At 37.2% G+C, this 144,179-nt stretch overlaps 1 protein-coding gene across 1 annotated transcript; it reads right to left on the reverse strand.

Moving 5' to 3' along the window:
- Positions 1 to 48,328: 48,328 nt before the first annotated feature.
- On the reverse strand, positions 48,329 to 110,447 carry LOC136765516 (cadherin-2). Its single transcript, XM_066719592.1, has 16 exons — positions 110,239 to 110,447; positions 107,122 to 107,230; positions 70,096 to 70,316; positions 66,335 to 66,508; positions 65,537 to 65,692; positions 64,558 to 64,702; positions 63,644 to 63,816; positions 62,514 to 62,651; positions 59,446 to 59,631; positions 58,923 to 59,176; positions 58,356 to 58,498; positions 57,436 to 57,669; positions 56,457 to 56,690; positions 56,088 to 56,227; positions 54,625 to 54,789; positions 48,329 to 49,709 (listed from the first exon to the last, which is right to left on the reverse strand). Exons 1-16 carry the CDS (start codon positions 110,293 to 110,295, stop codon positions 49,503 to 49,505), a joined length of 2,736 nt encoding a protein of 911 aa, XP_066575689.1. The 5' UTR covers positions 110,296 to 110,447; the 3' UTR covers positions 48,329 to 49,502.
- Positions 110,448 to 144,179: the final 33,732 nt, after the last annotated feature.

Below are 144,179 nucleotides of genomic sequence, written 5' to 3' on the forward strand. Positions count from 1 at the left end.
TGAGAGGCAGTTTTCCATTTGTCCTTTTTAGACACTGTAAAAGATAGAACAATATGCGTACGCTGTCTTGATTTTACTAACAAGAAATCTGGTTAGGAAAAGGGAAAGGAAGAATCATCATAATGTTAAATGCATCCTTTAATGTAATGTCTCTGTTACAGAGGTTTTCACAGTGAAATGTTTAAAATCCAACATAAGAATATAGACAAGAAAGGACTAAGAATAAAAAAGAATAAGGACTCCATGAGGATCAGATGTGAAATATTGATGCATCATGATCAAAATGTCTGATTCATTGTATTCGCATACACACATTTTTCGATTACAATGACATCTATACCATATAGTCAGACTATTTCAATATACTAACTTCAGGTCTGAAGCAAACAAACTAAAACAATCAAAAATATGCTGTTTAGACTTTTGCTTAGGAATAAAGAAACTGATTACATGGGCTGTAGTGGATAATAATAGTGGCCTTAATCTACCATGTTTTCTTAGGAGGAAAACATGGCTTTAAATGAGGCCGGTAGAGATCAAGGTAACAATTTGCTTTTAAGGCCCCAGGCAAAACTGCAGGGTTTGACAGCTTTCTCTCTGAGCAGTTCAAGAGAAATGTAGATCAGTAAACCTCTCATCTTTAACATCTGTGTAACAGTAAGCTCACAACTGACTCCCTTCTCAACCCCTGAACTAAACCCTTATAAAACTGCTGCACAGGAGTTGCTAAGAAACATTAAGCCCTTCACACTGCAGGACTGAAACCAACTGGTTACTCGGATGTTTATCCTCACCTCAACTTGCCACGTATTGAAAACTGAGCTCCTTAAATATTTTAGCAATTAATGCTACTGAGAAGAGATGGTGTACAGTAATTCATGTATTACTGTTCTTTCTAGTTCATTTACTTTGCAACTTGGCTGTATAATACCCTATATGAATGCTGAATGTTCCTTACCTGTAATAACAATTTTATAATTTAAAAATGTTTTTTTTAAATGCCATGATAAAATTGTTATTGTTCCTAAAGCTGTTAGTGGGATAGGGTGAAATGCTTTGCCAATTCAGCCAATCGTGTTCTGTAGTATCATTAAATATAGAATTGCTGCTGGGAAGCTGAGAGTAGCAATCCACGGTTGCCCACTTCATTACTGTGCATGATTTATCATTGTGCTTGTATTACTGATGAAGAATTAGAATGAGAAACAGTGAATTTTAAAAGAAGGAGATGATTGATTATTTTAGAGACTCATGAAATTCTAGTAGTTTTGCAGTCTTAAATTATTTCCAGAAACATATGTTATCCTAACCTTTGGCTGACATAATTTGTGTTTGATTTGAAGACTTACACCCTGACAGGCTGAATGATAAAATGATCAGATGAATGAAAAAATAATATTCATATACAGTACATATACCTTCACACTGTCACTCCCATGATTTATCGTAGGCAGTATTTTGACAATTGTGCACCTTTCTTAATTTTAAAATAACAAAACAAACACTTCCAAGTGTCCATTACACTCCATCCTGTGCCTCATTAAAAAAAAAAAAAAATCTAACACCAATAAATTATGCATGGCTGCCAGGAAATATATTTTTTGCACCATAAGAAAATAACAATTTATAACTCTCTTATTTTGTGATGATAGAGACAAATTTTAAGAACAACATTTTAAAATATCTACTACGTCAATATTTTTACAATTACAAATTCTGAACATCTATGTATTAGAACCATTAGGTGACTTCCCAAATGAGTATACTGTTCTTAATCTGACTTTATTCTTTATTCCATACATACATTGTTGAGTTGAAAAACAAATCAATGTGATTTGTCAGATACTCAATGCCCGTCTGCAACATGGATTAGCTGTTTACAGGTCTTTCGTAAACCCATGTTCTGCAGCACAATATGGAATTACACACATGGATATACACTCACCTAAAGGATTATTAGGAACACCATACTAATACTGTGTTTGACCCCTTTTCGCCTTCAGAACTGCCTTAATTCTACGTGGCATTGATTCAACAAGGTGCTGAAAGCATTCTTTAGAAATGTTGGCCCATATTGATAGGATAGCATCTTGCAGTTGATGGAGATTTGTGGGATGCACATCCAGGGCACGAAGCTCCCGTTCCACCACATCCCAAAGATGCTATATTGGGTTGAGATCTGGTGACTGTGGGGGCCAGTTTAGTACAGTGAACTCATTGTCATGTTCAAGAAACCAATTTGAAATGATTCGACCTTTGTGACATGGTGCATTATCCTGCTGGAAGTAGCCATCAGAGGATGGGTACATGGTGGTCATAAAGGGATGGACATGGTCAGAAACAATGCTCAGGTAGGCCGTGGCATTTAAACGATGCCCAATTGGCACTAAGGGGCCTAAAGTGTGCCAAGAAAACATCCCCCACACCATTACACCACCACCACCAGCCTGCACAGTGGTAACAAGGCATGATGGATCCATGTTCTCATTCTGTTTACGCCAAATTCTGACTCTACCATCTGAATGTCTCAACAGAAATCGAGACTCATCAGACCAGGCAACATTTTTCCAGTCTTCAACTGTCCGATTTTGGTGAGCTTGTGCAAATTGTAGCCTCTTTTTCCTATTTGTAGTGGAGATGGTTGTAACGAGTGGTTATTTCAGTCAAAGTTGCTCTTCTATCAGCTTGAATCAGTCGGCCCATTCTCCTCTGACCTCTAGCATCAACAAGGCATTTTCGCCCACAGGACTGCCGCATACTGGATGTTTTTCCCTTTTCACACCATTCTTTGTAAACCCTAGAAATGGTTGTGCGTGAAAATCCCAGTAACTGAGCAGATTGTGAAATACTCAGACCGGCCCGTCTGGCACCAACAACCATGCCACGCTCAAAATTGCTTAAATCATCTTTCTTTCCCATTCAGACATTCAGTTTGGAGTTCAGGAGATTGTCTTGACCAGGACCACACCCCTAAATGCATTGAAGCAACTGCCATGTGATTGGTTGGTTAGATAATTGCATTAATGAGAAATTGAACAGGTGTTCCTAATAATCCTTTAGGTGAGTGTACACCTGCATTAAATATGGCTATTCCTGATTTTACTGCCCAACCTTCACTAAAAATATATTTCAGGATATTAAGAGTACACTGAAATTCCCAGTCCTTCTAAAATATCCAATATACTAACTCATAGGAATTTACCCATGTCTTCAACTGCCGGAGGCATATTACTCTGGGTCCAGTATTGCAAGAATTTTTACAAATATTCCTTCCTTGTGACTGTGTTTTTTAAAATTGCAACCAACTATAAATTATTCAGTCCCACTTGATGCCAGCTTTTTATAGTTTTGTCAATTTATTTGTTCTGGAAAATATACTTTAACAGTCCCAGCTCAGTTTATTACAGCTTTCTCATTTACTTTGATCCTTATAAACTGATTGGCACATACATTAGCATTTGTATACATTGTCCTATGTTAGAGTAGACAATAACAACCATAGAACATATAGTATTGTCTGTGTATGAAATATATTTTACAATAATAAACAGCTTTTTAAAATTGTTGATTGTTTTCTAAATAGTAAAACAATTACTTAAAAAAGAACAATAAAAAATGGTTGTGTGCATCTTACCTTACAATATAGGTAAAATATTTTGTTTTCTTGGCATAAGTTGAATTCACACACACACACACACACACACACACACACACACACACACACACACACACTCACACATATGTATATTAAATTATAACCATGATTATATTATATATTAAAATGTAGAACTTCCAAACAGCCTGTTAAACAATGCTGTGTCCTACATTGAAATATGAAAATCCTCTGATTACCAGCCTGCCAGTTCTCTTCTGTCAACCACCTTATTACAAAATCTATACATATTTACTAATTAACTAAGAGTACATTCTTTTGGAACACTACCCACGTTATTGTAATATATCACTGGCGTATTTTGAAATCTACATGAAATCCCTACTAATTCACACAAATATAACAAATAATTGTATTGCTGTGCCTTATTTTGTGAAAATGGAATACAAATTATTTTTATAAAAGCTAGATGATTTGGAATATGAAGCAATATTAATTATATTTGAATTATATATTTAAATTCTTATTGTATAGTACTATTCTGTAGGAAACGTTTAAGTATTGAAATACTAATTTGACTTACTTAGTAAAATTACTAAAGTTAACTAACTTTTTCGGTAATGCTTTAGCTTGCTATAAAAACCCTTAATTGAATGTATTATGTAAAGTAGCATTATAAAGGAATGGCAGTAGTAAAATACTCCTAGATGGATATTTAGGGGACGTCACACTACTGTTTTATTGCATATGTTTATATAACACTGATTATAATATTCACAAGTATAGTAGCCTATTGTTGTGTTCCATAACGGCATACAGTGTGTGTAAATATTGGATGCGTTCATGATACAGACAACCGTCAGATTGTGAAACTGAATTGCTTTGCCGGTCACATCAGCGCACATCTGCACAATGTGAACGCACCGGTGTATTATTCGGTTGTTTCAGAAGTAGAAATGTGTCAGATTACTGCATGTAGTTACTTTATTGCCGTCATATGTATTTGTTATTGTACTCGTTATGTTGCCATTTCTTATATGCACTTATAATCATGTAAAATGTACATCCGGTGTTTTATTATTACAAAACGAAGCGAGCTCACTTGACTATTGCAATATGATCTGAGTCCAAACGAACTGAGCAGTTTGTACACAAGACAAGTGAACAGCAGCGCACGGACTGATACTTTGTTTCAAAGCAACCCAGCCGAACCGATTTCGTTTTGAAACGAACCCAGTGTGAGCGGAAGTGATGTGCACTCGCGAACGATTCGTTCTTTTTGATCGGATCAGTGTGGTGACCGACGGGACTCATTATTTATGATAGAGATATAATTCTAAAAATGGATGCATGGAATGATGTTTCAGAGATCGTTTAATACATTTTTAGTAGTGGAGTCACAAAAATAATAAATACTTATTAATAATTGCGGAGACTGATGTTTCCCCTATATTTTCAGGTAGCAGTGGAAACTATAACCATGAACAGTACATCTCTACTTGATCCCTACCTGTTATTGCACAAATAGGATGGTTCGACCACGTGTGAATCAACGTGAAATTAATGAGTGGAGCTGTTAAACCATTTTATTATGTGATAGCATTTTAGTTTCCAAGAGAATGTGTAGCCCCTCTATATGTAGAACTACACACAAATACTGTTATATTAATAATAGTATTATAATATTAATATTAAATACATATTAGATTGACACTCTATTAACATTGATTCTGGCGGATTTGTTGGTCTTGACGAGTCGCTGAGTGCTATGAAACTGAAGACCGTGTGTGCCATGTTGGTTCCAAATTCCCAAAACAATATGTATGAGCCAAAATGGCGTCACAGTTACATTGTCCATGAGATTAGACGTTTATGCAATATTATATACTGTACATAATGTGTGTGTGTATTACAGTCCGTATTCATTGGGTACATCTGTCAAACAAAACAAAAATATATAATAAATCGGTATGAGGTCTATTTTTGTAATGTTTTATACACATATAACATTTTGCACGAACTATTATTAATACTTGCAAGTCATCTTGAGGTAAACCAACAAAATGACCTATAATAATAAATAATAATTGAGATACACCTATACGTAAGATATTTATGTAACGATATTATTATTATTATTATTATTATTATTATTATTATTATTATTATTATTTCTTAGCAGACGCCGTTGTCCAAACAATATATTACATTTAATTCGATTAATCGTGTTGGCTAAATAATGTTAATGCTTCAAACTGTTGTTATCTCCGGGATTTTAAATATATATTTGTCACAACTGTATTTAATTTAACCCAGTCATATAGACTTCTCCATGCTTTTGTAGCGTGCAGTGAACGACTGCTTCTCTCCGGTTCGGTCTATGTATCCCGTCCTGATTCGGGCTGCATTGGTGCGAGTCACTGAATCAGTGAACGACATGAACGAAATGAATCAAATGAATCGAGTCACTAAAAAGAATCAAACTGTCCATCAACACTGTTTACCTTGTTGTGCCGCAGTATCAAACATGCGCCCCTATTCTGATTGGTTACGTCAGTTAGCTGACGCACTGCGTCGGCAACGCAAGGACGTGACGCGTCATTTGCCGGCAATCATTTTCCTGCTCCATTCACACAGACCCTTTGAATGTCCTGCAATTAGATTAGGACCAGACCTTGCCAGCAACAAAATGCCACCAAATTGACGGCAATTGTTTCAGTGAGAATGGGGTTTATGTTTGCCCCGATTGTTTCTTGTAATTTGGCTTATGGGTTTGATATCTCCACTTTATATGGCAAAGCAATTTTGTAACTAGGGTTTTATTCATGCTAACAACTTTTTTGGTATACATAGATATTACATTGACATTTTATTGATATTTATTTAGCAATTAGTTGAATGTTAATAGAGTATCAATCTAATATTTATTTAATATTAAATTGGAATCTAAAGCATTACACTTTATTATTTTCTTTGAAGTGACAACTTAGGTGCAAGTCATTATATTTGTATTAATGGAATGGAACGAACAGAAAATGAAACCTGAATAACTTATGGTTTCAATTATGTTCTAGTATTGCATAATTCTGTCAATCAGTTAGGTTTGAAATGCAAATCCATAAAACGTAGCCTACTCAGTGTATTCATTCAATTATTTCATTAATGTATCCTAATACATTCGATTTTAGTGCAGGTTTGTGGTGGATACAATATCTCAATTAACTTAATCAGTTAAAAAGAAGGAATGGCCAGAGGACTGGGTATGAGGAGAGTTGGACTCTCTTACTGCTGTGGGGGTCAATAGAGATCACATGACTTTGAACTGGGTGTTCCAAATGCTGACTTAAAAACCAAGGGGGGGCTGTGACAATTAGACAAGCTAAATTAAGAAAAAAATCAGAAGGGCAGAGCTTTGTTGCACATTAATAGTTTCTGAGTAATATGTGCTTATTAATTGTTTTCCATAACCAAGTGAGTTTCTGCTGTTTTATTTCACCCCACGGCCCCTTTCGACTGCTTCCACATAAGCAACTTTCTATAACAAATTTGTAATAGTAGGATATTTTAATTTGCCAAACAAATTACTTTGTTAGTGAATGCAAATTAACTGCAAGGCATGGTACCTCAAGTCACTTCACAGAGAAAAAATAAATGCTTACATAAAAGGCTATGTAAATGACTTAAAGTAACAGTCATCTACATTTAAACTCAAGGGAATTTACAGACAATAGCTTGAGACAATGCCAGGAGTCTCTAAATCACCAGCAAATGTTTTTTTTGGAAATTCCAAAAGGAAAGGTCCAGGCACATAAATGAACACATACTCAAACAGTGTACCTTAGTTCCAGGCATAGCTCATAACCCATCAGGATTATTAAAAACACAATAAATGGAAATGTAAGATTGGAAAGGACAAATATGTGCTTTTCTTCAATATATTTGCCAAGAAGCTAACCATATTTACACTACCATTAAGGTTGGAAAAAGTTTACATTTTCTTTAAAGAAATGTGCTCTTAAAGGAGGCTGGAGAGCAGTCATTTTGGTATATCTAACTGAAAGTATACATTTATTCCAGAAGACCTTTTGCTCTTGGAGTAAGACAGTAGCTCCTTCCAACAAGAATAAGGAAGGCACTTATGATCATTTACCCATGATTAATCCTTTTTGTCAATTTGCACTTCACAAAATGACTTCAATTTGACCCAACTCATTTAGGAAACCTAATTTTCTACTCCCTTAAAAGCTCATGGTTTTAGATGATAGCTACAGATCAGATTGAAGCATGTTTAAGGCAAAGGCACAAAGGCAGCAACACACACACACACACACACAGTGATATATAGTTTAATATGTAAGAACAAAACAAAAGTTCTGTACCAAAAAGTGAGAGTATGGTTTGAATGTGTGAGGTCAATTAATAAAATTACTATACAAATGATGCACAGTATTCAAGAATAACACGTCAAATCATTCTTCTGTAAGCAATAATTTTACAGTAGATGCTGTAAATTTATCCTTTACATTTTTCATTATTATTATTATTATTTTTATTTTTTATTTCTTGACAGTCGCCCTTATCCAGGGCAACTTACAACGTAAGTGCAAAAATACAGAGAAGTACAAGGCATCAATCATTACAAATTCAACTTAGCTAAAACATAGCAATTCAAAATAATACATTTTACAAATTCCAATTACAATTTACACAAGTACAGTAAGTGAGGTCCTACATCCTGGACGGTGAAAGTGCTGTCAAGATGTAGGGTTACAGACGAGGGCTACGGGAAACGGAGCAAGGAGGAAAACAATCAAGAACGCGAGGAGCATAATAAGCTGAAGTGCTATCTAGCAGGGATAGAGGACTAATATTACAAGTGCTGTCGGAAGAGATGCATCTTGAGTAAGCGCCGGAATGAGGTCAAGGACTCTGCTGTTTTGACTTCGGTGGGCAGGTTGTTCCACCACTTAGGGGCCAGGGATGAGAAGGAGCAGCTCTGGAGGAAGGAGAGTGGAGAGGAGTTAGCCTTCTGGCACTGAAGGAGGGCAGTGGTCTGGAGGGGATGTATGGAGAGACGAGTGACTGAAGGTAGCTTGGTGCAGTGTGGTCGAGACAGCGGTAGGTGAGGTTCAAAGTCTTGAACTGAATGCGTGCCGCTATCGGGAGCCAGTGGAGGGAGCGGAGCAGTGGAGTAGCATGTGCAAATTGTGGCAGAGAGAATACCAGACGAGCTGCAGAGTTCTGGATGAGCTGGAGTGGGCGGGTAGTGGATTCAGGCAGGCCAGCCAGGAGGGAGTTGCAGTAGTCCAGGCGGGAGAGGACCAGTGACTGGACGAGTAGCTGAGTTGAGTAGTCGGTGAGGAAGGGACGGATCCGGCGTATGTTGCTCGGGAAGAATCTGCAGGTGCACGTCAGCGTGGTGATGTGCTGGGAGAAGGAGAGCGCAGAATCGAGGGTGACTCCTAGATTTTTAGCGGAAGAAGAAGGAGAGAGTGTGGTGGATTCCAAGGGGATCGAGATGGGGAGGTCAGCAGAAGGTGAGGAAGAGTGGGGGAAAAAGAGGAGATCTGATTTGGAGAGGTTGAGCTTGAGGTGGTGCGAGTTCATCCAGGCGGAAATGGCAGACAAGCAGGAAGAGATGCATTAGGGGATGAGAGGGTCAGAAGAGGGAAAAGACAGGAAGATCTGGGCATCATCAGCGTAGAAGTGGTAGGAGAAACCATGGCATGCAATGAGGGGGCCCAGGGAGCGAGTGTAGAGAGAGAATAGGAGCGGGCCCAGGACGGAGCCTTGGGGAACGCCTGTGAGTAGAGGTTGGAGGGTGGATGAGGAGCCTCGCCATGTCACTTGGTAGGACCGGTCGCTGAGGTAGGAGGAGAACCAGGTGAGAGCAGTCCCAGAGATCCCAAGGTCAGCAAGGCAGGAGAGGAGGATGGAGTGATCGACGGTGTCAAATGCTGCAGAGAGGTCAAGGAGGATGAGGACTGAGGAGAGGGAGGCTGCCCGAGCTGAGGGAGTCAGTGACAGCCAGGAGAGCCGTCTCAGTGGAGTGACCTGTGCGGAAGCCGGATTGCAGAGGATCAAGGAGTGAGTGTTGGGACAGAAAGTCCGAGAGCTTATGAAAGGTTTTGTTTTTAAATGAAGTGATTTAGAATGAAACTTTACATTGATTTACTGTATTTTACAACAATTATTTCTAGTAATGTTACCATTGTAATGTTCTGTATAAGTTGAACAATATATAATAATGTATCTAAAATGATAAAATGATATCATTAAGGCGTACTCAAGGTAAGGCCATGCAGCAAGGAGTTTTGAAGATGAGAATAGATCTTCCAAATGCAGCAAAGTGTCCCTAACAATAATTGCATTAATTGGTTAATTGTATCAAAAACAAAAACTCAGGAACAAACTGAGATATACAGTATTGTGCAAAAGTTTTAGGCAGATGCTGTAAAGTAAGAATGCTTTCAAAAATAGACGTTAATAGATTATATGTATCAATTAACAAAATGCAAAGTGAGTGAACAGAACAAAAATCTACATCATATCCATATTTGGTGTGACCACCCTTTGCCTTCAAAACAGCATCAATTCTTCTAGGTACACTTGCACAGTTTATGAAGGAACTCGGCAGGTAGGTTGGCCCAAACATCTTGGAGAACTAACCACAGTTCTTCTGTCGATTTAGGCAGCCCCAGTTGCTTCTCTCTCTTCATGCAATCCCAGACAGACTTGATGAAGCCATACCATCACTTCCAGGACTCCTTGTTGCTGAAGATAGTTCTTAATGATTTTCGCTGTATGTTTGGGGTCCTTGTCATGCTGCAGAATACATTAGGGCCAATCAGATGCCACCCTGATGGTATTGCATGATGGATAAGTATCTGCCTGTACTTCTCAGCATTGAGGAGACCATTAATTCTGACCAAATCCCCAACTCCATTTGCAGAAATGCGGCCCCAAACTTGTAAGGAACCTCCACCATGCTTCACTGTTGCCTGCAGACTCTCATTCGTGTACCGCTCTCCAGCCCTTCAGCGAACAAACTGCCTTCTGCATTTTGACTCATCAGTCCAGAGCACCTGCTGCCATTTTTCTGCACCCCAGTTCCTGTGTTTTCGTGCATAGTTGATTTGCTTGGCCTTGTTTCCACGTCGGAGGTATGTCTTTTTGTCACAAGTCTTCCATGAAGGCCACTTCTGACCAGTCTTCTCCGGACAGTAGATGGGTGTACCAGGGTCCCACTGTTTTCTGCCAATTCTGAGGTGATGGCACTGCTGGACATCTTCCAATTGTGAAGGGAAGGATGTGATGTGTCTTTCATCTGCTGCAGTAAGTTTCCTTGGCCGACCACTGCATCTACGGTCCTCAACGTTGCCCGTTTCTTTGTGCTTCTTCATAAGAGCTTGGACAGCACATCTGGAAACCCCTGTCTGCCTTGAAATTTCTGCCTGGGAGAGACCTTGCTGATGGAGTAGAACTACCTTGTGTATTGTTGCTGTGCTCAGTCTTGCCATGGTATATGACTTTTGACAGAAAACTGTCTTCAGCAACCTCACCTTGTTAGCGGAGTTTGGCTGTTCCTCACCCAGTTTTATTCCTCCTACACAGCTGTTTCTATTTCAGTTAATGATTGTGTTTTAACCTACATATTGCATTGATGATCATTAGCACCTGTTTGGTATAATTTTTAATCTTACACCTGACTATATGCTTACAAAATCCCTGACTTTGTGCAAGTGTACCTAGAAGAATTGATGCTGTTTTGAAGGCAAAGGGTGGCCACACTAAATATGGATCTGATTTATATTTTTGTTCTGTTCACTCACTTTGCATTTAGTTAATTCATATATATAATCTATTAACATGTCTATTTTCTTACTTTACAGCATTTTTTCACACCTACCTAAAACTTTTGCACAGTACTGTATATCAATAAAGTTAAGACTTGGAACAAAGGAAATCAAAACAATTCTAAATCCATTCTAATGTTGGGGCACTGGCACTCAGCTCCCTCAACAGCTCTCTCTCTCTCCTGAACTCATTTAGCCTGTTTTTATAACCTTGTTTCAAGGGCTCCTCCCACAGACCAAACCATTTCCCACACATAAGGGAAAAAAAGAACACACATTCAAGATCATACATAAGTTATGAAACCATCATAAGCGTTCTTTAAATGCAAATAACAAAACAAAACATATAACATGCAAAAGAAATACAAATACAAATAAATGTACTTGCCAAACAAAGAACCATATTATGCCCTCCTCTTATGGTATGGTAGGGGAAGAACATAAAACCCCTAAGAAAGATGGCCTCATTGCCCTTACCAAACAAGATGGCTGCCCACATCCCCACAAAAACAAGCCCAAAGTTAAGTATCCCCACCCCCCCAACCCTCTTCTAAATCTTTGTTGTGCTATACCTCTAAAACAGGTCATAGCATTTAAGGGTAGTGCTTGGTTTACCTGTTTACCTATACAGTAGCACTCAAAATATTACAAATCACCATTGTAAACAAAGGGATGATGGTACTTCTGAATTCCATTCATAGCCTTGCTATGCCACTGGAAGAGTTTCACCATCAGAAATGGTTAGGATTATCTGAATGTAGAGTTGGATATAGGGGCTAGAATATTCGTTAATAGAATAGAAATAGAACAGAAAACAAAAAAAGGTTTAATTTGTATTGCATTGAATAAATACAGATCTTAGGTCAGAATGCCATTTTAGTTTGTGTAGCTTAGTTTGAATGGGAGGTTATCTAGGGAGTTGGGGAAGCATTAGAGGAGTTTAAACCCAGAATAATCCGCCACATAATTCTTTTAAACGTACATCTCCACGAACGCACTATGTATCCTGACCTAACTCCATTGCACGTCTGCTCGGATCAGCTCATTATAGCACATCCATTTGTGATTCTCAAAGTGCATATTCCTTGGACGATTCAGGGTCTTTTGACTTTTGATCCACCTGGGCCTCAGTGACTATCAAATGCTGTCTTTCCTAAACTGAACCTATTAAGCACATGATCCAGAAAGGGATTTAAAGCGATCTGTTGGGCTGGAGTGACTCTGGCCCTGATCCCTCCAGCTCCAGGCTTGCCCACCACAGGGGTAGATCATTAATGTAAATCAGGAAGAGCTGCGGGTCTAAAACAGATCCCTTAGGTACTCTACTTACAAAATCAACCTAGCTTGAGGTATTTCCCTTTATCTCAGTACTCTCTGTTTTCTATACATTAACCATGATTCTAAGCACATGCATACATTAAAACAGATTCCAACATTTGTCAATCTGAGAATTAATCTTTTATGTGGAACTTCATTCAACTTCAACTTCAAAAACCTTCTGAAAACCTAAATATATCATAAGCTGTACTTGCATATGCGGTTACTGCTATATGTTCACAGATATGAAGCGCATCTGTTAAAAAAGATCTGCCTTTCTAAATCCATGCTGACTCCCCCAAAATCATGTTACCACACAACCATCATTTAACTCAAATTAATCTTTCTTGATCAGTCTGTTGTAACCTGGGTTAGTTTTGTCTGTTGTAACACTGGACAAATCTCATGTTTCTGTTTTACCCCCTGTTAAAATGTTAGTTTTATTACCCTTTTCAATGTGTTTTTAGAATTGGGTATTCAGCTCAGTGTATTCATTAATTTATTTGGTTGTTTCCTTTTTCTATAATGTGCTTGCTTTCTTCAGATTTTTTTCTTGATTGATCTATTAAACCATTTTGGCAACTACTGTTTAAAATATTTGGAAGGGCTTATTTCTGTGATTAATTTGTTCCGTGCCTTTAGTGATATACACTCACCTAAAGGATTATTAGCAACACCATACTAATACTGTGTTTGACCCCCTTTCGCCTTCAGAACTGCCTTAATTCTACGTGGCATTGATTCAACAAGGTGCTGAAAGCATTCTTTAGAAATGTTGGCCCATATTGATAGGATAGCATCTTGCAGTTGATGGAGATTTGTGGGATGCACATCCAGGGCACGAAGCTCCTGTTCCACCACATCCCAAAGATGCTCTATTGGGTTGAGATCTGGTGACTGCGGGGGCCAGTTTAGTACAGTGAACTCATTGTCATGTTCAAGAAACCAATTAGAAATGATTCGACCTTTGTGACATGGTGCATTATCCTGCTGGAAGTAGCCTTCAGAGGATGGGTACATGGTGGTCATAAAGGGATGGACATGGTCAGAAACAATGCTCAGGTAGGCTGTGGCATTTAAACGATGCCCAGTTGGCACTAAGGGGCCTAAAGTGTGCCAAGAAAACATCCCCCACACCATTACACCACCACCACCAGCCTGCACAGTGGTAACAAGGCATGATGGATCCATGTTCTCATTCTGTTTACGCCAAATTCTGACTCTACCATCTGAATGTCTCAACAGAAATCGAGACTCATCAGACCAGGCAACATTTTTCCAGTCTTCAACTGTCCAATTTTGGTGAGCTTGTGCAAATTGTAGCCTCTTTTTCCTATTTGTAGTGGAGATGAGTGGTACCCGGTGGGGTCTTCTGCTGTTGTAGCCCATCCGCCTCAAGGTTGTACGTGTTGTGGCTTCACAAATGCTTTGCTGCATACCTCGGTTGTAACAAGTGGTTATTTCAGTCAAAGTTGCTCTTCTATCAGCTTGAATCAGTCGGCCCATTCTCCTCTGACCTCTAGCATCAACAAGGCATTTTCGCCCACAGGACTGCCGCATACTGGATGTTTTTCCCTTTTCACACCATTCTTTGTAAACCCTAGAAATGGTTGTGCGTGAAAATCCCAGTAACTGAGCAGATTGTGAAATACTCAGACCGGCCCATCTGGCACCAACAACCATGCCACGCTCAAAATTGCTTAAATCACCTTTCTTTCCCATTCAGACATTCAGTTCGGAGTTCAGGAGATTGTCTTGACCAGGACCACACCCCTAAATGCATTGAAGCAACTGCCATGTGATTGGTTGGTTAGATAATTGCATTAATGAGAAATTGAACAGGTGTTCCTAATAATCCTTTAGGTGAGTGTATATGTTTGCAATGTAACCATCCTCTTTTGATTCCATATCTTTTTGATGGGCTTCTTCGGCTTAGCTTAATCAAACTCCTTCCACTCTGCTTTTCTGAAATGTGAACTATAACTTTAGACTCTACCTGTAGAAGTGTAAAATACATTTTAAAAGATACCATGCTGTCTTCACAGTTCTCCAGTGTACTTTTCACATCTGTCCTCCTTACTCTATCTTGGTTGTTTGAAAAGGCAAGATCAATACAAGCACTTCCTCTGGTGACTACCTTGACAAATTGAGTCAGAAAGCATTTATTAACTATTTCTACCACTTCAGCTTCAATCCATCAATGTGATGGAAGTTTAAGTCATCAGTTATTACATTCTGAACTTTGTGATATGAATTTGTATTTTGCCGAACAAAGCCAAACATTCTTAGTAGCAAAGTATGGTGATCTGTAGCATACCTCCTATTAATAAGCTCTTTGAGTTGTGTGTTTTTGCACAATAGTCGCTGATAATGGTTATAACCTTGGCAAACTACAGCAGTTGGCAGCACTTTAAAGCAATATCAACAACAAAAGCAATAAAAACCAACAAAAAGTCATATTTCTTATTTCCCCACTATTCCCACCTCAAGCGGTGCTTTGTATTTATTTAGTAATACTACGCAAATTTAAATTCCATTAAACTGTTAATCCTATCAATATTATAGCTTTAAGAGCCACCTCTCCAAATGACTGAGAAGTGTCAAGGACAAGGACTTTCTGATCTTCTTTACTTCTGTAACACTGACTGGAGGGGAGACAGCCATTTGATCTGGGCCTTAAGCCCTGGACCCCCAGAGATTTATTTTCTCCTATAACAGTCTCCCATCCTGTAGGAGTTTTTGTTTTTCTCTACTCTGTGCATAATGGTTTACTTTACTTTTTGTATTAATATATTCATGTGTAAAGTGCTCTGTAACAACGCTATGATGGAAGCTATACCAAATATAGATATATTGATTGATATTACTCATATATTTATTATTACAGAAATATAAACAGTTTTATTGCTGCATATTTTAATTAGCAAAATATTAGTAATTATACCATGCTAGAAAAGGGTATCCAGTCATATATATATATATATATATATATATATATATATATATATATATATATATATATATATATATATACAAATGCAGCAAACATCAAAGTCAGACATAACTGTACTTAATGTTCTGAAATTCATTCACATTTCCTGAGGGCTGAACAAAAAATTGTAATATTTTTTTAAGAAGTTGACAAACACACTTTAAAGAACAAATAGTGAGATAAAAAGTCAATTTTATATCATGGGGATAAATTCCCCCTGCTGTCAAGCTGAAAATATTTTTTTACAAAAGCCTTTTCAATCCATATTTAGGTCTCCACGATTCCTTTGAAATGTTGAAATACGTTGAGAATTCTCCTATTTCGCATATCTAATTATTAATATTCCAGTTTTATAGTATAATTAGCTCCAGAGCAGCAGAAATTGTAGCAAATATATAGAAATATTTGTTTTAAGACTTCAGCGCATGTGGCATAATGGTGTCATGAGGAGATCCCAAGATTATTACACAAATATGTAATATCCTCAGCTGCAACATAATGTTATAATGAAAACGTATTTTTAAGAGACATAAAACTGTAATTTTAATTAACTGAAGTAATTCAAAATTATATTTGTAATCTAGTGGATTGGCAGGTAAAGGCAATTCTTGAACAACATTTATAAATTTGAATACAAAATTTGTATTCCTGTATTTATTAAATGTGGCTTGATAGTCAGAGGGATTTGTTCTTTGTATTAACTCAGAACAATTGAACTGAACCACAAGCCTATACTGTATATACAGTGGCTGTAGGAAGCATTTGCCCAATTGGTTGTGTTACAACCTTCAATTTTAAAATTATGCATTTACATGGGGTTAGTTTCCATTTGATTTACACAACCTACTCCACATTCAATGTGGTAGAAAATCAGTGGGAGGAGGGGTTAAAAAACAATCAAATAAAAAGACCTGAACAGTCTTCATTAGATAAGTATTCACCCCCTTTGCTATAACACTCCCAAATAAGCTCAGGTGCAACCAATTGCCTTCAGAATTCACACAGAAAGTTCAATGGAGTCCATCTGTGTGCAGTATATATGGTTCACATGATTTCAGGCTAAATACACCTGATTCTGTACGGTTCCACAATTTGGTAGTTCATTCAAAGCAAAGATACTACCATGAAAACCAAGGAGCTTTCACAATAACTTCAGGATAAAGTTCATCAGTGGAGGGGTATAAAACAATTTTATATTGATATACCTTACAGCACAGTTAGGTGATCATGAAGAAGTGGAAGTTATATGGTACCACACAGAATCTGCTTAGAGCAGGCCATCCTCCCAAAGTGAGCAGGAGGGTAAGAAGGAAATCAATCATTGAAGCCACCAAGAGGCAAATTACAACTCTGAAAGACTTATAGCATTCCATGGTTGAGATGGGAGAAACTGTCCATGTGTCAACAAAGTGTGTCTGGCACAAACCCAAAACAGCACACCAGCCAGGTAACACCATCCTTACTGGGAAGCATGGTGGTGGCAGCTTCATCTTATGGGGATGCTTTGCAGCAGCAGGGACTGTGAAGCTTTTCAGTTTCAAGTTAGAGACAAGTTAGTTCAAGGAGGTCAAAAAATGTATCAAAGATGTGTTGTGTTGTCTCTAAAGCCCACAGTTTAGGGGAGTTTAGATATCTTGGTAGAGAGTCATCAGTCAGGAGATGAGACCTCAGCAAGCTTGATGCCAAGTTGACACTTTCTCACACAATCAAACATATGATTCTGTTCAGGAAGGTGTCAATCACCCCCACTACATCTCATGATCAATGGAGACATGAGGCTGCAAAGGGAGGAGGATGGAAAGCCATCAACTCAATAGGCCTGTTCACGTGGAACAGAGATATGGGAGGTGACTGGGTCATGACCTTGACACCAAGTTTGAAACATCCGCCAGCTGAAGTAATATTGCAACCTCGTAGAGGGAGCTCTCGCCGACTGAACTGTGGCTACTACTGCATCTGACAGACCCCAGGCCATCAGGCGGCACCACACAGGCCCAGAGCTGGGTTGGTCTATAAGGTTCCCTTGGGTCCACATCTCAGCCACCCAGGAGCAAGGACATCAGTCACACTCTACTGGGAACAGTAATGCAGAGGGGGGGGCAGTAGCACCTCTACCCTCACCTTCAACCAGCCAGCTCTTGTGCCTCCGCTTAACACAAGAGCAATCCCCTCCTGCTCAGTAGCAGCTAGGAGTGGGGCAACAGAAAGCTCTACTTCTTATGAACAAGGAAATATATACAGAGCAGGGCAATGGGATACCTGTGCCAGTGTCCTTGCTTACCACAGGAGCAGTCACCTCCTGCTCATCCAGCACAGCTATGAGAGGAGTGATGGCAAGCGCTACTGTTTCAGCAAGGCTAAATAAAGAAGCGGGGTAACAGGAGACCAGCTCATGCACCCTTGCTTACGTCAGGAGCAGCCCCCTCCGGCCTGACCAGTACAGCAAGGAGTGAGCACCAGTAAGCTCTACTGTGTTGTATCCAAGAAGCATACACAAAGTGGGGCAAGGGGAGACCAGCTCCTTCCCCTCCACTTAAAAAAGGGGTTCAGTGACTGTACACAATGGGGTAGAAACGCAACACACACGCACACCCGTGACAACATATGTACGTTCAGCAGGCTAGACAGGGCCAGCCTGGGTGGCCTCCGCTGAGACAGCACTACACTATTCACAAGGGTGGCCTAGTGAGGCAAGCCCTACAAAGTCATATAAACAAGCCCCGTGTTGCAGAGGTGGGCTGCTTGGGCTCCAGCCTTGTACGTCCTCTGGAAGGGGTGGGGTTATTGGTCTATTGGATCTGAAGAGATACCACAGCACGCTGAATGACTTACCAGAACTCCGCCTGTCCCCACTCCGTAGACCTCCCTCTGTGTTCCGAGGTTGGAGCAGGGAAAGCAGGCCCGGTGGCTTCAGAAGCAGCAGGCCGGGTGGAGGAGGCAGAGGGGCTCGGGGAGAGGTGAAAGTCCTGTTCCACTGCAGCCCTGCCCTCGCTCCTAGAGATGGAAAGCCTGGATGCGGCGATAGCAGCAGCATCCAGAACTTGACTGGACCCCAGTGCGCCATGCAGTGGGGGTGGGGTCCTCAGTCTTGCTGCAAGCCAGGCGAGAGGAGGAGTGAAGCCTGTCCATGCCCATCGAGTGCCCCACATGATGAGAGCCCTTCATGTGTGCGAGATCTCTTAAGACAGACCAAGGCTTAAGCCAGGTAGCCAGGCCTCGGATTTACTTTGTGTGCTCTTGTTGTGGAGGAAAAAGCCCTGTGGACAAACAACCAGCACAGCAACTAGTCTGTAATTAATATATATACACAATGACATTGTTGATGACACATGACGGTATACTTAATACAATTAACTAACTATACACACCAGACTCGGTAGTGAACAGCACTATTTGTGCAGCCAGCTGACCAAAAAAAAAGGTTAGTTTTTCCACAAAAAGACAACAACACACAGAGAGTTTGTCTCATGTCTCAATGGTCCAAGGCGAAATAGGTGAAGAGGAAGTTTCTGTGTGTGCATCAGGTTATATACAAACAGGAAACAGGAAGGTGATGTTTTGATGAGGTTCCAACGGAAACAAGTTAACCCCCCCCCTTGGGTAGTGCTTTCGACTTGAAAGATAACTATTATTTTAGTAATTTAGCATAGTCAGTGTACCTTTGTTTTATAACAAAGTGTTGTTTGTATCTTTAGATGATATTTTCTAATTAATCTAGTGGTCAATCGTCTTTTAATTGCTGAAAACCAACTCTTACTACTAATCAGGATGATTCCACTATAAAAGCACTACAGCTGCCTCTTTGTAATTAACTTATATCTTACTGAACTGTTAAGCCACTGTGGTGAACTGATCTTAACTTCACTTTATGAATGTTTTGTATACATTTAATTTTTAATCTTAATACAGTTTATTTAAAACTAGCTCATGTGTCCATTGTTTAACAGCTTCAATATTCTCAGAATGTTCCCAACTAGATATATGCACTCATTGGCCTATTTGTCTAGAAAGATGAATTCAATTATATTATGGTTAACTACCTGTGTGGTTTTAAATCACATAAATGACACCATTTTAGTTTGTAATGTCTATGTATTAGCCCTTGTGATTTGTTTAATAACTTACATTTTGTAGGACTGCAATGTTAGCATCATATATAGCTGTAACACTATTCAGCACAACAGTCACAAATCCCTGCTCAATAACTATGTCTGAGGCATTCAGATTGATTGGCTTAATTTTTGCAAGGCGATATTAGCAGTAACAAAACCTTGGTCAGATCTAAATTTACACTTTTCCGGACTGCTTTCTCTTTCACATGTATGGCTTATTTTCATGTAGACTTTTTATCAAATTAAATCTGCCTTGTCATTGTAGGGCAGTTGTAAGTGACCTTCATTATTACAGGAGGTTTTATAATTAACCCGTATCTGTTGATTATTATTCTCAAGATTAGTATAATTGTAGAAGCTCTTAAATATCTTTAGCATCTTAAGATTCCAACTGAATACTAAGTCAGCTGATCATTCAAATTTCCCATGATATCTGGATCCCACTGATTTATTCACCGCAGTTTTATGACTTATTTCCTGTTTGTATGTCTAAGTCTATGCAAACATTTACTCTTGGTATTGAACTAATACAGTCAGTCATGTACTACATGCAACTACTGCCGTCCCGATGATCCCCTATTCAGACTGCCCCAGTTTATTATGTAAAAATAAATCATTTATCAGAGCATTACTTTCCACACAATATTGCACACAAGTGTTCTTAATGCCAACACTGAGATTTGTTGTTATAATTACCATCTGAACCAGGTGAACTACAGCACAGCAGGGTCTTGATTTGTCATTAAAAAACTCTACAGGAATATCCACCAATCTTGCATCCGAGTTACTTGAATCCCCCCAAGAACCACCAACACCACATACACAACATTTAAAAACCTATTCCCATAACAAGTTGCCTTTATCTTTATGTGGTCACCTTTATATAGTCATTATAGGTTGGAAATTTATGAGAATGGGTCAGAATCAATACAAGTCAGTATGTTTTTATTTATGTATTTTAAATTGAGTACAATTTGATTTGAATGTGGTGTGTACCTAGAGGAGCATTTTGCTGATGTTTTGATACATATGTTAAGAATGATGATCACACCTTCCCTGTATCTGGAAGAATTCAGTGAACCCTTCAATTTATAAGGGTGGATCTGCCCCTGCTAATTATGTTTTTTATTTTTTCAGATTTTTATTCATCAGTAAATATTCACCTTGGTGTGAAATTTAATTTAAGCTCAACATTTTCTTTAAGGAACAGCATCACTGAAGCTTTTTTGTTAAGTGCTCGAAGTTAAAAAGAATTTGCTATGCTAATACCCATTTCCTGAATAACTATATGCCAAAAACATCAGCATATAAGCATCACATTTTAGAATCATTCTTCAATGCCATCCTCTTCTCTCTTATCCCTGAAACTGTAGCAATCTCTGTATTTATACATAGATTACCATAGATATTAAAATGGGCTGTATTTCAAGCATTTGATTAATCCATCACTAACTATTTAACTATTTATAGTATACCTCTACATTTTAACTTAACATTTGTGAGACATGCTTAAAGCAAGTTACAGAATGGTTTATCTGTGGTTTTAAGAGGTGTAACATCTGACTTTTGAATTTTTAAATACGAGGGTATAATCTTCTTCAGTACAAACGTCAAATCGTATTTTGTTCATTACATTATGGTTGAAGTAATTGCTTTTTGCAGATACTGATGTCCAAACATAATGTAGACAGGTCTATGTGTATAAGTCTGTGGCCATGATCTTGATTGTTTTAACATATCTATAAAACCTCACAGTGAATGTCTCCCGACCCTTCATATGAACAATGTCAAGGAAACATGTTTTTCTCAAACCTAAAAACAATGGACTTTCCGAAATCATTGTTTTCCCATAAGAAATTAAAACCTTGCTGTCAAACTCGATCCCCTTAGCAGCTGGAACAAAAGCCATTACCAGAAGGTATATATTTACCAAGACCACCAATAATCACCTTACTAGTGGGAGTCGTCCTACCCATCACAGCCACTCCAAAAAGGTGGGAAAGGATTGCAGTATTCTGTAAAACCTGGTGAGTGACTATTGTTTCTTCTATAAAGGAGTTTTCTTAAAAAAACTAAAATATTCCTTAAAAAGTAAATCTAAAATCATGTGGAACATGTAATTTCATTCTTCAGCTTAATGATGTGCACAACGTTTTAATTCTAGACACATCAAAGTCCTTACAATTTCTCAGATTTCTCAGTTATTTTATGCAGCCTCCAGAAACTGTCAGAAATGATCTGCATTCATTAGTGCCTTTGGTCTTAAATTTGTGTCCAGTGAATCCCAGAGGAGTCTCAGGCAGGGCCAATCTGGTTACATTCATGTCCACATCTCAGCACATCACCTCACAATCCCTTCTGTTCCCAGTGTGGCCATATTGCTGATTATTGCCTGAGTATCAAATGCATCCTCGAATTGTGACAAATGGTCCAGATGGCCAGGTATGTCTCACAAGACTTCTGGGATGATCCCATTTGTGTAATGTAACCTGGTAGGTGAAAGGATGCATGAGTTTCTCTCACAGATAAGTGCTGAGGAGGATGCTACATGCCATTGGGATTTTGATTGACAACTGTGGTAAATCTCCACTAGGATTAGAGTCGCTACAGAATAAGATAAACGTGGTTTAAAACTAAGCCACAGATTGGTGCACTGAATGTGATTTTCATTAACTGTGTAAATGTGTCCTTCTTGCACCTGCCCACCCTAGATTAAATTGTGACTTCGTTTTTCTCAATATGCTGGATTACACATCATGATGTTACATTCTTTAAGGGCTTTATACATATTGCTTCAGTCTGGACTGAATAAAGTAAATTACAACAAAATTTATTTTAAATACTGGGATGTGCTTGCTGGTATTACATTATTATTCTATTCAATTTAACAAGTGCAAGACGAGTTCAATTTTAGCCGCCAACAATATAAACACTTCAAATGAACTGTGCTCCTTTTGTAGCTGTTATAGGCTTAGAATTGAGGGCAAAGGGGCTAACTAAGGAAAATCTGTTTGCAAAAGCTATTGCCCTCTGACAGATTAGTTTGTCGCAGGTGAAAAGTCACTTAATATCATCCAGTAACCATGGAAATCTGTTTCACACCTTTGATGATTGCAACAGCAGTACCTGACTACCATGAAATACAGTATCATGTTTTATTAAATAAAGAGAGTTTTTATCAATTCGATTTACTTTCAGAAGGCAATAGAGGATATAATAGGGATTACTCTGTGTGTCTGTGACCTAAGAACAGTAGATTTGTGTGTACCTCCATAATCCTTTCCTGAAGAATAGCCCTGAACGGGGAACATGACTTTTGATGGAATTATCAACTGTGACATCTTGACCTTTGGGGTCTATAATGACATTTCTGTTCTTTGTCAACTATATGTCCAAGAGCTCTGGGATACTGTATAAATAAATCAGTCAATTATCTGACTGAATCTGGATTGCAAATTTGTCTTTTATAATTGGTCACTACCTGTCTGTATCTTTTCATCATGTCACTTCTTGGTGACTAAAAACTCAAATAAATTGCATTAGTTGTTGTACTTGAAACTTTAATTGGGAGCCTCCATTTTACTTCACTACACTACAGTCCATCTGTTGAAATGTTAAGTCTGGGCATTTTAAATTCAAATTGGGCTGAAACTGTGTGCTTATCCAAGTGACACTAACCTGAGGTTTCATGAAACCACATCACAACAACAGGTTCAGCATCAGTATTTTCCATTGACGGTGCATCGCTGCTCACTGTGTTTAGGTATCAGCAAAGTAGCATTATAGGTTTGATTTAATCATGGTTGGGGCACTGAATACTTGATCAAGACAAAACAGCCTTCACATCAGCATGTATTGATATATTAAAGGAGACTGTAATAAAAGTGATTACTGAGAATGTGGTAGACCTGTGGAAGAGACAAGGTTGAACTAGGCACATTTCAGTTTTCTACAAGTATGAAATTAACAAAGTCCAACCTACAAAGACTACTGTCCTACACAGTAATATACTCAGAGTAATTTCCCTTGAGGAAGAATATTCAAGACAGCAGCCTTTAATAGCAATTGTCTCTGCAATTTAACCTTTCCATGACCTACTTCAAGATTGCTGAAGCATATTCTATTGGCTGGTATTACTAACCTCAGTAACCTTACTTACTATAGAATGTGGTTGACAGGGGTTTTTAAAAATATTGACCACTTACAATTAACTTTTAGTTTTTGCTGGGGGAGTTCTTTGTTTTGTTTTCACTATTTTAATATAAATACTGAACAATAATCCTATTCCAACCAAAGCATTTTTATTTACTCATTACTCAGAGCCCTGCCACATTACTATGAGTAGCCTTGATGTAGAGATAATACAACCCGGTCAGATCACCAAATGCAGTACACAAACACACATCTATTTCAAATTGCTTGTCCTTGTGAAACCCAACATGGACAATCATGTAAAAGTCTGAATGTTATTTAAGGTACATTAATGTACTGGTGGAAACTTGAAGAATGGCTGGTCCTTTTTAAAGGGCTAATTTAAACCCCACATGTTTCTACACAATAACATTACCTACCTATCAGGATCCCAACTGCTTTCAATATGTCTGTTTTTAAATAAATAATAAAAAACACTGTAATTCAATTTTTTAACAATGAATAATTCAGAAAAACACAGCTACTAAAATCATGCTGTTTAAGACGTCCTGTCTTGCTGCTTCAGGTTACCACTGAAACGTCTGTATTTCACACACTTCAATTTATTTATAAAGAACATATGGGTGCATTTCAGTTGCTATAAAAAAAATGGAGATAACTATTTATTAAGATGTATTAATGTATCAATGTATTTATTTTTCTTGTGCATCTGGTCACATTTCAGGCTTGTTGCTTTTGATATAGTTTAATGTATTTAATTGTGATGAAAGGATATTTGTTCAACAATATTTTATATTTGTGTATGAACCATAAGGGGAAACAATGCATTATAAACTTAAAAAAAGAGAACAACAAATGGTTTATAATCAAATTTTAATTTCCATGGGGTTGTATATGCTGTTAGTTTTCCATTGTGTCACTCAGAGCACTTAGACAGCCACTGTGCCCTAAAGCAGTTGAAACAAATAAATGAATGACTATAATAGAACATGATTGAAAGCCAGTAGACAGGAAAAGTGACCCACTGGCCTCTTTTTTTCACATAGGCTATAATACAATCATTCCATATAGTACAATCACCCCATTGTTTAATTACAAACACAATACTCTTTAATGTTTTTGAGATTCAATGTTGCTCAAAGAGAAGCAGTAAATAATAATTCTGCTACACATAGCAATGATTATAATGATAAATGTCTAAATGTAATTTATTCAACTAAATCTTACCTTTGCACATTTATATGCACACAGTATTTTAGTATATCACAATAAGCCTACATTTAGTACTTTGGGATATTATTAGTATATTATCTGAATAACTTAAATTCATTTTATACAACCATTTTATTTCAAGTTTGATATTCAAAGGTTTTCACTGCAATCATAAATCAACCCATTACACTTATTGCAATTGTAATTATGCCACTAAGATTTAACAATAAAACTACAGCATTTATTTCTCCTTGGCAATGGTGTAATCTATTTGTACCAATTACCGGATAACTACACAAGGAATGTAACACTATCTCCTCTCCCCGCTGATGTCTGAATGGGACAAAGAAATAAACAATTAGATTGATTCTTCTGCTTCCCTTTATCTCTGAGGCAATTTCTCAGTTAATTTCTGTAGTTCAAGGTTTTGCCATTGTCTGTGTTTACAACTCTTACATTATGTGAAAAGTAGATTTCACATTGTTGTGATTGCTTTGCACTGGTGTTGGAAAGAATTGTACTTTGCCAAATGGGATATGTAGACAAAAAATCATTTCACAATTTGTTTAGATATTGTGGGCTCGTTTCCCAGAAAAGGGGTATCTATCTTGTCAAACTGAAGAAAATGGCATAGGACATGTGCACTGTTCATTTTAAATACTTCTGTTTTCTCACAGTTGGTAAATAAAATTAAAAATAGATTAACTGACTTTGCTAAATGTGACTTCTTAAAATGTTTATAGATCATAAAGGGGCAGAAAAAACAAGTTGTGGAACTGCAGAGTTGTGCTTTGAAATAAAATGAAAGGCACATATACTGGGTGTATGTGTTCTGTTTTTTTCTTTCTTTCTTTTTTCCAGTTTCTCAGCAAAGCAAAAACCCTCACTTGTGCGTCAGGGTAAGAAAAAGAAAAAAAGGCAAAACAAAGTTCACACCCTCCCTCAATCCTGCTCCACAGTGAAAATGCTACAACCTACTTTCTCTGATCTTTACCAGGCTTAAATAGGATACTGTCAAACACCAAATTGCAAGGCAGGTGTGTCTCTTTTGGTAACCACAGAGATTAAAACAATAAGGCCATAATGAAACGAAGAAAATAAACCTACATTCTCAAACATACCTCAATTAGTGTAAAGGGGTAGTATGTGAATCAAATAATTACATCCATAAAACACAGTGATTAATATAGTAATAAGTATAAGATATTTTAAAGTAATATAATACACCATTAGTCACCTCCTGTGACATCTGTTGTGCTCAAATTTAAAAATAGTCATGAACATATCCTCATGAATATATTCTGTGTAGCACACAAAAAAGTTAATTATTATTTTTTTTTTTTTAAAGAAAGGTCAATGAAATATGTTTAGATAAATATTTTAAGTAACCACTTCATTTTTTCAGCAATATTTCTCATATATAAGAAGGAAGTTAATGTTCAATTCAGCCCTGGGTTCCATGGATGCTAAATTGTGCAGGAGTGCAGTAGCCATGCAATTTTAAACACCTGAAAACTAATATGTTTTGCTTTGAGTTTGTAAGCTGTGGATCAATTACTGCATACCCCCACAAGACTAAGTTACAGAAAAACCTTCTCGTTCATTGAAATGTTAACACATGTTGGTCACTTGGAAATCTAACTGGGAGAAAAATAGAAAATAAACAATATTGGTTTATGCAAAAGGTTTATTATCCATTTAAAAAGAAAATGGAAGTCTATATTTTTTGCTGCAATTCTGCCTCAGTTACTCCCATGGAACTCCTTTCTCTTGTAGGATTCTAGGATTGGTCTCCAATTGATTGTGCATCCATAGTTACTCTTCACATATACGGTTTTCTGTGGGGGATTGCAAAATAATTGTATGTACATTTTTTTTTTTTTTTTTTTTTATGGAAAGAAGACCACAGTGAACAAAATTTTTAAAAGTTCGTCTATGAAAAGAAAGATGGCCAAGCCAAAAAGTAAAACCGAGAATCTAATACCAATCAATATTTAATGTCAAATTAAACTAAAACTAAACTAAAGTAAACTAATCAACTAAACGCTTTACTGATTTAAATTCCATTTCAAATGTCTCAGTTTCCAAGGATATTGTAAACAACTCTCTTTAATAAGATGTTATGCAGTGAAGTGTCAAAACCAGACACAATTCAGTATATTTAACTTTGTAAACTCGACATAATTGCCCTTGCCAGCAATAGCTGGTCACATAATTTTCCAAAAGCAGATAAACTGGTTGCAACCCTTAAGAAGTTGTAAACATTGCCCCAACAGTAAAATATTTGACCCACAACAGGTTTGTTGTTAGGATTTGGAAGCCCTCCCATTTTATTCTATTCCCAGATTTGATGCTGACTTTCAATCAGTAAATACCTACCATATTCAAAATAAATCAGTAGTATAATGACTTTGAATTAATATTAATTGTGGATTAAAGATGAATAATTATTTCCACTTCAATAAGTAGAGATAAATATTTGCCAGTTGTGGCCAAGTTTTTATGGAACATCAATCTACTGTATTTATATAAATTGTTCTAGTAATCAGTGTTGTTTTTTACATTTTGGTCACAAATTATGTGTTCCTACTAGTAAACTGGAACATTTAAATTATGTATACAATCTAAGAAAAAGTATTGAAAAAGATATTAGTAAAAAAGAAAAAAAAGGGATGCATGTCTGTTTAGATAAATGTCCGTAGCTGCTGCTTTTTAATCGATGCGCCAATGCGCCTCAATAGAATTACTAATTGAGATTATGAATCAATTAGTGGCTTGAATAAGCAGACTACATGACCCTCTTATGGTGGGAGAAATTAAGTGCACACTAAGAGGACAGGTCACATAAAACACATGACCCTGACTATGATGTCCAACCTTCAGTAAAATATATAAGAGATTCTTGGTTCTTGTAAGTGACTGAAGAGTCACAGAAATCCAGAGAGAGATGCACCTCCAATCAAAAGTTGTTTTTTTTTCAAAGCAGCTGCATGAGGTTCAAGAGGCAATCTCAAGAACAGTCTTAGAGAAGTTACAAACTACAGGCACTTTTATACAGACCAGACAGGAGAGAAAGATAACAGGCCCACATGTCTGCCCCGTGATGAGTGCAAGTTCGGTTTCTGCCTGACAACTGTTCAGGAAAACCCATATATAGTCAAACCAGGGAGAATTAAGGCATACATAATATTTAATATAAGGGGGGTTTGTGCGATGTATCAAGCCCAAATTGCTGGTGAAAACTGGTTCTTATCAGACTCTGTTCATCTAGGTATCAGGATTGAAGTATAGCACAGTACTGTAGCACAGTGAGACAGTGAGACAGTGACCTTGTTTACACAGACACGCAGGGAAAGAAATTCAGTTCTTCAGCAACCAACAAGTAAACAAGAAAGATAATAAATAAGAAATTCTGGATTTGCAAACAAAACCTGGAATCTGATATTTAAGCCATTATTATTGTAAGGAATCCACAGGACACCAAGGAATCAATAAGATGTTTATTTGGTAAAAAAACAATGTAGAGAAACCGCTGATAGAGATACAGAGGATGCCTGGACTCCGCAAAGGTTCTGAGCCCCGAGCAAAAATAGGTGCTGTCATTGATATCTTAAGACCTTGAAACAGTACAAAGAAAAAGTTCATATATGGGATACATTGGATGAATCAATACATTTTCTTTAAATGCTAATTAATATGCAAATAACAGATTGTATTGGCTACGGAACAAATAACAATATAAATAATGAGTAAATATTTACCTTCATCAGACCCAGTTATTAAAATTCCAATTCACTACATCTGTGACCTTGTGGACGATGCACAGAAACAACAGGAAGGATTGTTATCAATTTAACCATGTTTACCTCTTCCCCCGAAAGTGTCAAGGCAAGGCACATTAAATGTTATGGGAACCGAGTGTCTCTGTCTGCTACAGACTTCTCAAGACATACAGAGAAAGGCAAATACACACTGGCCCTGTATAAGCCCAATTGAATGATTTGGATAAGTTCAATATAGTTGCTGATAAATACTAGCAATTTTCACATTACATTATTACATTATTTCAATTATTATTACAGTAGTACAATCCATCCATCCTAAAATTAACTGTCCATATTATTGCTGCACCACTTTTTTATATATCTAAGCATTTTTTTCAAACAGCTTAAATTCTCAAGAAATAGACTGCATAACAGGCAATGTCTTCAAATGACGTGACAATGCTAATTTCAGTAGTTACTGCCTAAATCAGACTTACCAAGTATATCAAAGAAAATGGATTGACAAATTAACAAATTGCTAGCTTTTTATATCAATATACATTTACTCTTGGTGGTAAATACTGTTGTTTTTACATTGTTCATTATTCATTATTATTATTAATATATATATTATGAATATATATTCATTATTCATTATTCATAGTTCATTATTACCGTTAGCTGTAAGTCATCAGCCAACCAGCTCTGGTCAGCAAAAGAGCCTGATTACAATCACAACCAATGAGAACCTGTGCTGGGAAAGTGTCACTATATACAGACGGGTGACAAATTAAAGGAAAAACTAACATAACATGTCTCAGTAAGGTGTTGGGCCACCACGAGCCGCCAGAACAGCTTCAATGCTCTTGGAACAGATTCTACGAGTCAACTCTACTGGAGGGATGAACACCATTCATCCATAAGATATTCCCTCATTTGATGTTTTGATGATGGTGGTGGAGAGTGCTGTCTAACACATTGGTCCAAAATCTCCCATAGGTGTTCAATTGGGTTGGGATCTGGTGACTGTGAAGGGCATAGCATAATTTTCATACTCATCAAACCATTCAGTGAGCCCTCGTGCCCTGTGGATGGAGGAATTGTCATCCTGGAAGAGACCACTCCCATCAGGATAGAGATGTTTCACCATAGGATAAAGATGATCACTCAGAATAACTGAATGATTTGCAGTGACCCTTCCCTCTAAGGGGACAAGTGGACTCACACCACGCCAGGAAAATGCCCCCCACAGCATAACAGAGCCTCCGAACTGTAGGGGTCAAGCAGTCAGGCCTGCACTGTTCTCTTGGTGTCCCACACATGCACTCACCCACTTGTCGAGAACACTAGCCAGTTGAGTGTCTTTGTGACTGAAGCTTCTGCCATTCATGCCCCAATAATGATCCCTCTTTAAAAGTCACTTAGATCCTTTCCTCTTGCCATATTGATCCAAAATCGAGGTCAACTGGCCCTGCTCAGCATTTTTTTTTTACATGCCACAGTGATAGCATGTTAATTGCTTAATTGTATTATGCAGTACACCTGTTTGGAGGCATCTGCATTCATTATGTTCCTCCACTCATTTATTCAGGTTTTTCCTTTAATTTGTCACCCGTCTGTATATGTCTCCTGGTCAAAGGGCACTGTACAAAGGGGCTGCTGCCAGTATTTGCATATTGGGGCCTAGTGCATGCTGGGAGAGGCCCTTAGGGTAGTATAGTGGACCTGGTGGACAATACGGCTGAGTTGGCTTACCTTGTAAATAGTTGTACACAATGGCATTTTGTGTGTTTGCTGTCCTGTGAACCCTGACACCTCTGTGTTTACCTTTGCCTTTGTGCCCCAGCAGTGTCAGAAAGTGTCACAGCCTTCCTTCCCCCTCTGTCAGGGTTCAGCCTGTAAGTCCTTGTAATGGCGGTGTAAGAGCGTGTCACTAAATAAAACAGTGAGTCCCGTTTTAGAAAAGCAGAGTTGTGTGCCTATTGCTTAAACTACCCATACAATTTTAAAATGTTAGAATATACTTACATATAAATAACTAAAGGAATTTAATGGATCTAAGAACAACGACAATGTGACATCATTGAAAGAGTGAACACTTTAAAATGGCAATGGGCCGGACACATTGCAAGAACACAGATGTGTCCCGTGCCACGGGTGCGTTGGCAGAGTAAAAAACAGCAACATTTTTAAAATCCGACTATGCCACTCTGTTTTTATATGGAGTCAGAGAACTCGTTCCGCACCCTCCCCGCACAGGACGTTTGGATCTCAGCAAACCAACAGGACACCAGGTACAATCAATATATAATTTATTTTCATGAAAGCAGAAAGCATACAAAGACCAATAATCACAATACATTAGAGGGACAATTACTAATTACTAAAAACAGTTTCAAATGCTTTTACTGGCCCGGGCCATAACTATAAAATCCCTACCTAAACCTAATCTAAACAAAAACAGAAAAGAAAATATAACAATCCTAACTAAAAACCCTGAAATCCTAAACTAAAACTATTCCCTCAATGGTACACAAGGTGACCATGCACAATACCCCTGGGCTTGTCCCCACAGACAGCAACACCACACACTACCACCACTAGGTAAGCGTGATATTGATGCTCTCTGGGATTTCCTCTTCGCAAGGCGATTATCTCTTTACTTCATCTGTTGTCTCGTCCAGATGTCTCCCAACCAGACAGCGCTCTCACCACTACAGGCATATGCCTCTGCCTGGTGACTCAATCTAAGGGGCAGGAACAATGTGCAAAACATGCAATCCTCAGGGGAGGCAGCAGGGAGAAACTACAGGAGGCACAGGCGTCGTCTCTCCCTTTATACTCCAACCCAATGGCTTCTTCTACCACGCGTCAGGAATTGCCGTCTTCTGATCAAGGGTTCACCGTCCTCGCCAACCATTCTCCACCCGCTCCAGGAATTGCCGTCTTCTGGTCACAGGTGTGCCATCCACTATGCCAGGGACAGTAGTCTCTGCCACCGCTGCCACACACCGTCACCTCCCGTCTCATCCCAGTCCCATGCACTGCGCTCTGCTGCCTTCGCCCTGGCTCCAGTCCACTCCGTGGGGCAACCTTGCTGCCCGCCAGAGGCGGCCCTCTCTCAGCTCGGGGTCTGCAGGCACAGAGGGCAGAGGCAATGCGACCCCAGGGTCTGTGACCCCTTCACCCGAGCGGATAGTCAGGGATTTGGGAGCTCTGGGGCTGCCCATTTTCCGCCCACACTGCCACAAGCTTCCACACGGACGGTCAGGGCATGCACCCACCTTTGCTCTCCTGTCTTCCGTCCAGTCGGCCCACAGGCGGGGCACCCAGTCACTCACCGCCCCCCCCCCCACCCCGGTCTCCTCTCCTCTCCCCTCCTCTCCTCTCCCCTCCTCTCAATTAAACAAAGCAAACCAAGTATAAAGTGAGTAATTAATTAAATACATAAGGAAACATAATATGTATATAATGTATATAAAAGTGAATAATTGAAAATAAATACAGAAATAATTAAATAATGAAACACCCAGCTGTCACCATCTGTAACAGATGAACAAAGGAAGCTATCGGAAGGATCCCAAGAGACCTAGAAGAAGACGACATAAAAGATGAGAAGATTAAATAATAAACTTTGTAGGCGTGACATGGAAAAGAGAAGCAGTAGATTGAAGCAAGTGGAAACATCTTGGGGAGACCTTCATCCAGCAGTGTATCGATATGCGCTGATGATGATGATATATATAGATATAGGTATATATATGCATATATATATATCAAGTCTGATGTAAAAATTATGTGTTGTACAAATACAATGTTGACTCATACATCCAACTGCACACATGTTAGGAATGGTAATATTTTTTACACTAATTTTACACAAATTATTGTCTTCAGTGCTTCAGTTATTTTCTAATGGTTTATTAGGGTGACTGTTCCCAGGTCTTTGCCCATCATTAATATGAAATTGAAGCTGCTGCCCACTAGAGTGTTCATTCATACAGAATAAAATTTGAAGAATTTGGAACTGACAATATTTTAGACATACATCCTGCTGATATTTGTAATTACTGGGTTTCTAGTTTCTAGTTTTGTTCTGTGGAATTATTATTTGTATTATCTGCTGTGGTTAATAATAGGGTCATTAGTATCCATTAATATATGATCTCACATGACATGTCTAAATAAAGGTTTATGATTGATTGATTATTTGCTTGTAAACTTCTGCCCCACAATATTTTATTTGTTGAAAAATGTCAAAATATAAATATTAAGCAAGTGAACAATTTGTTTAGCTGCTTTTTCTTTTTTAATGACTTTAATAATCTTTTCAGGCAATTAGGAAGCATTAAATCAAAGGAAACTTGCAAAGAAGCCTGTGTAAAGTGACTCTGACATTTCTTTATGGCTAAACTTCTCAAGACTATTCAATGTTGAAATCATCTGCACAATAACCCCACTCCCTTCCTCTCAGCCTGAACCACAGGGACTATCATGGCAGACCATTGTTTTCAGTAGAGGCAAATAAATCTCCTGGAATAGAAATATATGTAAGCATGTGTGTGTGTGTGTGTGTGTGTGTGTGTGTGTGTCTGTGTGTGTCTGTGTGTGTGCTTTGGTTTGTTGCAAGCAGAAAAAGTCCCAAATGGATGTCAATTTCATACCACTTTTCAGACTGGCATGGCAGTACATCATAGTGAAGGGGCATACTAGACTCGTCTGTGGAATTAAGATATAGATGGCATTCCTTGGGGGATAATCCATATTGCAAATCTGAGGTGGCCAAGCAGAAATGTGATTTTTCTGTTTATGCTGGATTTAAAACCTGAAAAGGATTTGAGCATTTGTCTGATACAGACTTTTTTCCCTTTTTTTTTTTTTTTTTTTTCGAAATCATGGACAGCTTTTTGGCGTGTTTCTCATTCTGCTCTAAGAAGCCTAAGTGTGAGAGATATTTCTGTTGGTTTTCTTTGGGAAAGAAATCACGACAATCTTTTTTAAATTAAGATGTGTGAGCAGAATTCAACTGGACATGTGGAGATGATGGAAAATCAACAAGCAACAGAGTTTAATCCACACAATAAAGCAATATTTCAGAAAGAGCACAGAAAATATATATTTGGTCGCTACCCATTCACATTAAGTGGACAGCAAAACAAGAATATCTTTGAAGTATTTTCCAATTAGGAAGCAATATGAGAAGTTTAGGAAACAGGCAGAATATTTCATATCTGCCACAGACAATTCTATGCTTATATATTGCATCTCTATTTTTCATATAGTGGTAATACTGTAGGACCAGTTGTGATATTGTCAACAACATCAATTTTTAAAATTATAAAAATGTACTGGTACTTTTCTCACAATATTTCTGACACTTGTTGGATGGAGCCTTTTGCTATTTATTTAGTTCCTCTGGTTGACCTCTTGGTAGGTTTCTGAAGGTGCTGAAGGATAGGAGCATTAGGGGAATAGAGGCAACAAGAGGTATCATAAAACTGTTTCAGCACTCACATATTTGTCTCATAAAAGCAATAGTGGTAATGCAGAGAAAAGCATTTATCTTAAAGCTATCATTATTCCTGTTTTTTTCTGGAAGAATAAAACATGAAATAAAGACAGGTTCATAATTATGGTTTTCAATTTATTATAGTCTATTCAGATGCTTTTGCAGGGCAAGAGTTCACAAATCGGAGAGTGATTATTTAGTTAACATATTCATTTCATTTTAAAATGTGCCTCTTTCCCTTACCAGAGGTATTTTTTAAAACACACACAAAAAAGCACACATAAACAACCCAAAAGACTAACTAAAGAAAAAGAATGATCTGGCTTTACAAATGTAAATTTCCCTTAATCTACTCTCCAATAAAAACACCCATATCCTGCAGCACATGTATGATGAGTGAGACCAGCCTTAAGGAATTAAGGAAGCTTTGTTTACAATATTTGGAAGTTGTAGTTGAAAATATCAACATCCTCTGTTTGAAACAATGCTATATTGTTAATTTAACTATATTTATCAATTATATATTTTCAGAATATGTTGAACACTGATGTAAGTGGCACAGGATTCTAGTACAAGATATTAACATACAATGGCATAGACTATACTTTCTCTTGAGAATTCATTAAAACATGTTGTAAGTAGAAAAACAACAACAGACAGTAAATTAGATTTAAAAAGTATAAGGATAATTAAAATAGAAACACCATCCTCCTCAAAATATCAGACCTTCCATAAAATGGGAAATGCGCCAATATTTTCTTTACATAAGAGATTTGTAGAAAAAAGAAAAAAGAAAAGGAAAGATCTTGATAAAGGACATATATTACATAATGCCTTTTTCATAAATAGAATCTCTGTCCATTCACTATTTCTAAAAAAATAAGGCCATACTATTTTTTTGCTGTAAATAAATCCTAATACGAGACTAACTTGTTTTAATCATAGGCCCTGTATGGCATATCATAATGGAGATGATAAATGTAGATACACAGTATTCTAGATGTAATAAGGACACCTAGATTTGTGCCACTTCCACAACCTACCAAGGGGGGAAAAACAGAATAGAATTACATTTCACTGTGTGCATTTTTCTTAAAACTTTGATTTACAAGACTGTTGAAGAGGATGCCAGATACAGCTGTATTAACTGAGAATTACTTTTGGTTAATTACTACTAAAACAAAACAAAACAAAACAGAAAAAGGTGAATCAAGGAGTTCACAATGATCTGTTATAAGGGCTTTTATAGATAATTCCTGTGCTGTTTTAAGGGTGTTCTTAAGATCACCTTGATGTTTCTCCCATCAATACAAATGTATTTAGTGAAATAAGACAATGAGAAACCACAGATAAGCATAATGAGGTCTAGACATAATGTTTTCTAAATGTGAAATAGGGAGATGCAAATTTCACATAGATTATATCAAGCATTTGTAACCAAGAAGCAGATACATCATGAGAGTCTTCCATGGTTAGAACATTTTAAAGGAAGAGAGAGAAGGTTTACCTACATAATAAATGTATAGGATGCATTGGTCAAGAATACAATAATCTAAACAAGTATGTTACTCTCATTTACCTGGAAATCCATAAATACTATTATAAAGGTACATACAGACATGCTCAAATTTGTTGGTACCCTTACAGCTCATTGAAATAATGCTTCATTCCTCCTGAAAAGTGATGAAATTAAAAGCTATTGCATCATGTATACTTGCATGCCTTTGGTATGTCATAAAATAAAGCAAAAAAGCTGTGAAAAGAGATTAATTATTGCTCATCCTAAAATATATTCTAAAATGGCCTGGACACATTTGTTGGTACCCCTTAAAAAATATAATAAATAATTGGATTATAGTGAAATTAATTAATTTAATTAGTATCACACATGTCTCCAATCTTGTAATCAGTCATTCAGCCTATTTAAAGTGAGGAAAGTAGTCACTGTGCTGTTTGGTATCATTGTGTGCACCACATTGAACATGGACCAGAGAAAGCAAAGGAGAGAGTTGTCTGAGGAGATCAGAAAGAAAACAATAGACAAGCAAGGTAAAGGTAAAGGCTACAAGACCATCTCCAAACAGCTTGATGTTCCTGTGACAACAGTTGCAAATCTTAAGAAGTTCAAGGTCCATGGAACTGTAGCCAACCTCCCTGGGCACGGCCACAAGAGGAAAATCCACCCCAGATTGAACAGAAGGATTGTGCGAATGGCAGAAAAAGAACAAGGATACCTGCTAAAGAGATACAAGCTGAACTCCAAGGTGAAGGTACGTCAGTTTCTGATTGCACCATCCATCGCTTTTTGAGCGAAAGTGGCCTCCATGGAAGAAGACCCAGGAGGACTCCAAACATAAAAAAGCCAGACTGGTATTTGCTAAAATGCATATTGACAAGCCACAATCTTTCTAGGAGAATGTCCTTTGGACAGATGAGTCAAAACTGGAGCTTTTTGGCAAGTCACATCCGCTCTATGTTCGCTGATGAAAAACGAAGCTTTCAAAGAAAAGAACATCATACCTACAGTGAAACATGGAGGAGGCTTGGTTATGTTTTGGGGCTGCTTTGCTGCACCTGGCACAGGGTGCCTTAAATCTGTGCAGGGCACAATGAAATCTCAAGACTATCAAGGCATTCTAGAGTGAAACGTACTGCCCAGTGTGAAAGCTCTCTCTCAGTCGCAGGTCATGGGTCCTCCAACAGGATAATGACCCAAATCACACAGCTAAAAGCACCCAAGAATGGATAAGAACAAAACATTGGACTGTTCTGAAGTGGCCTTCTATGAGTCCTGATCTGAATCCTATCAAACATCTATGGAAAGAGCTGAGACTTGCAGTCTGGAGAAGCACCCATCAAACCTGAGACAGCTGGAGCAGTTTACTCGGGAAGAGTGGGCCAAACTACCTGTTAACAGGTGCAGAAGTCTCACTGAGAGCTACAGAAAATGTTTGATTGCAGTGATTTGCCTCTAAAGGTTGTGCAACAAAATATTAAGTTGAGGGTGCCATCATTCTTGTCCATGTCATTTTCATTTGTTTTATTTACAATATTATGTTAAGTCAATATTAAGTCTGATTTCTATTAAATATTGAATAAACAATGGTGGATGCCAATTACTTTTGTCCGTTATTTCAGAGGAAATTGTGCATTCTTCATTTGTTTGTGGAGGGGTACCAACAAATTTGAGCATGTGAGTATACATACTGACAAACGCATTGATTAGCAAGGCTAATGTATGTTTCTCTGAACAATGAAAACTGCAGATGCTAGCATTAATATTTAGATACTGGGGCTGAGCATTAAAGTAATTTCTAGCAGGACAAATAAAACTCTTTAAAAGGATTCAGTACATGCTGAGAAAAGGACTATCTGCATGGGCAGCTTTTATGTTAAGCCAGTAACAGCAAAATAATGTTCTCTATTGATAAAATACATGATCCGTTCTCCACATCTGGCCCAGATATAGTGCTTTGTAGCGCTAGTGGCTAAAATAGAAATGTAATGTCCTGGGATAGAGGGTATTACAATTTACACCTGATTTAGAGTATGCGGTGGGAACTCACTGAAGGTGCTTCTATTCTGATGTTGAGAAGATTTCATATTAGAATACAATACATATGTGTTTTTATTTTATTTTTTCTTCTGAAAACAGAAACAAATAAATTCATAATTTCTGAGGCAAATGGAAATAATAAAAAAGGTTTGTGTTATTTATCCATCTGCTACAATCACTTATGTTTGGATATGACAAAAAAAAAAAGCTGAATTTACATTTTCCGAGAGATTTATATTATTATTATTACATTTGTCATAAGCACACATTTGTTATTAGTTATAGAAGTCATAGCAGAGCTCTTTATCAAAGCAACTTCAGTTTTCTGTTTAACTATTAATGTTACAGGTAGTGGACAAAAAAAGATAATCTTCATGTTTCTCCCATTAATACAAATGTATTTAGACAAATAAATGATAAACCATTAAGTAGCAATTAGCATTGACCTCTAAGGGATTGAGTGCATCCAAACCATGCCAGGAATATGCACCACTCAATATTACAGAACCACCAAAACGCTTCACTGCTGGAACCATGGTTTGTAGATTTCTTTAGGTTCGCGCCATGTGCCTTCACGTATGGTGAAGGATGATTAATCTGACAATATCACATTTCTCCACTGCTTGGTAGTCTATTGCCTGCACTCTTTGCACCACTGGACTCGCAAACATGCATTGCCAGATGTGAAGAGTGGTTTGTGCACTGCAGCTGGACTATGGTGTTGTACTCTATGGAGTTCTTCTTCGTCTTCGTCTTCGTCTTCGTCTTCGTCTTCGTCTTCGTCTTCGTCTTCTTCCTGTGCACCTTGCTACTCCAGCCAAGAATGCACACACTGGTTGGTTTCCTTCTTCCTTTTATAGAGGAAGTGGTGGGCGGGGCTATGGCCATCAGAAGCCCTGCTGGCTTCTGGGTTTTGAAGTCTTGGAGGAGAGGTTTTGTAGTCTCCTCCACTGAAAGATCCACCCTGACCCTGGCCTTGCCCCTCACACTGCCACAATTGATTTTACTTGCATGAAACATGTTAACCTTCACATATAAGCACCTTACCATAATAAACTATATGCACGGTGACGTATGTATGTTTACTTTAATTTGTATTTTATTCAATAAGGGAAAAGTGTCGGAAATAGCGAATTGGTGTAAAATCCTTGATGAATATATCCCGGTGTTCAGTTTACTACTGAAAGTAGTAAATACTACAGATACTGGAACAGTACCTTAACATTTGGGTTAACTATAATAAAAATACTCCCTTCTACAGTTCAGAGCTTGTGTCAACATTATATGTTATTATTATACCGAAAGGTATTATTATTATTATTATTATTATTATTATTATTATTATTATTATTATTATTATTAATGGGTCAATTGCAACGAACTCGCAGAGTTAGTATGGAGCTGCGTACTAAATATGGGATCATCTCCAGTATGCTGCTTTCAGTTCTATGCAATCGACCCATTAAACCTAATAATTAACGCATAATAATTTTAACTTACGTTGGTTAAATGATCCCGGAAAATGCTTTTTCGTCCGTGATATTTTCAGTTGAAAATTTACATTAAGCTTTTGGGGGGTCTTCTGTATTTTAAACAAAAAATCCAAACAGCAAAACTTTGTTGAAACACTTGTTTTGTTTTGTTTTGTTTTTCCATTATATTGCAAAGATCGCAGATAAAGAAACAATACAGCAGAATAACGCAGTGGTGCCACAGGCATGCTGGCAGGTGTTCTTTCAGAAGAAACATTTTATCAGTGAGTGATAATCATATATTTTCAAAATACATTGTTTAAATGTAATCTGGTCCAATGCCTGCTGACACGACAATGGCAGTCGAGGTGCTTTTTATTACAGTTTCGAACTTTTATATCCAACAACTTTTATTTAAGTAATGAGCGGTATACAAATCAAATGTTTTAATTTAGATATTGGGACATCTGAAGTGTGGTTTAGTAACGTAACGCTTGCAGGAGTTTGCAAGGAATAGACCCAACTCATCATTGCGAGTGCAACAACAAATTGTTGCATTCATTATTCATGCAGTGCACACAGGTCTCAAGGACTGAACACACTCACACAGTCATTCTTCCGCCTCACTTCAGATTTTATCCTTCTCCCTAAGCTCCTCCCCACCACACCGCCTTTACCATATTAACCCTTTATCTGTTGAGGTGGCACGCTACAGTATTCAAACACTGTCAATTTGTTTCAACAAGAGAAAAAAAAATCTATGTCATTGTAACCCCTGCCCAAATGTCCGGGTTGAGGCTGGCAAACCCAGCTCTGATCTCGGCTCTGATGCTGTAGAAGCTATCTTTTGGCCTGCCTCTAGCTGGTAGGGCGCCCCTGTAGTAGCTCCAGCTCCGGCGGGCCCCTTTAACCCCACCCGTGGACCTTGGCTGGACGATTCTCCCTCCACAGCGTCTGCCTCCCGCTTCTCTCCGGATCTTTGGGGTCTGCACATCGGCACCCTGCTGCTTCCGATGCTGCCGCTGCGCTGGATCGCATCCTCAGACGCCTTTTGCATTGCGCCGAGGTGGACCCCCTGCGCAGGAGACCCTTATCAGCCACTGGGGTGGTGCTGTTAGTCGGCCACCACCCATCTACCCTCTCGCTGTGCCCCTCTTTTGGACATGTGGAATCTGCCGCTGGAGTAGTGCTTTTAGTCGGCCACCACCCATCCGCTCTCTCGCTGTGCCCCTCTTTTGGGCTCATAGAATCTGCTGCTGGAGTGGGTTCCCCTCTTGGACGCCACTTTTCTTACACACGGGCGGACCCCGCGCACGGGCGGCCACCCTCTGCCGCTGGATTGATGCTTTTAGTCGGCCACCACCCATCTGCTCCTGGTACTTCGGCACCGTGTCGGCGTCTTCTGGCGAAGTCTCGTCGAAACCGGGTTGCTGTGAGTGCCCCTGGCGCTGCTCCCCCTATTGAGTGTCCTCTTCGTGGGTGGGGAGCTGTATCTGGGCCACGCACGCCGGCGCTATCTCCTGCGGAGCTCCGGAGTCCGTCTTGTTTACATCAATGACAAGATGGCCGCACTTCCACTCTCCGTCTTCCAGCGTCGCTTCGATGACGTTGTTGCACCGCTCTCAGTTGCTGATGTTCTCTTTCACTGCAGGGCCTCGCTATCACAGCCTGGTTGTTGCGGGTGCCCCAGACACTGTTCTCCTGGCTGAGCATTCTCTTCTTCAGCAGGGAGTGGTAGCTGAGCTGTGCACTCTGGCTCAGTGTAGCCTCCCTCTCGCCGGACCTCCTCACTGTTGCTGTCTGGCTGCCCCGCATCGCAGTCATGCTGGATCCTATCTCGATGCATGTTGTCTAAGCACGCCATTGCAGTCCCATATGTCACTGCTTGTCCACTCACAGCCTGTTCCACCACCTCCCACTCGTCTTCCCTCAAACATGCCACAAGCAGTATCAGCTTCATCTTGTCCCTCCAGCCACTTAATTGTGCAATGTGCTCAAAATCCCTCTTAAAGTACCACTAGTCCAACTCATCTGCACCCTGGGTTCTGGGTTTCGAACGTTTGAACCTTCGGAGAGAGCCCTATAATAAACCAGCACTTCCTTCACCATACTCCCCTGCCTGTGTCACTGTTTCCACAAGAGACCCTGCCATAGAGCCTCAGGCGCTGTGTCCAACCCTACATGGTATATACACTGATCAGCCATAACATTATGACCACTGACAGGTGAAGTGAATAACACTGATAACCTGTCAGTGGGTGGGATATATTAGGCAGCAAGTGAACATTTTGTCCTCAAAGTTGATATGTTAGAAGTAGGAAAAATGGGCAAGCGTAAGGATCTGAGCGACTTTGACAAGGGCCAAATTGTGATGGCTAGACGACTGGGTCAGAGCATCTCCAAACCTGCAGCTTTGTGGGGTGTTCCCAGTCTGCAGTGGTCAGTACCTATCAAAAGTGGTCCAAGGAAGGAGAAGCGGTGAACCAGCGACAGGGTCATGGGCGGCCAAGGCTCACTGATGCACGTGGGGAGCGAAGGCTGGCCCGTGTGGTCCGATCCAACAGACGAGCTACTGTAGCTCAAATTGCTGAAAAAGTTCATGCTGGTTCTGATAGAAAGGTGTCAGAACACACATTGCATCACAGTTTGTTGCGTATGGGGCTGCGTAGCCGCAGACCAGTCAGGGTGCCCATGCTGACCCCTGTCCACTGCCGAAAGTGCCTACAATGGGCACGTGAGCATTAGAACTAGACCACGGAGCAATGGAAGAAGGTGGCCTGGTCTGATGAATCATGAGTTCAAGGTGTTGACTTGGCCCCCAAATTCCCCAGATCTCAATCCAATCGAGCATCTGTGGGATGTGCTGGACAAACAAGTCCGATCCATGGAGGCCCCACCTCGCAACTTACAGGACTTAAAGGATCTGCTGCTAACGTCTTGGTGCCAGATACCACAGCACACCTTCAGAAGTCTAGTGGAGTCCATGCCTCGACGGGTCAGGGCTGTTTTGATGGTAAAAGGGGGACCTACACAATATTAGGCAGGTGGTCATAATGTTATGGCTGATCGGTGTATACAGTGAGGGAAAAAAGTATTTGATCCCCTGCTGATTTTGTACGTTTGCCCACTGACAAAGAAATGATCAGTCTATAATTTTAATGGTAGGTGTATTTTAACAGTGAGAGACAGAATAACAGCAAAAAAATCCAGAAAAACACATTTCAAAAAAGTTATAAATTGATTTGCATGTTAATGAGGGAAATAAGTATTTGATCCCCTATCAATCAGCAAGATTTCTGGCTCCCAGGTGTCTTTTATACAGGTAACGAGCTGAGATTAGGAGCACTCTCTTAAAGGGAGTGCTCCTAATCTCAGCTCGTTACCTGTATAAAAGACACCTGTCCACAGAAGCAATCAATCAATCAGATTCCAAACTCTCCACCATGACCAAGACCAAAGAGTTGTCCAAGGATGTCAGGGACAAGATTGTAGACCTACACAAGGCTGGAATGGGCTACAAGACCATTGCCAATCAGCTTGGTGAGAAGGTGACAACAGTTGGTGCGATTATTCGCAAATGGAAGAAACACAAAATAACTGTCAGTCTCTCTTGGTCTGGGGCTCTGGATCTCACCTTGTGGAGTTTCAATGATCATGAGAACGGTGAGGAATCAGCCCAGAACTACACGGGAGGATCTTGTTAATGATCTCAAGGCAGCTGGGACCATAGTCACCAAGAAAACAATTGGTAACACACTACGCCGTGAAGGACTGAAATCCTGCAGCGCCCGCAAGGTCCCCCTGCTCAAGAAAGCACATGTACGGCCCGTCTGAAGTTTGCCAATGAACATCTGAATGATTCAGAGGAGAACTGGGTGAAAGTGTTGTGGTCAGATGAGACCAAAATCGCCACCAAGTACTAAATCGAAGGGGTCCAATACTTATTTCCCTCATTAACATGCAAATCAATTTATAACTTTTTTGAAATGCGTTTTTCTGGATTTTTTTGTTGTTATTCTGTCACTCATTGTTAAAATACACCTACCATTAAAATTATAGACTGATCATTTCTTTGTCAGTGGGCAAACGTACAAAATCAGCAGGGGATCAAATACTTTTTTCCCTCACTGTATATACTGTAATGATACAGGCTTTTTGTTTCCCATATCGTTGTGGGAGTTCACCACCAATGGCAGGAATAACGGAGAGGACGCAGGGTTAACCACAAACTGGAACTTCATTTGAACACAGGTTTCTTCAGGCTGCAGTGACCCTCTTTAACATGCTACCCTCTCTCACGCTCGCACTCTGACACTCTCCACACACTGAACTACTCCCCACTCCTAACTCCAACTCCAACTCCCCGCACGGGAACCGGGCACCCCTGTTTATGCTTTCTGTCCCCGTGACTGGCTCCTCCAATCACGGCACCTCCCATGTTCCCACGCAGGGCCACATCCAAGCACGCACTCACTCCATAAAACGCCCCACCACCCAACACACAGACAGACCCCCAAACACACACACACACACACACACACACACGAACATGCACCCCCCTCAGGCCCAGATCCCTACAACACACACACACACACACACACAATTTGACAATATTCTAATACATATAACATGATTACATAATGTGGTTTGTAAAAGTTTTTTGAGCAGTTATAATATTTTAACTGATCTGAGGATCAGCTAACATTACATTTGCATTACACTGAGCTAAGAGTTTAAACAACTATTATGCCAATTATAAAATTGCTATGTAATGTATGCAAACACACACATACTTCTCTTTCAACAACAACATTTGTATAGTCATTGCTATGACTTTGAAAGGGAGTTTCCTAGCTATACCCCACTGCTATGTAGTGTGACGGGCAGGTCAAAGGCACAAAACACTTGCACTTCACTGTAAATGGCATTCTCTATTATTGTCCACGCACACTGTAATATTGTGTCTTGGCCAATAGGATTGTGGCAGGAGTAAGTAACAAATAACAAAAACACTTTGTTCTATTAAAATCTATTTGTTAAACTGCATAGAATGAATGACACATGACAAGGAATATTACAATGTGAACTTCTCTTTAAATTATAGGTGACCTTGTGAGACTAAAGAGATGAATTGCCCTCTTCCTTGCAACCTTTCATATGTTCTCCTGTAGCTATGGGACAAATGTATTGTATATATAGCAAATTCTTGGTTTTGTAGGCTAAAGGTTGTAAAGTATTCTGTGTTCTTGAATTTGGAGTCTGTCTTATAGATTTAAATGTAAGAATAAAGTTGTAGTTGAAAGTATTCACACCCTTCCATTGAAACAATGCTATTCTGTGAATCTTTAACTTGATTAAACATTGTTCATTAAACTATACTTCTTGATCAGTTATAAAGTTTGTAAAGCACTGATTCACCCTAAAAAAAAAACCCTAAGCATCTGAGTTGATTCAACGAAGCAGAGACATGGCATATGTGAATGTTTAATTGCTACGCCAATGCTTTCTATTCACAAATAATTAATGGCTCTTTTACTAGCCAGTTAATGTGAGGTGCTTCATTTTATATAAAGCTTTTTTTAATCATGAACACAAAGTAGAACTTTTTATTTAGTCATAGTAAGTTAATTAACAGTTTTGCTCACAATGTGTTCATAACATTCATCTTCATTGGAGATCTCAAGTAAATTATACCTTTTCGAAGCACTTGCTGTAGTTACATGCTGACCAACTGCATTGTCCCAAAAGAATGTTATGTGACCAAAAACAGACTTGTCACCCAAACTGTAAAATTGTACACTGTATGATAACAGACTTGCACACAAACTGTATGTGGTGTGGAAGGGTCATGGCATTTCATAAAGTTGTAAACAAACTGTCTGTGTGGAAAGAGAGACACACACAAAGACATAACCCATCCATGCCAACACACACATAATATGTTGTTGTCACCCTCCCACATAAATCTTCCACTTTTCCAAAACAAACAAACAAAAGAACATACTCCCACTGATAATACAAGACATGATTATGTGGACTTGCTTTCATCGTGGTAGACACCTAATGAAACTAGTATGGATTTCACATAAATTGACTTTACAGTACGTGTTCAAAAGGCTGTGGGATGGTAAATTAATTGAGGAAGCCAAAGTGAGCAATGTGACCACAGATAACCTTAAGTAACTATTTGAAGACTTCAAGGTCACTATATAGTTCCTCTGGTTTTTAATGAAGACCATTTCATTTTTCTTCAGACAACACATTCCTCAGACAGCTCTACCTTCATGCAGCAAATAATTCAAAGCAATAACCCTCTAACATATAATCTTGTATATTTGAAGCTATGGACTATGCCATTCTGACCATTTTCATTTGAAGTCATCACTGTGCTTGTTCAAGTCAATATTAGCAAACCAATTCCAATATTTTTCACACAAAGCCTCATTTTGATGGGAAAAACAGACATAAGTTCTATTGTGTTCCACAGCTCAGTTCACTGGTGCCATTTTGATCAGCTGAATGAGCTTGCAATTGGTGTTGACAATTGCTTTATAAGCAGTACACAGTAACAAACCTTAGCAGCTGCACAGTGCTTGTGAAAAAATGAAAACAACAACAAAAAAATAAACACACCTAATAATCATAGAAAAACAGCAATGGTAAACCCAGCACTGCAACAAACAACATCCATGCATCCATTTTCCATTTTCAATAATCGCTTCATCCAGTACAGGGTCATGGCGAGCCAGAGTCTAACTCAACGTGCACAGGGTACAAGGCTGAGTACACCCTGGATGGGACACCAGTCCATCACAGGTCAAGCTATGCTAACTGGTAGCCAACTGGGGGTGTACCTTCATATAAAGCCCTGTAATGGCATGTTAGTTTTGTACTGCCATTTAAGTTGTGTGCTTTACTCATCCTTGTTACATGCATAAAATATTTATTTTAGAATTGTATTGAATTCAAGGCTTGATTTAGAGGAAGCTGATTTTATCGTGCATTGAAAACCCAGGAAAGAGGGTACACCCCCCAGATTTATAATTTCTTTTCCTATACCTTTTTTCAGTGTCATAATGATAATATAGATACACAAGCTAGATCATTTTTAACAACTGATTTAATGCATATGGGAATTTGGATATGATTCCATGTATATGTTGGATTCATATACAATATATGGCACTGTCGGTTGAATGTGTAAAATGTGAATGTGCTAGGAATTTAAATTCATACATACATATATATATATAACCAACCTCAAAACTCCAAAATACTAGTAAGTACACTAACAGTTTAGACTTTCTGGATCATGACTTCTAAATAAGGATAATAATTGTACTAATTGCAGACTATAGGATTTACTACAGATGCAGTTCTACCATTAAGGTTTATTATTTCATATAATGTTTCATATAATGTTCACAAGTTATAGTTGTAAATCAAATGTACAATAGGTACTGCACAATTTGTTATTAATTTTAGGCCACAACCAATGCACTCTATGTTAAATATACAATTAATACATAGTAAGGCTGTATTTTGCCAAGGTTGTAGTCACCATTGCTTTTCGCTGTGCAAACCTTCCACATTTAGATTTTTACTACCGTGATAAATAAGGAAACAAACTGTGTTCAATGCAAATGCATCTATGAAAAACAATCTTATTTAAATATCCAAACTGATAGAAAAATATACCTTAATATAAACTAATCATGAGTAGAAATTTCACCCTTTTAACTTCAAAAAAATTGAAATTCTTCTAGTAGAATCAAATTGTTTTATAAACTTCAGAATAGTGTTCCAGGCTTATTGTAAGAACTTCGAGAATCTAAATTGTTGAGATTTGTATTGGGCATTGAGGGGGGAATTCCATGCATTGACTGACTCCAGCTTTGGTAGATAATTATTCCAGCTGAGTATTTTTGATCATTATCATGCTGCGAAATTAAGTTTAATGGATTTAGTGGATTAAAATGTGTTTGTACCTTGCAGCAGTCAATATACCAGCATTTTTCCAACACCGCCTGAGGGTAGGCATCCCCGTACTTGAATTGATCCTCCTACAGGTTTAACTTTTGGTTTCAAGCAAGGCTCTGTATAAGGTGCAGTTCATTATCTCGCATCCAATCTTTGATTGAATCCAAATAACTGACTGTGTCCAGAGCACTTTTGACTGTTGTTCCAGTCACACTTCTGTGTTCTTCTGCATCCGTTAGCCCTTTAGACCCATGTCTTTCACCAGTACAGGTTTGCCAACTGAAACATCCTCCAAAATTGACCTGCTGTACTGTTGATGGATGGATGATACTTGAGCCTTCTGCTAGTGCAACCCTTTTCTTAAGATATTATCTTCCAGCTTTTTGTGTCTTCCAGTCCCTATGTAGGTAAATGACCTATGATGTTTCTCTGTACTTGTTGAGTATGCTTTGGATACCACACCTTGAAAAATTGGGTGATGAGAGTGATTTCATTCAGTGGTTTCTCCATTTTCATGGAAAAACACAATATGGCAAATTTCTACAAAAACTGTAGGAATTTTGGTAATAGTCCCAATAGATCTGTGGAAGCAGTATACAGTAAATTTGCCTTGTGTGTGTGACAGACACAGACATACACACACATGCACACACACACAAAACTGTACAGAGAAAATTTAATTAGACTATCAAACAATGTCATTCTATCAAACCAAATGAGTTAAGAACATTGGACTTTCTTTTTACAGAGATCCAGACACAGTGAAGTGGAAAAAACAATTCAGAAACAGTCACTAGCTCCAAAATTAGCATTTTATTCGGATTGTTGGGGTCAGAGATGTATAATTTGTATTCTGGTACATATTATCCGCAAAGCCGCCGTCAAAAACCTTTCCAGTCTTAAAGCTGTTTCAGTTATTAGTGCCACTGGTGTCATAACACCCCCTTTTTTGGTACGAATTCAAACAGTTGTGCTGATTAGATTCCTATTTTTACAAAAGGCTATTTCTTACTTTCCATTATGTCACCCATTTGTGTAAATGTCATTTTGTTTTGTAAATAAATTTTGGAAATACCTTTTTATAATGAAAAGATAAAAACATGCAAAAAACTTGAATCTGTAGTCCAAATTATACATATACAAGTTCTGAACTTTTTGCACTTCTTCATAGACTACGCCAAAAAACATTATGTACACGCATTTTCTTTACAGTGAAGTAAAAATCAAAGTACCAGAGGTTGACTAAGGCAAATAAAGTGTACATGGATTAGAACAAAATAAACATTTTCGAAAAATACTATACCACTTCAGAAAAACAAAAACTGATTCCGCTACAAAATGATGATTTATGACTCCCTTTATTTGCAACCAGCTGCATAAGTTTAAAATTTTTAGTGAAAAAATCTATCTAAAAGTCTAGCGCACTGTACATTGCTGTTTTCAGGTGTTTCTCCCCCTCCAAGCTAACAAAGATCCTTCCATGACTTTTTCATATTTTTTTCCCCATTCGCTTAAATATTTGTATTAAACAAACAGCAGTATGGTGTAACCAAAAAGCATGTACAAGCATACCATTTTAACATACTTCCTTAGTTTTGAAATCACTCCAAAAGTCAGTACCATTAAAGCCTTGAACATAAAACTAAGTATTCAGATCCAAAAATGTACAAAAAGGCACATAAAATCCCAGTGCTTCTGTACTGTGAAATTCAAGTGTAACTGAGCGCTCTTTTAATATCAACGATCCAAACAGTGTCAGTTTACCAATGTTCCCTCTGAGCTCGAATTTGATTGCAGCCTATGCCAAAGCCTTCAACAAGCATATGTGCTAGTAGACTACAAAGTTAAAGCCTAGCTTTTTTTGTGTTTTTTTGTGTTTTTTTGTTTGTTTTGTTTGATCTCTCTTCGGGAATATCGGTTTTAGAAGCTGTCCTTGTCCCATAAAAAAGGTGCCACTCAATTTTTAATTAGTCGTCGTTTCCACCATACATGTCTGCAAGTTTCTTAAACCTTGGTCCCCAGTCGTTGAGGTAATCATAGTCCTGGTCGCCTCCACTACTGGAAGAGTTGAGGGAGCTCAAAGAGCCTGCTGTGGATCCACTGCCTTCATAGTCAAACACCAACAGGGAGTCATAGGGTGGAGCTGTTGGGTCGTTGTCTGCAGCCTTAAGTCCCTATAAAGAAGTAATTAGAGAGGAAAAAAAGGATTAAGGTCACTCGGCTGACAGATGACGTTTCTCTCAAGGAGGTATAAAATAGTGTATACAACACAACTTGTTCATTTTAATCATGCTCTTTTTCAAACACTACAGAAATACAGCATATACAATATATATTATTAACTGCATAGTTGAAAACCTATTCAAAGTAATTGTTTCCATGCAATAATGTGACAAAACCAATATTAAATGTTTTGGAATGAAATTGATGTTTCAAGGTTTAGGGCATTTGTTTATAAGACAAGATGTTTTAACTTGCTCTAGCGTTCATGTGAATTCGTGCATTGCTGAAAGTTGTTAGACTGGGATAAAGGGTTAATGCCACTGTAATGGCCTTCAGGGGTGTGTTTTACAATCACTGGGAAATTCAATAAAGATTATCTTGAACCTGCTGTCTACATTTATAAAATTAAATACACAGGCAAGGAAAGCTGAAGCATATTTAGGCAATGATTTAATCACAACAAGCCTGCTTTCTAATGATCTTCATGGCTTCTGTATACAGACGTAGTTCAGATCCAGCACTCAAGATAAAATCTGGTCAGTACGCTGCAAACATAAGAATGTCATGTTTGATACGGTTATCGTGATATTAACCAAATGCTGTCAGAGACTTGAAGCTGAACAATGTAGTTGTCAGAGGAAGAGGAGCCCAGCCTGACAAAATTAAAACACTGCAAGCAGACAAACCTTTTTCTTGCAACTTTGCTGCATTTAGATACAGTAGTTACATAACTGCTCTTTTAAAAAGCAGCCTCATTCAGTGAGGAATTATTTTTCCCTTGCTAACTCTAGTTAAATGTTTGCTCTAGGCAGCAGTGCTAATACTTTCATCCGTGATGTGAGTGACAGATCTTTCATTACAATTCAAGTCATCAGTGCTCTAGTGGTTAACTTTTCTATTATTAAATGTAGTTCAAGATCACTGCAGTGGCAGCACACAAGCAGACTCCAAGGTCAGCTATCACCAACTTGGCTTCATAATTGTGTTAAATTAATCTATAGAGTGTGCTTGAACACATTGCATGAATTAAAACACACACAACCACCTACCTCTCAACAATGAGCACAACAGTAATTAATGCACACAAAATATTTAATTGTACCATCAGATAGGAAAAAAATAAAATAAAAAAAAAACATATTCCTAAAGGTACACATCTCTCCAACAAACATCTACTACCAATTCACTAAATAGAAAACTGCATGGTAAGCATCACACAGAGGCATTTTTTCTACAGTCCTGGTCCTGAAGAGCTCCAGTCTTTTTTGTTGCTAACGAATTTTAACCTGGACTAATTTATGCGTTTAATTATGTGATTGAAAGACACAAAAAGTGAAAAAATTTATTAAAAAGCCGTAGCTAACAAAGACCAGCTACAGCAAATGCATCTTAAAATCTCCCCAGACAAGTTGCAAATGTGATGAGTGAAAGGAACTTGGATACATTTTAATCAATCCAGGCAGCAGAAATAAATAAAATACAAATATTCAAAAAAACAAACACAAAAACAAAGGGGGCTCACTGAAAGGAACTGAGGACTGAACTTTAATGTTCTTAAAATAATAATAATAAAAAAAGCTCATCAGCCTCTCCTATGAATGAACTGAAGTTCCTTGAAGGCCTAGAATACAAAAGTGTGGCATTCCATAAAGCCAAAGCAAAGCAAAAAGAATAAGATTGACTGTGTTATTTAATGTAGTAACATTTATTGTGTACCCAGAAATGCAAGTATTACCAACATTTGGTGTTGCTGGGTCATCAGCTATGGTTTGGATGTCATATGTGCATGAGTGGGCTGTGACCAATGGAAAAACTGAACCAGCAGAAATAGCAGTCTATTGTTGGGTACGCAAGCATGGCCAGAGCTGGAATTCTTTAGTGTAGATCTTTGAATTTTATTCTGGCACACTGCTGGACAGGTGAACAATGTCTCTTAATATTTTACAATGTGGTTGGTACCATGGCAAGATTAAATTCCAAAATCAAAGTCCCATTACCATGCAATGCAGGACAATAAATTATTTTCTTCAATTCCATATAGCTATAACAATTAACTGGGAATGTGCTTGCACGCTGTGCAGAGCTTCAGACATTATGAATACTTGAAGCATCAACCTAAAAATCGTTTTCTGGCTTCATCAGAGGAAAACGTTTACTGCACACAAATACATTTGAATGACTGTAGAATGGTGCATACCTTAAAAAAATATATAAAATAAAGAGTACAATATATTGCTAAAGTAATGTCAGCATGTGGATAATAATAATGACTTATTTTTGTATGTGACTGCACTGTACAATACTGAAGTGAAAAGAAACTGAGGAACCACAAGGATGATATATTCAACTTAATTTTCAAAAGTTAAAGACTTGGAAACAATTAAATTATTGACATCATAGACCAAAATCACAAAGTTACAAAGGTTATGGGTGAAATGAGAACTATAAATCACAAACCAGTGAACATGAAGCATCTGAAGCCAAGAATTCAGATGTTTATTTTTTCTCATCTCAAAAAGTAACATGCAAGTAAGCCAACTATTATTGCAGTTTATATATAGCTCTGAACAAAATTAAGAGACCACTGCAAAATTATCAGTTTCTCTGATTCTACTATTTATAGGTATATGTTTGGGTAAAATTAACATTTTTGTTTTATTCTATAAACTACTGACAACATTTCTCTCAAATTCCAAATAAAAATGTGAATGGAATGGCTGCCACACATGTAGAGATACTGATTAAAGAAATCTGTAGTGGTCTCTTAATTGTTTCCAGAGCTGTGTGTGTATATATCAAGGGAATTGAGGTTAAAAATATACAATTCCATATACAAAACACCTGTCTTACTTGTTTCAAGTATTCAAAATCTTCAAAGGGACTAACAAAGTCAACCTAAAAGCCTACCTGAAGTAAAATAATGAAACAAGAACTTGCTGATACAAGTTTAAACTAAATTCAAGTCCATTTAGGAGACTCCTTTACACAAAGATTTGTGGGTATCTGGAACAAATGACCCAGCCGTGCAATTGAAACCGATTACCTGGACTACTTAAAGAGACGGCTGGTGGAGATTCTTGGACCAATAAGCTATCGAAATCCAAATGAAAAGAGTTGATGGATTGCTCTCAGTTGTAACCTTCCTTATGTTACATTTAGAAAGCATCCACATTGGATTAGCTAGACTTTTCTAAGAACAGGACAGTCTACCCTGCTCAGAGAGGTTTGATTTCACATTTCAAGCAAAGAAAACAAGAAATAAAGGCATTCATGTCAATTGAAGCTTATAAAAAAAAAATTACATGACATTTCTGTTTGGAAAAAATCATGTAAGGTTGAAACCAGTAGTGGGCTTCAGCAGCTAAGAAATGTTAAAGCAAAAAAGTAGGTATGATCCATCTATCCCCCTCCACAAAGAAAAAAGCCATCTGCAGTAAAGTTTTTAATGAAAATGTCTACAAAAGAACAGAATAAATGACAAGACATCTCTTAAAAATAGCTTTGCTGGATTGCATGCCTACTCAAAATTTAACCTGTTATATACGAAACAGGAGATGCTACAGAAGAGAAGCCTTCTACAAATAAACCTGGTTCTTTTCAAAATAGTCACATATGGAGATTTAAATCCGAGCTAATGCACAGTTTAAATCAAGGATAATTACTATAAGTTCTTCTGACAGGGTTAGTGTTTAATTCATTACCAATGTAACTTAACTGTATTCCTCATTAATCGCATTTCAGTACAGTTCATTATGGTCCTATTGAAAATATTAAATTCCTTTGTCTAGGGTCGTACTGTAAAGAAACCAATTAATAGAAAAACTATTCTGAAAAATCTCAAATTACATTTTAAATTAAGGTATGTTCACAGTAAATTGATATAACAGTTTGCAATTTTCTCATATATCATTAGCCTTTGTCAATCAAATACTGTATGCCTCCCCAAGAACTGGTATACCACCCATAATATATTAAAACCAGTTTTACGGTTTACATACAGTACCATTCCCGTTGCGCTGCACCATGATTACCGTAATTACCTTTTACATGGTATATGCCCTTTCTGTGACATGAGCCCTACTGCTCCTACATTGCCATAGAAATATAACTGGATTGATAACATTTATATAATCCCATACAGAGTATATAATACTGGCCGAGCCGACTACCTTATTTTGGAAGCTCACTGATGACACTGACATGCATTAGCAATACTGGGCTCTCCCTCTGTATCTTCCTGTTAAAAGTCAGTAATCAAGCAATTGTGTGTTTGGGAGATTGCTATATAGTTGGTAATTTGCAAACGAAGCAATATTTCAAGTCTTGGCCAAATCCCTAATGAGGTTTTCCAGTAGAACTTACTAAATAAAGTACATGGATGTATTTTGGATATAAGAAGAAGAAAAAAAAAAATACTGCGTAGTGTTTGAAGATGTTGTTCCCATTTGTAGGCGCTGCAGCTGGTTTGTGCTTGTGTTGGAAAAGCATCCAAATTTGTTACACACCTCATGTTGGATTTATCTGCAGCGTAACAAATTAATCTGAGGTTTAAAAAAGTATAGTTCTTAAAAAGAGAAGGCCTGCAGCACAGCATTCTTTTGAGCACATTTATTTCTGCTGTCACTCCCTGCGCCATAGTATATTAAACACGTTGAGCATATTATTTAAAATATAGTAGACCTATATAGAATTAAGTTGCATAATTGATACTCTGATAATAAGGTTACCACAGTTGTTTTGCTTCCAGTTATCATAATATATATAAAACAAATGTATATATACAGACAAATAATATCTACACTACAAGGATCAAATACTGGAAACAATAAGAAAGGGAGCTTTTTATCCTCTGTTTTTCTTATTTACCTCATTAATGAAGTCACCAATATCCCCTGGGTGAGGAGCAGCTGATCTTACTGGATACTGGGGCTCGGGATGAATTGGTCTCTCATCAAGACGTCTAATACCAACAGGCTTGATGGCATCCGGCTCTACTGTATCAGGCTGCTGAAGCTGGCTCAGATCATAATCCTGTAAAACAGATGGGAATCAATGAAACACCACCTGGCCACTGCAGACAAAACATGCAAAAGGAGGAGAAGCAGCAATGGGTGGCAGTGGTGCGATGTAGAAGACATGGTAAAATATGGATCATTGCAATGAAATGTCTAACAATTGATTCCTAATTTGTCAAGCAAAATAAACAACAAACCTAACCAAGGCATTCACTCCAAGGAAACCAGTATTTGGTTTGAATAGCCAAAACAGATCTGGTTACAGCCCTAAACTGCACAGGAACTGTAGACCTTGCCAGTCTAGGACATACTACTTTCAGTATTCAAATATTCTGACAATCCCCACGGAATGGTAGTGAAATTACCATAGTGCAACCTCTATAATGAAGGGAAACATCGTATGTCTAGTGAGAGCATAATACCCCATAAAAACAAAATAATAAGGTGGATCCTATGGAAATGTAATCCGCTCGTATACAAAAATCAATATAATCCTTCAAACTGAACCTGTGAACAATTCAGTTTTATTCTGACTAAATAATGCTCAAAGTGGAGCCTGCAAACATGGTCAACAGGCAACCTTATACGTTTATAGGTTATGGCCCAGCAAAGCGGATGAGGTATTATCTACAATGTACATTTAGGGCAACAAATAGATACTACAAAATCAGATCAAAACTAATGAGAAGGTAAAATTTGTGTATATTGTATAGATTATATGTGAATTAGTTAAATTCATTTTAATTAGACCTGGACAAAGAATACCAGATTAGACAATTTCCTGCATCAACTCCCAATAAAATGAATCCAAAAAGAAGGATAATTTCCTGTCATACATCTTCACAATAGCTGCTGCAATTGATAAACATTAATCATAGGTTCTTATGGCTCAGTTTTAGCATTACTGTACTCTAATGCTCCTCTTGCCCCCAAGGCTTATGATTTTTATTGTATTGCGATTATAACAATCAGAATCAGATATAAAAACAAATCAGATCAATTCTGTTCCTTTACACTAGAAAATGTCCATCTAAATCAAAATGTAATTGGTAAACAGCAACATTTGGATTACATTAACTGTGCAATTAACAGAATTACAGAGTAATTTGTGACAATAAAGAGGCACTGTCCCGGCTTGCTACCCAGGAAAACTTGATCAAAACTTAGGCCTAAGGCAAGAAAACTCAATTTGCAATATTACTCGGTATTACTTTGTAATGGAAAATAATTCCCAGTATTAACTGTAGACCAGATAAGAAGCTTGATTATGCCAGCAGCAGCCCAATGAGCGCGCAGCCAGAGAAAGCAGCGTACCTGATCCTCCTCTCCACCCCCCTCCTCGTCGTATTTCAGTATGTTGTCACGCACGTCATCCTCGGGATCAATCAGCAGCTGCTTGGCTTGCCGTTCCTTGTCACGACGCTTCATCCACACCACGAACAACAGGACGAGGACTGGAGCGTTTAAAAAATAAAAATAAATAAATAAAGATCATCTCCATAAACGAAACATATGCAATTTTGTTTTTAATTCAGACATTGTTATAAGAGGATATAGCTTTTAAAGCTTGACACAAGCTTGATCAGCGATTTGGTTTTTATCCATATAATCTGAAAGGATTTCTTTTAGAGGATAACTCTGTGTAGCTGCTTTTGGCTCAGACGGCTGGCACTGTATACTTACTGAGCAAGATAATGATGCAAAGCAGAATGGCAATGATAGCTCCTGTCCCCAAGCCGGCCGCAATGATGCGCTCCACATCGGCACAGTCACCATTGTGGTCGCACTGACACACCTTCACTCGGAGATAGGTGGTGTTGGACATGGGAAGGTTACCCGAGTCCGTGATTAGGATGGGGACCTCATAGATGCCACTTTCAAGGAAACTGATCTTAAGACTCAACTGGGCATAATCACCTGTAGAGAGATTACATGTATTTTGTAATGAATCCATTCCAGGAAAACTAAAATATAAAATGTGTGCATTTACACACATCTGAAAATCACAACTAGAGGGAAAACAAAAAGTATGGAAGACTAAATATAGGTATGATTATGGACTTTTGTTTGTTAAATGACAGTTTCCATTTTAGTTTATAATGTTGCTTATACAATTGTAAGTTTATTGGATAAGAGTAAGGCTTTGAAGGTTTTTTTTTCAAATGTAATACATACCCGCTCACACACACACACACACACACACGTATTATACATAGATTATACATATATTCCTTACATTTTTACAACAACCTACCCAACCTATTATCCCAGTGTTGCTATTAATCCACAAATAAAATCATAACTTATCAGGTTTCACAATGCACAATCCACCAGGATTTCCCGCAGTGCTTGTCAGGTACCAACTGGCCAAACGTGTGTGAAAAAAAAAAAAAAAAAACTAAAGCACAAGCGCACATTCTCCGCCCCCAGCAATCTTTCTCCACAGCTAAACCCGATCCGCAAACACCCCCAACAGTATGCGATCGCACGCCCCTTTCCCAATAATAAGCGATTGCGCCCCCACCTCAACAATTCTGAACTGGACCACCTTGCCTATGCAAATTTATGTGGGGAAACCCTGATATGTGCATACATAGTCCTACCAAATATTAATTTTATATTCTTAGTAATGTGCATCTATATTATAGAAATATCTACATACCATTCAGACGAGTAATGGTCCAGTTCTTCCTCACATCTGGAGGCTTGAGTGCAAGTTCAAAGGCAAAGGGGCCAGCATTGGGGTTGATGTCGCCATCAACAGCTGTGATATTGATGGCATTGGGTTCTGGTTTTTCACAGATCTCTGCCTCTTGAGGAAACACTTGTGGAGCATTGTCATTGATATCCAGCAGAAAAATCTGCAGTGTGCCAGTTCCACTGGCTGGAGGGACACCTGAAGAGGAAAATACATCAGTAACATTATTTCTCAGGCAAAGTTATTCATATCAGCTTACAGACCTCTGCATGACTGACATTCCTAGCATACTGAATGCAATTTTGTTGTAGCATGGCAAGGTTGGAAGAAAAAAGCCAATAAAAAAAATCCAGGTATTATTCCATGTATTAAAAAGGACTCTGTATATAGTCTGTTTTAGTTAAGGTTGTAAAAAGCCTTTAAATATATACATATATATATATATATAATGTAAATATAGCTATATAGGCATACACCTTCAAGACAAAGACAAAGAATACTAAAACATTGATAGACACAGGGTCAGTGAAATGAGCTGGAACTCAAAGGAAGTAGTCATCCAATTACTTCCAATTAAATAGTTTGAATGCTTTATTGGAATTTTAACCTTTTTCTAGCGCACCACCCGTAAACAGACATACTTATAGACATGGGCATACTTAATTCCCTGAACCAGAAAGATTTAGCAGGTCAATGAACTCATCAACCAGAATACTGCACTTCACATACAAAGCAAGCATACAAATAGATGTCTCTCTGCAGCGAAGAAAGATTTTAGATTACTACAAAATGTAATGTGATGCAATGCAATTAAAATCACTTTGACAAAGCAGAGATCAGGGGGAATGCGGAATACTACAGTGCTAAGAATAGTATCTACATACCATTGTCTGATGCAAGGAATGTAGCATTATACAAATTATTCTTCACATAAGGAGACTCTCTATCGAGAACTGCAATTGTAGAAATACGGCCACTGGAAGGGTCAATTTTCAGCCAGTTTGCAGGATCTGAAAGCTTTGAGTATCTAAAAATAAATGAAGGAAACAAGATAGTGAAAAAAAAGAGTCAGTTCTGTGTTACCATTTTAGTGATTATAGCCAGGAAATTATATACTTTGTAATCTTAAATAAAAGAGTAGTCACTGTAAAAGGAATACAAAGGCATACAAAGATTGCCACTTCTTAAGAGTCACTGTTTTTATTTTACTATTTTGAGATATCGTGGTTACAAACCGGACTATATTGTTACAATACTCTGCATTGTTTAAGTGTTACTACGCTATGTGATGACCACAATCACATAGTAAACCATGCCAAAACCAAACAGTTTAATTTTAAAATAGGTTAGTGCCCATCCATATACAAGTATTTAAGTCACAGAGGGAAATCCACAAATCTCAAAACATCAGTGCATGTCTGGCAGGCCTCTTTTTACAATGTGCAGTGTACCTTATTGTCTGCTGCATGAAACGATCAGGGTCCTGGGCAGTAAAGGTTGTTAACATTGATTCTGCTGGTAAGCCTTCTTCCAGTTTGATAAGCTTGGGGTTTGGCTCAAAATAAGGACTCTCATTCACATCAATAACTTTAATGGAGACTGTTGCAGTTGACTGACGAGGAAGATGGATGCCCCTGGCCAGAGGCACTTGATTTTCTGCAACCACAGTTAGCACAAACGTCCTACTGATCTCGTAGTCAATAGGCTGTAAAAAGAGGAGGAAAAAGAACAATGTCATGCTTCATAAGGGGAACAAATCATTCAACAGACATACACTTTAAATGTGTAATAAAGAAACCTACTATAATTCTACAGTAAATATAAAATTTTGGGCGGTTAGCAGGCCATTTATTTTATTTATTTATTTATTTATTTTAATGTATGTGAATGTGATTTTGAATTATTTTCAACAACTTGAATACCCAAAATTCCCTTTCAAAAGCACAGAAATTCAAATGGTAATCTGCAACATACCTTGACAACAGTAACCAAGCCCTCATTAGTGTTGGGGTCTGTGGGGATAGAGAATCTGCCCGTGGCATCTCCTCCAGTGATTCTGTACACTGCGTTCCAGGCAGGTGTATTTGGCTGGTCTTTATCCGTCACAGTTAAGTTGGCAACAATAACATTTACACGATTTTCTGGCACCTCTCCATAGAACTACATAAATAAAACATTACAAAATTAATTTAGAATGGCAGATACACAATACATCTATTGACCATGCCTTCATATTAATTGTCCTACCACAACATATTTAAGCAAATTTAAAGATTGGAAAAAGTACAAGATTACAAATAACTCACAGCTCACTGACCAATACTTTAGGACCTATTGATATGCCTTAAGGATGAAACTACAACTAGTAAAGACTGAATTGTCAGGCTCAGTAACACATTGTATGTGTTTAGCAAGAAGCCACCAGAAACACTGGAATCGCCTAATCAAACGTTTTCATGTCAATCAAGTGGATGCTGACTAATATATAATGGAGAACCTATTTTTAAGGCATCATAAAACATTTACATTTTGGTTTTATGAACTCCATTTTAAAAAGCAAAGTATTTGAACACTTATCTTGGACTACACACTCTTTTGATTGGCATCAAATTGCTGTCATTAGAACATTTTATTACTGCCAAACTGAAAACAAGGGTAGGTGGTAAGGATGCAGAGAACTTGGTAAATGTACCTGAATTCATCTTGTTCAAAATACACCTGTTAGATTACTCACCCACATTGCCACACCTAACACATTGCAAGAGTGATTTCTCCCTAAATAATATTAGTTAAATGTACGCCTTTGAGCCGATTTTAAAATTGTGACTGTATAACGTCTTCCTAAATTAAGGAACTCATCTACAAGGGGTACTCATTCCAGGGTTGGGGTCAATACTAGTTTTCCATTCCAATTCAGTTGGGAATGTCTTTCAATTCAATTCCAGTAGAGCCTATAATGTCAATGGCCAAAAAAATAAATTGAAAATTGGAATGGGTCTAAAAAGGGGAATTGAAATTGAAAAAGTGGAACTGACCCCAACCCTGACTATTTCCATATATGCCAAGTCACTAAGTTCACAAAGGCACATCTGTTGGGTTATTCCAAGAAAATGTTATGTCAGGCACAGGATTTAACCATTGTGACTCGTGTTTATAATGTATAATATTGCTGTAGTACAAAAATATAATTGAGAATAGTGACCAAAATTAAAAGGCAGCTTGAAATGTGTGCTTTTGCACACGCATGTAATTGCTTTTACTATATACACTAATATAGGTGTACACAGAACATAAAACATATGCATAGCTACCCATTCTTATTGGCAGTCTGCTTTAGTGAGTATGGATGACTATCAATCCTTGCTTTAACACTAGAAGCGCCGAGCCGGCCAATTTGACCGATTTGGTTATTCAAATTTGAATTATTCTGTGTTCCTAAATACACTGTGCATACCCGTTCGTGACCTTTCCTAAATATATGTATTAAACATGCCTACAGCGTTTTAGCTGGATAAACGCAAAAATAAATAAGTTATAAACACATTTACCTAGAATAGCCAAAATCCGGTTATTTTGACCGGTAATTTAAATACATACTCAAATATAACGCATAATCCTGCCATCCCTTTACAATACAGTCAGTCTGGCGCTCAAGTGGCAATTTCTACCCGTCTACAGTCTTTCATGTGCTTGAAAAACTCACGCATTGTACAGCATTACAGGTGTTTTCTTACAGCTGTAGTCAGACTGAGTGGATACAGTGATTACCCGCAAATAAATATGGATTGGAAACAGAGACTGAAGAGAGCTTGTTTTGGAAATGCCGTGTATATGAACATGACTGATTCAGGGGCATCAGGGATACTGGGAATGACAGATCATTTGTGGGTTTGTGCCAGTGGTGTGAAAACATTGCAAGTGAAACGCCAGGTCCAAATGGCACAGAGTGCTTTTACTCTACTGATCAATATGCGATTGCTACTGCACATAGTACAGTGTGCAATAGTGCAGGCACATCGCACGCAAAATAATGATTCACGGACATTATAAGCGGAGGAGCATTTATTTGCAATGCTATATTTTCGTGGAGTAAAAGTGTTCACCTGGAGAGGGCTGTCAAAATGCAGTGTGAGGTTCATGCTCATGCAGGGAAAGTGGAGAAACGTGTCCTGTGTGGACTGTACCGAGCTGTCAGGTATGCGGGCTAAATATATAGTAAATTGCTTCCTGAAATACAAAGCTACATTGAATAAAAGCAGTGTATGTTGAAAACAAAGTTTACACGATGTTGAAAATGTTTACTTTAGTGTACAATTATGTTTTGATAAATGCAAGTTATGTTTGAACTATAAAATATTGCTTTTGAGCATTATTCCAATATTTACACTTTACAATGTTTACACTTGTTTCATTCTCTTATTGTATGCCGTTTTTGAGCTTTTTGCTTATTGTAGGCTATATAGTTATTCATGTTTTGACTGCAGTGTGTGCGTTTAGAAAAAAAGTGCGTTGTTATTTATAGCAATATTAATGTTTTATGATCATATTTCAATTTAAATACTACATTTGTGCTATGTAAATGTTGGATTTGAAGTTCATGAATAAAACTTCTGAGTTTTATGCAATGGTTTGCCTCTAATTGTCATATTTCAGCTGTTAAAGAGCTATTGGTTACATTGACTGGCTTTGGCGCCTGTAGGTAGTTTGAAATGTCAGCGCTTCTAGTGTTAATGAGTGTTAAACCAGAAAACCACCTGCAAAAGCCTGTGAGTATCCCCAAGCACACACAGGAAAAATACAGGTCTATTTTGTCCCCATCTTTCCTTAGATGCCCAGTTATTTAACTAATTCCTAGGTTCTTTGAGTCAAAACAAACATTTTTGATTGTTTAATATAACTGGTTAGTAATTATAGCATCATACTTGTTCAGAGTACACTAGGATCCCTTGGCATGGTGGGTGAAAATAATGTATTGTGTTCAAATACAAACAAAATTACTACGAAAACTACCTTCAAGTGTTATTAAAAGTATATTCACTTACGGTGTCAGCAGTGAACTCAGGAGGGTTGTCATTGACATCTGTCACTTTGATAACAGCAGTTGCTGTGTTAGAGAGCCCATATGTCGGGTTTCCCTCCATATCAGTTGCCTGAATTATTAAAGTGTATTGCGGTACTTTCTGCAAAACAAAAGGAACCCATCCTCAAATCCCTCGAGTTAAGAAAACAAATTAAGTCGCATACATCTGGGAAGACTGAAACATAGCAAATTGCAAGAACATAACTTAAAATGCATCAGGCTGTTGTCTTACAAAGACTGAGTATGTTGCTAATTTTTCTTCATAATGTTGCACTTGGCCACATACATAAGAGCTTTAATATCAACTCATAAATAGTATTTCCCCATTAAATCATGTAATGTACAAAAATCAATATTATGAAACAGCTGTGGGAGTGCAGTGCTGCTTGTTGGTTTAATTTCCCAGAGCCTGCAGGGAGGTTCTGATCTTGCAGAAGACTCCCTCCCTGGTAAAAACCATTCAGGTACTGGTTGCTAGGTAATGGGAGGCAGACAGATTATTTTCACAGTGGCAACCTTCCCCCAGCAATTGCACATGTAACAGAACCCTGGGGTGTAATTACCAGAACAGGAGGCTGTCACGCAGATTGCCTTTGCCTAAATTAGACCAACTGACCATCTATTTTAAATTAGAGCCGGGAAGGCATACAAATTAGAAGATAAACTGATGCCATTTATAGAAAAAAAAATGACCATCCAATTATTAAATCACCTGTACATTCCAATCTATAAGTCTATAAATAATGGCTTGCAGGTTAATCCCTGCATTAGGTTAGTAATATTCATAAGGAAGAGGGTAAAAATAGCTCATTAGGTCATGTACAGATTAAATGTGCCTAGACACAAATATGCAATTATTTCTAAAAGCCATTAAAATGTTTTATATTTTGCCAACTTTTCAAAAGCTGGTAAAACAAATGGGACCCAGCTCAATTTTGTACAAAAACAAGGAACTGTTCTTTTGCTTCATTACCAACAACTGCATCAATTATGAATTACTAAAGTAATACAATAATATTCAGAGACATATATATTAATCCTAATTCCAATCAGTCTTTTTTGTTTGCATAAAGTAGTTAACATTGGTAATACCTCTCTGTCAAGTCCTGCAGCTACTGTGATGATGTCTCCAGTCTGATTGTTAATGGTGAACATGTTCGAAGAAGGGCTTTCAGGATTTTGAGACAATATCTTGTAACGCAAAATTCCATTGTCAGATTTGGGATCATCCTTGTCAATAGCAGTGACAGTCATTACAAAAGTTCCTAAAGAGAAAAAAAAAATGTTAAAACATTGTTTAAGGGTATTTTTTGTTTTTGACGTTAAAAATCGGTAAAATATATGAAAGAGAATATTAAGAAATGTAAACATTACTTACAGAATAACAAAAAAAATTTTTTAGAGTCAATTAATTAAAGAACTCCTAACACTTATTTAAAAAAAAAAAACAAAAAAAAAAAAAAACTTGGACATTATTCAGAAACAATAACATGCAAAAATGTTTCAAAATATTTTTAATACAGCTCTTGTAGAGTTTAAGACTAATTTCTGCCCCTTCCTCAACAGAGTATGCTGATAACCAAGACCTTCAGATGTAATTGCTCAATTTTAACATTCGGGGAGTTTCCTCGAAACAGACACTGGAACAGTTATGGATTACACCTGGCATTATTGGCAACAAGAGACAGACGCAGACTTGACGACAATGTTTTCTTGTTTAACAAGTGTGGTTCATTTCACATTATAAAGTCTGGCAAACAGACTGCGGACTTGGAGGAGTAGGAGGACATTGGAAAGAACCAGAAAGAAAACAGCCTACCTCCATCTGACAGGGTCTAGCTGTAGACAGACGGGTACTATCTGACCTTTGCATATAATACTTTTGCTGCTAATGTTATAGAGTTTCTATTATATACAATTCTGTACTTATTTTAATAAAAAGTTACTGTTAATCTATAAAACCGTTTTGTTTATCATTTCCTTATTGTATTATTGGGTATCGTTACCTGGCTTTGACCCTTCAGGAACAGTGCCATTCCAGATCTGGTGCAGAAATTCAGGTCTGTTGTCATTCATGTCAATCACATTGATTACAATGTCGATTGGATTCTCCACCTGGTTTCCATTCAGATCCACTGCATGTGCCCTTAGCTGGAAAAAACAAAGTTACCTCAGGAATTTAGACACATTCCATCAGCTTCAAACAATAAACAGACGGGAAAGGGCAGCTACCAGTTATAGGACTCTTTTTGAAGTAATTCTAAATGTACAAGGCATGTGCAAAACCCAGGCATTGAAGTTGCATTGTCCCACAGCTATTTTCAATTCTCTCTTAGGAACTTACAAGCCTTTGGTATCTTTATAACATTCTTCAAAGTGAAGCTTTTTGTGTTTTTCTTCTTCTATAATAAAAATAATCTACAATTTGCTGCTTTTCCCAAAGGTTTGAACTTACAGAAATTTCATAACCTGATTTATGCTCACATTTACTAAGACTAGAGAGCAGAAGCTAGAGCCTTATGACTAATATTTATTTTTGTCTTTGTGCTTTTAGTAGGCAGCAAATACAGTGGAAAAAAATCTATTCAACTGTAGTCTTCAACAAGATAATGACATTTTAAATCTACTACTTCTTTATAGCAGCAGTCAATCAACACTTTGCCAGTTCGTGAAAGAAAAAAATATTTAACAACAAAATCAAATGTAATTGTTATATTGGAGAAAAATATGTATTCCTTTAAACTATGAAGGTATAAACACAAAATAGGGCAAAATAAATCTCATTTGACTTAACTACCCAACATCTGTAGCTTTTCTGTAAGGAATGCTCTCAGAGCTCTGGAATCTCATAACTACGGTAACCTGAATGGCAGGATGTGAATGTGGATAATCATACTAAATTCAATCTAGCCACGTATCATTTCATCCACACAAGTCTGGGGCTAAAGTAAAAAGGTGCACTACATGGCCTCTTATTACACTTACATGAAAGTTAGATATTTGTTCCCGATCCAAAGGCTTAGTCACAGACAGCTGTCCTGAAATTGGATTAATGATGAAGATCCCGGTAGGAGGCTGGTCGGCACCAGGTCCTGTGACGCTGTAACGCAGGGAGCGATTTTTATCACGGTCTGACCTAATCTGAAAAACAGAAGCAAGGGAGGTGAGAAGTATGTATTCAAATGTTGGAATACTTTTTATTTTTGAGAAGGAAAAAAAATAAAATCTGACAATCTATTAATTACTTCTGTCATGGTACATTAGTAATAACCCATCTTCCAAACAGCGCTGTCGGCTTCAGCTTGCTCAGCAGGCATTGCTGGGTTTCATAAAAGAGGGCTCTCTCTTCAGACTGAAAGGTTAATTATGTTTTTCTATTCTCTTCTTGACTATGTAAATCTGGACATGGTATCCCTAGGCTTTTTCATGACTGTATAGACCATTATCACATATAAGTCTCCCATTAAACTAATATCTTCACTGTTACTCAATGGATTAAGTATTATTTATGCAGAAGGCACTTCATTGAGAAAAAAAAAGATTTTTAATTAAATAGCTATCTTCAATATATCCCAGTGTCAGAACATTCATGAAGATTTTCTACATTACCAAAATAAATAAAATTAAGGGAATTTAATCGTGGGAGAGCTAGTACGTCCTTGTGCTGTGATACAGTGACAATATCATCTCATTAAGTGACCTGGACGTTGGACCTTGTGGAATGCATTAGCATTTCGGTGTGCGCTCAAATGGAGGTGGGGGAAGGAAGGTCGAGATCCTTACTCTGACAAGCTCCTGTGGGAAAGGGCCCCTTGAGTTTTCTGGCACATTGATTGGGGGGATAACCCAATCTCTCTTCAGGCGCTTCAGCAGCCCACTGCTGTCTGGGTGTTGCTTTGGAAATACAATTTCCTGGACCTGCTGGGACACCTCTGGAGCACCTGATTTCGTCCCATGCTGAAACAAGAACAGATGACAGTTTGACTTTTTTTCTTTTAGTGGTGATGCTAGTGGTCAAGAACATACACAGATGGTCCTAGCATAGATCAGCCTCCTCCTTGGTTAATTTCATTTAGGGCAGCAGCTCTTCCGAGTCTACTGAATTACCTCATGGTCACAAGATCTTTATTTTCCCAAGCCTTTTACTATAGATAGTTAATATGGTTCTTTCCCCAACTACAGATCCTCATCTATATTTGCAAAGGGGTAGAAAAGGCACAGTACTGAAACAATCATAGTTTTTTTTGACTGTCTGATCAAATTCAGCATCTCGTCTCGTGTCAATGTGTTTTTGTCTACAATTGCACTCAAAGGGTAATATAATAAGTGAGGTGAGATTTCAAAGAAGTGATAATTTGAAACCCTTGCTATATAGTTTTAAAACATCTCCACCAGTATAGTTTACTGAAATGTTTTTTCAAAAATAATCTATCTTCAATTGGGCAAAATTAATACAAATGCCAAAGAAAAGGGCTAGTACCTGCGGGGCAAACAAAATACAAAATTCCTTTGTATCAGAAAACTGAAGCATGGCCAGGAAAGTCAGTATAACCTTGAAAGGTCTATCCTAAAAAAGGATACTGTTGCAGGGCAAGTGATGAATGGCAGCTGCAATCTGAGCAGAACAACAATCCATTTGTTTGGAAGTTTTTTTTTCCTTCTCAAGTTTATAATTTGCCGACTTGTAAAATGCCATTTTGAGATCTAAACCATTCCAAACAGAAATAAATAAATGAATAGCCGTTTGTGTGTTTCTTCTGAACTTCCAAATTGTTGAACTGCTAATGCTAATCATGTTGGAAATCCGATTATACATTTAATACATTTAAATTCACAGAAGCAGGTCTAACGGCTACCAGGAACATGACTCAGAAATATTTATGACCCTATTAAATTCCAGAGAATTAATGCAGTAATTATTTGGGACCTGTGTCAAGAATGATGGATGCTGTGGATGGCTTGCTTAACAGAATGGACATTCATCTCAGTAGGTGAATGTGGGTGCTAATGCTCCTTCCTACCCTTTGCCAAAATGGTACTTCAGACTTTGTACCATTTGGTCAAAAATGTCTAGTTTTAGTTTCCTTCAGATGCCATGATTTGAAACTATTTTTATGCTCAAAGAAGATTTTTACAAAACACACCAGAGCCATTTGCAAATCTAATTAAAATGCATTCATCCCTCTGAACATTATTCTAGGAAAAGGAATGTAGGAGGTAGAAAAGGACTGCAAATCAAGATACAGATCAGCTGCACACTAAATCATGAAAAAGTGAAACATAGCTTAAAATTTAATAGGCTATTTTCCCCCCACATACTTGTCAAAAGTATATACGATTGTCAGATAAATAATTCCAATAAGAAGTTATGTGGCAGCATGTCAGCTGATCTAGATGTTACCACTTCAGTGAATGGGACCTTATCAAGAAATATCACATCTTTGAAATGGCTAGAATTCACAGTACATAAAGCAAGATGGCTGAGATATTCACTCAAGCAATTTCAATTTACAATGGAAGACTTAAGATAAACAAAGCAAAACACTAACATTATCTTTTGATCACCAGGGGATGTTGAATACCAATGCAGTGAAAGACATTTTGTTCCTTGTTCTCCCCCCAAAAATCTATGAGATGCACTCATATATATTTCTACAATAAAGAGAGCATTCTGGTTCCATAACACATAAAAAAACTGATCATCTCAGTCCTGCTAATGAAATTAGGACTTCTTATTCAAAAGACGGTTTAATTTTGCTTTATCAGCAAAATATACCATTATATTTAAAGCATACTTTAAAATACCCTTTTCCCCAAACAGGATTTTGTTTAATTTGTAGAAATATTTGTTTCATAAACAGTCAGAGTCCAGAGCCAGGAATCAGTGGTTTTCATTAAGGCCTCCAGAGAGCCAGGGAACAAAACAGAGGGTAGTCCTCTATTGTATCTCCCTAATTTAGACCATTTGACAGATACTTATAAAGTTTGGTGAAAAACAACTTTATATAAGGAACATGGAAACAAAGCAAAACATAGCAAAAAGCAGTAAAATAATTCTGCTATAAAGTGTTGGTTATCTGGAAATAGGGCAAAGGTCAACACTGAAATCATATTTACTTTTACATGTGTATGCAGCTGTGTTTATTAAGAATACATTAAATGAAGTGATGCAGTCCAATTGCATTTTGGGAGTATTAGTAAAATTCCATCTGAAGAAGTCACTTAGACCAAAGTATGGACAGGAGTTTTAAATGAGTGAGGGACTTTAATTCTACAATTTTAATCACTAATATTTCTTAATACCAAATCAAACAATAATTGGACTAAGGGAATGAATACATTCGTTTGATACTCAATGTGACAATTTGCAATATTTCTAGGCTGTAATATAATTTTTGATATCCTGATCTCATGATCTCTCCGTCTTCACCCTAAGATTTGAGTTTTATACAAATATATTTTTATATTCTTAACCAATGGTTCTTGAGATTTAAGTGTCCTGCCAATTTCAAGCATCACTTCCCAACTGAAATCAAGGCACTGTAACCTTTAAATCGATGGAATTTGAACTTACAATCACTTATGTTGAAGGGGGCAGATCGTTGCTTAAAATGTTAGTAAAGTGATGAATGTTCTTATTGAAAATCATATCTGCTAAGGAGGGAAGAGTAAACGAGCACCATGTGCCAGAAATGCTTTTTCTACAGTACCAGTACATTAATTCTGCCGAACTGTTATATTAAACCTGACTGATGGCTGACTTGTAGAGTACTTGTTATATTTAACTGTCCGCATAAACTTTTTAATGGACCAATTTAATTAAATAGGAGGCAGTCAGCCTTAAACAGGGTATCTGACAAATGGCTGCTTTTCTAACATCATAAAATATTTATTGTTAAAATGCAACAATACAGGACGTATTAGGGTTAGGATTGGAAGCACAGACTAAAATAGATGTCATGTTATGAACAACACTAATATTTTAGTTAAATGCAACTCATGTTTTGTAACCATTTATACCACATGGAAGGGTATTACAAACTTTAACCTTCAGATGCTGCAAGGTATCTTACAGGCAGACAGGTCTGTGAACGACTATGATATTTATGAAATGTAAAATGTATATTGCAACCTTTTGTTCTGCATATTAATGTATTTCACTGGCTTTACATTTCTGTGGAAGACTTCATGTTAACTTGAGGCATTGTGATAAAACCAAAATCTTATCAAACTGTTTGTTTGGAAATTTATTTCAAATGACTGGTGAGGCATTACACATTTTCAAGTGGACCAGCATGTATATTATATGTGGAGATGCAAGTGTTGTTATTTTGCTTACACTTTAATCAGAGCACCATATTTGCATTATTTAGCAAACCTTTTACAATAAAGAATAATGGTTTATAGATTAGACAGTATTCACACTATAAATTTACGAAAATTGAAAAGAATTAACCTACAGTTCAAAACACCAGCGCCACTGACACTAAACAAGAAGAAACTCAACAAAAAACACAAATTAAAGGAAACTTCATTGACTTTACCTGCAACGTTTGGCTGGGTGATGGCCTGTGGGTCAATTTCACTTCTGTCTGCCATTGCTCTTGGGTCTCCGAATCCTGTGCTTTTACCACAAATGTCTGCTTGTGAGAAACATGGAAACTTCTCGCAGCATAAACCACTCCATCACCACCTATCCGGAAGTCTGCTGGGTCACTGATTTCATACTGAAGTTGTCCATTTTTGCCGCAGTCAACAAATCTCACTGGGAAAGAGGAGACAAAAATGGAAATGACAATGTTAGCATAGGAAACTGTGAAAATAAATATCTAGAAATAAGACAAATGTATTCACTGTGACATTATTTGTAAGACTGCACATATTCAAAATATTCAATGAATTATGAATTTCAAAAAGGTTGTCTAAAACACTTGGATAGTGGAGAGATGTGAAGGATATTTAATGCAAGAACCAAAACAAATACAAAAATAGTATTAAACTGCTGAATTGCTGCAGAGACCATTACTGAAAAGTAAAATAAGCGGTGACATAAAAAAAAGCATTTAAAAATGTACTGGAAGAATATGGTTTCATTTGGTGAACAATTTTCCTGTTCAATAATTTGTAATGCTTTGTAACACTGTACATCAAATTCCAGTTCTCCCACTTTTTCAGAATTTTTTTTTCTGCACAGAAAAATATTTTCACATTTTAAAACTGTCAGATTTAGCTTTTAAAGATAACTGCATTTTTAGAACGAGAAAATACACTGACAGGAAAAGTTAAATACAAATGAAAAAGGAAGACATGAAAGGTAGATTTTTAACAATTTAAAAAATAAACCCAGTTGGATACTAAAGATTTTGTCAGAAAGGTTATTGGTATGGTAATATTTTAGAGTGAAGTTTGAGTTTATACAGTTAGAGGAGTTACAAGAGGGAATATTTCAATTAAATATTTTTACTCTGAGCAGAGAAGGGTGATATAAAGTATAATATTTAAGAGAAATATCATGTTTTTTCACACACTCTTAAAATACACTAAATTAAAAAAAATCTCACAATATGCATTTTCGAAAGCTTAGTTTTGAGAATTCTGCGAATGTGATGTCACACACGCAACCTCTTACTGGTCTCCTACTCCTTGTATAGTAACATCAGTGGAAAATATTGCGTATTAGGTTTCCAAAAGGTTTAGATATAAATATTGCTTCAGAGGCAATGGCAGCCAACTAGGACAAGTATGGTGTTGTGTACATATGTACTGTGTGGAAGTAGTGGGCCTAGTCATTATATACATTTTAGTTGGCTTTTTTTGGTTTCATCAATACCACATCTAGATAACCGTAATTTTCATGAAAGAACAAAGTTATATTTATTTACTTTATGATTTTGTTATTTCTCTTCACAGAGGAAGCTAACTCTCCATGGGTGAACACAATGGGCTACACAAGAAATACAATAGACAAGCCTATCTATACTGATCTCTCTGCGTCTCATCTGATATTTTTATCAAGTTGTAGGTGTTCAAATCAAGGCTCAAATTTGTAATTTTCTTTCTGTGTGCAACTCATCTCTTCAGTGTATGACATTACGATGACAGCTCATTAAAACTCAGTTGTATCTGACAATAGGAAACTGTGACAGTTATTGCATTGCATGCTGAAATGTTTTAGGGATTATTTCTTTAAAATCTTTCTTTAAAAACAGTTATGGAATAAACTTGAAAATATTTTTCAGAGAACAGACTTAAAACGGAGGAGATAAAAGTGGTTTGTGATAAAATCTAGCACATAGAAGTGGACTCTGAGAAGGGAAAAGCCAGAAAGAAGACCGGAAGGCAACAGGCTGCATTCATACATCTAGGTGCAAAGACTGTACAGAGATGGGTAATATTTGACCTTTGCATAGTTAGGGCATCTACTAATAATGCAATAGGCATTTTATAATATTAGATTCTGTACAGATTTAAATGTAAAATTATATACAGTAATCTTAAGTTTGGTGTTACATTTGAGCTCTTAGAATATTTTCTAACAGCATGTTCACCTCTCTTCAAGATACACTGAAGTGAGCAAATAAGTTTTTATCAATGTACAACATACTATGCAAACCTCAATGTAAGCTCAGAAACTTAAATTGCATGGAAAGTATGTGAAAGAATTTATTTATTAAAACTTTGATGAGGAAATGTAATGGAGTCAACCGTTTAAGGCAAGAAAATGTTCCTTATCACACAAGGACACATGTAAATGGTAAAACTCCTCTTCTGCATCTTATTAAAAACTTCCAGAACAGCTCAAAAACACAGAAACCAATTAAAAATGTTAAAATACTGATAAAGCCTCATGTCACTGTTGGTACTACTTATGACCAGATAGTTGTTTGACCTTAAAAACTGTGGGCCCTTTTTGGAAACACAGCACCAGGTTTAGCAATGCATAAACAGTTCTAATATTAATTAACACTATAATATGCTTTGAATATATTCAAATTTACATACTCTGCTCAATGTTTCATGCATTTTTTTGTAATAACTCACAAAGCATTTGTTCTCATACAGCAAGGCTCATACTCCGTACATCACACATCCTTTTAGAATGTTTAAAATATATTTTGATTTGGTGTAAAAAACAGACAAGCATGTGCAAACGCACGCAGATGGACAGATGGATGGATATGTATACGTCTATCTTTGTTCCAATTCCATTCAAAACCAATAATAAAAACAGTTGTAATTTTTTCTAAAGGACTGAAAAAATGTGAATGGTTGGATCTGTACTAGTGGTCAGTTTCAATGGCACTTTTGCTACATCAGGCACATTTAAATTTAAAATAGTTTTCCTAAAGCTTGCAATTTGAAGCGCAATCTAATCATATCCAATCATCTAGGAAGCAAAGAGCAAAGAGCATTTAATATTATGTAAATAATAAGTACCTTTTGTCATAATTTACCACCAAGCCAAACTTATTATCTTTTGTTTTATAAAACTAGCAAACTAGTATCAACCACTTTTCCAGACAGAATGAAACCATAAAGATGCACATTCACAGCTACTACTTTATTTATATTTCTGCAGTGTATAGTCTATCAAATACAGTGTTAAATAACTGCAGGGATTTTATAATTTTCTAGCTTCTGGTTCAATATATGTGTACACTAACAATTCTGTACAGCAATTCATTACTAAATATTGCTGAATAATAATAATAAAAAAAAGATTACAAGCCACAATATTCAGACATTTCAAGAAACTATGGGGAGCCCGATATAGACTATAGATTGGTCTTATTATAGTTAATTCCTTTTTGTTAAGTTACTTTTTAGGGTTGCTGCAGTTGCTATTGTCCCTAGAGACTAGTGCCTACTCCTTACACACACGAATGGTAACAAATAAGAAGCCAACCTAATGTTCATTTTAGCTAGTAATCTCCAGGGAACTCACAGGTGCTTAGTGGCTGTATTACAATTCCCAGCTCTTTTAGGTACACATTTCAATGCAAAGCTGACTGCCATCTCCACTCTATCGGGTATACAGAAAGTGAACCATTTAAAATGACGATATGGAGTACTAGCCATCACCAACGTATTTAATCTGTTGTAAAGAATGATCTACATGAATCAGTATAGATTCAAGCAATGAGGAGGCAGGGGAAGGGACTGATGTTTAAGACCACTACTAATCACATTTAGTCCACACCTAAATATTAATGATTGTGTACTGTAAAGTTACCTAAGAAATGTACATACCATATAATTGAAATCTGCTGTATTATCTATGGGTTAAGAAATAGATAAGAAAATTTAGTGTATGTCCAGTCCAGACCAAAAAAAAAGTAGGCTACTGAGCACTGAGCTAAAAGAGCAATACTTTCTCAACCTGTAGGCAGGTTTACTTAATGCTAAGGCACTCCGAAAATGACCATTTGCAGCCACCTTCAAAGGCGGTATTCCTTTACTAATAGAGGGTCAGCCACAGTCTTCCCACAAGCAGATTTACCATCACAACTGGGGACCAATCCTGTCAGATAGAATTCACATTAAAGCCCTGACAGGTCTGGTTACACCAGAGGTGGCAGTGCTGTAGAAGGTGAGAGGCACATGAGTTTAAGACGTCTGAATAAAACATTTTCAGTGAGTCGTCTAGATGCTAAAAGGAATAATCTCTTAATGCTTGGAATCAGCAAAGGGTCCCCGGTACTGTCCTTATGATTACATTAATCTGAATGTTCCCTATTTTGTGTATTAAATTAATAATGTATTGACCAAAACGAAATTGCAATCCAGCCATATTACCTTAAATAAGTCAATACTGCAGGCTGATTTTGATCTTCAACTGCACAGTCAACTTCCTATTTAAAGTGGCAAACATTTTGTTATAGATGCACAATAATCCAATGTAGCCCTGGGAATTTATTCATTGGTCTAGGTATTCATATTTTAGGCAAACTAAAGTTCAATATTGATCACAATAACTTAAGTATCTTGGCTTTCATTAATTTCCAATTCCTGTTGTAACAAAACATTAACAGTTTCTAAACATCTTTGTTCTTCTTTCAATTGTCTTATTCTCTTTTGTATCCTAAAGCCATGGCACATTAGACATGTCGTAATGGACGTGGAGATAAAGGTCTTTTTAGTTTGGACAGAAACGCCTATGCAGCACAACAAAATGGGAATACTGGCTGTCAGCAAAAACACAGATTTAATGCCTAGAGCAGAGCCAAAATTACCTACGATTCAATGATCACATTCACAGCTAACCCCTGCTGCTTACAAATACAAAACCTTACTAACCTCTCAAGTACCCTTTGTCTACAGATTCACGTGACACTGCCAATTCAAACACAAACATGTAAAGCAAAAAGTGGTTAGCATAATTTGCAGCTACCAACGGAACATGCTTGCTAGGACATTTCTAAGCTTTCCTTAAAAGCATGGGGAGAGAAAGAAACGTTTAAATCAGTATTCTGAATTTAAAAGAAGTTTAGAACTTTAGTGTGTGTGCATGTGAGTGTGTGGTCGCAGTTGTTAGTAGTGGTGAAGGGAGGAATACTGTCTTGTACATAACTTCAAATTGTAGACTGCCTGGTAGAACTTTCCAGTGTAAGCTCCAATAAACTCATGGTCCCCTAGCTAAGTTACCTTAAAGGGGAACTAGCAAGGTTCCTAAGATTTTGTTTGCATCTTCACGTTTTGCTACTCTATAAGATGTAGGCTATAGCACTTTTGAAGTTCAATTCAGTAGACAACTGTTATGATTTATGGGTGTCACATTTTAACATTTTAAAAATAAGTCTAAAGTATGGAAAAGTCAGCTGATGACTTAGCTTAACAGGTGGCAATATACTGCTTCAGCCTCCACACTTTTTGCTGGGGTGACCCCTTCCAAGTAAGTTCATGTTGTCCAGTACATTAATTGGCATGTATTTTGTCCTTCACTTATTTTTAGGCACTAGTCCAAATATCTCTATGGAATGGTGGCAAATGTTTGGAAACAACTTGCACTGATTGAGGATATAAAAGCTAGAAGAAAGCCAACGATTCTTGGGGGTGATGACCACAACAACGGTATAGGATATTCAGCAAAATAGAGCAATTACAGCTTTGTCGAAGTCGACATTATAGTGCACGTAGAAGTGATACAGGTCACTCAATTGTTTTCCCACATCTGTATATTAAAAACAATGCAACATGATCTATAAAATGATTTAATTCATTTCACAGAGTAATGAAACAGGAGGAAGTTCTCAGATGGAACTGGAGCGACTAAAATGGGCCGACAAATATTTTCATTTGGCACATCTCAGTATCTGCCCTTTGTAACCGCAAATGTAATTAATAGAAAACATGCCTGTTAAAAAATGTGGGCACAATTTCGATGTTTGGCACATAAGAAACTGTTTATGCATTTATCAAATGTGTTACAAGTTACTTATAGGATAGAATCAATCTGTAAAAATGCTATACATTTTACTTAGGCTATACAGTATAGCAACACTTTTGGATGCATAAAACCATTATAGGAACCTTGCTAGATCACCCTTATATAAACATGGACCCTTAAGTAATGCATACACACAAATACATATATACATATACATACACATACATTTTTATTGGGGTGGGGGAACCACCAATAAAGCCATGTTTAAATGGCTTTACCCACAGGGGTCCTCAGGGACCATCCAGGTGATCCCCAAGAAAGCCTGTCAATCATCACCCTGAGACCAGGAAATCAAATTGGCACCTTCAATTAAGTGTTGCTTACAGGACTTAATTCATATCAACATTTCCATTTTCTTTTCTGTCACTTTAAACTAGGGGGTTCTCACAGAAAGGAGGAGCTTGAAATTATGTAATCCCTGACTGCTAGAAACACTTAATTTTTACATTTTAAATCCAATGAAAATATTTACACGACTACGGTCTATGATTAAACATACATTTCCAATGACTCCTTTTAGGTCTATGATAAATGTGGACTCCCATGTCACTTACAATACGTTCTCTTAGAAAGTCAAGTGTTTAAGGAGGAAACATTGCTGTTCCAGGCAGTTTATTTACCTTTAAGACAGGCATAGATTTTTTCAAAAGCATCCAAAAATTTCATGTAATTTATAAAGGTTAAGGTGTGCAAGAACATGTCCTTCAAGCCATCTATTAAAAAAAAAAAAAAAAGGCTTTACATCTAGAAAAGCCATCTCCCAGCTATTAGATTACACAAGCAGTTATCCAATTCCTTCTACTTATGTCTGCAAACATACAGTTCACTTAGATTGCAAGAAAATGAAATATCTGGAGTAGTGTCAATCACCAAGCAAAACAGTTCTATGTACATTGTGACAGGTGAGTCTGCATTTAGCTTGAAATCATGAAACAGTAAGAACTGGAATAAGAAATGCGTTTTAAAATTTTACTTTAGGCCTCTTCCGAAACTAAGTCAGCCTAGTTTTAGTCATACTTGAACCCTTGTCCAGACCAGTAAGCTGTTAGATGTCTGCTTTGAGACAACTGAACTTACAACTGACATTTATTCGGTCTCATAGCTGTAGATCAGGGAGCGGAGGAGAAATGGCTATGTTATTTCATCAACTTATCTGGGCTAATCTGACAGTCCATTTATTTTAAAAAGGGTAACTCAAAGAATGGATGCATCACATTCAGGACATCAAACTGGAGTTCTATGGATACTTACTAATACAGGATGGCATATATGCTGTAAAACACTATATTCTTCCATATGGCAAAAAAGGTTGTATTATCAAATAGAAGCAACAGAAAAATGGTCCACAGATATTCTGATTAGTTTGTTTTCTCCAAGGAGACTTATTTCGAGTTTACTTACTTTTGACATTCAATTCAGGGTCTAGTCCTACATATCCATATAAAAAGCCATATTTAAAAGCAAAGCAGTTATATATACATACAACGTAAAGTTTGAAGCTTTTAAGACATAATGGTTTTGACATTAGAAGCATGAAACTCTCTGCACTATGTAAATGGTTTATGGTAATTACAGGGAGTCTGGGAATTTGGGGCTCCCTTTAACAGACTTCAACAGGAATGAAACATATTTAGTATTCACCCTAAATGTGTGAAAACAGTGACAATGTTGTATTACAAAAAATAAATATAGTAATAGAATATCTACAGTGAAAACCTTTTGAATTTTACCATATAGCATTTTTTCTGGTAAACCGTTTAAATGTTTAAAGGTCTTGAGAGGAATTTGAATTTTAACATCAATTTTAGAGAATAGTGCAGCAGAAGCAGCCATGTACAAAAGCAGTCATTCCTACAATAAAACGACGCAATGTGAAGCGAAACTCAGCTGTGCATGGTGTCATCCTGGTGTCACCTGCCTTACAGTAACAGTTTCTGAGGGAAAGTGTGCCCATGTTGCTTTTTTTTGAGACTCTGTGCTTGCAGTCGTGCATTTTTGACGTCAATAACAAGATAAGTAGATCAGCTTGCTGCCGGCTATAAGTACACAGCCACTGGTTTCAGTCTCGGAACAACATCATCTTTCCAACTGCTCTTTTCCATTAAATCAACCTGTCAGGGATCAATTCTCTTTTTTTGTTGTGTGTGTGTTTTTTTTGTTTTTGTTTTTGTTTTTCTTCTTAGGTAGCCTCCAGGAATTAGTCATTATTTTCACTTATTTGTTGTTTGAGCTTCTTATTTAGTGAAAGATGTCAAGTGTAGCACAGTGCTTTGGAAGACTGACAGAAGACTACATACCCAGAGAAACTTAAATCTGCTCTTGCCAAAGCGAAAATTGCTTTGTCCAAAGAACAAAAAAATTATATATATATACATCGTCTTAAACATATGTGGTCATTTCCATTACTCACAGACATAAGGGCCTTAAATATCTGGTTGTGAAGATGGACACATTTGAATATTCAATCTTTCAAAACATAGCCTACCCTTAAAAAATGTATAAATCCCAAATTTGGATATTAAAAGAAAGGATCTCAACCAAAGGCAATTATACATGTTAAAACAGTGATATCAAAGGAGAAAATTGAAATTATATTTATTGCTACATAAACTACACACAGCAGTTTAGTAATAAAGGAAGATTTTCTTTTGAGCAAAACGGAACTGTGTACGCATGCTATAGGCCTAGTCTTTAAATCCTCAATGTCCTGCCCAACTGATTAAGATCATAATTAAACAGGCAAACCATTTCATTTGATGTTCTTCACACTGAAATCATGCAGGTCAATAAACCGATTAAAAAAAAAAAAAGTGCTGTTCGAAGTCCGATGGCCTAAACGTAGTAAGCACTTTATTTTGAAAACCAAAGCACATATTTGCTCAGCTGCTTTCTAAATAAAGGTGAGTTTCTCGTACCATACTGTACTGATAGTGCATGCCAACCCTCAAATCAGTGACTGTCTGTCAGGGATTTCAGACAGAGGAGTCTTGCATGTAGCCTAGCTGTCTGCTGGATTACATTATCACACAATCATGACCCGTGGACCTTAAACAGATAAGATTAAGCTAGAGTGGTCCGCAGTTATCAAGAAAAGCCTCTGGGATGTTTTCTGAGCAGTTTCTGACAAAGCCCCCAATGAGGCTAAACAGTTATTAAACCCTTAGCTTCTTGAGCGATCATATTGGCATCCTCATATCTAGCATACACTCACTCCATTTTTATGTATAATTTCAAAAAAGATTTAGGAAGGGTATACCACTAACCTTATTTGTACTGACTGAGAAGGGTTTAAAACCATGTCTATAGTTATTCAATTGACTATTGTTCGGTTACATGAAATCTACATGGCTTGATTTAGCCTATCTGTTGAAAATGCATGAAATGCTAGATTAGCAATTGAACAACAGCTCAAACTAAGTTTTCACTGATACAAAAATCCTTCTATCGGTATAAATTCTAATTTGATTCTATCAATATGGGAGTCTACTCTATTAAAACCTGTTAAATACTACAGTAGACAAGATAAAACCAAAAACAGAGGTTGAATAAGTCCAATATATGTGATGGAAACAAAACATGTAATTAACACTAAATCAGTTTAGCAGCTTTTAAGATAACATTAATGTTGGCTAAATATTTAAACTAGATTGTTTAGTATGCAGTCTTTTCATTCTCACAAGTTCCAGTTGGTGCATTTCAAGATGTGATACTTTAGAAAAAATAAATACTGTGCTCTTAGTAGAAGTCGTAAATTTGAATGATTATAACCTTCCATGAGAAAAGGAGTTGCTGCAAAGTTAGGATTTGGGATTGAGAGGGAACGCAAATTAATGACTCTTGGGAAGGTGTGAGTTAGTGATTACTTAAATTTGGTTAGAATGTCAGGTGTGGGATTGAGTTTAGTGTAAAACTCCAGTAACTTTTTTTTTATTGTATATTTTTAATCTCCATTCCCTACATTAAATGTTTCTGTATTTGCTGGGGTTGTTTTTCACACTATAGCTTTCGAAAAATGGAAGTGCATATTTTTTGCTTACAAAATATATTGCTCAATTGTACAGTGTGTAATGTTTCACTGAAGATTTCCCTTTTCAATTAATTTCAGGAGTTGACTTAATGTTAACTAATGTAAATGAGGCAGAAAATGCAAAATTTGCTTTTATCATCTATCGTATTTTTCTGAACCCACATTGATATAAGGTATACACTGCTAAATAAAATATTTTACACAAACACACATACAGCAAAAAGCAAACCTAGAACAATATTTTTCAAATAGCTTTCCAATTAAGTGGCATGGGCCTAGTGTACTAAGTATGCCTTTTAAACTGAAATCAAGACTATAAAAATGTCCAACTCCACCCCTATAATTGCAAACCTCTACCCTCTTCATAAAGGTCATCTTGTTTTAATTGCACTTCCTCTGTTTAGCTCTTTAATGGTGGACATTTCTCATCCTGTCTAATCTACACTGCCTGTGATGTGAGCATATGAGAAATCAATCTGTATACTGTTAAAAGGGTAAGATCCATATATATATATATATATATATATATATATATATATATATATATATATATATATATATATATATATACACACACACACACACACACACACACACACACACACATATATATATATATATATATTTTTTTTAGAAGTTAATCTTGAAGAAAACACTTAATTTTACTTTTTACATTACAGTCACATTAGCTTTGAAGGCTATTAAAAAAGTACAGAGACCAGATTAAATATTTGACAGACTACCCTAAGGCAGATGGACCAAATACATCTGTAATTGTGACAAAGACTATCATTTTGTAATTCTTCATTTCATATGCACCTTTCTTCAGCTGTACAGATGCTTTAAGGATTATGTTACACATTTAATAAAGTTAACTTTGTTGTGCTGTGTGTATATTTTTTATATATATATTTTTTAGAATGCAAATCAAAACCAAAGCTTTCAAAATGAAAGATTTAGTTACAAGGGTTGACAATGCAGATATGCTAAAACAAGCAAGAATACTGCTTTGAACACAGAATACTGAAGTCAAAACCAATTTCACACACACACAGTGTCATATACACATATAGATGCAGACAATGAATACAATACATCTATACTCATGATATACACACACACATTGTATTTATAGAATATAGACATCTATTATACACATGCAGACACATATACAATATAACAGCACTCACTGTGTACTGCTGGCTTATCACTCTGTGTGGTGAGACCTGCACACGCTACATACACACACATACATATATAGGTAAAAACCTATGAGTGTGACCAAATACTCTGAAATTCTTTCAATACTTGAGAAAAATCCCAACACTACATTGATTATGCAGTGCAGCAGCAGCAGTTGAATCTAATGAGAATTGATAATGTAGGTTAAAATGCACTCGCCTTACAGAAGCAATGTGTCTGGTCATTATACATCTCACTAAGCCCTTATGCGCCAGAGGGTTGTTCGTCATTGACCTTAATGACAGCCTCACATGAGACATTCATTCTCGGTACAGTATTAAGGAGAGATCCCCCCATATTTATTTCCCATTGATGTGCATTACATGGATGTGCAGACACTGTTAACATCCCATAGGTGCTCCGCTTATTTCAGATGTATAAAGGCACCACAGGGCACAATGGGGGGCCAGTTTATTTAATGGCAATGTCAGCCTACTTCTGTGAAAGCAACATTAGTTTCTAGCAAATATTTTCACAACAGTCAAGCCGAGAGAGAATGTCTACTATAATAATACAAAAAACATTCCGATATCAATTGCTTACCTTGAACCATCTTCTAAGCCATCTGGCACAGTGACCTTTGATGGGGGTAGCCAGTTACTACAGCAGTTTAATGCATTTAAAATGTGAATTGAGAGAAGCTTTGATCTGAATATGACAGCATCAAGCAATTTATTTCAAGGTCTCAACAATTTCTGTCAAGTTCTCCTTATAAAGCAAGCAAATAATGAAAAATGTCTACATGTTCACAGAAGGTTGTGTGTGTCACTGGAGTCAAAAGAATTAGTTCCACTATGAGTCTCAAAGGATGTCTCCAGATAACCTGGCTATTATTATAGTTTCCTGGCCATGTTCTGTGAAACACAATACAAACCTGTTCCACATCATTGTGCAACGATATTCTAATTATCAGTGACAATGCAGAAACACTATTTAATAAAAAAAACAATACACAGGACCCCAAAATTGTAATTCATAGGCCTATAATATAAAGTCCATTATAGTACAAATGTAATGCTTTCTTAAATTAAAAACAAAAGTTACCATTATTCATCTAGATAACCAGTCTTAAAGATGAGATACTGAAGAGAATAGACAATAGTAAATATCCTAAAAGATCCTAACAAAAAATTATAAGCAAAATGTCTATGTATGGACCAAGCTGTGGAAATCAATCATTTCAATCATATGCCTACTCCTTCTATATAATGAAATGAACCGGAATATATGTGCTATAAGAACAGATGAACAAAGTCAAATTTTACATTTAATAATAATAATAAACTACACTTAAAATATGTAATCTGGAAAGCCAACAGATGCTTACCATTACATTTATGCAGGAAAAATAAACCTTCTTAATGACTCCAAATTGTAGAAATGAACAGGGTTTTACAGATTTAAAAAAATAAAAAACAAACATTATGTGATCTATATTCCTCAGCCTAGCATCACATCACCAATTCTCACAAATTAATCAGTGTAGCCTACAGCTATTATAAATCTTTCTCTACAGAAAAAAAAACAAAAAAAACTTTTTTTCAGGTGGCCAACTTTTTTTTCATCCACTTGCATTTGTTTACAGTGGGTGATGAGATGCAGTTTTATATTGCTTTCAATAAACTCATGAATTTTAAAATTTATGCACAGGATTGTGAGCCTAATGTATTTTAAGTGTTAATAAGTTTAAGAACCTCTGCCAAGCGCAGGCTTTGCATTCATTTGGCAGGGAAGCAACATTTTACAGAAGGTGCCCTTTATTTATTGTGGAGAAAGGGTTCCTTTGACAGCATATCTTTGGAGTTTACTTTTGTTTTCAAGGCTTAAAGAAAACAAGCATACCATTTTTTTTCTCCTCATGAATTTTCAACCTTTGAAACTGGCATGTATAAAACACTTGTAAATACTGTTGAAACTTGTTAAATTACCTTCATGTTCTTTTGTAGGTTTCAAAAATACATTAATACAAATGTTATAGTATACATACAAATTCAGATTCCTCTGAAATGCCACCTTAGTTAACAGCTTTATTGGAGCATCTTTATACCCGAATAGCAAACAAATGGTCAAATAATCATCCCTTGCAATCTACTGCAAGATTTTGGCTCTCTGACCAAGATAATTATATGATTACATTAAATTAAGTAGCAGGTTTGTCCACTGGAATGGATTGGAAACACACATTTGACTACCCATGAAGAAGTTGGGTATACAGTTAAAATGTACATGATTCCCAAATTCTTTAAGGTAAAGGTTCAGAATGTAGATCAAACACACTTCAGGAAGTCTATGGAGTAATTCACTTAAACCCATTATATTGCAGAGTATGTGTTTTAATTCCTATAATGTTGAGAGACATCTCATCTGGCCCAGTGTTTCATTGAAAACAGTTCACAAATTAACAGGTGGAAACATGAAAGCTCCCTATGGTAGAACAGCCTATTGTGTGTTAGATTTTTTTTTTCTTCTAGATCAAATGAACATACTGTAGATCAGATGTGATTAAGTACTTACAAATAGTTTCATTACAGTGTGCACACTTAACATGCAGTTCATTAACTTTTTTCATAGCTCATTTCTTCCACCAAAAGAAATTATTGGAACATTAGACCAAGGTATTATGTGTATGCATTCATGCTAACTCCCTGCATTGAAAAACCATTCTGAATGTTAATCATCAATACTAGCTTTGAGATGACAGATGCATATTAGCAACTGGCTACAATCAGTATTCACCTGACAAATCAACATAAGGGGTTTTCAATCATACACAAAGCTATGCACCATGTGTGTTACTAGTGCTGGACCAAGGCTACAGACTCAAGAAGAACACAAATGGTAATTACAGTTAGCATTTAAAGATGGTCCCTTTCATACACGACCATACTAAACTGACCTTGTTCATAATAAATCGAGGGACTACAAGTGCCAGGCAACCATTTTCTTTAAAAGTAAAATCAATAGGCCTTGTTCTTAGAAGCTGACATTAACATCATACAATTATACATAGGATTGTATGTATACAATTTGCAAGGTATCTTCAGTAAATTAATGCAGATGAATACCTTTTAAACTCCAAGATCATCAGTTCACAGTGTTTTAAGTGGAATCATACATATTTAAGTACTACCGTGATATTACTTAACAAGTATTATCATCATTATCAATTACCATTAGAAATTCAAAGGGATGAAGCACTGAAATGATGTGATTATACAGTTGTGGTAAAGCTGAAATGTGCATAAGGGGTCCCCAGTAAAGGAAGGGCTTTCCTGGTTTTCAAAGAATAAATATATAAATAAATGTCAATTTGATCCTCTACAGAAGTGTACAGATGTCACAGAAAACATGTTTGTTTTCAGGACTGGTTTACATTAATTATATAATAGCACCTTTACTAATAGTATGGCACTTAAGGGAACAAAACCGTATATGGTTTAAAACAGAATAATGTGAATTATTAGTGAGATGCTAATTAATGTGAAACAAGATGCTTACGTATTTTAACAACTGTAACTGTCCAAAATTCATATATATTACTAAAGTGTATGTTTTTAAATTGTATCTGTCGCAATTAACGTGGATCGTAAATCCCATTAAGGTTCTATCCGCAGGAATAGATGCTCTTCAGAAGCCGTCTACTTACATTTAACAATTTGACAATTAATTTGAAAAGCAATTTGCGGAGCACACTTCAGGGTGATTATTTTACATTACCATTAAATCTTGGACTTCCATGATATTTATAAATTGGATGGAGACTGCAGTATAATATTTGCAATAATGCATACAAAATGCATGTATGCTGTAGAGACTGTTTAGGTTTATTGTATCCAATTACAAAATGAACCATTAGGGAGCTGACAAGACCCAGCTGTCAGGACATTTTTTTTTTGCCACCAGAGATGTTTTAACCTTTTGACCATAGTATGCCCATATGAATCCCATGAATAGCAAAGTTGTGTTGAAATAAAGATTATAAAAGATTCACACGTTAAACAATGTAATTCTCCAAACATTTCTTTTATTCTCAAATTCATGGTGTTTGTATGTTATGATAAAATGTGAACAATGTTCCTTTTTCATTCCCTGCTTGACCTGAAAATCTCCACAGTACGTAGTGTATGACCATCACTAACAAGCAAGAAAAATAAATGATTTAAATAAATGGAATGTCAGATACCAGGATTAATAGGGATCAAGCACCCTAATTAAAACTGTACTGCAAACCTAGGATGGATGTATAGACATAAGAAAAAAGATCAATCAAGTGAAAGATGAATGACAGATCTCACTGCTTCAAGAAACTCTTCAAAACCCCTGTGTAAATGTATCCCCTCCCCTCCAAAGTCAAAAACAATGGTTTACAAAGGAAAACAATAGGCATTGTATTTAAACTGATCCTCTGTGGAACCCCTGCTGTTCTTTAAAGGATCTTCAGTAGCTGAGTATGACATTTGGTTGTAAAAAATGTCATGTTACTGTATTTTTGGTATCCTTTAATCATTTATTGAAGGAACTACATTAAGTGGGGGGGGGCGGGATGACTATTTAACGTTTTGCGTTTTAACAGGAAACCAAACTATGATTCACATCTAAAAGGCACTACACACTGCAGGATGCTACAAAGACTTCCCCCAAAACAAAACACCCACCAAAAACCCAGCACTAAATATGTATTAGTCATTTCTGTAATGTAGTTTTGAAGCCCTATAAACTGGTCCAGTCTTGAAAACCTGAACACAAAACAATCATCAAAGGGGAGATTTCTTCCAAGGAGGGATTAAACTGCCTGCCAATAAACATACCATTCAGGAGCCACAATACTTTTACATCAATAATTATCAAGTACAGGCCTGAAAATACAATTAGTAAAAAATACACAGCCATGAAGACCAAACAAAATACACCATGTTTAGCCCTAGGCAGTTCAGTTAATGTCTATTTTTTTTTTTTTTTAAGATAGAGTATAATTTGGTCAAGATGAAAAGGAAAATGGCATTGTTGGTGGTAATGAACTATTAAAATAATTGCTGAGAAAATTGTACGGAAGACATTAAATAACTTCCGTAAAGATATTTGTTTCTTCCCGACATACAAAGGTGTTAAATGAAGAATGGGTTCAAAGCAAGCAATTCATTTCTCAAGTGTTACTACTAACCTACTTTGAAGCGATCCAACCCCCTCCCCCATGTTTTAAAAAGATCAACCAGGCACAATGAAATAGTATGAGAGAGGGGGGGGTGGGGGACATGCATCTGTGGTAGCAATTAATGCCTGTATCTGCAGGCAGAGTAGACCCAATTCCTTGGATCAATACAATCGACATCTTGAATTTGATGTGGCTAAAGAGAAAGTAATGCACGTAATATATTTCAGATATTGCAAATACACACATTTGATGCAAGAGCATGTTTACAATGCAAATGTTCTCAAGATCTGAGAAGGCAGTATACTTCCCTTAAAAATAAGCACCAAATCTTCCCACTACTGTTTGTGGTCAGTGGATCCTCCTTGTTGAAATAATGGACACCTATTAAGTAAAGCACCCCATAAATTAGAGACTGAGGCTGATGGGTTCATCTATCCGCTAGACTGCCTGCTATGCATGACTTGCTTTACTTAAGAACTTAAGCAATTTGACGCCTTTCAACCAAGGAAAAAATGTACGCAAACACAAGTGAGTGGATTTTCAAAAGAGAGAGTTCCATGCTTAAAAATGCTTTTACCACAACAATGCCTTAAGGAAAGCACAGCATTTCTCCTTAGCCCATTTTCAATATCCATTGCAACACAGCCTTCATACTTCTAAGATTTCTCCAAGTACTTCTAACTTGAACTTAAATACGGTCACAAAGGGTGAACCATCCATTCATCCATCCATCCACCTATCTTCAAAACCACTTATCCTGGTGAGGGTCGTGGGGAAACCAGAACTGATCCCGGCAGGCATAGGGCGCAAGGCAGGAATACACCCAGGACAGGACACCAGTCCATCGCCTGGCAACACACAGACAGACAGACACAGACACACAGGGCAATTCAGAGAGACCAATCAAGCTAACCCACATGTCTTGGATGGTGGAAGGAAACCCACGCGAACAGAGAGAGAACATGCAAACTCCACACAGACAGGCCCCCCGCCGGTACTCGAACCCAGGACCCCAGAGCGGTGAGGCAGCAGTGCTAACCACCACAGCACCGTGCCAACAAAGGGTGAGGTTTAAGAAATATATTATAAGGAGACAGAGAGACAGACACAGAGGGGGTAAAATATCTACACAGAGGATTGAAAGTGTTAATTGTTAAATAGCTTGAGTATATGTGTGGCAAGTAAATACTTCTGCTAAATGAAAATGATCAAAGCCTAGTTTCAACTTAAGAATGATTTTATTTTAAGCCAGAATATTTATCACTTACACACACAAAAAAGAAAATTAAATCTGAATTTAGTAGGACTGGTCTATAATTAGGTTTTTCCAAACCATTCAGTGTGTAACAATCCATACCAAGGAGTTCAAAACCTTACTCAGCTTGACAGAAAGGGTTAAGCATAATAGCCACACAGCTGTGCTCATCACGTTTACAATCAAAAAAGATTAGGAGCTTGGAGTACAATAACACACATCTGTCCCCAGTTTCTGTCAATATTAACAGAAACCACTATGGTACCACAAATAAATCTCCTTTATTTTTTTCTAAATTTCTTATACACATAGCCACCGGGGAGTAAGGTCTCCTATAGTGGTAGCAAATCATATTAAGATTCAGAGCCCCATCCATTTCTGGTAAACCTGAACACTACAATAGATGATGTAAATCATTAAAATCACAAGACAATTGATGCTGTGGAGCTAAATTAATCTGCTTGGTAATAAGGATTAATTACCCATTTTAAACATCTTACAAACCACTTACACAAATTCCAATACTGAGGACTTCCAGTTCAATAAAATTACAGTACTGTTAAATTTGTGATCAATTTGATATCAATTAAACTCATAAGATTTTAAAAAGAAACACTATGTGAATCTCTTAACTTAAACATTAAAGCAACGCCTTATAACTGTCAGTAAATGTCTATTTTCATTCCCCATTTAGATCTGAGGTCTATCCTGCCAACTTGTTCTGATTAGAAATTTCCCATTTGCAAGTTTGTAAGTAGTATATTCCATCAATTAATAACCATTTGAAAAGTATGGTTACATCTTGAAATAAAAATAAAAATGCAGTACAAACTGTAGTCCTAGTCATATAATAATATAATTAATAAAGGTTTTCAAATATGTTCACAGTATGCTCACCTAAGATTGCACTATTAGATTGCACCGAAAAAGGTTGTAACATTACATTTATGAATGAATGAAGGAATGCTGCCTTATTTCTGTCAAAATACCCCCCCAACAAAAGTTATTTTTAAAAGGGGAACAGATAATAGAAAGAGGAACACATGCCCCTATTCTTAGAGTAAATTAATGAATTGAAGAACCAGTGGGAAACTAAGCTAATTTTAACTTCTAACTTTTCTGGTAGAATATTAATTTAAGTACACTTTCATCCTGAATATTATTAAGATAATGCCGTTGGTTTTAATTGAAAAATAGTTCATGCACTTTCCTGCATTCCAAGCACTTTCTTACATATTATCCAACATATTTCTCCCACCCAACACAGATATTTTCTCAGACCTTGAAAGGGCTAATGTTCTATGAACAACATATTAACGCAAGGACTCTTTGATTTATTTTTAAGGAGGTCTCAAATCAGAATTTTTCCAGTTAAATCGAGTTAATGAGTTTGGTCAGTTTTAATAACAGCAGGCTCTACAGACATCACATGGTTTACTACCCTTTTAAAAGCACAACATTTAGAATCAAACATTTACTAAAACAAATAAAGGGTCTCAAATTCCAAAAGTATTCACACCTATGCAAAAGGAATTAAATATTGAATACTCGAGTGTCTTAATATTTATCTTAAGGGGTTTTGAAGTTTATGCATGATATCGTCTCACAGGTGCACAAACACCCTCCTTCGCTACAAGCCACCCACCAGAAAAAAGACGGACAAAAACATTTGAATGCAACGGCAGCATAGTGGTACCATAAGGTCTAGGCGAAAATAGACTGCCGATTAAAATGTGTCAAGTGCTGTCCCATTTTCTTAGTCCCCTGCTATGCCTCAAGGTAATTTGGTGCTCAAGTTTATAACATTCCTTAATACACGCTGGGAGCCTAACCTATTCATTTAGAAATCTATTAACTTAAGTATGTAAGCACAATTACAACATTTGCTGATCAATCTCAGTACTGGCAATACTGACTTTCCATTCCTAATAAGGGCATATTCCATTTTTAATTGACAGACTTGCACATTTCACTGCACATAACACACCATGCTGATTGGAAATTAAACCTCTTATTGCTCTAATCTAAAATTAATCTCATTTTGTCAGCTTCACGTATTTGCACTCAAGCTTTTTACTGTGCTGCAGTCTTATTGCTTTTAGCATGTTTTCCAGACACAAGCTGAGTCTATACTTACACATACACACAAGCCTCTGTACACAGACATTAAGGAAACCATGATCTAGTAGATTTATCAAAATACTCATGTATAAGGTTAGTAACAAGTCTGAGAAGATTTTGAGGGGCAGTAACAATAAATATCTACCACATAATTTACAATGCCATATTTTTTTCCAGAATAACTGTTGATAACCACTTTAGAGTCCTGGAAACATATACAGTGTTTTAACTTACTCTGGTTCAGTGAATCATAACTCAGAAGTGTCACCATCAGTGGTAGAATGATAAACTGTATGGCAATGAATCATAATTCTTCCTTGCATGATATGTAATGCAATACCGAGGTTATGTATTGTAATTTATTGCCATAAATTACCAAAACCACTACAAAATAGGCCTGGTTTAAAAATGAATCTTGAATGACATATAGCACTCCATTAATTCTACCAATGTATGTTCAGACAAACCTCACCTGTCTATCCTGTTACATATCAGAAAAATATAGTCAACACTCTATACCTGAATATAGCTATGTTATGCCTGGTATACAGCAACATGCATTACAATGATAAACATTAAAAACAAAACAAAAAACAAAAAAAACTTGATAAATAATTTAAGCGTACAAACAAAGAGGATTATACAGATTTGGCAGGCAATGATTCCAGAAGCTTTATGCACTTCTTAAAATTGCCTGTTAGAGTGGATTATGGATCAGTCATTCTATTCTCTTTCACCTGCAGGATGTTTGTATTAAACAGTTGAGGCATCCTAAACAAGAAGGAAAATGGCTTCATAATTAGGGGCAAAAGCTTCAGACTATATAATTGTCTACATTCCTGTTAATACAAACAGAACTTATTAGATCATATCACAAAAGATGCAACGTAAAACAGCATCAATATATTCTTTGCAAACACTTTAGTTTTAAAATAACCCAGCCTGAAATGTGTTTATTTTCCCCCAATCAAAACCATTTCAGTTTAAAATGGCTCAAATCCATTTTTCAACATTCTAATCAGCAAGCCTATTTCACCACTTTAATTAAATTGAGCACCAACAAATCATAACTGTGGCAATTCAAAAAAATGAGAAGTCATAAGGGATACATTTCTGAAATACAAATCAGTGTGTGTGTCAAAAAGCAATACACTGTTTCAATACTTGACATTTAGGTGTACAATAAATACATGATCTGTTTCTGAAAGGTGAAGATCCACCAATTTTAATAAAATAAATCTGCTGCCTGAGTGTTACAACTTTATGGATTTTACATTTTATGGAGAAGTAAAATCCAACAATAGAGCTTTCATTCAGGATTTGTTACAATGTTCTAAAAATCATTCCTTGAACAACATATAGATTCAAAATGTGGAATATATAATTTAATAAGGTTTCAAAGCAAAGTGTACTATTCCTGTGGCAGCTCCCCTGAATGAAGTAGGACTATTGTACCTCTCCATCAAAATCAGCTGTTCTTTTAAACAGTTGCCTTAAAGCAAGTGTCAAGTTCATGTTTGAAAACTGTTTTAACAGCTGCATAACATTTGTATTTCAATATGTTGATATGAATTTGTAAAAAAGTAAAAGTAAACAATTAAAAACAATAATATTAATTTGTTTCAAAAGCACTCTGGGGCACTTTATAGGATCTTTAATTAGGAGCAAATATTATCCCCAAAGACTGTGTGATTATATTAATAAAGATCTAAATGGACACAGAATAAAATGCTAATGCATTAAGTTAAAGACTGCTCACTATTTCAGCTTATCCACTGCTCATCAAACGGAGACCAATTACCAGCAGAAATTCATCAGAGCAGAGTGCCAGTGGCACAACCTTTCTTCTTTGAAATGTGGTCTAAAAATAACACTGAACAGAAGTAAACTGATTTTGAATAAAATCCTTTTAAAAATATATAAGTTTTAACTTGCCATGAACACCAGGAGCAAAATAAGAGCAAATAAATGTGAAGATAAACAAAAGGCAGGGCAAAACACAGGAGCAGGAGACTATTCTCCCTGCTAAAGCCTGCCCATCTCATAATTCTTTCACAGATTAAGGTGCACACAAAAGACTCTGAATATTAGTGAATACTACGTATGGGTTTTTAAACCCCACATGCTGTTTTCAGGTTCTCTTATGTAGTAAACGGACGGTTAACCTGCTTTAACATAGCTTACACATAGCTATTGAGTTTCTTCATTCAGTGAAAGATTACACCTTTGATGAAGAGGATGACTTGCAGCTATTTGCTGGGACAGGGCGGTGACCATAAACCAAAGGCTTCTTTATATTCAATTACACTTCCAACCCCTTCTGTTCTAAACATAATAACAGCACTTGGAGACCAGGAGATCTCTGGTTACTCTTTCTTCAGCCATTTAAAACAAAAAGTAAGTTACACATACTACAGATACATTGTTTCTTGCAAAAACACTTATGTTTTTCTGGTAGAGAAAAAAGTACATTACTCCTTTCCTAGGCCTCCTGATTTGCATGGAGTAGGAGTGGGAGCCAAAGGTTATCCACATCGTGGAATTCTTTTGAGGGTCTCCACAATAGGCCCGAACAGCACGCCTCTAGCTTTGTTAACAGGAAGGTAAAATCTCGCAATGTTATGGTAAAGACAGGCTAGTTTACTCCCTTTTCTCCAGAGCTCAGCTATTTGACGATTCCCTTTTCACCTTTGAAAAGTATCTTTTGGCCAGCATTGAAATTCGATGCAGCCCTTTGGTGGAGATCAGTTTTCAAGCAGAAGAGACAAAGCAGGGGATGCAAAACAAGAGAAGCAGAGCACACAGGGCCTGTGAATCGATAAAAGGCCCAGACAGAGTACTCTCCCCCCTAATCTAGTCCAAAGAAATACATAATAAAGTACAGAGGATGAGTGTAATATTTTTTTTACCCAATAGAGAGGTAAAACAATGTTAAACAGAAAAACAAAATATAGAGCTAATCAAATAAATGCTCAAGAAAAAAAAAGACCAGAGTCCTACAATGTAGCCTAGGCTACAAATCAGAAGATTTTAAAAGATTTCCAACCAAGACATGTTCTGAAGAAGCAAAACAGATGTCTGCAATGAGGCTAAGTATTTAAAAATCCTATTTTAAAATGTACTACCTACATTTATAAATGTTCAAAACATCTAGCACACAAAGTTAATTGCTTCACAAAAAGCACAAACGTATTCACACAATCGCTGGCCTGTTTTATTTGCAGTTGTTTTTTAGGCCTGTAAAGTTGTTCATCTCACAATAGATCTTTGTATACCATGTCTATTGATTAAGAGCACTGGCTGCACTCGGATATTAGCAAGAGCATTAGGAAGAGGAAGTGACAGCTGCAATAGACGGAGATAACAGGCGGAGCTGAGCCACAAACATTTGCGTTTGCTTCAATGGAATCCTCACTGAGATACTGGAATTTTGCAACAAATTCCACAACAGATGTGCTAGGTTCTGCTGCTAGACAGGGGGAAAACAAAAACAAAAATTCACCACAAGCAACACTGAAACTTCTAGTCTATTTTCACATTCATCAATTGCCTGCAATCTGATTTTTACAAGTCTGAAATCCAAAATAAAATCACATTAAGATATCCATGCTGTGTATATGCACATCAATACATTATATACATTATTGGGAGAATAAACATATCTGATCAAATCCACATACAATTAGTAAAAGACTTGGATCGCCCCATTACTAGATGTTAGGAAACTGAAACGGGACCAATACAGATTCAGATTTTAATTAAAGCAGGCATGTGATGTTAAAATGCGAAGTAATAACAGAATCCTACCGACTAAACTAAACGCCCAGGTTTATGATTCACAGCAGACTGCAGTGCACCCATGTTAAAAACATTAAAAGGCTTTATTACCACATCAGTCAAGCCACAGATCTTAAAGAAGACTAGTGTTCGTAAAGCCTGCATTTTATTAGCTTTTCCAAAGCTGGGGGTCTCACACTATATTACCTTCCTTCCCCCTTTCATTACTAACACAACAGTGTTAACTGTGTCAAATCGATCAGCAATGGCCAGCAGTCAATATAAAGGCCAGAGATTTTCCTCAGAAACCCCCCACATGAAAGTACATAGGCAGTAAAAAAAAAGGAAATGACAAACTTTGAATTCAACAGTCCAATAAAAAAAAATGTTACACAGAGATACAACGTCTACAATTTGCTGATGAAACCACTGTTGTACAAAACAGCACGTAACCCATTGTGGGTAACAGATGTTTAGATTTTATTTTCTAAGAAAAAACAAACTGCACAATAAAAGGTAAATTTAAAATACAATTTTCTGACGGTTATGAATATAAATTAGTCTTCCTGTCAACACAATGCTGAAAGAAAATAAAATGCAAAATTCACATTTTAATGCATAACAAAGATGCTGTCCACCCCCACTTAAACCCTTTCCAATTTTTGTTCTAGAAGAACAGGTTATAGTATAAACTAAAATACAACAAAATTACATGGCCTATTCTCTGAAAGTGAATGAAAATAGCAAGAACGCTAGCGAGGACATGGAACAGTTTGGAGTAGTCCTGGTAAGCCCCTGGCCACTGAAAAGAGGATTTTGTAACATGTTAATCTGCATACTGTATTAAAGTGCTTAAAAGACTGTAGAGCCTAAATTCAAATGAAAGAAAACAATGAACAATAGCACCCCACACATTTAATTCCTTTTAAAGAAACACACTTTAGAAAAAAATATCCCAATCTCCAAGTCACAATGATAATGTTGATGGTTAGACTAGAAGGTACTTGCAATTTCAAAAGCATGAGAGAATATCCTGTCATGCTTTTGTTTAAAGTAAAGATATCTTGGAAGAGTTGGCTTCTGACAATTAACATCTCTAGGGCCTCCCACCTTCCCTTATCCCAGTGCAAACAGACCTACCATTTTAAGACAAAGGGGAACTCCTCCAAAGTTAAAACCTTTTCAAACTCAAAAGATGCACATTCAGCCTTCCTGTGCAGAGTAGCAAAACAAAACCCAAAGGGCTTTACCACAAGAATCTGAAAACACCAAAGTGTGTACTTCAGGGTTTGAAGAGCTTGATACTGAAATGTTTTACATTTACATTTCACATTTCCCAGTGACCATTCCCCTTGGTTATAGGATAAATATTTTATTTAAAATAAAATAAATAAAAAAGACAAAGCATATTAGCTGCCTATTTTTTTTTAAACCACTTGATGCAAGCACACAATTTCAAGATCCAGGTGTACTCCCAGTAGAATCATGTCTTCCTAGTATCCAAGGGGACGTACTGAGAAATTATATCCTACAGGTATACAAAAAGATCATGGAGCTCTGTTGTGAACTACTTGGAGAAATAAAAATCTACAGTCAAATATGACTCATGAAAATCGGATCGTGTCAAATATGGGGGATCACCAGTTCTGATTTGACATGGGTGGCTATATGCCTACAAAATCAGAAGAATCTGTTTGTACAGAACAAGTCCTTTCATACTTTTCTATGCACAGGGCAACACTAGACCATCAAACAAGGAGATGCCTCAATTCTGTTTTTGTAGTTTCGTTTCCTGCAAATTAATAACTTCTTCCAAATTGCCAAGTCTATTCACATTAATACTTTCTAAGAAACGGTAGTCTTTCACATGTGTAAAATGTTAAACAGTTAAGGTTATGTTCATACTAATTCTTAACACATGCCCTCATTAGTCTTGCCTGAAACCAAACACCAAGTGCATCCCACCCCCCCAACCACAGAAGATGTGACAGAACAACTTTGGCAATGTCCAAAAACTGGTCCAGCTGTCGTGTCTGCGAACAGATGAAACATACTTTAACACATGGGAAACATGCCAATCTTCACTTATCCCGATAGAATATTGCTTAGGTTCAGTGCACAGCTGCTATAGGACATGTTCAATCCCTTGTTGCATGAGTTACATGGCAGTGGTAGCCTAGACAGACTTTTTTTTTTTTTTTTTTTTGTTTGCCGACCACACCAGGGTCTTATCCAAGGATTCATTGTAAGCATATATTGGTATTATATACATGCTTTCATACTCATAATAAGAACAAAAATAAGATAAGAAACTTAAGCGGTGCCAGTCTGCTATTTCAAAGCAACTGATACAATTACACTTAAGGCATCTGTAGATCGACCACTAAAAGCCCCAGATAATCACAGCCAGATTATGGCCAAGGCCAGACGTGTCCTATGTGGGACATCAGCTGCAAGAGGATGGCATCAAATACTATTAAGGATGTATGTAATGTCCAACGCGTAAAATCTGATGTTCAACATTTAATTCCTCCTTACTTCATTGTTTGGTCTCTGAAAACCAAGAGGAGCTGCCACTATGGATTAAGGGTGTTCTGTGATGCCTTTCTAGAGCAGCAATTTATTTCCCTTTAAGGTTCTTCATAAAAAAAATAATTTAAAAAAACAGTGTCTCAGTCCTCATCTAATTTTACATGAGTATATAGAACTATATATTGCATCTTCCAGTGCTTCTGAATCTATTTGTACACTGATTTTAATGCTTTACTACAGATACTGAATAATGCTTCCAAACATCCCAATAGACATGAGGTGGGATGTTGTTCAGTTTGTCATTTAATGGACTGAAAAAAGGCACTTCTGTAAAATTACAGATTTACGTTGAATAACATGTATTTGCCATAGAGAATCATCAACCCAAAATAAAAAATAAATACAGCAAACCATATTTCACTATTGTCCTTTGGGGGGCAAAAAAAGCACCATGTTTTATGTACACACAGAAATTGAAGTGAAAATGGTTACAGATTATCCGTACTTCAGTCGTCGTTATCAACATTTAGTTTGCTATTGAAGTAGAGTTGCAGCATACCAGACATTTTGGTTTAGACACTGGCATTGACCACAGAAAATGTTCAAGTTTATTGAAGTATACTTAGACACTGTTCACAAGAGGACTATATTACATATAGTGCAGAAATTACTCCGTAGTAAAACTAAACACTCAGAACAGAAAAAAAGTTTGAAGTTTCTATGTTTCCCAGCAGTAAACCGATTCCTAGGAACCTTGGTGATGAAGCAAATGCCTCAATGTGAACTGCAATACTGGCGCAGACTTGGCATTTTGCATTCAAGGTTCCTCTTTCAAACTGTGACAGACATACCGGCAAGAACAAAACCAAGGCCTTTTAAATAAACTGATAAATACATTTTTATGTATTTCTTGGCAGACACCCTTATCCAGGGCAACTTACAGTTTACACAAGCATTACAAAAATGCAGCTGTACAATACACCCAAGGAAGCAAGTATTTTTTCCCTATTTTGATTAACAGATCAAAAAAAGATAAGAATGGTTAATAACATACTCAAATCTTTGTATTTTTTAAAATCTTAACTGGTTTGTTTATTCTTTTCAAACATCAAATTCTGAATGCCACAGTACAGCTTATATTATTCACATTAAAAATCTATTTTGCAAGACCTCCCTTAAAATGTCTTGGAAGGCAATAATTGTGCTATATAATCTATCAAGTATGAAGAATTACCCATCAGCAATATATTTTTTTTATAGCAAGATTGTTTCAGTGTATAGATGAGGTATTCTGAACATGTGGTTAAGTCTTATCTCTTTTGGAATTATTCACAAATCGCACCCACTTCAAAAAACACATGGCTCACAGACCCTGTTTTATATCATAGCTCTGCAATGTGGCTTTAGAGAAGCTCACTGGACCAAAATAAACGGTGCATACCTTTCTTACTTCACGGCTGTGCCACTCGCTCAGTAATAAATGCTTGAAAAATTCAACAAGTTGCTCCAAATGAGCAAGGAAGCGGATAACTGCTGACGTAGGCGGAGCCCAACCAGAAAGACCGTTATATGTGCTACACGCAATACATTCTTCTAGAGTTAACAAGGTGGTGATAGTGCAGCTGAATCAGTAATACTGGACACCATGTCTCTATTCCAGTAGAAATACTTTGACACTTCATGCAATCAAGGGAGATAAAGTGCAAATGTGCCTTAATCTTTTCAATGTCCAAAGGCCTAAAGAGGAAAAGTCACTCATTGTCCCACTGGCACTTTTAAGTAGACACTGTCAGTTTGAAGAGGAAGGCCCAGGTACTAAATAAAATGTGCTTGGATCGGAATTTTTTTTTTTCTAACATTCCCCTTCATAATGGTTTATCAGAAGAGACTAGCAGTAATAGTTAAAAAAAAATCTGGATATATCTGGACTCTGAATGCCTGCAAGTAACACTTTAAATGCCTAAGCACAGATGATTATAGCTCTGAATATCTTTATAATGTACGACTTCTTACCAGATTGTGGTTCATCTACTTTGATGAGAGTCGGCAACCTTTAATAAAGGGAAAAGATAATCCTGCCTAAAAAATGTTTATCGTGTTAAAATTGACATTATGAGGATAGTCAAACTTAATGCTTATGAAAAGATTGTGAAAAAAGTAAATTGATTAGTGCATGAAAACTGTTTGGGGAGGAAAGAAAAGTAAAAATGTGGCTTTGTTCTACTCCACAGGCTACATTCCAATGAAATCCAACTTAATTGGAAGTTCGAACTTAAATTCTTCATTAGCAGAAGCAACAACAGCATTTCAAATGCTTGTCAACGAGGGGTCCAATTAGCAATCCGCTCTGAGTGACAGATAATGAAACCCAGCAGGCAGCAAGGTGTCACACAAAATAGATACATAAAAATTGCATGAAAATAGGTGGTTAGGCATGGAGAAAAAAGGAAACTCACACTGAAATTTCCACTAATAAGATGCCATGCTTAAAAATAAACACAAAATGAGAAGACATCACATTTGTAAATTTAGAATGTTATACGATTTTAACAGCAAACATGAAAACGATACAACCGATTCCACATTTCAGTAGAAAGTTAAAAAAGCCACAACATAACTTAAAAAATAAAAAAAGCTTTCATCATTCAATCAAGAAATGCAGGAACAATATTAATGTACAAACTAAAACAAAGCACCTCAACAGTTAGGCTGACCCAAATGATGAACTTCAGCTTTTCATGAACCAGAACATGTGGGAAATCTAAACCTCTCAGCATTATTTTGCATCAGACATTTTTTTAATATTTTATCAGATGAGTCTTTTCAAAGACTTTTACCATAACTAGCTTGATACCTCTGCCAGGCTGCAGCCTAACTCTTCATAGATTAAACTACTTCATAGGCAAGACATTCACAATTTGTATATGCTTTACCTTACATGGCATTTGAATTTAAGACAACATTCACAATGTCCCAACATCACCTTTACTGTATGTTATATGCCTAATAAACATACAACACATTTTCACATGCCATCTCACCCAGATAAACGGATTAAGAACACTAAATGAAACAAAAACACAGAAAATACAATACACAAAACTGCCACAGTTTCTTTCAGATTATCTGAACTAATTCCTTAATGTATTGTACAGACTGCTTGTCAGCAATTGATTTATCCTTCAAATTTTTCAGGTCTTGAATTGCTCAGTTCCAGAAATATCAATTTTACCAGCAATATCTGACTCAACACGAACATAAAAAAAAACTCCACTTAGCAAGGTCACAACATACAGAACCCAGGAAACCAGAGAGGCCAATACATTCTGTTTTTAATATTGAGAAATTGATATAGAACCTTTAAGGAGTTCAGGTCTACCACAATTTTCTGAAAAATCACAATTAACATTAAGTGAATTGCTAGGACTAAAAATAGATAAGAACCAATTAAAAATGCATTGATTTGAAGATGAGAAGTCCTGCCTTTCCCTTAATTGTAAATCTGTACATTTCCTTCACTACTAAATCAATGGTAACTAGAAAGCATCTTGCAACCATCTGAATTATACAATATAATTGGACATTTGAGGACTATATATTTCTGCATTACAACCTTACAAGGAGGAACATCTCATAAAATGAAGGATGGCATAAACGGACATAACGAGAGAAGCCTATATTGAGATGTTAGTTAGGACAACAAAGTATAGGCCTGCTTTCACACTTCAGCAGCTAGAAGTCTTTGTGCAACTGAAGGAAAGCTGAGTGCCACATACTACCTAAGAAATACTACTAAAAAGATACCTAGTGCTCATGGGCTCCGGGGACAGCTTCAAATGTACCACACTCCAGCAACAGTCCAAAGGTCTCATAGCAAAGCCAACATCAGAATTTAAAGAAGAACAGGATCAAAGTACTGGCCACTACTAACATGTTCAGAACCCCTGCCTTACACAATGGTTTCCATTCTTTTGTTCTAACAAGAATCCTTAACTGGTTACTCATCATGAAAATACATTTCTTAAAACTCAGTAAGGCATGGCTATAATTGTTTGTGGTGGGTTTGTTCATTTTTTTCCCTGGCTTAATGATGCCAGATACATAGAGTTCCAGAAACCTCTTCAAAAGCAAAAATCTGAGCTTTAGCTGAAGCTAAAGAACAGACTGCCTAATGAGGAAACGAGCAGAAGATAATTCAGACGACACAATAAATGCTTTGAACACTGCCCGGTTCAGTGGTCAGCCAAAAGTGAACAGGGCCTTTTTGTAAACTAAGAATTCAGGGATTCCAACCAGCCATACGAAATCTATCATTGTGTTTACAAAACAACCATGCCTATGATGTATAAAGCACTATCTAGAATCTACAGTATGTGAACCAGTTGTTTAATAAAATAAACATTTTAATCCACAATGCTGATCTGTTTTCTGCTGACTGCAGGACAGAGGCTGTAATGAACACTGCCAGTTTTCTGCTGTGTCTGGGATTTAAAGAATGAAAATATAACAGCAGACGTGAAAGCCAGGTCAATCCTGCTCAAGTGCTATAGATGTATGGTCTTATTACATATCAAGATCTTGTTTCACCTTTCTTTACCTTTCTTGCAGACATAAAGGAAAGTAAAAGTCACAGGTACTGCATTTATATTCATTAGCAAGACCTTGGATCAGTAGGAATTATTTATATTAAAATGATGGCATTGCTCAAAAGGATGCTGATGTTTATAAAATGAATAAAAGAGCATTTTGGTGCCTTGTTCTTCTCTTTTGTGAATCATTAACAGCCTCTTTCAGATTTTTTTCTGACAGTTAAAACATAAATTGAAGAAACACACACAGTAACATCCCAAAGCAGCACACTAGACTAGGGGGACAAAGCATACATTTCAAACTAAAAAGTGCTTCTTAATGAGACTGTGGCACCATTTTGCTCTTTGAAGCTATATCTGATAAATGTCAATAAAAATCATCAAGAGGGAGAACAAGAAAAACAGATCAGGAAATACAGGTTTTATAGTATTTCCATCTTTTAAAATTGAAAACCAATTCCCCATCTCACTTGATAATTAAAATGATAGGCAATATATACAGTAGGTTTCACATAGAAAGGCCTCTGGCCACAGCTGTTGGCTCTTGCATTTGGAGCCAGGATCAGCCCACGGGTATTGCGGCCGTCTGTGTCTAATGGGCTAATTATATGCCAAGGACACACAAAAAAGCCATGGAAACCACTACCAAATATGAACGTTAGTCATATCCTCGATTGATAAGCTTCTCTTTTTTTTTTTTTTTTAACAAGTCTCCAAAAAGATAAGCTAAAACTGGGGGGGAGGTGTACTAAAATGTAGCCTAACGCTCTTTATCAGCTCCGCATTCCAGCCAGCTCATTGCTCTAAAATACAATCAGACAATGTACAGACATGCATGAGAAAGGACTAATGTCTAAAGGTCAAGCATGAATCAAGAACAGCCCCCATCTCCCATCACCATCACACCCTTGAAGCAACCTGAAACTTATAAGCACTAATGCAAATTCATCACAGTTGGATAAAGTGCATTTCAATATGCTAACATTTGCAAAATATGCTGAATGGATTTCCACACAATATCCTCCTCTATAATACATACTGTAAAGGGAGAACAAGTATTTTGTGTTTACAATGTATAAAGTTCAATATTTACAACTGTGCGTGTATATAGGCTACACACACACACCTTTAATCTAATCTAATTAATAAATTGGATGCATCTAACCCACAAATGGGACTACAAAACTATGAAAGGAAAGAACAAAACCAAATGAACATAGTTTTGAGACAGAGGTCTCCAAGAGGATTTACAACTCAAGGACCTACATATTTTACAACTAAGAAATTTAAGAAACTAAATCTTCCTTGAAAAAACTGGAGAAAGTGCATATTTACATATGACCAGTAACCCCTTTAAAGAAAAGATTTGTGCAAAAGGGACCTATAAGCTGCTCTGCGTAGCTCTGTACCTTGTACTCAATGTTTTACCGAGCACATAATCAGCTTTTAGATAAAATGGCAACCTCATTATAAAAACATGTTAGCTTTTTAAAAATAACCTACCACGGGATTTTAAGAGCAAGTCAAACAGGCCTACTACAAAAATAACACCTTACTAACTAGTACAGTACAGTTCAAATTCAGGAGCATCCATAGAACACAACAAACAAACACTGACACACCACAATAAAATTTATTGTGCTGTGTAATAGGGAAAAATACCCCAATCCTCCAACCCCCAACAGCAATGCTTAGCTGGGAATTGGAGCACAGACTTCATTACACTGTATTGATTAGGCCAAACAAAGACCCTGGATTTATTGATCAGCTCAAACAAAAAAAAAAAACCTGGCTACTAGCCAAGGTTGGCAAGGAACAATATACCAGTTCACCAAACAAGAATCTACAGAAAACATTGCCTTATTGAGGAGGAAAAAAGGATTTACATTTCATAGGGAAGGATCCACATTCAGGACATTTACCAAATTGTGCTAATTTTGTAGACGTTCATTCCCAACCCTTAAAAATAAACTAAGGGCTGGTTTTACAGACAAATTATCACATCTATTGGAATACCTAATGTTATTTTAGGAAGAGTAGTCATAAACTAATACTAATCAAGGTCTGTGAAATCAGCACTATGAGTTTTACTATACAGAATACAATAAAATATCCATTCTAAAGTAAAAAGCTGGTAGATTTTATTCCGTTACATCTTTAACCTTCAAACCCATGCAAGATTTGGCTTATCTGCTCAACAGAAATCAAGTTAAGGGCCCTATTTTTAAAAACTCTTTACTTATTAAATTTAATCCTCCAGCTTCAATTAAGTAATTAAGAAACCTAGTTGGAAATAACAAATTGACTGGAATTAACAAATAGCGAGCTACAAGTGTTCGTAACTCAGATTAAATGGTAGTCAGTAACTTTAAGCTTATATGCTTCAGTCAGTCATGACCTAGAAACTTCAATAAAGACAATTCAAACCAAACAAACAGTTTGTCAGATATCATCAGGCATCGTACACACAAAGCCTGAATGAGATTTGCTCTTAATACAGTTTATACATACAGAGTTCCATTACAGCAGAGGTGGATTTAGACTAGTTCAAAAAAACATTAACTATTCAGAAAATGTAAATATTGAGAACGTTTTCAATTTAATATTGAAATTGTATGAATTTGAATCTGATGTATACCTAAAGCACATTGTGTTGGTGTTTTGTGATGACTACGTAGGCGACCTATTCTGTAGCTGCAAGAATTCGGTGAACTCGTCAACCTACAAGGCTCTATGTGCCCCATGTGTACTCATGTAACAAACGATAAGAGTCTACAAAAAAACAACTGTAGTTGGTGTAAATGTTGCTACGGTCACCATGCTAAATGCAGCATTTGTGTACACACACATCCACAGAATTACAAACTTTTTTTTTTTTTTTTTTTTACATGAACAGTTCAAAAGTATCAATCTAGTTTATTTGTTTTCAGCAAAGGTATCCAGCTTTTAGTAAATTCCAATTGATATTTACACATGAGGCAAGAGATGAAAATATAATAGCCATGACAATGTTTAACTAAATATGACGCAAGAGTTTCTGTCCATGCCATGTAAGGCAAATCAATTATTTAGCTCTGCTTACTCTCCTGCCTAAAATGCCTGCCTTGTTTGCTTAGCTGATAAAAGGTAAGAGGAGCAGCTAAAAGCTGAATGTCCATTAATCACAGCAAGCCAGTTATTCATTTCTGATTCACTATTCAGTCCTTTTTCATCACAGGATGTACATTTACCAAACTCTGGGCACCATTCAGTGTATACCTGCTTTAAAGAAAAAAAAAAAAAATCACCCTACTCTGTTTAATTGACCAAGCACACCTAATTATCAGAATTGGAAACAAGAAACCGCTTAGTGTACAAAAAATAATAAAAAACAGGAGGGGGGAGCTTGATCAAAACTGCATTAAGTTCAATCAGACTTTGGTGCTTTTCATTAACATAGTTTTCACTAGCAAAGCTTTAGACATTGGAATTTTAAAGTCTCAATATACAAGTATTATAGTTGCCACAGTAAATTGTAATACTGTATGCAAAATCATGGATCACTTATGAGCATTTCTAAAGTGTCTATCTCAGAAAAGGAAACAAAATCCATCCTGAACTCTTGGGGCTAAAGCAGATCAAAACTTTGACTAGCACACAAAATTTGTTTAAAAGAGGATTCTACCTAATGCAAACCAACTAAAAATTACAAGGGTTATATTTATAATTTGTGATCAGCAGATGGGTAAAAACCTGTATTTAGTCTAGGCCCTTTTCTCCCTTTAAGTAGTACATTCAGAGAGGTATGCTCTCATGCAGTTCATTTTTCATCCGTGAAAAGTGGGAATTTAAGAATCAAAAGATGTTCCTTTAAATGGAAAACTTAATACAATAATAATAAAAAATAAAAACTTTCTCCAACTGATAAACAAAAAATAAACCATTTAGAGAACAGTACTTCACTCTCAAGCACGAACAACATATGTGTGTTTTATAAAATAATGCTTTGTTAGCAGTTTAGCCTACAGGAATAATTGCCATGCATTATCCAATAACTATAGCATTTATTGAAAGAAAATATCTAATATAAATAAAGACCCTGTATAGTAATGAATTGTTACACAGGAAATCCCTTTCAGCTTATAACAAAGTCATTGGGACATACCGAATCAACAGACTGTAGGATTGTCAAACTAATGTGTCCTGTACCCTCAAGCTCTGTAGGTGGCTTCCCATTAACAGATAGCAAACATAGCCTCTTTCCTGCTTTGCAAGTGAATAGCCCCTAGCTAGATAATCATTCACTCTACTCACTCACACTTTTCAATAAACATTGTCAAATTTGACTGAACAATTCCATTGAAAAACAATGAAGAGTTATTGGCTACCCAATAGCTGACCGTTATTTTGACCCATCTAACAATGCACCAATAACAATGCCATTGTAACAAGATTACCTTTCGTTTCCACAAGTTATTTGCTTGGGAAAATAAATAAATACAGGCATCTTTCAAGACAAAAAACAAAAATGTTTGATTGTGGGGGCATAATGATCCCCATGCTGATAATACCCCAGGCCTCTAGTCTTCGGGAAGGTCTTTGAGCAGAGTCCTTAAATCAAACCTTGAGAAATACTCTGCTATGAACATATTCACCAAGGCAGAAACAGTTTAATTTTGTGATCAATTATTTAGGATTCAGAACAAGGCTGAGGTAAACTTAATGGCTCAGCCCCACCCCTGTTCCACTCTGGTACATGTTAACTGAAGTGAAAATAATTTGATTATACTTGCACTCATTAAAATCAAGCACAGTGTTTCTAATAAAACATTCGAAGCCCAGGTATCAACCTAGTTGTGTTTACATATGGAGTCAAACTAATCACATTATAAAATGATCGTCTCTTTAAGAGAACTGAACCATTCATTCACAGATGAGATTTCCCTGAAGTGTATTACAAAAAAAGCCACCTAATGGGAAGATTACAGCGCCCAAAGAGCTTTGTTTTGTCACAGGAATTCAATCAAGAGAAAACAAAGGAAGACCAAGCTCCCAGTGGCCATGTCTCATCCTCCAATCAAAAGAAAATCCAGCAACAGCAAGACCAAACAGCATAGGTACCCATGTAAATGCCCCCTTGATCTCCGACTCAAACTCTCATCACACTGTGAAAGTTAGGCAGTTAGTGCGAAATTCAATGCCAATGGCTTCTTTTGTTCAGATTGTTCAATGCTTCTTCTCCACAACCCCCTTCCTACACTTTAGTGATACCTTTGTTTCAATGCTGGTTAGCAGAAACCATGGCTATGTTACATAGCTTTCCCCTGAAGTATACAAGATAATAGCACCACCTACCAATCCCCTGTGATAGCTATGTGCTCAGTACTGTACCTTCAATATCAGTTTTAACCAGGTCTATTTAAATCTATTTTCTACTTTACATTATGCTGGGTAATTGTTAGCACACTATGCTTCCTTTTATCTGCTTTTAAGGCTAATAGGCAGAAAATGATCCTGTATGCAATTACAAGATGGTTATGCTACATAATTAAGTTTACTTAATTAATACCCACATTGCATATGAAGATGCTTTACTTTCTTATTCTTTTTTAGATGCAACTCATACATGGTTGGGAAATAAGCAGCTTCATACAAAAATGTGGTGGAGTACCTAAACCTGCCAGACAATTGTATTAAATGTGTTTAGAATAAAATGATACATTGCCTTCTCAGGCCTCATTCTTTCACTTTCACATTCAAAACTATCATATCTTAAAAACAGTTTACCTGTTCATACATCTGTAATGATTAAACAAACTCTTTCAAGCTGTATCAAATCAGTGTACTACACAACCCTGGGATGTTGAACCTAGGTCTGTGACGCAGTGCAGGAAATGAGAAGTCTGTCAGCTTCTGAGTATCTGCTTACATTTCATGAGTCATGGTTTCAAACAAATAAAAGCAGAAGGAAAAATCTAAAAATCACATCTATTTAAAATCTAAGGTAACAATTCTCCCTTCAGATAACTAATCTTCACAGTGGCCTTCACACATAACACAGATTCTTCTTTTAAACCATCCCGTGATGAATAAAAAGAAACCATACATTATTTTCCCTCTATTCTTCTTTCAGCATTTTTGTCTTCTTTCACGATCCAATGACAAAACATTATAACCAGTGTTTAATTTAAAATGCCACATATCATTCACCAATAAGTTACATTAAAGGAATGTAAAGTAAATATTGTATGATTAAATAATGGCCTTAACTGATTAAAAACCAAGTCATTGTAAGAGGGGGAAAAAAAGTGTGTGTGTGTGTGAGAGAGAGAGAGAGAGCAAGCAAAGACCTATGATTTTTTTTCTTCCCCCTGCTGTATCTTGGTATTACACTTGCATTAAAATAAGCTGAATAAGTCAGTGTTGTTTAAAATGTCAAAGAAAATTACCATTTAGAAGAGGCTGCCCTTCCTGCACACTCTCAGGAACTGCTGCATTGTACACATCTTCTGTAAATCCAGGACTGCACAACTGGGATCCACTACCTTCGGTGTAGATCTGGAAAAATAAGTAGCAATACATTATTTTTCCAATTTCACTCCATATCGTTTACCCTTATTGTCTTGGGTTACGACTGAACCTTTGCTTATATAAAAGCATCTGTTGTTTTTAAATGGGTTGCAATTAGGATAATGAGGCCAAAGGGTTAAACATTTGCCAAGGAGCATGGCTAAGCACGAACAGGCTCCATTTGTTCAAGGAGGTCTGACAGTAACACAAGCTTAGTTCCTCTGATCACTGGACAATCTAGACAAACACCCATTAAAAGTCAGAAGAAACAGAAGACTGCAAATGGTTAATTAATGATAGAAAATAATAAACATACTGGCTCCGAAAATGCACCTTTTTCAAATGGGGGAGAAATAGGAAAAGTAAATGCTGAAATATATGCATGCATTACTTGCCATTCCAATTGTATGTTATTCCAATAAGATCTGAAGTTTATATGATATCGAAAGTTTTACAAATTCAAGCCAATCCTTTGAAACGTGGTTTGATGAAAGGACATCTTGCCTTGTTTGATCATTCTATTGAGATGGGACTTCCCTCTCATTCCCATGCAACAATGAAGCAGTAAAGCTTTTATCCGCTTTTACTGCTGAAGGCCTGCATCAATTTCTAGGATTCTCGAGGAACCAATTTGTGCAGAAATCTTTGTCATCACTCCCCAACCCCACTCGATTTAGTGTTTGTGCAGCGATTTCTACAGTACACCCTCACTTACAAAGACAGCCCCACCCAGTGATGATCAACAACCAGCCCAATGAAACATCACTACAAGGAAGGGTTATCCTTAGCTTGTGTTTTGGAAATATGGTCAAAGAAGCAAGGCCCATTTCTGATAGTAACAAAATGCATGCAGATTATTAACATTCAGGTTAACCCAATTAAAGAAGTGGTGTTGTATGTGACTAAAAAAAACAACAACAGCAAAGGTGAGAAATAAAACATTTTAGCCTGGTAAATCCAAATCAAACCAACTTTATTATTTTACCAGGTTTAAATGTTAAGCAGTATCATTTGGCATTTAATGCAAACACTGCCTCCCACAAAACTAAAAACACATAAATAAATGAGGTGCATAAATAATAACTTGCAGTGCATAACAGATTGTTAAATAAAATCAACAAAACAAATGGTTCCAATACAAAAAAAAAACAGAATGAGTCAATTTGTTAGAATTCAGCAGCAGCACATTTATGGTTTCAACAAAGAGCAAGAGGTGGCAACCAATTTACATACAATCACTGTGAACCAGCATTTTGCCAGCTCCAATTAACTATAAAAGGCAAACCCGACGTACTGTATTCCATTGTCTACAGTGTGAAGACAGTGTGCTGATAGCATATATAACCAAGTTACAACGAAAGTCCACAATTGTACAAGCACGGCACAATTCCTTAGGTGGCATAAATCTGATCTACAATGTTAGTCATTAGCATGCAAGCCCTCCTCCCCCAACCCCCTTAATCGCATTTCTTTGTGGGACCCTCAAAGAATGTGGTGTGAGAGTTCCAAAGCAGCGCGGCATTGTGGGTATCCCAGCCACTTGCCGTTTTCCATCACTGCGATTTAAACGGGAAAAAGGCGTGTTTAATGGCCGGGCGGACGGCAACGTTTAATACCGTAGCGATGCTGCACGGATTGGACATTTTACTGGTACTATGCAGCATAACCATACGCAAAAAAATAAGACCAGCGGCAGAGCATCTTTGTTTTCGTTTGTAAATGGGAAAACAAGATGGTTAACCAGCACTGTTAGTTACCAGCATGATCCGGGTTTTTTTTCTCCCCGTCTGAAAAAGAACAATACTTACACAAACTTTTCTTCAACTCGGCATTAAAGCAGACCAGATACAGTAATGGCCTAGTTTTGCGTATTTACATCAGCACCACGCCGACCCCGCCAGATGTGACTGTACACCCGGGCAATAACGCACGCCAGCTGGGGGGCATTTCAAATATCCACGGACGGGGGCTGGTTTACTTCTCCCCCCACTGCAAGGGCAACTAACTTTGAACTGAAACGCATAATAAACACTCGGGTCAACAGCCAGCACGAATGGTTATTAAACTCGTCCATTTCCCAACGGTCAGGACAGAGTCTAAAAAGTTGCCGATTGGCGAACAAAATAAATAAAATAAAGGTGTGATTTAAAAAGTTGGGGGTAGAACAAGAACAAAGCATGCAGCGAAAATAAACATTGAACTGTATCATACAAGCCTACCACCGGGGTGTATTGTATATGAAGAAACATTGTGTAATTCACTTGTTTGTCTTTTTTTGAGGGGGGGGGACCTACAGCTCTTCGCCATGCTTTAACGGGGGCAACGCATTGGTTATTGTAACCTCATACACAAACTATGAGTAATGTTATCGTAGTTCAGCCCTGTTTGTGTGTGCGTGACAAAAGACGAGTCGGAGGCTCTACCGACAGCACATTCATCCTCCACAGCAGACTAGAGATGTGGGACATTTCCAACACCACCGTACCATGGACAGTAACTCGCTCCGTCTTGTATCTTCAGTTTGGCGTTAATGTACACACACGCAGACATACGCGGGATATGCTTGTTCAAAATACCCATTCGGACGAAAACAAGCTGGAAATACCAGACGTTTTCATGTTACAGCGACTCGTTCAAATCGTGAACAAATCCTCTGTCCACGCCGGAGCACAGCGGCGACCCTTGCAGCACCAACACACACACACACCGGGCTGTTTGTTCAGGTCTTTCACAACGATCCGAGAGAGGGACCCGATTCAAAGAAGGAGAAATTGTACATTATATTCGCCTTTCAACGGGTTTTTGTTAGGTTTGTTTTTGTTTCTGTTAATCAAAGGTGGTTGTGTTTTCCCCTCTTCCTCCCCCCTAATGCATTTCACTGTAAGACAAGGCTGTCTGGCTGTAACAGTTTTTAGGCAGCATCGTCACAGAAAACAAGCACACGCATTGCCCAGCTCAACTCAAACACTGAATAAAATCGCAAAGAAAAATATTACCTGCAAAGCTGCCAAGAGCGAGAGCAGCAGCACCCCGGCGCCTCCTTTTAGGTACATGGATATTGCTTTAATTCCCCCCTTTAGGATTGGTATGTAATTGCTCCTTTCCTGGTTTGGACCGATGTGTGAACAATGTTGTTTAAAACAAAGGCAGCAACATGAAGCGGAGCCCTGCTCTCTCCTCCACTCTCCTCCCTACACTGAAATCACAATATGGTACTGAGGCTGCAACTCCCTTCACAGATAACCAATACCCGATCTCTCTTACACAAACCTCACTGTCTCTCCCTGCTGGTCAAATCGTCCATTTCACTTCTCAGACTCCTGGTTTTTCTTTCCTTTTTTCTATTTTCCCACTTGAAGGTCCGGAAGCTGGGGCTGAAATGACAAACCCCTCCTCCTTCCCTACAACAAAAGAAAATCTTCTTTCTTTCTATCCCCACCCAACCCCCCATACCGAAACGAGCCAGCAAAGTAGTGCCAGAGTAGGTTGGCCAGTTTGAAAACACGCATTAGTTCTTGTTTCCAAGAGTTGGGATTGCTTTGTTTTCTTGAATTAAAGTTACAAATGTATTATCCTGTGCAAATATGTTTTGAATGGGGGGTTATGACAGCTACTTATTTAATAATAATAATAATTATTATTATAATAATAATAATAATACAAACGGCAAAATATTAATTTGGCAGGTGTCGTTATATGTTGCTCTCCTTTGGAATTGGAGCTTTTCCAAAACAATTTGTTTTCCTGGGTTAATTTCCATTATTGAAATCACTCTCTACGATAACATGAGGCGTAATGGGGGAAAATCCTTCCTTCAAACATAAATAGTAATAATAATCTGTCTACAGTATGCTTTACAGAAATATTAAATATTGGATATATGTATAGCAAACAAAGTGGGAGTATTTGAATGTGGAACATATTTTAAATTTAAAATAGAGGGGGAAAAAATGCCCCAGTATATTGACTGCAGTATGTATGAATCTATTATTTCACCCAGTTTCACCTCTTATTGTGAAATGGTGGATAAGGCTTTGATGTACTATAGAGTGTTTTCCACCCAATGGGACACTCCTAGCATCAATGACTGCCTCTCAAAGACCAAACCCACACTTGCAGACATGCTTAGTCTGCCACAAACATGAGTGAGCGATGCATAGCACTCTTGTGTGCATTGTTATTGAATCCTGTGACACAGAATAGATGTATCTGAGGCCTCCAAGGCTGATCACAGCTTGATGACATATGGATCCATTAATGCAAGACTTGGGGATGTGGGCTGATTGGTTTAAGGCTGGTCTCGAATGGTTTAAGGCTGGGGCAGGTGGCAAGGGGCTCTGGAACACCATGCCTAGAATTGGAGGTCTGCTTGGGTTAGAAACCCAATGGAGTAACATGAGACACGAGAACTGCTGTGTGTTTGTGCCCTAAGAACTGTAGAGCCTTGGAGGTGTATTATTTTTCCTTTGTTGATGTCACTGAGGTCTTTTTAAGTAGATAAAAGATTCACGCCACTGGTGAACTTCACATCCTCCAAACAGTTGAACTTTGCCAGCCAGATCTGGTGTTTGATGTTCACCAAAGCTGTCAGCGGGGGGGGGGGGGATATAGTAGATATTCTATGGATGTTATTCAATACCAGAGGGGATATGCACTATTCCTCTGTAGTGTCATCTGGTGCCAGCATCCGAGAGTTTGCAAAGGGTGGCAATTGCAACTCTAGTAGGGGCTCATATGGAAGCAAAATTACTTCTGTTTGCCATTAGTATTAAGGGGGGCGGGGTGGGTTATGACTCAAATGCAAATGATCTCTAATGAGAATTTTACTTAATCAATCTGACTCTTGGATAAAAGCCAATGAGGTCCATACAATATGCACTTTAAACCTGCTGAATATTAACTGTAAGATTTAATATAAATGTAGTGCAGAAATAGTTCAAGATGACAAAATATGTTGTATTTTCATAGAACCAGAATTGAGCAAACTAAAGGTTCCAGTTGACCGACCTGGGTTAAGACAGGGGGGGTGTAATTGTTGGGCTGCTTCTTCCCCACAGCTGGCTCCCCTCCTCAGTAAAGCAGGCAGCGGATCACTTGTCTTGGATTACGGGTTGAATTGTTGAATGTACGTTTGCTGTCTTTATTAGCTGTATGTTTAGAGAGGGACCTGTGTTTAAGTGTAAGTAGATTTGATTTGGTATTTGTTTCTGTCTTGTGTTGCACACCTGCACACTGTAAATAAACCTGTACTTCCTTTCGCCATAGCCCTGCCTGGTGCACCTTTTATTCATCTTGTCTTTTCAATAAAAATTTACATAGAAAGGCAAACCACCGCCATTCTCTAGAGCTCTGAAAAATGTTCATTACCAAGTCTACCTTGTATTTTAAAGAACAATTATATATAACATTGAATGGAATTGGAATTTATGTTTTAAACAGACATAAGAAAAGAAGACCCTATCTGGACAGACACAGGAAGAAGTACAAATCTTTAACAGCTATAGAATATTATTCACAATGGAGGGGAACTGGGAGCAAATCCCATGCTGGAATGCACAGCAGGGAGGATTTCAGAGGTCAGGCCCATGTGAAGATTTGAGAATGACTAATATCTCTTTGAGCAAACAACCTGATTTGCTGTGCTGGTTTAATAATAATAATAATAATAATAATAATAATAATAATAATAATAATAATAATAATAATAGAAGATACAGTCAGGATTTGAACCTTGTAATTATATTACCAAAACACCGGCACCACCTGTCACAGGCACACCTTGAAGTTCCTGAGTCACACAGCTCGAACAAATAAAAAATCCACTACATCAAAAAAACTGTACAGGTGATTTTGTACTACGGACATGACAGTGACATTTAGATTTAGATAGTTACAACTGCTTTAAATAAGTTTATGGTCCTGAATAAATATATATTCTTGAGAATTACTTTATTTCATATCTATGAAATTATCTATTTTAAGTTGTTATGGTGTAAATCATTATCATTGAATCTTTATATCATAAAAAATGTTATGTAATGTCTATGAATATCTTTTGATATCGAGTCTTACTTCAGTGTATTGTCAGTAAATATAACGTACTTACCCCACACATTCCCTGACACTCCCTCAAACTATTTGATTTGACTCATCAAACCTCAATCACACACTAAATAAATCTAAACAAGGAAGGAGAAGAAAAAACTTTCCAAAGCTACTGTGCCTGGGGTAAGATGAATCAAGCAGCTTAGATGGTTGTATACATTTCAGTATTTCAATCCAAATTGAAAGGATTTACATACCAAACAAGCAAAATTGAAGACCTAAACAGGAAATCATGCACATGGTTATTTGCTTATGTCACAAGCTGTTGCATAAAAGTCATAAACATATTCCAAAATACCTAGTTTTTGCACTCCGAGTAAGTTTTTATTACAAAAACATTAATAACATTAATAAACAAAATAAAATAAATTTACATTAATTTGTCAGCAGTCATGAGAGGACCTACTGAGACAAATTGAAAGCATTGGCAAGTACATTAAAAACTGAGACAATTCTTAAGACTGGATTCTGTCAGAAATAAACCAGTAAACTACTAGCCTTTAACAAAGTATGCTGGACAGAATGGCCTTTGTTATTATATTCAAAATTAGCAATAAATTGAATTGAGGTACAATGTCATGTAATAAGTAGTCATCTGATAAAGATCATGTAGGCTTGATGTTCTTCTTTCACACCTCATTCTTCTTTTAATTGTGTTCTTTCACACCTAATCTAAGACTCTTTTAAAGAGAAAATCATATTTTACAGCATATATCTCAAAAAACTTTCTTTGGTTCCGTTGAAAGATCCTGACTGATAATACAGTATTCAAACAGCATTCGTTCTGTGATTGTAGATCCACAGCAGAGTTTATGTAAGTAACAGTGTTTAGGAATTTTAGCAGAGATGTTATTTTCAGGTTTACTGAAATAAATGCCCTTCACAATTATAGGACAAATATATATTTTCAATCATAGCTGATTTAATGCTCATCTATACTTAAGAAAAAACCCACAATGAAACAAAATGGCACAATGCACTGAGGGACATCATTTAAATTTGTGACTTCAACAATATTTGTACTAACAAAGAAAAAACACACAAACATGAAAACACATTGAATAATCAGTTGCATAATAGTACATTAAATATAAATAATTGCCTGTACACGTCCTGGAAATGGAAAAAAGTGTTTATAGAGTAGTGTCAATAATAAAAATATACCTATGTCTCAGAAGCTGTAGAATAACAACACTGACAACCCACATATGTTCTGGATATCAAAAGTGACTATGCTTAACTTGATACATGGGTCAGCCTTATTTTTTCTTTGTGTGTCATCCTAAATGAAGGAAAACTGCATATAAACACAATATTTTGGGAAGGTGGGGTTTGATCTGAAAATGCATAACTTATTTAAATATGTTATTCCTCATGTTATAGCTTCAAGAGAAATATCAGTCTAAAGGGAGAAAAAGCTGCTACGTGTGCAGTGCAGCATCATGACAATCAAATGACACTTTCAGTCATTGTCTTTGTTTTTTGCATGTAAACATAGCTCTGTTTTGATCATTTTCAAGGTATTCGGTGGAATTCTGCTAGCAGTTAATTTGACCCATTTTTATGAGCTTCTTCTTTCAGTTAATTTATCCCACATGATTGCCAGTTACACTACAACACAGACTGTGCATTAAATAGATTAGAAAATCTGTCTTGGTTTACTAAATACTAGAATTTCTCATTATTGGCTTCACCATAGGGCTAGGGGCATGACACTAAATGGAAGTTCAGTGAAAACTAAGGGCCTAATTCATACAGATTAGATAATATGTTGCATTAGGATTTTTTTTTTTTTAAATGATCTGACTTCAAGTTTAACATTTTATGTTATATAAAATATTATTAATCATTCCTAGCTTTTGTAGTTCTTGTTTCTTACCAGGTCAAGGATGTGATAAAAACATACAATACATGGGGAAAAGCTAAATTAAATATAAATAAATAAATAAAAATAATGTTTTTGTGGTTATGAATGTGAATTACTTTGTATTAAGGCATCAGTCAAGGACATGTGTAAAGTGCATATAATAATATGTAATAATTTGTATTCTGTTGGTATTTTTTGAATCCTGACCAGGTACTATTATAGCAAAGATGGATAAGCATTTATTGGCAAATAAAGAGTATGACATGCAGATTTCTCATCTTTTTTCACTGTGAAAGGACAGCTGTTTGGTGAAGGGAAGCTCACACAATCTCTGCATGCAACTGTGAGAAAAAGTGCTGGTCATATTTTTAATACAGACATGGCCAAAAGTATTGGTACCCTTGCATTTTATTTAAATAATGCACCATTCGCCCTGAAAAGTGTTTTCAAATTAAAATATATTTTGTCATCCATACATGCATGTCTTTGGTTTGCAGTGGAACAAAAGAAAACTGTGAACAGAACTGAATTCTTGCATATTGTATAAAGACATTCTAAAATGGCCTGGACAATATTATTGATACACTTCAATCACACTATCACTCATTCAACCAGTTTAAATTGAGAAAAGTACTCACTCCTGTTTTGTGTCACTGTGTGTATCACACTGAACATGGAAAAGAGAAGGAAAACCAGGGAGCTGTCTGAGGAGGTTAGAAAGAAGGTAAAAACCATGAAAAGATGAGATGTCCTGCAAGACCTACAAGACCATCAAGACCATCTCTAAAGAGCTTGATGTTCCTGTGAGCACTATTGCCAATATTAATACGAAGTTTAAGGCCCATGGAACTGTAGCCAACATCCCTGCCCGTGGCCGCAAGAGGAAAATTGACCCAAGAATGAAAAGAAGGATTGTTCGAATAGTGGAGAAGGAACCAAGGAAAACCTCAAAACAGATCCAAGCCGACGTTCAAGCTCAAGCTCAAGGCTCATATATGTATATAAATTAAATGTTGTCAAAGCCAAACTATTGTAGTGAAATTAGATCCAGGCAATTTTAATAAGCATTGTAAACATTAAAATACATTCCCATTCTCTATGTTCTGTAAATTTAATATATATTCCTATAATATTGGTATCATTAACCTTAGTGTCTGTGAATCCATGAGGTTCATAACACCATTCTTTGTAAACAAAGATTTCTATTTCCACCTGTATAATGGCATACCTACCTCCCTTAGTGGTTCAGTTGTTGCTTTATGACAAATAAATATTAACCAACATGTTCCCGCTTTAATCATCTGTATTATGCATTCAAGGGAGTGTGCTTCAATCCATAGCTGTCAAGGCATTTTATCTGAAATGATTAATTGCAAAAATATATTTTGTTAGAAACAATTCCAGTTCATCATCTCTTTGTACAACCACTTCGTTAATTAAGCAAACACACTGCATTCTTCAAAATAATGATGTAACAACGGGGTATGTGCCATTACTATAGTTTCAAGATCTGTATTCTAAAATTCAAATAGATCAATCTTATTATTTATTAAAACTAACAAAAAATAATCTGCTTCGGAGAGACAAACATTTTATAGCATTAGTGTTAAATGGGTTAGAATTCATTTTTTTTAATTTATGCAAATATGAAGAAAGATTACTTGTGGAAGTATTTACTGTACCTTCAAGTACCAAATTAAAAATTATGATTCAGGGGGAGACAAGTGTAAAAGTACATACATAAATATCAGATAGTGATTGATAATCAGGTACATATTGTTTATTTTTATCATTTTATTGTATTTATGTTTTATTTTCTTGCAAAATCTGATAAGACCCATTAAGTGTTAGTCAAAATATTTTTACTCAAGGCTGTTTTGACAACAAAAATCTTTTGCCAACCAATTTTATAAATGTAAAATGATTTTGTAGCTGACTATCTTAAATTAGAATAAACATTTTAGTTCAGGGAATTGCATGTGTATCAAACATTTTTTCAGTGAAAGATAATTAACATAATTGTTTTCTCTCTTTCAGAAGCATACAGTTTGTGTTATTGTTAAATGTTTCACTGAGCCGGAAATCTTTGAGCAGCACAGTTAAGCAGGGTCAGACAGCCTAGCTGATCAATTACTTCACCTGAATATCCCAAGGCTATTTTTTGCTGCATTTGCTTTTGCACTCTCACTTTTACTTTCTCTTTATCATGCTGCTGTCCTTGAGCCGAGACTGCCTAATTACAAGTCAATTAGCGAAACGACTAAATGACATAGTGGTTTGCATTGTCTATGGGTTGAAAGATTGTGCATTCAATAGCTGGTCAGGTATGAGTCAGCCTTGACACACAGTTCAAGTCAGTGCCCTAGGGCGCAGCAGACAGTTGTGGGAGAGCAATTACCCTACTGACTTATCAGTTGTATATTCAGAATCTTTCAGTGGGGAGCACATAATTACAGTTGCTTATGTGTATCATCATCATAATAATAATAATAGAGATTTTATTTTTTAAGTATAAGAAAATACATTGTTTTTGTCTTTCAAATCAATGATTATATTATCACAAGCAAGTAAAGAAAATCGCTATAATTGCATTGCTGTCCCAAAAATGTAATTTGGATTACAAGTGTTTGTTAATACAGCATAAAATGTGCCTTCAAGCTTAGTTTCTAATGTGCAAATGTTGCTAACTGTTCTGATATAACTGACTTTTTCTAACAGCCCGAGGCTCTGGCATTATTAGTGATGTTGTGTCACCAAATGTTGTAGCTTTAGTGAAATCTTCAAGGTAATTAACATTACCATGTATACTGGTATGCATTTCATATCCTTGTTCATGCTAAGTTATTAAAGTTCAAAGCAGGCACTGGGAATGTACACAAAGTCTAAACTTTTTATGCTGTCTCTGAACCAACTCACAAGAAAAACTTTGATATATATATATATATATATATATATATATATATATATATATATATATATATATATATATATATCATCATCATCATCATCAATAACAGCAGCAGCAGCCTTTATTGATCCACTGCTGGATGAAGGCTTCACCAATCTGTTTCCACTTGCTTCGATATACAGCATCTCTTTTCCAGATCAAGCCAGAAAAGCTTCTTATTTAATCTTCCTATCATTTATGTGCTCCTCTTTTAGTTTTTTTTTTTAATCTCTTGGGGTCCATTCTCTTTTTTTTAATCTTTGGTCTGATCTTCTTGCAGTGCGTCCAGGTATAGCTTTTGTTCAAATTCATGTTCATTAGGGATATTGAAATACAAGATCTGATTCATTCTATTCGGGGTTGGGGGTTTTGGCACAGCCCCATCTTTACCTATATGATGGATTAATTCAATAATATAATTAAGGAGCTGGCTGAACCAAAAGCCTCCACAAGAACAGAGTAAAAAAGCATGCTGTTTCAATATCCTTGTTTTACAGTATAACAAATATAATTGTTTTCAAACATACCGTATCAGCAGTTATGATGGCATCATATAAGTGTTCCTAAAAAAAGCTAACTTAGAACTAGAAGGGTTATATTACAGATCCCAAAATACTCAAGCTCAAGATATTAGCTGTGCTATGTCAAATTCATTTGGATCCATGCACACTCTGATGAAGACTTTGCATACTTTCCTCAAAGACTTATGAGTATATTTTAGTGTACACCATAAATCTAAGCAACCAGGTTAATAACAGGCACATTTGTAGCAATGCAAAAATGTGTACATGTGATAAAATATTATTTTAACTTGATTTAACTTGACTGGGCATGACAAATACATTCCAAATAATTTGAAAACATTTGCTTATTTACATATCTGTCAGACAGGTTAATTTCTTATCAAGTAACTGTGTTAAAGGTTGCAAGATCACACATTCAGTCTCTCAGTCCCTTCAGAAAGAGTAAGTTCCTATTTCCTCAGAAATGCTAGGCGCATGTTTACATTTATTTATTTATTTTCAAAATGCATTTGTAGAAAATGATCAAATTTTGCAAATGTTTAGGGATCCTGGACTGTAAGCAAACAATGATTATTGTTTGAATGTCTTACATAAACCATTTAAGACATTATAGTTGTAGACAGTTTTGATATTCTCTTAACGTTATCATTATTATTCATAATCATATTTATTGTAACTATTTTGTGATTTTGATACCCTTTGTGATGTTGTGTAAATGTACAGCATTGTATGTTAGTGTTTGTAAAGCCACGTACATCACACTGGATAAAGGCATCTGCTATGTGACATAATAGTAATAATAATAATGATGATGATGATGTTGAAGAAGCGGAAACTGGACAATTGCATTTTAGAAGAATCTTAGCAACATCATAACTATTTTCCTATGAACATTTTTATTCTATTACATAGAATACTTTATACAATATAGCCCCAAGCCAGGTCTTGGTAAGCTTCTGAGATGTTATGAAATCAGGTTTCATGGTGGTATAGGTGCTGGCATTTAGGCATATGGCTCCTATTATGTTCTATCATCAAGCATTTACAAAACATTTCTTGACACATGATACATTGAGGAAAATACACCTTATTGCTGTGTGCACATATTCTCTTAAGGTTACATTTTACTGCAAAGTTTAATTTCTGATTACATTTCAATGTAAAATAAAATATATTGTTTAGGTGTTATTGAACAAAGTTTTCTATAGCCTTAATTTCCCATAGCCTGCTAGGGGGGAAAAGCCAAAAGTAATATTATTTCAATGGATTATTGTAAGTATTAATTTAATTCAGCTGCATTACCATACAAATGTATCTTTCATTTTCACACACACTGTAAAGGTTATATTAATCAGTGGTCTTGGACATTGAAATGTAGTTTTATTGATGCACAGTTCAAATTTATGGTGCAGAACTTAGAGAGCAATAACGCATTATGCTGCTCTGATAATGCTTTCCAGGACCAAATTGCATTGGGGAGACTTTTCAAATTATCCATCCCCTTTCAGCTTTAATTTCAGGGTCATTGTTAAGTGCTAAAGGATTTTATTATTGTCTTCTGTTAAGACATACCATTTGGTAATGACTGTGTATTAGTATGATATATGCTATTTTATTTTTTCAAAAGGTTTTATTAGAACAACATCATACCAAAGGCATAATCTTAAAAACTGTTTATTTCTGTCAATGTGTTGTGTCACCTTTTGGGGTTGGCCGTGGCATATGGGCTGTCAAGGAGGGGTTAAGGAAAACAGAGTCGGGGTATGGTGAAAGAGTGCAGGTTTATCTTATACATTGTGTGGGTGTCCCACATGAGCTTACAAAAACAGCAAATAAACACCTAGCTCCTCTCCAGCCTACACTGAACACAGAACACAGGTCCCTCACTACACAAGTAACTAATATGAAGATGAACAAGACAAACACCAACCAATCCAATAAAGTCCGAATACTGGTGAAGTGTGGTCCGCGGTTAGGATAGCTGCCGAGGTGCATTCACAAGTTGCGGTTCGCGGCATGGATAGGGAGAGGGGAGATCACGACAAATAGGCACGTCCCTGTTGCATGGGCCCCCCGCCATCTCAGGGACCCCTGAATCGTCATCACCTTCCCCCCTTTACTAAGCCACTGTCATGGTCCATTCACAGATGCACAAGAAAATCCCGAAATGTCTTCCATAGCCCGGTAGATAAACAGTCCACATCTTTTGGACATAAATCCATATTGATATACAGGCCAGTTTGCAGCATCACTAACAATAGCTAATCAGAACAATAATCGACAATGTGCTTTAGCCATACACATCAAAACAGATGCACCAACAAAACACAGGACTACAAAGACAATACCTTTATTTGTATTAACACTAGAACCGCCGACATTTTGTACTGCATAGAACCACCGCACCTGCAAAATGTGTGATTCCTTTATAAAACAGCTGTGTGACACTTAATAAAAAATAATTAGCATTTATGATTAAAAGCATTGATCCAGAGACATGGGTTTGCACCCAAGGTTATAAACTGTGAGACAGTCAGATATTCACAGTCTTTATGAAACCAGGACCACATCGCTCACAGAGCACACCGTCAACTTCACTGCAGTTCAGACGGCACATTCCTCAGTGCTTTTGCAATGTTGCTGAATCGGGTGCAGTTTTGAGTACCTCTGCAGTGACCAAGCCAATGTGTGTGATGTCCAGTATTTACTGTGCATTACTGTGCATTGTCCAGTATTTACTTTATTTTCTTCGACATGTTTCTTTTAGGCTGTCAGGCTATTGCATTTGATCAGTCATAAGAAGAACACTGTGATAATGGCAGGAAAAGGATAGAATGTTGATCCACCAATCCTGCTCCGAAATGTGTTTATCAAAAAATAGAAAACCTGCCCACACGTCAGATCACATGATAACTAGTGTTAGTACAATAACAGAAACAGTGCATTTGATTTTTAAATACTTTATTTACACATTTAAAATGACAGACAGTTTATATACAAATTCTGATGCTGCTATGGTACGCATAGTGCGTTATTTGGCGTACAGCTGGGGGTGCTACTGTCCCCCAGTAATCTTCCTCCTCCAGGGTCCAGGGAGGTGCAGGTCAATTTGGGGGTCTTTCACTGCGGCGCCCAACAAGGCATCAAAGTGTTTTTACTTTCATGATGATTTGAAAACCTTATTATTTTAGAAATTTATTTTCCATACAATAACATCAGCAGCTGAAAAAATGTCACTTGACACTCTAACAAGACATACCAGAAACAGAGTATTTTTGAAAGTATGTCATAAAGCATTTTACTCATCACAACTGCTTAATCCTGCCTTAAGTAATATAGCACAGATCACTGTTTTTCAGTCTAGACCTAAGAAACATTTCTGTACCAAAGCTTAACACTTAATCTCACTTGGGAGAGTTTTCAAAGAAATATTATCCATAACATTTTAAAGTACTATTCCCAGTGAAGAAATAATATGTTCACATTTCAAGATGTACATAAGCCTGTTTAGTGATGTAGCTTCCCATTAACCACCATGAAACGAAGGGTAAACTCACTCATAGAAACAATAATTTGTTGTGACTTTAAAAAAAAACGGTCAAAATGAGGTTTATTTTGATTAGATGAATTAAATAATGGCTTTTGAGACAAATAATTTGCATGGAAAACACAATTTATTTGGTTTACATATGTAAACATTTCACACATGGACATTATCCTCATGTCAATATATATTTTTTAAATGTGTGAATATTTAAGTTACTCTAATACCTTTAATTACTTTATTAGTCAAGTTAATGTGCTTTCACTGAACTTACTGCATGGGCCCAGTTAAATAGACTATTTTATTATAATAAATGTCACACAGAATAATATGTTTTCAACTTGATTTTACAATTCAGCTAATTAATGTAGTCAATGCTTTAGGCTTTTGGGTCCCCATGTACTCCAAATTATTTTAAAATATTTTTTAATTTCCCCCAAAATTGGGATTTGAGGGTTTAGGCCATTGTCTACTCTTATGAGCAGGCTCCAAAAGGAACTTTAAATCAGTTTAAATATCATAATATTATATTTGTCAAAAAAATGTTATATATATATATTTAAATATACAATGTTCACCTGCATTTACACTCCATCAAAAAGTATTTTGTGGATCCACCTCTGGCTTTCATTACCTGGAGAAGGCACACCCTGTAGCTTTTGAATATATAATTAAACACTTAATGGGGGAATTTGTGACCATTTCTCCACTTTGAACCTTTGAATCATCTTCTCAAGCCAACATGTGAAGGACTGGAGTGTGATGGTCAGTGAGGATGTCCCTGAATTCTAACAAGGGAGCAAAGTCCTTTAGGATGCAAAAAAAGATACATGTGTAACGGGGCTCATCCGTGTATAATGAGCCCGTTACCAAATTACCAAATATCCCAGTTAACCATGGAGTCAATCAGTCTCTTCTTTGTATGTTGACAATTGTATCTTACAATTCAAGTAAGATATGTCATGATGCCAGATTTCTTGAATAATTTCAGTCAAACCCTTTGGGTTTGAGTTAGCCTCAGGATACTTTCTTCATATTGTCCTTTAATGTTTTCGTGATGGTCACTTGAGGTTGATAATGAATAATAAATACATTTGGATACAACTGTTATTATTTAATCTGTCTTATGATCTACACAATTTTGCAAGTAATGACATCTGAAAGAAAGTAGTTCTGGGCCCTCTTCAATGGCTGTGCCAAGCTACATTCCACACATTCAATATTTCTTGTCTGTTCAATAAAATGACCTATTACAAATTCAGCTTTAGCAGACACTTTTCTGTCTGATCTCACTTTCTAGCTCCATAAAGAAAAAATATATACAAGCTTTGTAACCTCTATAGCAGGATCTAAAACACTCTGTTCAATCCATTTGACTCTTTTAAAGCAGCCCCTTTGTTCTTATTGAACTGCTTGAAATTCGATTTGGTGGTTTAGTGAACAAATGCATTGGAGTCCTATTATCAAATTATGCCCCCCCCCCCCAAAAGAAAATATGTGAAAAGAGAACGTCAGTCTCAGCCCAGTGCTCCTCAGACAGCAGTCTAAACCACTGCATATAGAAACCATTTTGTTTGCTTTCAGAAGAGTAAATATCCACATGCCAAAATCCTACTATATCTGTCTGGTTGTAATTGTGGTCTCTCACGAGAGGATTTCTAAGTGAATGCAAACAGTGACCTTTTCAATGCTGAGACCTAAGGTCTAAAGTCAATACTAATTCTGACCGGTCATCGTACTTCAGTTGCCTCCATTGTTGATAACTACAGTGGTATTGTGGATCAGTCTTCAGATTACACTTTGATCCATGCTTTTATCATGCGTTGAAATTACTACTGTAATTCCTTATTCAGTGGACTACCTATATCAGCTCTGTCAAAACTAGAGTTAGTGATGACCTTGGCTGCCAGAGTATTCCCTCACACTTCATTTAAAAGAACAAATCACTCTGTGTTGGTGGGGCTTCCTTTATTACCTGTTTTTTAGAATCATTTTTTGAAATACTGCTTATAACTTTTACAAGTCTTTTTATTTGTGGCTGAATTTATTTCTGAATATACGAGCCCCCATGAACACTCTGCTCTATTGAAGCTGGACTTTTAAGCTTGACTGAAAATCATCTATGGTCAGCAGGAGGCAGAGACTTTACGTACAAGTGTCCCCTACTTGTGGAAGTCAAAGAGATTTATACTTACAAAGTTAACTTTAATATACACAGTTAGGTCCATAAATATTTGGACAATGACAAAATTTTCATCATTTTGGCTCTGTACGCCACTACAATGGATTTAAAAGGAAACAATCAATCTTTAATTTGAGGATAGTTACATCCAAATTGGGTGAACGGTGTAAGAATTACACCATTTTTTACATGTTGTCCCCCCAATTTTAAGTGCTCCAAAGTAATTGGACAAACTCATAATCATGAATTAAATTGTGAGTTTCAATACTTGGTTGCAAATCCTTTGCAGTCAATGACTGCCTGAAGTCTGGAACCCATAGACATCACCAGATGCTGGGTTTCTTCCCTGGTGATGCTCTGCCAGGCCTGCACTGCAGCTGTCTTTAGTTCCTGCTTGTTTCTGGAGCATCACCAGGATTTGCCACCTAGTTTTGAAACTCACAATTTAATTCATGATTATGAGTTCATCCAATTACGTTTGAGCCCCTAAAATTGGTGGGAACACATATAAAAAATGGTGAAATTTCTACACCGGTCACCCAATTTGGATGTAACTGGTCTTGGTTGTTTCCTTTCAAATCCATTGTGGTGATGTACAGAGACAAAATTATGACAATTGTTTACTTGTCCAAATATGTATGGACCTAACTGTACATATGAAGTTGTCAGAACTATTCACACCCTTCATTTAAAACAATATCACATGGAAATCATTGAGCTTAATACATATAATAATAATAATAATAATAATAATAATAATAATAATAATAATAATAATAATAATACAATTTAGTCCATTCTATGTCTGCAACAAACGTCTCCATAGACTGGCCCTGTCTGTTTGTGAGGCTGCCTGACTTGAAGAGTTCAAGTCTGTGCTGGAAACACATCTGCTCATTTCTTGCTAGCACTTGGCTGTAATAGCGATTGATTGCTTGATTAAGCCTGGCTGTGGTGAATTGTTGAAAGCAACGAGAGGACCATGAAGTTCATTCGGTTCTATTGACTGAGCAGAATTTGTCCTTAGAAAATGGGATAAATATATCTCTATAGATTTTTATTCTGATTGAATATTGATGGACTTTTATTCATTCCTTTTGATTTTGATTTTTGTAAATCAACTAGAAGGGTCTGGAATCCATATATACAATTCATTTTACAGGCATTACAGAGACGGCTATCATTACACACACATACATACAATGCTGGATGCTGGCATGTTCAGATTTGAAATCTAACCAAAGCTTTGTACTGAACTATGGAAGAAAGTGAAGAATGTGGCTCAGTGAGTATCATTTCTCTTCCTCTGAAGTCCTAGATGATAAGAAATCCACACAATGCATGTTTATTTATTCCTATGAGGAATGTAATATAACTGCACGTATTTCAATTGAAATTATTTATTCAAACTTTTAACTTTTTTAGCTGTCATTAATTTTATATGAGGTATTATTATTATTTCATATGAGTTTTTTATTTTAAGTCCTGAAATCAAGGATCCATAGTCAATCAGCACAACACCAGCTTTGCTTAAAGTTTCATTGCGTATCCAAAATGTAAAATATTCTAACAAGAAAAAGTAATGAGGGGTCACAACAATTATTTTAAAATACATTTTTCTAAAAATGTTTTGGTGTTTTGCCTTTTTCAAGACAATTGTCCTGAAATCAAGGATGCCAATTAATCTTATTATACAATATGTTTGTTAAGAAAATGTTCAGGACTACTCACCCTCCTGCAATTCATTGGTCATTAAAAAAATGAAGGGAAGAGAGATTTTTCTTTTTTAGTAACACTATAATTTTGTTCAAAGATATGGAATTTAACATATATTTTCTTTTAAGTAATAACCAGATGTTTAATGATTTTGTTCTCTTACATAGAATATGAAGTTTCTGTTTAATATATAGCCATGTTCACACTCTGTCTAACACCTGGCAAAATATGCATTATCGACTTCAGCACAGCTGTTCTTCCGACTCTTGAGACAAATATATACTGAGTAGCAGAAACAAAGCTGAGTAATATAGACTACACATTCTTATATATATATATATATATATATATATATAATTTTTCTATTGTTATTATCCAGTATTGTAAGTTTTATTTTAAACATACATATTTTAATTGACTAAATATTTGTTATGTACTATATATATGTGCATTAGTTCATACAAATTGGCCTGGATTGAATATTCAGTGCTGCTGAATATCAAATCGGTCACGGAAGTATTGGCAGTATAATAACACATCATGACTTTTGTGGTTTTTCTTGCAGCTCTTGTTTTACAGCACAACGTGGTGGTAGTGGTCACATGCTCACTGTATTAACACAAAAAAGAACATGAGAAACAACCTGCGAATGCTCTTGGAAGCTGTCTAAAACCCTCTCATGGTTACGCCAAACGATAAACAAAGCAGTTTGGCAAATGGAGAAGAAATACAAACATTACGCAGGCCTACATCCACACACCTCTGTGCCTCCTGGCATGTATGGTAACAATACAGAATGCTTTCAGTAACAGTCTGTATTACCCTTAACACAGGTGAGATGTGGCTCCTGACATGCATACAAAATGAAATGCATTGGCCATATGTTAATATACGTTAATGCTGCTCCCAGTACACATGCTTTTGCACTTTATGTTGGGCCTATGTTGCATTCCAGAAATGGCCCATCATAATGTAGCTAATTGAATAAAGTTAACTGAACATTGTGCAGCCCATCATAATACTGCCTTTGTCAACACTTGGGCAACATTGTTTAAAAGTATCCTCTTTTGATTGTATATATAATAGTTCATATATACACAGAGCTTCAAATGCACAGTTTTCTATTTGTAATATATGGTCCCAAAAAGCACAGAACCACAGTTTTCAGGATTTATGAATACATAATATCAGAAAAGTTTGCAGATATCAGAAAAGTTATTTGTGCTATTCAATATATGAATATATTTCAAATATAAATGTTATGGTTTTTTTTCAGTCTACCAAGCAGTAATTACCAAAACAGCAATTATTTGACTTGAAACTAAAATTAATTATTTAAGGAATTATAATTTTGTGTAGAGTAATGTGAGCTTTATTTTACCACACTATTCATACTGTAAACACAAAGCTTTATGAAAGCAAGTTGGAAGCTTTACCATTTAACTGCAGTATTGAATTCATGTCATGAATGATCCCATTATTCATCTTCTTCATTTACAGTTGTAATATAAGATAATGAGTAAGATATATAAATCGAGTGGACTATAAGATTAACTATGAAAGATTTCATATGAATGAAGAAATCTTATTGTTTTTAAAATGATTCTGACAATGAAGCTCAGTCAAAATTCTCTTACAAAATATAATGCTTTTACTATTTTTTAATAATTGTCACAAAGTGAAAATAATGCTTCCGACAGAGACAAATCAAGTCATGTGCCATGTTTTTTAACTCAGAGATTTAAGATGGATGTGTTTTTATATGGCTATGAAATTGTTGATGACTTAACAGAAACAATGCACAAGGCTACATCAGCAGGAATCCAGCCTTTAATAACTTCATAAGGAATGCGAAACATTTTATCAATAGCTTTAGGTATTTATAGTCTTTAAAAGACTGCTGACCATCATTCTGCTTCAGAGATTGATTGCTACTGTTTTGTTTCATGATGTTTTTTTTCTTGTTTTTTTTTACAGACTAGCACATACAATAAGCTTTAAATAATTGTAATAATATCAATTACAATATTTGTCATCAATTCCTAATTGCTAATACTATTTTAATATTAATTTTGTTTAATGCTTAGAGAATTCAGTAAAGTGAGTGCAACAGTAATCTAGGCAAAACTTTAAGTGTAATTATATTTTGCAGTTAACTTCACTACATATTCACCAATGCCCAGAAACACACACTATAAAGGAGTTGAAGTACTGATGGAATCTGGAATATCAAGCACAATATGGCTGGTTTATTGAATCCATGAAAAAGAACAACTCTTCTGAGAAATCTGGAGAAGGGAGTTATTTTGTTTGTTTATTTATTTGTTTGTTTAAGTGACAAGCCATATGGAAATATATATATATATATATATATATATATATATATATATATATATATATATATATATATATATATATATATCAATAAAATATGCATTTCAGATTTTGTTTTCTTCTGTTTTTTGATCTATATCTTTCAAGCAATCATGGAGTTCAAGTCTTGTTGTTTTGTTTGTTTGTTGTTTGGTTCTCTCTTTATTATTGTTTCAAACTAGCACAACTCTGACTGGTTGAACAGTAAAAACATGCCCAGACAAACAGAACACAACATGCAAAGCAAACATCTGATATGTGCTTTATAACAAAAATTGTAGTCTTTCTTAATAATTGAAAGAGAAAATAAGAATAATGGATTGATTAATTAGGCTTAAATAGATATTCATTAACTTGAAGACCTTGTTGTTGAAATGTTGTTGTTGAAATAACAGGAACCTTTGTATGGAATCTGGAATAAATTAATTATGTGGTTCACTTATAACTATTCTTATTGGTTAAGTCTCTCCGAATAAATGCCTTAAAGTAGTAGCAAAAATTATATACACCGATCAGCCATAACATTATGACCACTGACAGGTGAAGTGAATAACACTGATAATGTCATTATCATCCCATCTGTCAGTGGGTGGGATATATTAGGCAGCAAGTGAACATTTTGTCCTCAGTTGATGTGTTAGAAGCAGGAAAAATGGGCAAGCGTAAGGACCTGGGCAAACTGTGATGACTAGACGACTGGGTCAGAGCATCTCCAAAATGCAGCTCTTGTGGGGTGTTCCCGGTCTGCAGTGCTCAGTACCTATCAAAAGTGGTCCAAGGAAGGAAAAACGGTGAACCGGCGACAGGTCATGGGCGGCTAAGGCTCATTGATGCACGTGGGGAGCGAAGGCTGGCCCATGTGGTCCGATCCAACAGATGAGCTACTGTAGCTCAAATTGCTGAAAAAGTTAATACTGGTTCTGATAGAAAGGTGTCAGAACACACAGTGCATCGCAGTTTGTTGCGTATGGTGCTGCATAGCCGCAGACCAGTCAGGGTGCCCATGCTGACCCCTGTCCACTGCTGAAAGCGCCTACAATGGGCACGTGAGCATCAGAACTGGACCATGGAGCAATGGAAGAAGGTGGCCTGGTCTGATGAATCATGAGTTCAAGGTGTTGACTTGGCCTCCAAATTCCCCAGATCAAAATCCAATCGAGCATCTGTGGGAAGTGCTGGACAAACAAGTCTGAGGCCCCACCTCGCAACTTACAGGACTTAAAGGATCTACTGCTAACACCTTGGTGCCAGATACCACAGCACACCTTCAGAGGTCTAGTGGAGTCCATGCCACGACGGGTCAGGGCTGTTTTGACGGCAAAAGGGGGACCTACACAATATTAGGCAGGTGGTGGTCATCATGTTATGGCTGATCAGTGTGTGTGTATATATATATATATATATATATATATATATATATATATGGTTGAGGTTGAGTGTGTGGCTGTGTATGTCTTAGGTTTCTGTAAAATGAATCTCGATGACCTTCAACAGAATTGTGCCCAATAGAAACAATACTGTATATTACTTTTTGGGTTAGCAGAGTACCAAAGCCTGTAGATACAGTCATGCAGACAGTGTAGTCTGCTGACAATTAACAGTAGGGAACTTTTTTTTTGTTCTGCTTTTCCAAAATTAAATTTTAGATGACAAGAAATACGTAATGTTTCTTGCTAATATTATTAATGGAGTGATCAAATTCAGATTTAAATGAGAGGAGAGTATTTCAGGTCTTTGTGTTTCAAATTTCATTTCATCTTTTCAGCATACTTTCATGCAGATTTTTAACAAAATTAACAAATAGGCCATAATGCATAAATATCTTTATATTACAAGAGTTGTGGGTTTAATTCCAGTCCGAGTAGCATTATCACAATATTTTATGCAAGTGTACTATTTATTACTGTTCATAGTAGTAAATAACAGAGCAGCTTGTGCATAGCTGTGTTTGCATTTCGAAAGAGCTAAGACAGAAAGATAAATTAGAACAGAGAGAAATATAAATATAATGAAAATAGGATATGTATGGGACCGCACAAATCCATAATTCTGTTTAAAATGAAATATAATGCATGTCATGAATTCTTTAAACATATGAAAAAAGCACACATTCAAATTTCAATGTGTACTTTTTCTATTGGGGCATGTGTGTTTTCCTTTATATTCTCATGTTGTATAGACAGAATGACCTTCCACTTAAATATCATTACATTTTGCAGACAAAAGAATATACAATGCCATGGTTATTATCCATTGTAACAGAAGGAAACCTACAACTTGAACCTAGTGTTATGAAATGTATATGATAAATATTTAACTATGAAGAGAATGTGTGAAATCTAGCATCTCTAGAACACAGTCCATGGCTACTTATGGGGAAAATATGGCCACAATCAAATAAATATGTGCTACTTGCAAGGGAGTTGGGCCTGCGCTGTAGTCGTGCATAGCCAGGGGTATATAGTGGGGTTAGGGCAGGGTGCGCAGAGTTGGAACCGAGGTTGAGTGGAGCTACATCCAGCTGCGCATAGTCCTGAGGCGTGTTTGCCTGTGTTTTTAATAAAAACCCTTTTGAAGCTGGTAGCGAGTGTCGGACTGATACTTCTTCCCCGCCACTACACTACAATATATATATCATTATAATTAGAACATAAGAAGAACATGAGAAAGTTTACAAATGAGAGGAGGCCATTCGAACCCTTCGTGCTCGTTTGGTGTCCATTAATATCTCAGTGATCCAAGGATCCTATCCAGTCTATTTTTAAATTGTAAAATTGTAACAATTTTAAATTGTTACGACCCAAAGTGACAGGTGTAAGGGTTTTAGGGGGACATAACATAAAACACACAAACAGCAGTAGAGGGAGAGTGAGATGAGTGTGAAAACCAACACTAAGAGGCAAACCAAAGTAAAAAAGGTTTATTTACAAAGGAGAGGGGAGTATATACTATGTACACCAATGAGGTCAGAAGTGACAATAGTACGACAAACCAATACATAAAGGGGAAAATGACTTGGGTGGTGTTGGCTAACTCTATAACACAACAAATCCTTAACTAATCTTATCGAGAAAGGAGATCCGCTTACCTAAGTTGTATTACTTGACGGACCCTCATTAACTACACTAACTAAAGAGACTAAAACTCACACAACTAATACAAAGGGGAGACCACCACCCCTACCTAAATACATAGTGTGCTATACAGAAATATACCTATGTGCAACAGTGTAAAACCATGGGTATCTCACCTATTTACCTGTTTTCCCCTGAACAAAGTCACTAATAGATTTACAATGTGACCATTTATAGCAATTTATAGATGGAAATACAATCAATAACAAAGGTAGTATAGTACAAACAAACAGGGTATAGTAACACAAAATGGTGTCTGTAGTTGTTGTATATTTTTTGCATTAAGTGACCAGGTTTCACAGCCATAGCATAGCCACAGCCAAAGTCAAGTTTTCTTGCTTGCATCTGAGAGTTGTTAAAATTGAAACTGCAGGTCTTCAGGTGTTTTTACAAATATAACATATATATTTATTTATTTTATATACACTACCGGTGAAAAGCTTTAGAACACCTCCACATTTTCCAGTTTTTATAGAAATGTAAGCAGTTCAATGTCTTAGTGTACTCTGAAATTAAAGCATAGAACAAAAAAACTATTGGAAATAAAAAATAAAATAATGGAATCTTTTTGTTTAACTCTCAGCCTTCTTAAAATATGAAGCATTCTGTGATGTGAAAAATGTGTCCTTTATACCCACCCTGCTTTTACGGGGGTGGGGGGATACTTGGTCTGAGTAGGAATACAAAACCTCAGAAAACTGTGTCTGATAGAACATCAAATAATATATACTGGAGTAATGGTGAGGTTGTTCTGAACAAAACAAGCCTAATTGCAAAGAAATCCAATCGAAACTGAGTGATCTGTGACCGTCTGAATGAGACCCCCCCTCCGGACCCGACTGCACGTTTATTCCCGGGCTCTGATTGACGACGAGCGACACGGAATCGGTAAATCAGATGTGTTTGAGAATGAAACCCACTGGTAACCGATAGAATAAGCTTTCAAATGATGTGTGCATTGTAATTTCATTGTAAGTTACTACAGTGCACAGGAACTGCGCGTAACACTGCCAAATAATGCTTAAGAGGGTGTACTAACACAGTATATAACTCTGAAATGTAATTTATTTTTCAGTTTTTGGTAACCTAAACTTTTCTTTTTTTACCTCTGGCAGTTTACTGCTTACCTTTGTACCATTTCAGGTTATTCACTGGACTACATTTCAATAAAAACTGGAAAAATTAGGGTATTCTAAAACTTTTGACCAGTAGTGTATATTTATTAAAACTAACTGAAATACACCAACTTCTACACTATAGGAAACTTGGAAGGCATATATTCTATACTGTATATTAAGAAAAAATGATAAAAGGTTAAACTAGGTCTCAAAAAAGGTAAGCTGGTTTAAGTTATTAAACAGACATATATTTGTGTTGGTGCCCAAATCCTAAACCACTTCAAGAAATTACTCTGTGATCTAAAGGGGATTGGCTTTAAAGGGGAACTAGTGCACTCACCAAAATGATTTGTGTTATTAGCAGTGTATAAGGAAAGTGTCTGTGATTTGTATGTTCTATTCCATAATTTTAATACGTTTTAAAATTAAAAATAATTACTTTAATCGCAATCATGGCCACTGTATCTCCCAAAGGAGATGGTATAGTTGTTGTGGTGATGACAAATCCCATGCTCTTTAGATGTAGTCTTATCTGTTATCTGGTAAGTGTTGAAACGTCACATCCTCAATGACAGAAGAGTGCTCCTTTGGGATATTTACAGTGGCCATGGTTGTGATGAAAGTAATTCTATTACATTATATAATTCGTATATGATTGGTGTTTTAAATGAAACCTAGGGGGAAGAGGATTCATATGCCCTTGTTTCCAGAGATTTCCTCCCATTTGTTTTTCAATTTTTACATTGTGCAGCTTGGGATTTATATTAGTTCTCTTTATTGATTTTCAAAACCCATAGTCTTTCTTATCTAGGAGTAATTGGACTTTGACACTTCTTGCTCACTGATTTAGGACAGGCTCCAAGCTAGTTCATAAGCAAAGACTAAGGTGGCATAAAGATTTATTCAATAATTTCTTTGTGGGAAATATACTGGTTCAGTTGTGTTGAAGCTTCACTGCATTCTCATGTAGTGGTGCTCAGGGATACTTATTTAATAAGTAATAGATTACCTAAATCTTCACTTTAAAAGCATGAGAATTCCTTACATAACTTTTATTATTTTATCTGAAGTATAGAGTGTTTGTGAGGTTTGTTTGGGTTCTAAACTTTATATTTGCCTTTGCTAGCTCAAATATTTGAATACCATTTAGTGTAACCTTCAAATCCCTGTTATGTATTATCATTTGTTCTTTGTGCATTACTGGTTAAGAGTCTGAGACCTTTACAACATAGTGTAACATTTGATGAAAGAGTTAACCTACAGTATTTATTTTTATTTCACATTAATTCATTTTTTCAATGTTGTCTATGATCAGAAGGTGTTTATTGCTTTTAATTGGCTTTCATTCGTTCATACAGTACACCAAAATTTAAATTATTTGGTTTCACTTTCTGCTGAAGATCAACCTTTTAGGTCATGTTGAAACCAGCAATGGCTCAATTCATGTCCTGTATATTACTGATAATGTTTCCCAGTCATTTTTCGCCTGTCAGCATATAATGCAAATATCCTGTTGAGCTGTTCTTGAGCTCAAGGTAAAGAAAGCATGACCTTGTATTTCACATTCTGAAAGCAGACTGATATACCAGTAAAACATTACAATATAATTGTTTGCATGTGTTTGTCTATCAATGTACATATTTACAATATATTGCTATTAAATATGATATATAACTTATACATCTCATGAATTAAATAATACATTTTAGTTTCCAGTGCAGCAGGCATTATTCATTAGACACTGCCTAGAATTCTGGAACATTCATTTATATCCCCAGAACACAGGCAAACTTTACAGTAGAGATGTCTTTAAAAATACAAATAATAGCAATGCAATGTAATATATTTGGGGTCTAAGGAGATCCATTATATATCATACTTTGTTTAGGTAAGGAGATATTTCCTTGGGCAAGGACGTCTGAGTTCCACTTTTGGGGGCTGTTGCTGGCAGTTTTCCCGGTGAGTGAATATGGATGTGTATCAGGCCAATATTGACCATTGACCTTTTCCTCCTTTCTATCTAGGTTCAACCTGCTCGAGTTTGCCACCTGAACCACAGATTGAGCAAACCACATTACTAAATCTAATAATTACATGATTTGTAAAATCCACACAATACCCTCTAGAATTTTATTCCCCAGGTAAGTATCCAGATCTCTCCAAAAGCTTACAGCTAACATTTCATGTATTTTTTATTTTCAACAACCCATAATCATTTATCACAAAGTACATACATACATACATAACAATAGGAAACAACTGATACTTAATGTGATTAAATTTGGGTAGGAATTCAAAGATGATGAAGGAAATGCAGGTGATACAATGTTAAGCCGTTATTGAGTAATTGCTTAAGGTAAAAATAAATATATTAGCAAAAGACACCAGATAGACTGTGATCAAATACATACATCTAGTATACATAATCAGGTAATAAACAACAAAATACTTACTAGTCAAACATCAAACACAGGTGAAAATATTGTGATTCAGTAAGATCGCTGCATTGTGGTGTGGGAGAATGGGGATCGAGTCCTTGTCATGGCAACCCCAGGGTTGTTACAATATTTTGATAGAATTGGAGAATACAGTAATAATAAAGATAACCCTTATATTTGACACAATGTTTTAAATACTAAATTTAAAATTTACAATTTCAATCCAGACTGGATTGAAGGACACAGATGGCATCTGCCATTGGCACTGTTTATTTTATTCACAAGGTGTAGTTGAAAGGTATTGCAGAAAGTCTCATGAAGATAAAGACAGCTGTTATACAACACAATCAAAATAATACAGAATGAAATCAAACAGGCTACTCTAACACATAAATTAGTCTACAAAATAATGTGTTTTCTTGGATGACCTTCAGCTTTTGAGATATAGCATTTGACACAGTCAATTATTAGTCAATAATGCCTGCTGTTTCATACATTAATGCCTAATTATATATTGCTTATTACTGTACTGTTATTTCAAATTCATATAAGAATTCGATTTTGACCTTGAAAACACTCCATTCTCCTTATTATGTATTGTTAATTTGGCATATTTGGCGATTTGTTGTTTTAACTGAAGTGCATTTAGTTACAGAAACCTTGAGTATATCTAAGTGTAATTATTCTCTGTTGTTATTACTCTCTGAAACATATTTTTAAGCCAATGAAAATTAAATGAAGTGCTTTTTAATGTCTGTAAGGAATTCACAAAATGTTGTAATCATTGTCTAGAAGGCTGCCATATAGAGTGAAGGGACCCAGAATTCATGGTCCTTTTCAGAGTGTTTGGCACGAACATTAACAATGAAAAATTTGGTTTTAGATAACCTTTATTTTCACCGAAAGGAGGTCTTTTTCTGTTTATGAAGCAACAGCTGTTGCCAGCAGGTGCCTAGAGCAATGGGTTCTTCATTTGGCAGGGTCACAAAAGTGGTCCTGGCTCAAATGTTGTTGGCTCTCTGAAGGCTACTGCCTACCATCATTTGATTGCTCTGACTAGGTGGTGTTTGTGATTTTATTTTGCAATCTTGTTTTCCCTTGCCATGCAATGGAATAAATACTTTAACTATATTCATAAAAAAAAATACACTAATGAATTCACAACATAATAAAGGTAAGTATTTAGTCAAAGTTAATGAATAGATACATATATTTGTAATGGTAGATCATACAAAAATCTGACATGAAGACATTTTTTTCCACAAATCACAAATCACAAATAAGCCACCATATGTTAGTTTTGCAACTGTGTTTTAAAATCAGACTCATGCAGGTTAAACAACCCCTCTAAACTGCACTCTGAGGAGGCATTTTCACAGTTGACTGCAAGAGTTGTATGTGTCTAAATGAGAAAATGTTATTATGGTTTATTTCATTGCAGCAATTCCTCCTGAAGTGTGCATGACTTGTGTACTTTTATTCACATTGACCTGTTTTGTAATTTTGCTGGAATCTGGAATCCAAAACTTTGTAACATATTACATTGTTCCTCCTTTTGCTTTTTATAATGTTATAGTTATAATGAAAAGCAACCTCCAAGGATTGGAGGTATATTTATTTAACCTAGTTGCTATTAAATATGTTTTAATTGTTACATTAATGGTTGCTAGCTAATTTAATATATTTTAAAAACATGAATCTATTACAATTACCTGAATCTAGATGGCATATGCATTTTAAATGATTGCATCAGATTTTATTAAAATATATACTGTTATGAAGAAAACTGTTTTCTATTTGCTGATATAATATAATTATCTTAATTTTGTTAGTTGAATTCTTATTTACTTGGTGGGAGGTGTTTTGATACAGACACAGATGATGACACTGGATTTATCTTTCTGACTGCTTTTCCAGATCGGGGACACTTTATGTAGCATTGAACAAAATAAATAAATAAATAAATAAAAGTGTTCCCTTTTCAAGTCTACCTCATTTCTTGCCCTCATCTATAAAAGTAAAACGATAGGTTGCGTATGCAACCCCGGTTATCTAAAAAAGGAAGCACTGCCCAAGGGGGAGGGGTTTCTGCGCACTTCTGCGGGAACCTGATCAAAATGTCACTGTATCAAAGCTGCCATTGGCTCCTGCGCTCGTCACTCAGAATAGGTCCCTTCCCACTTCCTGTTCTATAAAACATGACATCAGCGCAGGTTCGTCCTCTTTTGCCAGGAGCCTGGACTCCCGCGCGACCTTGCAACCCTTGGGCAGTACTGCCCAAGGGGGAGGGGTTACTGTATAACAAAACTGACGCAAGGGAGGAGGCAGCGAGCTGCTAAGAGAGCAACATTAGCTCTACTGTGTTAACAAAGGAACTATATACACAGCGAGGCAGCAAAACTCAAGCGCTGTCAGCTGGGAACAGCGGCAGTGGACTCTATTCTACAATTTTAGAATGGAGCCACAGTCCTGCTGTTTAACACATAATACATATATACACATATATACATCAGGAGCTGGCTCATGCACCACACGTGGAATACAGGAGCAGTTGACACCTGTTGAATAGCGCAGGACAACTACAGCTCTACCGTGCGAATAAATGAACTATGTACACAGCGGGGCACTGGAGAACTCAAGTTCCCTCCGCTGGAGAACAACAGCAGCAGTTCCCTGCTCTATGGCGTAATAGAGCCAGAGCGGGCCACAGACCTGCTGACCAATACACAGAGCGGGGTACAGGCCAAACGCATGCACCACCGCAACACAATTACAATGAACAAACTATATACAGGGCGGCCTCTTAAGGCAACATGCCTGTAGGCCGCACGACAAGCCCCGGGAACACATCGACAGGGCTGTCTGTACATCCAGGAGCAGCTTGCGTGGGTGCTCGACTGGAAGGCATAGTCCGGTGGAAGGGAAAGGCACAGTTCATTAGCTCCCTCATGATGCACTTACAGGGGCAGACTTTGAGAGGACAGGCTGGAGCCAGAGCCTGCAGGCTACTGGGGCTCGACTGCAGCCAAAACCGGGTTCCCAATGGAAGGGACCGGTCCCGTCACATCCAACCTGTAGAACCGGGCAAATGTAAGGGGCGAGGCCCAAGCTGCAGCCGCACAAATGTCCGTCAAGGGGGCACCTTGAAAAAGGGCCCACGATGTGGCAACGCCTCGAGTTGAGTGGGCCACCAGGTGATCAGGCACCGGGATCCCGGTAGACTCATAGGCCATGGTAATGGTGTCCACAATCCAATGCGAGGGGCGTTGCTTTGAAAGCACCTGGCCCTGTGTCCACGCTCCATAAGACACAAACAGTTGGTCCGAGCACCGAATGTCCTTAGTGTGTTCCAAATAGCACCTGAGGGCCCGCACAGGGCAGAGCAGGTGAAGCTGACTCTCTTGCACTGAAGCGAAGGGAGGAGGATGAAAAGCCATCAACTCAATAGGCCTGTTGACATAAAATGGAGACAGCACTTCCGGGAGGAACGCAGGGTAAGGCTGTAGCGTGACCCTGGAGCCATCTCCCGCAAAACAGACACACGATGGGTGTATGGACAGGGCGTATAACTCGCTCACGTGTTTTGCAGAGGTGATTGCCAGCAAAAACGCAGTCTTAAGTGACACCAGCTTCAGCTCAGCTGACTTCAGTGGCTCAAAATGGGGCTTTGGAAAGTGCGTCCAGCACTACATCAAGGCGCCATGCGGGCAGTGAAAATGTTCGAGGAAGCCATGGCCGTCGAGCTCCCTTTAGAAACTGCCCAGCCAGAAAATGAGACCCAGGAGGCTCGCCATCAATCCAAACATGACATGTGGAGATGGCCGCCAGATATACTTTGAGTGTGGATGGGGACTTGCCCTGGTCCAACAGTCAAATTGTGGGGGCTCCGCCACCAACGGAGTGCCTTCCAGGACGCCGGAGTGACTGTGACTCGGCGTGCTCGATCGCTGCGAGGGTGCATCCTGAGAGACCTGAACCACCACTGCAACGGCCTCAACTGGAGGAGGCCGAGGGGGAGGGTCTGTGATGCAGCCGCTAGGAGGCACAGCAGCCTCTGGCAAAGGCAACTCTCTCTGGCGCCAGCGTGGCGAGCATGGCAATGGAATCGAGGCGCAGTCTGAGGAACTGTGCCTGCTGAGTGCTGAGGCCCAATTCGGAGAGGCGGCCTAAAATCAGCTCCATGTGACTCCGAACCTGCTCTCTCGAGTGAGAACAAACCAGTCAGTCATCTAGATAATTGAGGACGCGGACCCCCTGGCAATGCAAGGGGGCTAGCACGACGTCCATGCACTTGGAAAAAGTGCGTGGCGCTAGTGACAGGCCGAAGGGGAGAACTGCAAACTCGAACGCTCGAACTTCCTGTGCGCCTGCGCAATGGGGATGTGAAAGTAAGCATCTTTCAGATCCACCATGGTGAACCAGTCGCCGGGCTTGATGGCCTGGGACATGGTGCGCAGGTTGAGTATCTTGAAGCGCAGCACCTTGAGGTGGTGGTTCAGGCACCTCAGATCCAAGATGGGGCGGAAACCGCCATCTTTCTTGGGCACAAGGAAGTTTGGGGAATAAAATCCCTCGTGCTGCCCTGGCGGGGGCACTTCGCGGATTGCTCTCTTCTCCAGGAGAGCGGAGATTTCGACGCGAAGTGCCGCACACAGCAACAGGTCCCTCACTCGTGTCCACACCATGCCCAGGAAGGGGGGTGGATGTGTCTGAAATTGCAGGGAGTAGCCAACTGATATAATTTGGAGCACCTAAGAGTCTTGGGTGCAGTGTTGCCAATTGGAGAGTTGCTGGGGGGTGTAAAGGTGGGCCAGAGGCTGCTGGAACGCCTCAGGGACGGGGCTCGGGTGGTGGAGGAGGTGGGGTCGGGCCGGGTCCCCTCCTACCACGAGCTGCCGTGGGCCGCCGTGGTATTGAGAGCAAGGATGGCCTCATCGCGCTCCCTGTCTGCTGAGCCTGACCTCCTTTGCCGACGACGCGGCGGAGAGGAAGCCAGCGAAGACTCGAAAGAGGGGGAGGGAGCCTGGGGGCATCGTTCCACCGCTCTTCCTTGTCGCTCACGTGTGCACGCATGGGGGGCGCGCAGCCGCAGCGTCGCGCACCGCGGGCACTGCAGGCAGGGGTGCCGTGGCAGGTGCGGAAGCGGTAGCCAGCGCGGTAGCCAGCGCAGCAGCGGGGGCAGGAGGAGACGCAGGCGCAGGGGGCGTGGCTGTCTCTGATCCTGCAGCCCTGGAGGAGGAGGCGGAGGGGCTCGGGGAGAGGTGGAGGTCCAGGAATACCGAAGCCCCCCCGTCACTCGCCGGAGTAGGGGATCTCTGGACGCGGCGGCGCCCGGTGAAATGGTGGACCTCCGAGCGCACCGTAGAGGACCCGGAAGTCGCGACCAGACTGCTCCCGCTGTCGGTGCCCAGACAGACGGGGCATAGGATCTCCCCATTTCAGGCGGGCAAGGTGCGCTGGCCGCAAGCGGCACAGTGGCGGGGGCGAGAGGAGCTCATCGCCGAGCTGAGCGCACACGCGCCTGCACAGGGAAACGTGCAGCAGAGGCGCCGATCAGTGTTTGCACCAGGGGCACACAACAACTGGAACGCCTCTGCAACAAGTGGAGCGCCTAGCGGGCCCGCCGCTGTAAGTGCGTCTCCACCCGGCAACGTTTATATACACGGGGGCACTGCGACACCAACCACATGCAACCTTGCTGTTGCCGGACTGAACACTGTGTATACCCAACACCAGGTGCTGGAATACAAGCGCCGCGTAGGCCCGTAGGCTTAACCATACCGTGTGTGCCGGGGTTTCTGGGGACACCGGGTGACGCGGAGTCCGGGTTCCGGGGGGCCGAGGGTAATAGACCACCAGCCGTAGCGGGATCTAAAACCAAGGCACGCATGCACGGACCGGGAGAGCTAGCAGTGCTCGTTCTTAGCAAACTGAGAGAGCGAGATCTCCTACAGCCACAGCTGCGGGCTGTAGTGTGGGCGCAAGCCGGCGGAGGAGCACCTCACGAGGGGCGAGATCTCTTACGACACACCGAGGCTCAGGCCGGGCAGCCAGGCCTCTGATTTTACTGCCGCTGCTAGCGCTCCTGCTGTGGAGGAAAAAGCCCTGTGGACAAAAAAACAACACAGCAAGCAATCGGAATATACGACACTATATAAACATGACTATTATTTTTAAAGTGTGCTATTTGTAGCCGAAACTGAAACCGAAGCACACCGGAGCCCCGGAGCGCGGACGGAACGGAGTCGGATTAGCTATCAAAGATAATAACTAATAACACAAATAGACACAGACAATAATAACAACAGTGGTGACAGCACAGCCGTGAAGCCAACCAACTGAGCAATAATAATTGTTAATAAACAATCAAAGTCTAATGCACAAGACAAGACATGGAGAGCTCACGTTCTCAGGTCAAGGCGAAGAGGCAAAAGAGGACGAACCTGCGCTGACGTCACGTTTTATAGAACAGGAAGTGGGAAGGGACCTGTTCTGAGTGACGAGCGCAGGGGCCAATGGCAGCTTTGATAGAGTGACGTTTCAATCAGGTTCCCGCGGAAGTGTGCAGAAACCCCTCCCCCTTGGGCAGTGCTTCTGACTTGAAAGATAACTCAGAAACCTCAGTGTGGCCATAAAACGTCTGGAAATCCCCCCCAGATCTGCCTCAATAAAGAAAAAACAACAATATAGCATATTTGTATCCATTTTTAATTTAACAAGTTTCACATACATTATTTTTCAGCAATTATTTCCACACTTTAGCTTGTTTTATATTAACTCAAAACTTTGAACCACCTGCCAGTAACACATTATCATTCCAGTACTAAACAGCAGGCTTCCATTAGGCTGAGAAAGTAGCCCCTGGCCACCAAATGGTCATCATCTAAATCTGAGTTTGTAATTTTCAGAAGCTGGATGGATCAAAGTTTTAGTTGAATACAGTCCCTTTTTACTGCATTCACTCACGTCTTTCTTTGTTCTTCTGTTCCAAGTATTTTATCTGACTTTCTTTTCTCTTTTTCTCTCTCCATGATCAGTTACCCTTGTGCTATTTGCTCTGGCATAGACCTGGCATTGCTGACCCAGCAAGAATGTACATGTACTGAATAGTATATTCCTTGTGATTACCTAACAGTTCAGAGAAATTGGGCTGAAAAAGTGTAACATATTTTTCCCCTTCTGTAGTTGCTCCCACTGTGATTAAGTTTTCTCTTCAACCCATATAGAAATGTGTATGTTTTTTTGTAAGATTTACTGACAGGAAAGGTACAGTCATTTTAAGTATATTTTCTAAGGAAGCATCAGCCATTGGGTAAACTACTACATCATTATTAGAATTTTTATTCAACTGTTAATTGCCACAGATTCCAAAATATCATTTAAGGATTTTAATACAGTCAGATTATATTATGTTGTGGTGTTTTATGTACACAGGGGGTCCCCATTATAAGTTGGGGTTAGTGACCTACATAGCACAACTCAAAGCAAAACCACTGAAAGCGGAAAATTTTCCCCTGTAAGAATACATGGTCTAGATGACGCAAAGCGGAACAATTTGTCTGGTGTGAATATATGTAATATGGTAGGGATGGGGACTGTGTCCAGAAGTAATCTTCCTTTTTTAATATAAACCAGATTTTTGATATTTTAAAGTAATGAATCACACAGAAAAGCATTTTTAGTTTTTTGTTTATTTAAGATTTAACCTTAAACCTATGTTTAGGTAGAGTGGATTGGAGTTGTGCTTGATTGGCAAAGGTGTTGAGAGAGGGTTAGGTGAAGAATGAGGTTGGACATGTAGCTGCTAAGATGATGGTGCAGGTGTGAGATTTGAATTATTATATACGTTAATAGGTCATGTGAAATGTGTCTCTTATTGTCTAAGAGATGTTATCTAGTGCAGTTTGGAAAGAGTACCGCAAAGTGAAGCTGATGTGCACAAACTGCGTGAATTATGTCTCTTATACGATAAGAGACACACTTGCAACCTTTAAATTAATTATTATAAATCACTCACATAAGGATTAGACACAAACATATCTTTAGAGTGAAAAACATATTTATTATCATTAAGATTAACTATCAACCCCCTTTCTGGTCCAGTTTTTGTTCCAGAATCAACTGTAACTGACATACAGCAGCATATCTGTGTTGTGTTTTCATGCTGGTTAAATGTAATTAAATATAAAAAACAAATGCACATCCTGTGAAACTGGTACCACTAGCATTGAAATCTCATCACTGGTAACATAATTATTTTTACTGATAATTCTATGAAGGGGTGACATGTATACAAGAGTTAAGAGGTACAGGTATTATTATATATAATAATAATTTCTGGTTTGTACAATTCATTTGCACCTGGGCAAAAATATATCCCGATACAATTTCAAGGACTTTCCAGAGACACATTGGTAAAAGGTTATTTTCCAATCTGGTTTGTAATAGCCACCAAAAATCCATCTTTGAAACCACTTATCCTGGTGAGGGTCATGGGGAAGCCAGAGCTGATCCTGGCAGGCATAGGGCACAAGGCAGGAATACACACAGGACAGGACACCAGTCCCATCCCTTGGCAACACACACAGGGCAATTTAGAGTGACCAATCAACCTAACCTGCATGTCTTTGGATGGTGGGAGGAAATCAGAGTGCCCGGAGAAAACCCATACGGACACAGGGGGAACATGCAAACTCCACACAGACAGGCCCCCCACGCCAAGACTCAAACCCAGGACCAGAACTGTGAGGTACCAGCACTAACCACCGTGCCACCATGCCACCCACACCACCAAAAATAATATGTTTAAAAGGATGGGTATTGATAGTATTGTATAAGTTTGCAAGTAATTGTAAGGGTTAAAATATATTTTCTTACGCTGAGAAGAGATGGCTGGTAAACAATGGAAGCTTACAGTGTATTTTGTTGGAAATTACTCACTCATGGGCAGTGTCTTACATACAGTAGTAGTTACTGGAATAGTTTTTGG

The sequence above is a fragment of the Amia ocellicauda genome, chromosome 2 (assembly GCF_036373705.1).
Source record: "Amia ocellicauda isolate fAmiCal2 chromosome 2, fAmiCal2.hap1, whole genome shotgun sequence".
NCBI lineage: Eukaryota > Metazoa > Chordata > Actinopteri > Amiiformes > Amiidae > Amia > Amia ocellicauda.

Excerpts from the sequence above, each read along its gene's own strand:
- LOC136765516 (XM_066719592.1), bottom strand. The coding sequence starts at position 110,295 with ATGTACCTAAAAGGAGGCGCCGGGGTGCTGCTGCTCTCGCTCTTGGCA. Across the intron at positions 56,691-57,435 it reads GACCATTACTCGTCTGAATG|GTGATTATGCCCAGTTGAGT; the intron begins GTATGTAGATAT and ends ATCTCTCTACAG. Across the intron at positions 56,228-56,456 it reads TTGCATCATTATCTTGCTCA|TCCTCGTCCTGTTGTTCGTG; the intron begins GTAAGTATACAG and ends TAAACGCTCCAG.